This window comes from Colius striatus, chromosome 10 (assembly GCF_028858725.1).
Source record: "Colius striatus isolate bColStr4 chromosome 10, bColStr4.1.hap1, whole genome shotgun sequence".
In the NCBI taxonomy this organism is placed as follows: Eukaryota; Metazoa; Chordata; class Aves; order Coliiformes; family Coliidae; genus Colius; species Colius striatus.
Window position 1 is genome coordinate 11,224,073 of NC_084768.1, and position 144,007 is coordinate 11,368,079.

The window sequence follows — 144,007 nt, forward strand, 5'->3', positions numbered from 1 at the left end:
TCCAGGGCTTCACAGACGTTTCAGTGTGTGAGACTGTGGATAGACCGTTGTAACATGCAAGTACTATCTTTATGTATCTCCCCCTTGGTGTGTATTTAACCAAAACTGTTCCCCTGCAGGATGTTCCCAGTTTTCTTGTTCTTGATGGCTTGTGGAGAACAGTATGGATGGAAATTTCCCATGTTCTGAGAAAAAAAGCCGAGTTAGTCGTTTCACATTCTTGAAGGATTATGACAGTTGCAATCTAACACTTTCCAGATCTTTTTCTGTCTGAAGAAGGGTAACACCGCCCTGAAGGCCTATGTATCAGCATGTTTCCACCTTGCTCCATTCTTTCTAGTGGGACATGTTGGTATGTTCACCAGTTTCCTTTTTCACAGGTGTTTTGCAGGACACGTCACCTCTTTCAGCCTGTGCCAGCAGGGTGGAGAAGGACACACCTGTTTACATGACTTTCCCCTGCTGTTTTTGAATAACCAAGTGTAGCACTTATATCCCCAGGTGTGCTCAGCAGTATAATGGCTTTTAATCTGAATCATCTCAGACTGTTGCCTCGGGAGCACTGTCTTTCTTCACTTATTTGCAGGTTGTGTTTGAAGGGCTACTGTCTTTCTCTCATTGATGTCAAGCTGATTTCTGTTTAGCCTTCAAGTTGCTTGTGATTTTTTTTTTGACTCTGAAATGCTTCCTGCACACCAGGACCCATGTGAAACATGGGCAGGGTGCAGTATGCAGCCAATGTAGGGCATCTCTCAGGATTCAGACCCAAAGTGGAGGCCAGAGAGCAGCTCTGCTCTTGGTACGGCCTTTGCAGCATGGCATGGTGCCCCTAGCATGGTGGAGGCTTGGTTTTGATGTCAAGCCCGACCTGTCCCCACTGTGGAGCTCCTGCTTAGCATGCCTCACAGATGCAGTGGAGAGGCAGAGCTGCTGGCTTTGCTGCTTCTAGCTGAGTCTGTGCTCCCGATGGAGTCTGTGGTTAGCTGTGACCACATGCCTATGTGCTGGAAGGCACCTGAAAATAAGAAGGAAGATTGCCCCTAGCTCCCACCTGTCAGTTAAGTAAGCAAAGAAAATCAACCTCAGAAATGGAGGCTCTGACTTAGCTACCCCAAAGGAAGCCTGGAGTCATTTTGACAGTCCAGGCATCATCCAGCCCTTGAATATATGACATTATCGATCCCCTAAATTTGAAAGCCCACTAGGTAAGGCATAGACTGATGACTATGAAGACCACGTGAAGCTCTTACTGGGAGTGGGAAGCCATGGTAGAGGGTTAAAAGGAGTGGGAGATGCTGTATCAGGGTCTCCAGAGGCACGTGCTCTTCTGTGACCCAGTGCCTGGCTGGGAGGTGCCACTATTTCTACAGCAGGCTGTCATGCTCTGGAGCAGTGGCACAGCACAGTTCTTTTAAATACATGGTGTGGTTTTTGAACCTAGACCAACACTGACCTATCAGCAAATAGACTTCAGGGTCATTTAAATCAAATAGTGGGCCTCCTGCATATCCCGTTCATCTGGCATGACAATAGAGTGTTGTAAGATCTTTTGGACGTCTAGGATGGTAATCATCATCTGTATCTCTGCAGGTGAAATACCATGCAGAACTTCTTCCTCCGTGGCTTCAGAGGAAGTATATTCAAATGTGCCTTTCCTCTTCCTCACCCGTCTCTGGAGAATTGTGCCAGTTACGTTCACACAGAAGAGCTCAGTTTTGAACTCAGTTTCTAAATGTGCAAATTTTTACAAGTGTCAAGACCAGATACATAAAGCAGAGGAATTGTATCTGTGTGGGAAATGTGGAACACTGGAGCAATGTTTTAGTCAGTGTTAAGAAGCAAAAGTATCCAAATTGGGAAAATCAGACAGTGACTGTATTAAGCAGGCATTTCTCCTCTAGTGACTTGCCAGAAAAAATATTGGTGTTACCAACAAACCCACAGGCAAAAAGAACAGGTGACTTACCTGGTGTCACTCCAAATGTGAAAACTGAAGATGAGACTCTGGTTGTGTTGAACCTGTGCCCAGTTTGTTAGCCCAGGCTGCCTGACATGCAGCCTGCTACCAGAGACACAGATAATAAGGGAAAGAAAAGAACCTGAGAGTACATTATCAGCTTAGTCTTTTCCAGGGCAGAAAAGCCTTTCACTTCTTAGAAACTGTCTGCAAAGGGATATTCCTCCTTATGATTTTGACAGTATAATAATTACATTGCATTCAAAGCAATTTCATCTGAACTGCAAATAAGTACTTCAGTACTAAGGAGTTGCATTAGCATGACTTCAGAGGTTTAGTGCTCAGTTACAGCAGTGTAATTGCCTCAATAAATCTCCCCTATGTTGACAAATCCTTAGAAAAGCAGAGCAGCACCAATTTCCCGTAAGCAGACACGTTTCAGAGCACCAACTTGCCTCCTGGTGCTGACGACACTGAGATTTAGATTGTTTTGGAGCAGTGGTACATGCAGACACACTCAAAGCAACACCTAACTGAATTTCATACCTGCTGTGGGCATTGTTGTACGAATTGAGCCAAGAAAACACATGCAAGGTGCTCTCCAAGACCAGATAGTACAAAGGCACAGCTGGTTTGGAACCAGCAGCCATTTTTCTACACCATGCTACTCTCAGAACAAGGGTTGCAGCGTGGCCATTTGAATTTGAAAACACTGAGGACCCTGGAGGCTGGGTCCTTGGCTGGTGTAAATTAGTGTTGCTCCCTTCTCTTCGGTGCAATGGATTTACACTGTCACCTAATAGTGTTTGCTTTACTTCTATGGCAAGAGTTGTAAAAGTTTTCCACTTTTGCAACTGAGCAGTAACTACCCATAGTAATAAAAAACAGCTTAAAAAACTCAGTAAGGCACGTTTCTCTGGTAATTGTAAACAATTCTTGTGAGTGTATTTATATTCTCTTCTCAGTGGAGTTGTTGGAAACAGTTTGGGACGAGCTCTATTTGAATGTCTGTCTGGGCCATGCTTAGCTGCTGTGTGCCACACAGGTACAGGTTCAATGCCTGTGTCTCATCCTGCTGCCACCTGCCAGGCTCCAGAGAGACTCATACCTCAGTGTTTGGAGGGTCATTGCCTCATGTGCCAGCCTGAGGTCATTCGTTATCCAGTTCTAACTGAGACTGCCCCAGCAGTGACGGGGAGAGCACAATGTTTAGAGCTGTCCTGTCCCTTCAACTACTGCTGCTTGGAATAGTGTTGGGTAACTATTCCCTAGTGGATGATCTTGCTGGAGACTCTCAGGCAGCTGGAATTTACCATGAGGTGTTAGGGGTTCCTGCAGTTGGGGAGAAATAACCCCATGCATCAGGACAGGCTGGGGGTGACCTGCTGGAGAACAGTTCTGGGAGTGACCTGGGAGTGCTGGTGGGCAGCAACTAACCACGAGCCAGTAACATGCCCTCATGGGCAAGAAGGCCAATGGCATCCTGGAGTGTAGGCAGCAAGCTGAGGGAAACTATTCTCCCCCTCTACTCTGGCCTGGTAAGGCCACATCTGAAGTACTGTCCCCAGTTCAAGAGAGACAGGGAACTGCTGGAGAGTCCAGTGAAGGGCTACCAAGATGATGAAGGATCTAGAACATCTCTCTTGTGAGGAAAGGCTGCTGCAGTGAGGATGATGGACCCCAGGAGCAACCCTTTGGCTTTATTCCTTACTATAGTCATGAGGAAGAAACACATGACTTCAGCAGGTGCTGGACCATGTGCAGCTTTTCTGTGGTAGGATATTTGCATTTTGTTCTTCATACTGTGCTATTAGAGCAGATCTCACCCCATCACTTTTAATACTGAAAAATTTAGCTGCGTGATTTTAATATCACATTTCCTCTTCTGATTGTTAAACCATTCCTAAAATAGACTTGGAAACCAATTTGCAGCTTTGTCCCCAGAGCTCTCATGGTGGTAGTGGGACAAGGGGCTTTGTGTCAATGGGGGATATCTATCTCCAGTGCCAGGCTTGAATAAAAAATGATAAAAAAACACTTTTAAGAATGTGTTTCCCAGTTTGCCCTTAGTGTGAATCACTTCTTACACTGTGAACTTTTTGGACTGTAGGGCTGAGAATTTTCCTTCAGGTTTATCCTGGGCTACAACCAGTCTTGGAGCAGAGATGGCAAAGCTTCTGCTCTGAACTCCAGAGAACGTGAAAATGGAGCTCTAATGAGGATATCTGTCCTGTGACAGCTTTCCCAGCAAAGCAACAAACTGGTCCTACTCTTGTTGAGCACTAGAAACCCTTAGGGGATTCTAATGTGGCATGTACTCACTTCCTGATTAACTATACCTGCTGAAAAAGCTTTTTTTGTTCTCGGGATCTTATGAATTGCTCCAGTCTGAAGGATTACATTACAGAGCAGTTCATGAGTATGGCATTTCCTGGAACATATTTAAAGAAATATGGTTCAAGTGCATATATTGGCATACAGTCTTCAACCTTCCTGTAAATGAAATATTACCAAACCCAGAAAGCAACCCCCACCAAGAAAAAGCCCCAAACCATTAAGAGTCTGTGAGGTGTCTAAAACGTTAGAAAGTGCATTCTGTTAGTATAATACTTTCAGCTTGCTTCTGTAATCTGAGTTCAAATTGCTGTTATACAGCTACATGTTTCCTAGATTAATGCTGACATTAGCTCAGTGTTACATTTGAGGAGTTAGATGCTTCTTTGCCAATGAAACGCAGAATTCAGACAGATTTTCCCCAGCTCCATGGTTGCACAGTTTGAAGATGTCCACACTTCTCGGGTTGAATTCACCAGGCCGTGGTACTAACCTGTGGTAGAGCTTCTATGGTTTTGTGAGTATACTTCAACCCTCTGGCTGCTCCTCAAACCAGGTACATTTTGAAGCTTATTTTTGCTTTACTGGTGTATAGAAGGCTGCTGAAGCTGGTGAGTTTTGTTTCCATCGTTTTCTGAGGATGGAGGGATGCAATCAGGCTGTTTCTGCTGCCAAGGGAGTGTTTTAGAGCAGGATCCTGAGATGGACAACTCAAAGGAAAACTTGTTCAGATTTTAGCTATAAATTAAAACAAGTAAGTAAGCTCTTAAGAGAAAGTCCAGTGAGCAAAAAGCTGTTCACAGCGATATGTCCTTGGTAATTTTAGACAGTGAGTGAACTGAAGGGAGGTGTGAGTTTGGGGTAAAAGCCCTATTGCTTATCACCAGAGTTAGTGGCTAAATGGAAATATGTATCTGATTAATTTGGCCTTGTTTTCTTCATGTGAAATATTGATGAATATTCACACAAAGTACGTTTACATTTGTCAGATAAGGTTCTCCACTTGAAAGGACTGAGCAGCAGTGCTTACAGTAAAAATACTGCTTCAGGCTTAACATCAGTCACACTCTGCGTGTCTTCAAGATTTGGTTGCTAGCTTAAACACTACCCTTCTGGCTAAACAAAATTCCTAATAATATCCTACTAATACACTGTGGCACAGATAGTGTTCATTTTCTGAAGCCATTATGAAGAGAACAGTCTTCTCCTTTTAAGCAGCTATTGTTATAAAGACATTACCCAACTTGAAACTGGGAGAAAACCACATAGAAAACCCTTTTTGATGTGGAAACTATATAGGGAGACCATCCCATATTGGTAACAAATGGGGGTGCACTGTGTAAATTTGTTAATAATGATGCTGGCTACTTTGTTCTTGCTATTGAATTGTCTAACTCCAACTCCCCTTTCTGTTTGTTTGAGCACAGCAGCAGTCCATGTGTTTCTGTAATTCAGACTGACCACCAGGCAGGTGATGGCTCTTGTTTCACAACTAACTCTTCTGTTATAAGCAGGCACAGGGATCCAGTTTGGTGAAGACATTGCACATGGCCTCTAGCCACTTTGACACCAACTAAGGATTATTTCTTTTAGTGGTCAGGGTCAGAGGCCTCAGATTTAAGAGCCCACAGTCCTTGATATCATGCAAACATAGTTAGTGTCTTGCTGCTCCACAGGCACAGCTCTGTATCCTCAGAGAGCATCTGTTGGATGAAGGAACCTACTTGTGAGGTTTGGCAATGGGATATTGGCAACAGGACTGTGCTAATTGTTTGCAACCTTTCCTGCCCTGACATCTTTCATCTAAAGAAATAACAAGGAGAAACAGTAGAATGGATTAATTGTACCTGAAGATGGATTAATTTACCTTTGGAAAAAGGGCTGTGGAGATACTGGCAATGAATAGTTAGTTTTCTAGTTTGAAGGAATTATTATTATTGTCACTCCCATTTTACAGGCAGGAGATGGAAAAACTAAGTAAAAATTCAAGGTGAAAATGACATTATCTCTGACAGAGCTGACAGCTACCCACGAGATTTCTGAGCTTTGTATCAAGCTGAAGGATGGTCCAAAGCAAGAGGATGGTGGTGGCTCCATGTCAGCAGGAGGAGGCATACAGAGCTATAAAGTGAGCAGTGCCCATTGTCCCTATGTATTACTGCAACAAAATTAAAAAACACCTTCCCAAGCCTACAGCAGCCTGGAACTCCCTAGAAATAAGTATTTCTCATTCCCTATAATGAAGCAGTAAGTTGCTATATTTGGATTTTGAGCTTATTTACCAAGACTTTGAAATGTTGCTGTTGAGTCTTGCACAGGCATTTAGAGACTGTTCTTAGCACAAATCTGGGAAAGACAGGATCATGGCTTAAATTTTCCATCTGACTCAGAGCAGGGGTTTGAGGAAAAGTGTCTCTGTGTTGGCCTGGGAGGACTATCAGGCTGCTACAGACTGAGCTTCAGTTGTCCCCGTTCAAGCTCTTCCTCTGTCTGAGGAAAACTTAACTCTTCCCTGGATTGAGGGCTGAAGCTGAGATTGTATTTCTCAGATGAAAAGCCTAAATCTCTCGTTATCACCTTCCCATCTAAAAACTGTTTCACTGGTCCAAGTAGGCTGAAATAACATACAAAGGAAAAGATGCTCAGGTGCAGAGTGCCCTGTGGCAGTGATTTGGGCACACTGCTGAAGGGACAGCCAGGGGTTCAGAGTCCCTCCCATCCCTCAGGACAACGGTGTAATTACCAAGTTAGCAGTATGTTAGTGGCCTACATAACCTTCACTTTATAGCAAGCAATTATTTTCCTCTCTGATTACAACTGCTTGGAAGTGAAGTGCAGCACTGCAGCAGGAGGGCAGGCAGGAATTATGCTCCTGTGCAGACAGAAAGAGTAAAAGAAAAGAAATTGGACTCAGAACAATCTTACTGTTGTTTTCCAGTCGGGGTTTCAGGCTGGAAAACAGGCCACAAAGTGAGTGTGCTGCTCACAAAGTTGTATGGCCCATGATTTTGAGAAGAGCTGAATCCAGTTTTGCAGGTTTTTCCCTTGGTGCGTTGGTCTCTCTGCAAGGACTTGCTCCCAGCCCTCTCCTGTGCCTGCAGCAGTGTCACGGGAAGCATGGAATAGCTGAGCCTCGGGGATGATTTAATTCCTTCATTCTGCACTGTCACTTAATCTCCATTGCTCTGCCTTTTCCCTGTGAATATGGCTCCTGACAGTATGTTCGCTGCCTTCTCCATCAAACTCACTCGTGCCTTGCTCTAGGGACAAGTGACAGAAAGCCCTTCTTGCTCAACAAGCGAGGCCCCGTGTGCTGCCTTTACAGGGCTCTGACTGAATGCAAAACCAAAGCTGCTATTGCTCATACTTAATCGATTGTGTCACTGCCCGATGGTATTGGTAATTCCTGAGTTGTGTCTGCTAAGCAGCCTGGGAAAATAATAAGGAATGGCCAGGAAGAGAAACCACTTTGCAACAATCAGATGTGCAGAGCCTGAGATGGCAAAAATGTACAGCATCTCCTCTTTGGGCCTGAGATGAGGTGACTCCACGCAATGCAAGGTAGGCTCAGCTTTTTACTTTTGCTGTCCTCTTGGAATTTTGAATGTCAGAGTTTTCACATCTGTGCCACGGTTGAAACTGTTGATTGAACCCTCTCTTCTGTTGGCAAAATCCCTGTGCTTTGCCTGGTGCTTCTTAGAGCAATGCTGTTACTGCAGATTTTAATGACCGCTCATTGAGAACAAGATTAACGGAGTTTGAAGTCCGTAGCATTAGAACTACCCACAGACAACCTCACTGTGCCTGTTACTGTGCTTAGGTGATGTCAGCAGCATGCTATTTGCTTCACCTGTAAATGCCACTGGTGTGATTTGTGCCGCTGAAGATTTGTGGAGAAATTCTAACACGCAGCACGAGAAGGAAACCTTTGGGGAACAGATGGACAGGCGGGATTTTCACACTCACTGTTCCTATGGAAGAGCACAGGGAGCCCATATTTAAGGCAGCAGATTTCTGCTGGGGCTGAGCACGTCTTGCACATCACTGGCAGGAACACGCCTTCTCCCCGGCCTTTACACCCCCAGCAGAGCCCTGTGGTGCTGAGTGGGTGCCACTCCTGCAGCTTAGGGATGAAAATGGCCGGGCCAGGAGAAGAGTCAACACCCACACCCGCTGAGCTGCTCCTTTGAGTGGAGTTTGCCTCCTGGGAAGCGTGCACTGCAGGCAGCAAGGCTCTGCTGGGGAACCCTCACCCTCAGAGACGTAGGGTGCTGGAGAGGGAGAACGTGAGGTTGCCTCTGCCAGCCCTTGAATCCCAAGGAGAAATTTTACGGTTTGTGTGGAAGAAATAAAAGTCTCTCAGGCTCTTCCCCACCTGTCTGCTCTCAGCCCTAAAGTTGCCAACAGCCTGTAGTTAGCTGATTGGACTCACGGAGCCCCTGCATGTGTTTGTACACATGCTGCAGTACCAGAGTTGAAGGGGCTTTGTCCATTGACTAGAAGCCCCAGCTGAGGATTTCCAAAGGCCAGCTTGACCCCTGAGGCTGGATCTGCAGCACTGCCTGCCAACTTCTCTCAGCTCCCCAGAGGATTCTTCCTGGGTTCTCCTTCCAGCCTGGGGAGACCTTCTCCTCCTGGGCAGCCGTTCATCAGTGCGAGGCAAGGACAAAGGAGAATGTGGATGCGGTGTTTTTTTGTTTCTGTTCTTTAGATTTTTCTAATCTCACAGGAGGTCAGGAGACAATGTAGGTCAGTGGCAGGGCAAGGCTGAGGACATCTTAGGTACAGCTGCTATTTGTGCGTGGGGCTGTAACACAGCGTGCTCCACAGCCTGTTTTATTTTTGCAGGGGTGGAGTGGGGAGAAAGTTACAGCCTCTGAATTTAATTCCTGATTTATGTGTGTCAAGTTGGGTGTATGCTTTTCCTCTCTCTCTTTTTTTTCTTTAAATTTCTTTTTTATATATTTTTTTCATTTTTTTTGCGGGGGGGAATCTGTACTTCTACCTGGTCTCCATCCTGTTTGATGAATTCATGGTGCCATCTACTGACCAGAGATAGAATCATCACCGATAGAATCAGCACCGAGTTGTCGGGGAGAGCATTCTACACCATCTATTTCGAAATAAAATTTAATTATGTGATTAAATAACACCTTTAAACATAGAAAGCATGTTCCATGTAAAAATACCCGAGGTTTGGGGATCTTTTGTCTTCATCAGAAGAGCTCAGCACCTCTAAATCACTGTGACTGCTTTGGGTTATGCTCCTGTCACTGAATAAGAGCAGTGTTTATGAAATCTCACCCCAAAAGTACAGCAGAGACCCAAGGATTTCTCTTTCTCCCTGTGCTCAGAGCATCTGTATGCCTCTGCCACTGCTCTGATGCTCAAAATGAGAAAGACTTTTAAAATAAACCATTTTGACCTTTTTGGAAAACTGAAAGATGATGGTTTAATTTTTCCTTTAAAAAAGAAAAAAAGCAGTAGCCAAGAACAACAAAGCAAAATGTTGTACTTGGAGTTTGTTTGTGAAGCAGAAAAAAGTCTTTCCCCTTTTTATCTGGAATCAGCAATGTTATGCAACCTGATCACGTGGCAAAAAAATTTGCAGCTTAATAAAAAAACCTGAACAAACCACCACTGAGAGAGGCATAATTGATCTCAGCTGTCTTTAGAGGTAGTATTTCTGAATTAAAGGTTTCAAAATGCCCTCAGAATTTTGGTTAGCAAATTCATAGATCATTTGGTAAATAATTTGCTGATTCTCCTGATGGCACAAGAACAGAGATGAGCTTTTCTCCTGTGCATCTTTCCTCCAGCTTTAACTACTGTCTCATGCTATTATTGTCACTTCTGTGCTGACTTCCTTTTCTCTCCTGAGCCCTCTATTTTTCCTGAAGCACCCTGCTCTTCAAGGGTCTGCTTCCCAGCCCCAGCAGGATGCATGGCATCACCAACCTGAGAACCTGGAAAACAGGGTAAGGGCTACAGTTAGAGATCCGGGACATCCTCATGCCCAGGTGGCTTGTGCTTTTTGAAGGATGCTCTATGAGGAGTGAGCAACAGAAAATGTGTGGGGAAAAACATAAGTAAGCAGAAGCATCTTTAAAAAATATGAGTACTTTGCCAAATGCAAAACAGCCGAGAGGCTTAATTGAGCTACATTGGCTTTGCTTCTGAAATATCTGGTTCTTTTTCCTTTAGAAAAAAATGCAAAATATATCCTAAATGGAAAACAATTTCCACAGACACCTTTAAAGTACAGCCCTTTTTCTGTCCTTTTGTGTAGGCACAGTGATTGCCCCTAATAGCTTTCCAATGTTCCTAGGGTTAATAGATAAAATAGGTAAGAGATAATAGTGTTCCATGTAGTGCTTTTGGGGATACTGTGAATATTGAGGTAATTGGGAAAGTCTGTAAGGGGAGAGTATGTGTGTGTGTGTGTGTGTGTGTGTGTGACTGAAGAGGAGTCAAGGTAAGATTAGAAGAGCTGAGCTGCAGATCTCAGGGATACTTGATAAAGGTCAGAAGTAGAGGCCACTGGATTACTTTCTCTTATAACATAGAGTCAAATAAAGAAAGGATAGGACAGAACTAGAGCAGGACCCATTATTTCTGATGTCTAATTATTGTATAGATATTGTTATTTTAATAAAATTAGCCCTCAGTAATGGCAGAGCAGTAGGCCCTTCTCTTCTTTGCATACCTGACAGATGAGTCTGCCTATCAACAGTGCAGTGACGTGCTGAGAGATGGGCATGGTAGACCATAGATTGGTAAATAACTTTGCAGATTTCCTCCTCTCCTTGCACAATTAGGATCAGCCTTGCACAAGCTGTTAATGGCAGGTGGTGGGGAGCCAGCTACAAGTTAAGAACTGGCTCAAATTATGCTATAAATGGACAGCTGGTATTTATAGGAGGAAGGTTTGGAATTTGGAGGGTCATTATTTTTAATCCAGGTCAGACCTGTTAAATTAAAGTCTGTCAGTAAAAACAAAGCAAATGGGATTTTTTTTGCTATTGTTTTGTTTATAATGTGCCTTTTTAATCCTACCCCAGAGATAAAGACAAGGAATATTCCTGCTTTTTACCAAATGTAAGAAAGGTGGGTTGGAATTACCTACTGCTTCTTAGTTTAAACAAGGCTAATGCCCTGGGTCAGCCTGCCCCTCTTTGCAATCTAAGATGATTTTAGCAAACATTTTGTTCAAGCTGTAAGTAGTGTGGTACAGTCATGTGGACATAAGCAGGCTGTAAACTATTGTTGTGTGATACTTCAGGGGAGTCACACTGGCACGTGCAATAGCGAGTGATACTCTGGCTGTATTCACGGGCACCTAAGCACATGCAGCAGACTTGCAAACCAGCTTGAGGCAGGGATCACTGTTCCTTAGTTTGTACAGGGCTTGGCACAACAGAACCACAAACTCTGTTGGTTAACAGTAATAATTAGTGTTTGGTAACTCCCAGACACCGCAGCCATGGGCCCAGACGGCAGTGAAGGTGGGGCTCAGGGCTGAGGTTGGAGGGGAGGATGGTTTCTGTCTCCAGGAGTTGGTAGCACGACCATAGACAAATAGGGATATGAGAAAACAAAGAAATTATGGATACATTATTGGGTAATATGATAGCCAGTAGCCTTGTAACACAATTTATTTTGCGGTTGTCATGCTCTGTCAGTAGGGTTTCTGGCAAAGTAAGGCTTCTCATGAGGACTGTGGTGTGTGTCTAAGAAAAATTGCTCTTAGAGAAGGACAAAGCATTAAGACGATGATTTGAAAAAGTAATTAGAGGCTAATAGAAGCTGGATCAGAAGTAGAAATTTAAAAGATTAATGTGGGAATAATTTAGGATACACATTAGAAGTAAAGAAAAGCAGCTTGCATTTGGTGTGAGGGAAAATGCTGGCCTACTGAGAGTAAGAGGCCAGGAAAGTCTTGGAGTGTGATGATTTTTGGTTTTTAGTTCTTCACAATGACAGTGGTGGCTCCAAGAAAGAGACTAACCAACCAATTAGTCTAGCATCTGCACTCTCTTGGTGTGGTAGATGTGTTTAATGTTTAGTTTGAGGAAGGATTTGATTCTCTGAAAGGGAGATCAATTCAGTACCTAGAATTATGGAGAGATGACTTCAAGTCCTTCAATCCCATCAGCAGTGTGATCTTTGGTAAACAGGCCTTCTCTACCTCCTTTGTCTTAAAGCTGATCCACAAAAACCATCTGGCATCCCAACAGTCGGTGGAAGCCACAGCACTGCAGAGGAGCTGCATTTTGAACTTTGAGCAATTTCCTTGGGGCATTAGTCTGAGGTTTTAAGTCAAGAACCAGCCCTCTTACAAGCCCACGTTGTCAGAGCTCTCTTTGGTTTATAGGTCTCTGCTAAGATGTTCTTTCAATTCCCAGCTCTTTCATAGACATGCTGAAGTTTGAACTCCAGTAGCAGCCTATAAGGTCAACAAATGCTTGTGAGTGTACTGCTAATGTTTTTCCTTTGCAAACATTTGTAACTGCTGCAGTGCCAGTTTATGGGTTGACTTCTGAACTTGGTTGCTGTTAGTACTCTGCAAGACTCCAGCCTCACAAGAGCAGCTGAGTAGAAGTGAAGCAGCGAAACTCCGAATCAGACACGCTCTTTAGGTTATATGCACCTTCAAACCGATCTTCACCTCTCATGGACCTGAAGTTTACAAGGCAAAAGAATAGTTAAGAGTTGGAACAAGTCGCAGGGGGGTGAGAAAACAAAGAGGCTCATTAAACTTTATGCCTGCATCTCAACTATAAACAGCACAGTGAAGGTTTTGTTAATGCTTTGAATTTTAATTACATGCTACCCTAACTAGTCACCATCTAATCTTATATTTTCCCACCTGGTACTGGAGAATGAATCTCAAGTTTAATTTAAAGCTGCGCAAGACTTTGAGGAAAGCTGGAGTCTATGTTTGTGTGTAGGATATGAGTTTGCTCATCATTTCAAGATATTTTCATTCCGAAGCACATCAGGGACTTGATTTTACTACCCGCAAAGCAATTAATAATGTGTTAGTATATGTGACTGCATTCAGTGTTTGCTGACAAGTCCACATGCTTCAGTGTAGAACATACTTTCTTCCGAATGACATCTTTCTTAACCACCAAAGAGTATAAATATTGGTCCTAGTGCTTAAAGGAGTCACATCTCAAACACGAGGATCATTTTGAAAAGCACCGTGCTCTACTGTGGAACGACTCAATTTCTGTGCAGATCAAAGCTGTGACAAATTTCCATGTTGCATTGAACGTGGCCGTATCCATCTGGTTTGTTTAAGCAGACAGCATTCCAGAGGGTATCACAATGTGCTTCAGAGGAAGTTCTCTTCCTTTTTTCCTCATTGAAAATTACACAGCGTCGCAATTTAAGGCTTGAATCTATTGAAAAACTTTTTATGGAGAGTTTTCTCAGAAAAGGCCAATTTTACTGAGACACGCTCCTGCTTTGAAATTCTCTTGAATTCTCTGGTGTGCTCTGCAGCCCTTGTCACTGACAGTGGGCTATTTTGGGAGTCAAAGAGACTGCACACAGACCTAGCACAAACTGTGACCACGCAGGTTGTCTTAGTTCTTGTGCCTTCTTAGTTTGGCAGTCTCTCCATCACAAGGTGTTTTCTTACTGGTTCTGGTTTCAGATAGGAGCAGTACTGTTAGCAGAGCAGCAGAAGTGCAGTACAGCACAGTAAGTGCAGAGTTAAGAGCTTTTCACAAAACCGAGTATCACTACTTCATTGGTATCATCCAAATTCAAGTGACTCCCAGCAGCTGGCAATTAAGTCTAAGATCATAATAGTTCTTAAAGAAATTTTCGGAAGGAATATTTCCTAGCTCAGGTCTAAAAACCTTAATGGTGAAAACTGGCTATTTTCAGCAGTGATTAAGGGGAAAAAGGTGAAGCATTCAGGCTTGAACTTGGCACAAACAGAGTGGGTAAGATTTTGTTTATTCTTTTCCTGGATAGAGAAATAATTATGGTAAAATGCAGAAATTGACTGAATCATGAAAATTACTTTACGGAAAAGACACGTGGGACATATTTTTGTTCGTATACATGTGTATCTGTAAGTAAAAATTGTGTAAAGTAGGAAGAATTGGAGTACTTATGGAAATGTGTGAAGGTTCTGCAGACTTCTTAACTTGGAGTAAATTATTCTCTTGACTTTGTGGATGATTCCAAAGGGTATTTAAGAAATCATACGGAAGAAAAATGATGTAAAGAAAAATAAAAAAAGAGGAGTGCTGAATGTTAATTTACTTACCCCAAAACTGAATGGAAAAGCCATTAGGGAAAACGTGCCAAACAGGTTTGGCAGCTTGTGCCACAAGAAGCATTTCCCACAGCACATGCAGACAGAGCACTCAAGTGTTAATAGGAAACAATGCTGGGGTTATTTTGTTTTCCTTGAACCTGTTAGTAGTAGATATGTTGTTAAGGAGTGTTAAACTGCTTTAAGACACAATTATTTAACTTATTAAACATTTTTCACTACGGTTGCTAGTAGCGAATGTTCTTCACTAGCTACCTCAGCTGAGAAACCACAAGTAAACTTGACAAGGTAAAATTCATGCTCCTGATGCATGGGGAGGTGGATTTATAGAACAGGTTACAGGGTAGCTCCTGAGGTTATTAGAGGCAGGGTGTGTGTTGCTGGGATAGTAGCATAGCCGAGCTGGTGTAAGGTAGAGGGCAGGCACCCGGTGCAAAGAAGACAGTGTGAATCAGAATTCTCAGCAGGAGCAATTTCCAGCACCCACGGTGCTCTGGCAGCCTGTCCTCACTAGTAGGTCTCACTTTGCTCTCAGAGCTGCCACTACACTTGAGCTTTGCTTACTTTTAAACACAGGTGTGACTTATCCCACTGCCAGCAAAGGGATTGTTCATGCACTCGCAGTATTTCCCACAAGTCAGTCTGAATGGAAAGAAGACTGCCACAAATTGCTAGATTTATTTTCCAAGCTGATACATGTATGGTTAAATTACGTGTATGTTATATATCTGGTTTTATTCATCCTTCTATTTTTCCAAAATAAATCAGTGCCACGGGGTTGTAAAATAAATGTTTTTGTGAAATGTATAGAGAGGGTTATACAATTTATATTGTATTGACACTGATGATCTGGTTTATATTGATATTTATCCCCTGTGGTTTGTTACAAGGGAATTGAATTATAAATACTGTGTTTCTTAAAGCAAAATCTATTTCATAACAAGTTTTGAGGTAATTTTTCTGGCATGATGTTTCACAGAAAGCTTGTTTTTAACCAAACCGTCAGTTTTTGGAACGCAGCTCTACTCCAAATATCTGCATTTCCAAAAGTGGTATGGAAGTCTGATGTACCTGTAAATAAACCAGATATCTGGGGCAAGAGGGACTTTCAGGAATCACCCTGGGTCAGGTAATTCACTTGTGGCATATCTTTCATAAAAGCAACGAGGAATCCCAGTAAGTTAATAAGCTTGCAAGTCATCAGATTTTCCACATGTAGTCATGTCCTGTAAGTGCAATAGAGTGTATTAATAGTACTCTGATGGAACATTTTCCAAGCGTTTTGTAGTAATACTGGTTGGGTCATGTACTTGTAACAAGCGTTAACATTCCTCAGGGAAGGCTCAGGGTTTGAAGTGCTTTATGCTGCCATAAAATGCGGAATAATCAAATTGTGAAGGACAGGCCACTGTGAGCCTGACTGGAATATATAACACTTGTGTATTGTGCAGCAGGCGTTCCCTCTGTTGCTGTGAGGAACTGGGGGGAATTATTTTGAAGTCTATACATTGCATATGTGAAGCAGAACAGAACTTTACACAACATTCGATTTTTTCCCTGCTTGACATATGATCGTGGTGGGTTCCTGGAATGGAGAAGAACTGAATTCCTAAGTCATCCCAAAGTCTTTGCTCATTAATATCTTTCCTCCCCTTATTTTTATTTTCAGTATCACCTGGTTCCCCATTGAGTTGTTGGACAGTCTAGATAATCTTCTTTGCCCCAGGATATGGAGAAAGTGATGATGAGATGCCATAGAGGTGCCATGGGAACACAGGTTAGTCTTTTGGTGAGGATATCCTTGAGTAGGAACCTGACAGGTGGCAGGAACTGATGAGGAATTGTGTCTAGGTAACCTTTAATTAGTGATCACACTGTTATCTGAGAAAAAACAAATCCATAGTTGAAAGATGCAGCACTCTCTCTCACCCAGTTGTAGCTAAGAGAAACTCCAGTTGAAGACAATGTCTTTTCATTTAGTGGAGCACCGGGGCAAGGTTCATTCTTTCCTTTTAAGAACTGTTACTCTTTCACAATAGCCATCTCTTTAATTGATGACAATATTTAATGCCTGTCAATATAGCTAACAGCCAATGCTACTACAGCTTTTGGAAGGTATTGCATAATAGCCTAAAAATGTGATCATATTTCATTCCCAGATTCAGTCTGCCTAGATAGGTACCCAAAGCTCGACACTGGCCCTTGCTGCAGGGATGCTCAATAAACCCTTATACACAGATATCTTCCCTGCTTTGTCTGCAGTTAAGGGTGCTTCTGGGCAAGGGTTCTTGTGAAAGTGTGTATCTGCAGGTTCTCATTTACTGTGATTGTATGTCATGGCAGCACGTTGGTCACTTGTCCTGCTGTAGTTCCTGAGCTCTGCCGCAGCAGTTCATCTCGTTGCATCTTACAGGCAGACATTTCTCACAGTCCTTAAACTACAAAGCCTTTTCAGTCAGGGACTGAAATATTTTGTTCTGTAAAGAGCTTCACACATTCACTTTTATTGTACATATCATTTACAAGAACAACTTTTTAACAGATTATGTGAACTTCCAAGTATAGTTTAATACGGAAAAATTACTTGATGCAACTATATGAAAGGAATGAAATCTGATTTCAGATAATATCATAATCCACATCATAAATGAACATCTGATTCTGAGTTCCCAAATCTCAGCTTCCAAACTCTTCTGGAATTAATATGAAAGTCAGTAGAAAGCCTCTACGTAGAGCATAGTGTTAATTCTTGGTGTCTGTTTCATTTTACTTTATTTAGGCTTGAAAGATATTCTGTCTTACTGGCACCAGTTCAGACATCTTCCTTCATCACCCATGAACGGGAATCACATCTCTACATCCTCATAACTCAAAGGGGAACATTGAGGGAAGACAGCCAGAGAAATTCAGAGCTATGCATGTTGTGACTTGTACAGAAGAATTCTTGTAGTTTCCACTGGTGTGACCTTTTCCATTACTTCTTGTTTGAGTGTATTTAGAATGTGTTGTATAATACACCTCTTCTTTTTCAGACAGCAAAAGCCTCGTTAGCCCTCTTTTGTAAGTCAATGTAGGATTTGTCCAAACTAGGAAACTCCCCGTTTGTTATTTCAGTCCTAATGGCTCACACTGTGGGTGTTTTGCAGATGGTTTTGATGGGATGGGATATAAACTTTAGTCATCTCCAGTGACCTTATTGATTACTGATTTATTGATAATTAGAAGATACTAATTGAAACATTGAAGTGTTAATCACTGTTGCTAAGTACAGCTATCACTGGGAGGGATGGATAATAGTTAATCATTACAGACCGTGGTTTCCAATGGAATGAAGAAAATCCCTCAGTCTGAAGTGGTGTTATGGTCAGGTAACCACCATTTCCAGCAGAAGAGTGAGGCTAGAGAGATGAAAACCTTCACAGAAGCTCTTCAGGTGTTTAAGACCCTGATTTCAGAGGTATTTATGAAGAAAAAAACCATATGTACCCAGGCAAGAATCTATATGTGGCTTTCTATTTCTTAAATGTGCTTGTATTGCAGTGTGTGAGATGTTGCTATTTTATTTGACAACTGCTTTGGTACATATTAGGTAATAGACTGTGAGGGCACTGCAATGGCTGGAGGGCTCCCTGTGGTCCAGGGATATTCCCCACCTGATGGCAAGGCATTTGGAATCATACCTGGTAGGTAACTGCTAATACAGAGTAACCATTTTTACCTTTCTGAAACTGCATTTAAAAGCATTTTGAAGTGAAATCTTATCACTTCTATGATTCCTTTTTCTTTTGCATTGAATGATTATTTGCCATTATCGAGAATATGTGACTGTCACGTATAAGATATTTTGTGCACTTGTAAATTCAGTAGGCATTTTCTTGGCACCTCAATACTCCATTGATGCAGCTGGTACTTTACACCCTTCATTTATAAAAAAAACCCCAAGCATCTTGCCAAATTACATGAAGTCTAATTTGGCCTTTACCTCTGCACAGTTAAAAAGGGGTGGTATAACCACCCTTTCCCTGTCCAGAAGTAGGATTGATTGCAGGAGAGAGCAAATGCACATTGTGGTCAAAGCTCTTAGAATTATGTCTCTCAAGATCAAAGAGTGAATCATAATGAAGTCTTTCTCTTTGTATAAGCAGCAGCTCTTTGTTCTGGCCAAGGGTCAAGGAAACAATGACATTCAGAAAGTTTGAGGGTTTAAGACCCAACTTGTATCTCAGGTATGCAGGTGATAGCAAGGGTAGAGGCAGGCAATTGCCATGTCACAGCCTGAGGAGTGGCACAACTGCACTGACCACTCCAGACAGATGCTGATCCTTGCTGCCAGTGGCTTCTGCTGTCCCCCACCATGTACTTTGTCAGGGAGGGTGTATTCATGGGGTTATGGATTTTAAAGAAGATTTAAACAGGAGATGCATTTGTGGCCATTGGGAGCAGAAGGATTAAGAGTAGCCTTGGAAGGAGGGCAGAAGCTTTGCAAGACAAGCAGTTGGTGACAGAGGACAGATTTTGGCATGAATGAGGGAAAGAGAGAAAGTCATAAAAAGCAGCAGGGCAACACAGGAAGACAAAGCATTACGTCACTAATCTGGGTTGCTGCCTCCTGAAAAGCTGCACCTCTACTCAGCTGCCCAACACGCTGTGGCAGTTCTGCTCTCGCCATCAAGGAGTGTGTATTGATATCCAGTACAGCTGGCAGTAGAAACTCCATTGCTTTAGTTCTGCTGCTGAACCTGCAGCTTTTCTGTATGTTTAGAAGTGCTGAGTGATGAAAAACGTGCTGAGGTAGCCCAAAAGGAAAAGCAGTGCAGTCCTGAACGCTACGGTGAGTCCTTGTGAGAGACTAATGTCCACCTTTGATGACCAGATTCACAGAAAATACCTGCTTCACAGCTGAGCCCTACACTGGGACTGCAGCCATGTCCCAAACTGGAGACACATGTGCCATGGCAGTGAGATGATCCTGTCTGCCCTGAGCCTGCAGGAAGGTGCCTGTGTTGCTTCATACATGTAGGCTGGGACTGGAGTTCCTTCATCCCCTCAGTAAATCAAAGCCTATTACAACTTGATTCAAAGCACTCCTAAATAAATGAGCCTTTCAGCTGATGTCAATAGGATTTCTAGTCTCTTTCCCGTTCCTTGGCATCCTTGTGTCCCTGGAGAATATAGTTGAGCACAGGAGACTGTAACAATCAGAGGTTGGAGATTATGTAGCATCCAGGCACAGCCTTGAGGAGTCGTGTTTGCTGCCATTAAGTTGAGTACAGCTTTACGGTCATTTTACACATGACAGCATGTCAGCTGTGTAAACCTCTCTGGAACAGGAGATTGCCTGTGACTAGCTGCTGTGAAATTGCAGTGATTTGTCTGCGTCTACATGGACTGAAAATCACAGCTACTGCTTGCCAGTCATTGCAACTTCTCAAGAAAATATATCTAATTCAGTGTAATTTTGTAGTGGAGACAAGGCATTAAGGGGGTTTGTGATGCAGGTGTGTGCCACACCCCCACTTCATCAGCACCTCCCATCAGGTTGATAGGCCTTCACATTGAAAACACCGGATCATACTGTATTTTCCTAAGTTCAGTAGGTTTTATTCCAAGGGAAATCCATACCATTGGAGAGGGAAGCATTACTTAAAGTTGCCTTGAGTAACAGAAGTGAGCTCTAACCGATGTGGCTTCTGTGAACAACCTGTGGATTAAGGCACCTTTTCATGTAACTGGTGCAGAATTTGAGCCCATAGATCCCCGTGCTTCTGGTGTAACTGTATAGATAATGATGGTACATATAGATAGATAGTTATAGATCTATAGAGACAGATAGATTTATAGATGACTATATATAATAGATAGTTTGCACCCTGAAACAAAGCAATTTAATATATAATCATTGCTCCAGTTCTCATTTTTCAAGCTTGGCCAACCTATATTTAAAGTTTGTGGTATGTTTAAACAACAGGACAATACTTTGAATACAGCCTTTGAACACACTTCTGTGCAAGTCGGCCACATTTCGCTTTAAATTAACATACAAAAATCAAAACCCTTTTGATATATTCTTTTTGACCAAAATCTACAGAGTTCCACTGTGTTCCATAACTTGACCACACCATATGTCACAAGGAAAAGAGAAAGGGTTTAGGTTTTTGTGATCTTTTGTTTAATCTGACTTTGAAGTACAATAAAAATTGGGATAAGCAGACTTTATGCAACACCACGTGCTGGTACAGAACATTTCATAAGAGAAAAGGATTAGAGACTCCCACTGAAAAGCTGCTGGTGTCAAATAATCATTTATTCTGCTGTTGTTGACTTGCCCTCATCCAAATGACAGGGGCTTAGCTACCAACAGGAAACAATATTCCAACAAATGCTTGTGAAATCCTATACAATTCTTGTCACATCAGAAGCCTCTGTGGAACTGTGTGCTTTTGGCTCTCGTGTTCTTTTATTTTTTTTTTTCTCAAACATACAGAGAACAATAAATGATTGTTCTTATCAAGAAAGAAGGCTACTTATCAAGAAAGAAGGCTACTTTTCACAAACATCCTTCCTCAGCACGTCAGTGGGTCTTAAACTGCATGTCTGAAGTTCGGGTGAATTTCGGGGTTGATGTCACATATCGTGCTCAAAAGCTTTTTCATCATGCTCTCCATGTTCTTGTGGTAGCTGCTAGTGAGGTTTCGGACAGTTTCTGCTGTTTGCTCATCTATTTTAGTGGAGAGATTACCTTGGGAGCCCATTACCTGAAAAGCAGAAGTCCTCTGAGCAAAATAAAGGGTTATATATGACTATGTTTATTGTATTTTCCTTTACCATCTAACATAAACATCACACAATGACGTCCCAGTGCTTCCCCATGGTGAGGCTATGATCTAGGTTGAACTGTACACATAAAATCAGGATTAAAGGGAACTCTCTTTCATATGCTCATTAGCAATGGGAATCTCCCCATGAAATGCAAGTTTCCCAGATCACTGTGGGAACAACATTGTACATGTTTTGTCTTTTCTATCACCCATTTGAATTTGTTTTCTATTCTAATGACTAGTCAACTAGGTTCTATCACCAGTGTGTTTTGTTTGGCCTCACTGAGAGTGAATGTGATCGTGGCTAAGGAGCAAAACATGGGAAAGCCTTCCCGACAATGCATAATTACAGTTTCAGAGTACTCGAAATGTCTTCAGCAGTTAGTGATGTATAACCCTCAACAGGCCTCAGACAAGGTCTTTTAATGTTACATTTTCTTATCTGGCGAAATACCAGACAGCTTCTGGCACAGTTAATACCAGGACATTCGCTTAGAATTTAATTGACTCTAGACTCGCTGAACATTTTAGCAAGGTTATGTTCTAAACAGATGCACACATTCCAAATCTGTGACATTCCTCCCTCCTCCCCCACTGCCCCAACATCCCTTGAATTCTTCCCTTATGGAAAAGTCCTTCAGATACTGGCAGAGAAATTGGTTTCCAGCTAATAAATTCCACTGGGGAGAGCAGAAGACATTTCTGCACCCTGCCAGAGTAATAGAGGAATAAATAACCTATTTTTCTTGTTATGGGGTGGACTAGCAGCTGAAGCTAACCTGTGATGTTAGCAGGATACCTAGAGCATGACCAGAAACAAGAGAGTGGGTTGTCAGCTTTATTTTTCCATGTGATTTTAGCCCAATGTAGTCCTTAAAAGAAGGAAAAGCAGCTGAGTTAAGATCTTTTGTGCAAATCACCTTTGCAATGCTATTTATCAGTATCTGGCAACGTAGTAAGAAGTTTCTCTGTAATCCAAATATAAAATACTTGTAGATTTGGAAGAAATATTAGGACATAGTCACAACTGTAAATATCAGGAAAAGATTAGTTTCCTATAGTAACTATTTTTAGATGGCATTATATTTTAGCTTTTAGACAAGTTATAAAGGTCTCAGGTAGGTAAGATTGCACAGTTTGGAAAAGATTTATGAAGCGGATTTTTTTCCACTGAGGATCAGAACTTTCTAGAGGTCCCAGATGGTTGCATGTTATCCAGCTACTAAATGCTTAAAAAAACCTCAAGAAAAGTATTATAATTTTGAAAAGAGCCTCTCTGAACTGGGCACCTGCTCTCAGTTCATAACAATACTGTAGCTTGAGATAGTAGATTCTTTCTCTTCTGAACGTATTTTTTTTCCTCCCTTTTTCTTCTTCTGACTTTCAAGGCCTGCTTTTTATTTTTTCCTCTATCACAATGTTCTGCTTGGTATATGATTTCTGCTGACCTTGAAGTTCTGTCCCTTATTTTGCCCATACTGGTTTGATGCTAGTGTCCTTCCACAGCCACTGAAGTGTTACATTGTCTTGGAAGCTGCAAAATTCAGAACTAGGCTGCACCTCTCCAGAGCTCAGTGATCTTAGACCCTGAGCACAAACACCACGAACACTAGCAAAGCTGGTTTAAGATCTGAGCTTAAATTTTGTCTATTTTGAAAAAAGAATCTTGTGTATTGTCACTCTGACCTCAAATTGTTATTTTCTGTTGCTGCTGTTGTTCATTCTAGACTGATGTGGAAAGTCTCATAGCATAAGAAACTTCTCACCAGTTTAAATACAGCAACACAAAGTGTGAGGCAGAATAGCATTAAAAGGCACTATGGCAAAGAATTAAAAATACTTGTGTCTGAATACCTGAGCCAGTAAACCAAACTGGGCATCAGACTTGCCTCTGCACTGGCTTAGCTGGAACTCCTGACTGCCTTCCTAGCACAAGTTAATAACGGCATTTGTCTAGGTAGATAAGTGTTCAGTGTAATGGGATCAGGGAACATGAAGGAGGACTGCAATTATCTTGTGCAACATGCTGTCATTTGAGGAGCAATAGATGTGAAATGCTTGTGTGAAATGTTCTGTTGACAAACAGTGGCCTTTCCCTGCAGCTTTAATTTTGTTTGTGATGCAAAAATTAACACCAAAGCAACATCTTTTTTTGTCCTGCTATTCAGGCCTAAACCAAGAGGTCTGGCTTGACTGAAAAGGTGAACAAATTTTACAGGTGTTTTAACTTTATTTTAGTGTCAGTAAACATCTGAATTTATACACATGAGACAATTCCACTGGGCCTGGCTGTGTGACAGTGTGTCTGGGGGCTGGCAGTGCATGTTAGAGACTTTGTGTGCATATCTACTCCTAAGGCTTGTGATCTCTGCTGGAAAATGTTTTATGTGAAGTGTGACTGAAATGACAGGTTTGTAAAGCAGTTTTTATTTGACCTCTTTGGCTTTTTTTTTGGTGGCTGCTTTTGCACATGTAGTTTCCTTGCCTTTGCACAAAACAAGCAGGGGAAAAAGCAAGAACAAAAACGTCAAGAGGTAGGCCACCAAGTAAAAAGAGAACAGTTTGCAAACCTTCATGAAAATACTAGAGAAAACTGCAAGATGGCAGAAAGGTACTGGAATCCAGATATGAAAGTATCACCTGGACCACTTTAATATGAAAATATGGTAAAAAACTCTGAAGTTTTTGGTAATTTCAGTTTATCACAGATGCAGTCTTGTATGCAGTCAAAAAAGTCAGTTGAAGTAGAAGAGAGAAAGAAAGATTTTAAATCTTTTTGAAATTAAATAAAGATTTTTTTGAAATCTTTGGTTTTATGGAAACATTCACTTTACTGCAACTTCCAGTTTCAAAACAGGAATGAGGTCTGTCCAGAGTTAAAGAAGATCCAAAGGTATTTTTCCTTAAGGGAGATACGTCTTCAAAGGACAAGCATGAACCACAGACAGGATCTGGACAGTTTTAGTGGTGAAAGTCCACAACACCTTCCACAAATGCATTCAAAGGCTGTGAAGAAGTCAAAATGAAGCATATATGCATCGTGGGTGATACCTCTGCGTTTAATCAGTATGGTCATGTTGGTCTGCAGAAGTCTCCGTGTACCACTGGTGCAATTTGTTTCCCTGTTGAGCAGCTGGACACTACCGAAAAGTATATGCGGGTTCCTTACTTACATTTGTTTGCTTGCTCCTAAATTCCTTCTCCCTCTGTAACCGGTAGTGGTCTATCTCAGCTATGGCTTCTTCTTTGGCCTGCTTCAGCCTCTTTCCCTTTCCTAATGGAGGAAGAAACAGGGATTTCCTTTAGGCTTGTCACTATACTCCAAAATATATGTATCTCTACATTGGGCGCTATTTTACATGGGACAGTAAAAAGGACAAAGGTGGAGTAAAGTGAACAGCAGCTTTATTTGCACAAGAATGGTCAGAGAAGCCAAAGCTTTTCGATTTAAGTAGAGGTTTTTTTGCTTGAAAGCAAGTCCCACAACTACCTGTCTTCTGAGACCAACTCCCTATGCAAAAGCACAAATCACATGAAAAGCTTGTTGGTTTGCTAACAACAGAAGTCTTTTTGCAACTACACATTTTATCACAACACAAATGCTTCTTTTTTATTATTAAAAAAAAAGAATCACAGCTTGGTGTTTAAATAAATATCTATCTTTCCTTCATCAGCAGTAGTAGCAGCCAGATAACAGATTTTAGTTGTCACTGATGGGAAAAGACGTTATTTTGTAAGATTTGCTGTATTGATTGGTTGCCAGGATCCCTTCATCCCACACCAACTGGATTCTGCTTAGTGCTGGCAGATTTCCAAAGTACTGCGAGATATGTCTTAACCACTACCAAACTGTGTTGCAACCTTCAGGCTTTGTCCTCTTCTCTCCCACCTTTTCCCCCTAAAATGTTAAATGCAGAGGGGAGAGATAAAGACAAAAATGAGAACAATGCTGTTCTGTACCTATGCATAGAAAATGTGATTAACAAGCTGTTTGTTTGTTTGTTTATTCTTTTCTTTTTAGACATGAGGGTGGCACTTCAGGCTGTAGTAGAAACTAGAGCCTTCTTCTGAACAGGCTTGTTTACATTCTTAATTTTGTTCACTGTGAATAGTTACTTTGTCTTAAATAAAATGCCAAATCACGAAGCCCATGTAAAGTCATTGCAGAACTGGGTCTAGTAGGGATGTTATGCAAATGATAGGAGGAAAAAGTTTGATGGGAATGTGATGCTTCATTTTTTTCATTAAGCAGGTGCTGAACATGTCATAACCACCCCATGGTGATGCATCTCAAGACTGTCTGTTTTGTATAAAATCAGTAAAGTTGCATTGATCCCTCCAGTTGTGTGGATCTTTGCTACACTGCTTTGTGAAGAAAAAATCACTTTCTGGGACTAAACCTCTTGCATTGGAAGTTGATATGTTTGACATACCTGGGATGATGCTGATTTTAATAGAAGATGACTGTTAGTATTATTTTCTCTAGGCTGATACATTGAATTGGTTACACCTGTGCTGGACTTCTGAAGCATTATCAGGTGTGGCATATAGCAATCTGCTTCCAGTGAGCATAGCACCATGAGGAAGCTGAATCTTGGGAGGAAGATTGTTGTTTTTGATACATTTGAAACTCAACAGAAGCCTGTATAAAATGCCCGATACAGCAGGAAGTTATTTGCCCATTTGAATAGCTCCTTCTGAAGCTATTCTTTGCAGATGGGTGAGTAGAAGAAATAGATATCTGAAATGTGAATCTCCTTTTAGAGTCTTTATCCCTGGACTCTTTGTTTTTGAGTATGTTCTTATTGTGGGACCTGGGATGTGTGACTGTATAAAGGCTTTTCACAGAAAAGAGTAATTCCTGGTGAGGAATTAGATAGCTTCAGATTTGTGTAGGAGCTTGATATCAGGCTGGACAACAAAATTTGGGACCAGGTTTAGGTCTGTATTTTGAAGTTTCCCATTCTCTCCAATTTTGGAGCTGATCAGCCTTTTATAGAGTTCTTCTCCAGGAGCAGAGCTGGAAGTCAGAGAAGTGACTACGATGAAGCTCTGCCAATTTCACCAGCTGAGGAACTGGATCTCTATAGCAAATTAAATTATTTCAAAATCAGTGGGATTTTAATTTCAAATTCCATCTGGGGGGCCATCTGTAGAAAATATGTTGCGTATTTGGCCACCGGATAGATAAGTAATTCCATTTAAAATGCACAAAATGGAAAGAGATTAACTGTAAAACAACAGTTCATTTGCCTCTGACAACGTAGCTAGTGAACCAAGAAGTGTGTGTGTGTATATACATATATATATACATACATGTCAGCTCTTGACAGTACACTGGAGTAAGCACAATACATAGGGTGTCACTGCAGGGTGGCAGCCATTTCATTTCTCCATGGTGCCTTTAGAATTGGCACAGCAGGAACCTGCTGCTTCCTATTTAATTAAGTGGAAAAAGCTGTGAGTAAATTACTGCTAGTTCAACAACGTTGTGGACAGAATCGGCAACTGCCAACATATGCGAGAGTGCATATGCTGCACCTGATTAAGTTAAGCAGAAACTAGAGCTTAACCTGCTGTTTCACTAGAGACAAACCAAAATTAATTAATCAGTCTGTTATTAACCACTTGTCTGCTACCTTAGTCGTGCAATATGGGATTGCCTTTTCAAAGTGCTACTGATCTTCTGCGTGGGATTCTCTGAAGAGCGCAGCTGAGCTGCAATAGAACCTAACAGACTGAAGGGTGGCAGAGCATTGAAATTCAGCTAAGATCATGCAAAAGGAGACATTCCAAACCCACCTGGACAAGTTCCTGTGTGACCTACTCTAGGTGGTCCTGCTCTGGCAGGGGGGGTTGGACTGGATGATCTTTCGAGGTTGCTTCCAGCCCTTGAGATTCTGTGAAATATAGGAGGATGAGCAAACCAACCTGTCCCTACAATGTTTCCTCGGGGGTCACCAAAGTAAGGTATGGAAAGCTCCAGCTTTGAAGAGACTTTTGCCTCCAAAGAAATGCTGTGGGGGCCAGATTGCCTGCTACCCTTTTGCTCCTCTCTCCTTCTCATCCTGGAAGATGGGGAGCAGAAAAGCAGCTGTAGCCCACAAATACAGTAGCTGACAGCCTACACATTTCAAGGCATCATGATAAATAGATCAAATCTTACCTAACTTGCTGTATCAAGTCAGCCCTGTATTAGATTTTCTTAATTAACGTGGAAAGCCATTGGTAGTGTGGAGAAAGGCTGTCTTCTTCATTCTAGGTATTTCTATGATATTCTAGCTCCAATTAGATCCAAAAGACCTGGTGAGGTTTTTTAAGTTGTTGGAGTGGGATTTTTTTTACATCTTGCAAGAAAAAAGACAGTATAAACCAAAACCTTTGCACTCCATGCTGCTCAAATGCTCTCATCTTACTTTCTGATAACTGCTATTCTACAATTGTCTTTCTGTTTTCAAACATACAATGTAGGCTTCTAGCTGAATTTCTGCATTAAAATGTCATATCAAGAAATTGCCAAAAATTAATAATATTTTCTTCCAATAGGACTGCTTCAGTTGCCTTTCAGAGTGTTAAATTGTCTGCAAAGTGGGATTAAGGGATGCTCGTTTTCAAATTACTATTTTGCATGTTTTTAAAAATACAATAGAAGCAGCTGAGCACTGTGTATAGTTCTTTTTTCAGTAGCTAAAATATATTCTGGATGTTATCCAAGAGAGTGCCATGGATGTAATTCTGTTTACAATATCTTATTCTGATTAACTTTTCAATTGATTTCCTGAAATCTTTCATCTGAATATTCATTTTATTAAGCACTAGAAATTCAAGCCCAGAGAGGCTTTTGTTCCTGCAGGAAGACAAGTTTTCCTAAACTTAATGTTCATGACACATTTGTTTCCCTTGTTTTACCCAAAAAGTTTTCAAGGATTGATGTTTTGGCTCTGACAGTGCTCAGTTACTTCGGGGATTCAAATTAAAGCAAAAAAGATAGATAAAGCACTGCAGTGTATAAAAGGCCGAAGTATTGCAGACTTTTGCTTTGGTGTTTAATCAATTAAACAGTTTTAGCCTTCCTGTGTGCATTTACCAACAAACTATTAATAATGTGTTAGGTACAAATGATGTCAGCCAATGATACAGTAAAGATACTGCAAGCCAGGATAAAGGGTGCTGAGCAACAAGTATGAAAAGCCTGTACAGAGGAGCTTTAGTACTGTTTTGCTTTACTTCATGTCTGTAAATATAATTTTAATTATTTGCTAATTTTTCAGCCATCCAAAGTGTATTTTGCATTACAAACAGCTGCGCGTATGTCAGCAAAAGCTAGGCGCATTGTCTGTTTATATGCAGTATGATGTGTGTTCACACTGCAGTTTGATCTGGCTGTGAGTATCAACTGTAAACACTGAAAGGTTTGCATAAGAGCAGTTTTGCTTCTGTCACTCGCCCAGATTTGCAGAAAGCCAGGCCCTGAGCAGAGGTTGCTGATCTGAACTGGTACCAGGTGAGTCTGGACTGGCATTTTCTGGAGTGAATCAGCATGTCCTTGCCGTGTTTCACCAAACTGTGTGTGCACCCACAACTTGAGTGTTTGTGGAGCTGATGTGTTGAAGGATATGGTTTAGTGCTGGGCTTGGCAGTCGTATGTTATTGGTTGGACTTGATGACCTTAGAAGTCTTTTCCAACCAAACAGTCTATGATTTCCTTTTATCTTAGCTTTTACTCTGCAGAGACAAACTATGCTATTCTTTCTGCTGATCTAACTGCAGGGTCACTCTGGGGAAGAGGCTGTTGAGTAATTCTGACTTGCCATAACCAGTTTTGGCAGTAAAGGGATTCCTTTTGCCTTTGTCCCACAGTATTTAAGTTGTGCTGCTATAGTTAGGCGTGGAAGGTGGTGTAGTGACCTTGCTATGAAAAATACTGACATTAAGGACAACAAGGAAGCTTTTCAATTTTTTTCAGGTTTTATTTTGTAGCTTCACTGCAAACCTCTTGTGAAGCTGAATGTAGTAATGATTGTCTAGGTGTAGCTACTCTGTTAGGTTAGCTAAAATGCTTGGTTTAGCATGAAATCCAGGGTGGACTATCCCTTAGAAAAAACAAAATTGGAAACATTAAGGCCTGACCTTGCTTATGGGATCAGGAGATCTAAAATTCACAAGAGCTTTGCTCTTTGCACCTCAGTAGAAGCTGTTGGCAGTATTTAACATGAAGGAAAAAATCCACCTAAATCTTAAGGCTGTAGATGAACATACTACTTTGTGAGTTATTTAAACCTTTAGCGCTTGATATGCGATACCTAGAAATAAAATCTCTCAGAAATCCTTGAGGTTTTTCATGGGATCACACAGAGCTGCAGAGGCTGAAAGGAGTCTCTGAGGTCTACTCCAGCGCTCTGCTCAGAGCAGGCTCGGCAAGAGCAGCTCGATCGGGCCATGTCCAGCAGGTTTTGAATGTCTCTGAGGATGGAGATCCTGGGTTTGACCTTCTCCACAGTCATAGAGTTGTTTCCTTATGTTTAAATTTGTGCTAATTGCCTCATGCCTTTACAATGGGTGCCACTGAAAAGAGTCTGGCTCTGTTTTCTTTACCTCTCTTCCCAGCTTCCTCTTTATTTTCCTTAATAATTATTATAAAGGCAGGAAAAGAAATGTCCTTGAAAGTAATAGAGTGGAAAATCATACTGATGAAACACTTTTACTCTAAATGTTTTTTTCTGATAGTAAAATACCTAACAACTGTTTTTCTGTAGCTGAGTAACTCCAACCAGTGTATTAGTGCTCAGATAAGTGTAGGCAGTGGTTTAATTAAAATTTCTGCCTCAGAGAGGTCGGATGATACTTTATCTGTTAGAGTCCCAGCGCTTATCACAAGCATTCTTTATGGGGCTGAGTTCATGACAGAGGAGCGCATTGTTTTTTTTCAGAGTAGAATAAATGCACCTGTAACCATGTCTGGATTCTGCAGGACACTCATCTTTGGCCATTGCTTTTATGTTATAATGATATTTTCCTCTTTTGGAGTTTCTTAACTTACAAAACTTCTTTTTAACTGTCTGTTTTAGAAAAAGCTGAACCAGTTGTTTTAAAAACAAACCCAAATGAAAGTAACAACAAAAACCAAACCTAAAAGTTAAGGGTAATTGCCATCAATCTGTCTTAGCTAAAGGCCTGATCCTGCAGCCTGTGTACTGACCAAACTCCCACTCCCTGCACTGGAGGCTGTGCCTTTCCAGGCTGTATGCTTTCCTGCTTTGGGGAACAGCCCCTTTCCTCTGCCCTGTATGAGAAGGGAAGAATCATCCCACCCACAGCACCTTGTTTGGCTTTATAAGGGTTGAATCACTTCTTAATTATTCCTTGCTTTGAGGCTGGGAGCAGCAACCATCAAATACCTATTTTTTTGTGAGCCTTCTGTTTTATGAAGGTGTGAGAATTAATATTTTTGGCTTTCTTCTGTTGCTTCTGCAAGGCACAGGCAGTGTCTGAGTGCTCAGGGAAGGGGTATTGCATTTCAACTTACTTTTTTTGCTGCTGCTGTACAAATAAACATCACAGTAATAATTAATGAACACACAGCAATGCTGATTTGTGTGTGGAGGGGATATAGAAACTACACAAATTATTTTTGTTTTGTTTTCCAGGCAGAAATAGAAGCTAAATATATTACTTCATCATACTCTTGCTCCAGATGACATCATCTTCACACTTTTTAGTTGAGTCCTTCAGGACAACGTGGTTTCTTGCTGCTGGTTTCTAAATCAAGGTAACTTCATGAAACACAATTAGCATTTCAGTGATAATGCAGGTCAGTGATTCATGTGGTTGGTACCTACATTCCAGGAGAATAAGGTCACTGTATTTTACGTTAAATCACCAGGAGGTGAATACAGAAAATGAAGGAAATAGATAACAGAAGGACTCTGGCAGGAGAATTCTTTCTTTGATTTAAATGATTCCATCATAATAAAAAATAATAATTCTATTTTATGTTTGTTTTCATTAATTTTTGCTTGACTGGAATAAAAATATTGAAATTTAATTATTATTGGATATCTACACATGCTTTTTCCTGGGCATTTAGGCTTTCAGTCACTAAGATCTTTTAACATTTAATCACTTGCTGATTGCTTGTACTGGGCTAGACCTGCATGAATGACTTGTTACAGTACTCAAGTGCTTGTGATGCTACTGTGACCCTGATTAATATCCTTGTGCTGAAGTCTCCCTTTGTTTTCACACAATTTTTTTGAAGACCAGCTGATATAGAAAGCAAGTTACTGGACTTTGTAAGTGAGGAGCACTGAAAAATTTACACAAGACCTATAAAGAGAGAGTTTGGAGTCTGGACCTCCAGAGCTGGCAGCCAAAAGCATGCAGGCTTCTAGTTTAAATAGCTAAGGAAGGCTGTAATGACATGATTGGCATTAAGATAAAGGAAGAATAAATTGAGCTGACAAGATGGCTATAACAAAGAAAACCTTGTTTAATGTTATAAGGCTCGTGTGCACACACAGAGGTACACATGTGCAGAAAGAATTTTAAGCAAACTCTGAATGTTCTAGTTGTTCAAATGCCTGGCTGCAGCACTAATGCAAGTGAGAAGGAAGAGTAGGAGCAGTGCAGCTGTGATGTACACAGATGAACTAACCTTGTTTTTCTATGAGCCACTGCAATTCTGAAAAGCTTACAGTTGAAAACTACAGTAAAACCAGGCCAGTTACTTACTTTTTTTGGCTTCCTCCAATTTGTCCTTGGCACGTTTTTCTGCCTGCAGAAGCTGCTGGATTCCCTGTGACTGGCTGGTCATGCTGATTGCTCAGGCTGGTGCACTTCTGTGGGGAATGGAACTCACAGGGAGTTTTATACAGCTGCCAGGCTCTTCCTTGTGCTTTTTGTTCTGTCTGTTATTACAACAGCCTTCCAGATTGCACCAGATCAGCCAGCTCTGCCTGGATTGCTGCTGGGCGAAAAGGCCTGCCAGTGCAATCAGAAAAACACAGCAGCGAGGTTGAAAGGAATGTTGTTCTCTCTTCAGGGTCACAGAAAAGCAGAAGTGTCCGATTAACACATTGGGAAAGATGAGAAGAACATTCCAAGTGCCTTGTATTTTCAGGGGAACTTTAAGTCTTTCATTGCTAAAGCAGAATCTGGTCATAGGAACTGAGGGGGGGGGGGGGGGAAACCTCGTTAACTGGAATTTCCTTTTAATAAAACTTCCCCTGAGTGTGAAGAATCAGACTCAGTCAACAAGTAGTTTTGGTTGAGCACACACACACACACACATATCTCAAATATGTGCTGTAGATGCACATCCTGTTCCCTCCAGTAGGAAAGAGCTCCTTCTGAGCTACTGCATGAATAAGCAGCATGTTTGTATTTTGAATCCTTATTAAAAGAAGGAAAACAACAAATCTCACTGCCACGGGCACTTCAGCCATTGCACAAGAGGGAGATGTGTTGAGAGACATCATTTAAAACTGATTAAAAAAATATTTCATTGCATGAAGCACATTTATTGCAAGTTCTCCTGACATAGTTGTATCAGGACCAGAGATCACCTCCTTATGTTTTTTTCTGATTTCCATTATATATATATATTTACACATATATGTATATAGATATGTTTCTGTGTATATATTATGAAACACATGTTGAAATGATGTGGTGCTCTCTTCTAACAGCCCTTGCTGTAGGACCCTTTCTTTTCTGGGGCTTCCTAGGGCAGCTGTGCCATGCTTACTTCAAGGCTGTTTGTTACCTGGTCCTCATGTTGCTATGAAGATTCCTCCACTGCCCAGCTGCAGGACTGAGCAGAAAATAGAGGGAGGGAGAAGCCTCTTGCCCTATTAGTGTCTCCACCTGTTCTCTTAATGACAATAGCAATGAGACTTTGACAAGGAAGTTGTTTTATTTTCTGATTGGTGATATTGAGGGTCAAATTCCACTCAGTCTTCCTCTAAGAAAAATGCATATTTCTTACAGTGTGTTAGTTACCAAGTTTCATCCAGAGTGGTGTGAAGTGTCTCCTCATCTCCAGCACTTAAATCAGAGTTCTGCTCTAACTGCAAAAGAGCAGGCATGACTCTGTTTTCAGAAGATTTTAGTATATAGCCTTGAAGTTTAATTTATTCAGACATATAAGATTGGATCAATTGTACAGCAAATGTGGGAACTGTAGGGTTAGGAAGCCTCTTGTGCCTCTGGGGCTCAGCTCCAAATGGTCCGATCGGCAAACAAAAGCAGAAATGGAAAATGAAAGTAAAAAATGGAGAGATTTGCTTTAATTGGGGAAGGAAACTTGGTCACAGAACTTTAAAGCTCTAGTTACTTGTGTCAGACATCAAAAGTATATTCCAGGCAGAGGGTCCTGTCAAGCAAATCTCATTGCTACAAGAAATGTTGCAAAACTGCTAGCAAACTCAACTGTTTCTGTACTGGGCCAAAAGCATTGGGTTCAGACCCTTTGGTATTTCAGAGCACTTCTCAATGCTGTGATTGTGTTATATGAGCCTTAGTAACCATCTGAATTTTGATATTTACAATCTGTTAATTTTAATTAATATTTCACAGAAAGTAGTTCTATATGATGAATTTTTAAGGGGGGGGGGGAATCTGCCTTTAACAGATGACAAAGCTCTTCCATTGTTAAGAAGTTAATTTATTAGTTCATAAATCTCTAAAGCAGATCGTTTGAGCTGCAGATGTCACAGTTCACATATTTCAATGTGTTTCTGAATAGCAAAACTATCTCACTTTATAATTTTCCATGTAGTTAGTTCATATATGATGTGGTGGCATGCCACGCTGGCACTTCTCACTGCATCAGGCAGGTACAGCCTCTGCAGGGGCGAAGATGATTATTTTGGCTGGTGCTTATAGACATTTTGTTAGATGCCACCCAACGTACTGCTACTTAGAACTAATTTCTAAGCTCGTCTGATGAAGATGGTGATGATCTCAGACTGTGTTGACATTGCACCTCTGTGTATCCTACTTCATGGATAATTCATTAAAATAAAGTAGGTTAAGCCACCAACTGACCAAACAGGCTCCTACTTCATCACACAAGCTAATAAGAAACTTCTCTGTACTGTGACTGACTTTCTTTCCAAGTCCACTCCAGACCTGTTTAATTAGAGAAGAGAAGCTGATGTGGTGATTGCTGATGGTGGGGACGAAAGGTGTTACCAGAACGAGAGAGGGCAGAGAGAAGTTTGTTGGGTTCTGATTTTTAAAGACTCCTCCCTTTCCTTCTCCAAGTTTCATCTCACTGTCTCAGTCCCTAGAATTTCCCGTGCCTGGTTATCCCCACTGATAGAAAGGGGAAAACAGGCTCAGATCTGGCATTCTTACTCCCTTAAAGCAAAGCTGTGGAGTGAGGAAAGGAAGAGTCTTACAAGGGATGAGAGACCCTGATGAGTTCCCCCTGCTCGTCCAGCTTAACCAGCAGAAACACTTGAAATCAGGCATTTCTAGTTTAGATGGAGGCTGTGCAGCTGCTGCCTTTTCTCTGCAGCGGGAAGGTCAGGGCCAGTGGGTAAATTCACCCCAGACAGTTCAGATTATGTTATTTGAATAAAAAATCTGCATGCTGTTACTCAGATTGAGCCTTACCTAGCATGACTATAATAGTTTGTAAGCCTACCTACCACTGACTAGTAAAAGCAGTGCTGTGGCATCCTTTTATTTTGGCTTAAGTGTGCACAGGCCCTCCTGCATGTAGGAGGGCTGCAGGCAGAGTTTCCACTGTTGAAGCTCTCCCATGCATTGTCTCTGGGGCTGTATTTCCCAAAGCACATGTATTTTTAAACCTGCTTTTTTGTTGTTGTTTTTAATGGTATAAAACCTATTCTTTCCAAATGAGCTGCTCAGACTACTGAGTAGCACGCTTTGTTCAGGCTACAGCTTCAAAGCAGCGACATCGATTCAATGATAAGAAGTTAAAATCAGCAGCGTGGCAGGCAGGGCAGCTGGTGCGGGTGCTTTTGTGTGTCAGTGTGCGTCTTTTGTTGCTCTAGAAAGGCTTAAGTAAGGGAAAGGAGGGTGCACACCTGCATAGCTTCCTACATCATGAAGGGGAACTGCTTTTCTGATGAAAATGGAGCATCTTCAAACGGAGTAAGATCTGTCACGTTGAGAAAGAGTAGTGGGCTCTTGTTAATGTATGCAGTGAAAACCATCACATGTTTCTCAAAGTCATGGCCTTTTCTCTCTGAATTCAACAACCATGTTTGCCTATATTAAAAGCAAAAGTTATGAACTTTGTACTGAAATTGTAATTATGCCTGCAAGCTGGGATTCTCACTACAGTGTTTTCTGACAGTGACGTTCTCGCTGTGTTGCCATCAGCACAGTTGACCTCAGCAGCCTGCATTTCACTCGGAGGCCTGAAAAATATGTGGACAAATAGGTAAGCAAAGATGAATAAATATTAAAATATTGCCAGAGGCAGATTGCTGCCATACTGTCTGAGTGAGCTTTATTGACTGCTGGCCAAGTCTGTCGACAGACCCAGCTTCAGCTGGCATAGCAGTCTGCTTACCCTATATTGAACACCTACCTGGAAAGCAACTAATATTTTTTCCTAAATTTGGCCTGTGTCTAGGTGTGAGTAATTGTGTTTGCAACTATAATTGGTTTAGCATTCAGAGAAAGCTAGTGAAAGCTGTGTATTTCATTTATTTTTTTTGTCACAGTCTTTTAAAACCCTAAAGAGAAAAATTAAGGAAAAAAAATAAAGTGATATGAGTTTGGTTTTTTTTCGCTACTCATGTGATAATTCAGGTAAATAATAATAACAATACAAAAATGTAAAAAAAAAAATTCACCAAAAAAAAGAATAGTCTCTAAAACTTCCAGGCTAATTTGTAACTTGATAATCAGTATGGTTGTGATTCTTTCCCATCCTCAGCACAGTGTGGTGTGTTAACTCCAGACAGCAAGTGACCCCCACCCAGCAGATTGCTCACTCCCCCACAATGGCATGGGGGAAACAATCAAAAGAGCAAAGGTGAGAAAAGATATGGGTCAAGATATAAACAAAAAGTGAGGGGAAGGAGTGGGAAGAGGCAAAATGGTGCAAAGACACTCATCACCTCCCACAAGCAGACCAGTGGCTGGTCAGCCTCCAAATAGTGGCTGTTTCAGATAAAACGAGTCCCCAGTTACATTGCTGAACCTGGCATCCTGTGGCATGCAATATCACTTTGGTCCATGTGGGTTGCTGTCCTGGCTCTGTCCCCTCACAGCCTCTTGCCCACCGCAGCCTACACCCTGCAGAGCCAGAGAGAGGAACAGAGAAAGCCTTGACACCTTCCAAACACTCTTCAGCAACACTTAAAATGTGTCTGTGCTATCAACATGTCTTTGGTCACAAGCACACAATCTGTGGCCTACGATGAAGCAATTAACTCCATCCCAGCCAGACACAGCACAGTATGTTGCATTTCAAACGATGTTTCCTTTTTTGTGTGTGGTTTCCCAGTGTAGCCACTTGCTATCTTCATTCCCATCCTTCTGCACAAAAAGCGTGCCTCTGCCTATTGCAGCCTCTCAATGGTTTTTAGCATTGCTGCCTTCCCTGGAAGAAGTTTGCAGCCTCCCCACTGAATGTGTGCAGGCAGGGAGGGGAGGCGAAGTGGGAAGTCATGTAAGTCTGTTTTGAACTATGTAGGCTAGCCAACAATGCATATCCATGTCAAAACTCAATATGCACTTGAAATAACCCAAGTGTAGTGTATCAGAAAATTTCAGTGCTGTCTCAAAGTAGATTTACAAAGATCAACAGAGATACCACAGAAAACGGTTTGATCTTGTGGCCTACAGGAGTTGAAGCGGTAGTCCTGTGTGACCTATTCTAGGTTGTCCTGCTCTGGCAGGGGGATTGGACTGGATGGTCTTTCGAGGTCCCTTGCAGCCCTTGAGATGCTGTGATTCCTCTCCACTGTACTTATGTGCTGGTGCTTTGTATATACAGCTTAGGGTTATTCAAGCAATTTGCTGATCTTTGCCAAAATCTTCATTTTCAACTCAGTTACTTAATTGTATTTCATTCCAGCTCTGAGCAACACCAGCTTAAACTGAAAGTGAATAAAAGGAATAAGAAGAATTTCTTTTTTGGAAATATAAAGACTACAACAGGAAGAAGGAAACACCCCCCTCCCCAGTAAAGCAAGTAATTATGGGGAAAGGTAAGACACAGAACCTGGGGTGGAAATATGACAAATCTGGCAATCTGTCTTTAAGAGCAGAGTAGACATAGCCTTAGCTAAGCTAGTCCCTGTAAAATTTCCTAATATGTTTTCTGATACAATTATGAAGGTGATGGGGGTATTTGTCTCCTTATAAGATCTGCTTTTGAATTAGTGTTTCTAAACTAAGAAATGTGTTTGTGTACTTATGCTAGTACACGGGTACATATCTAAGCAAGTGTGTGTGCATGGAGACTGAAAATCTCTGTTTCCTCACTTTCCAGGACCTTCTAGGATTATTGGTTTAAGAATAAAGAAATAAGAACTTAGTCTTCCTTTATAAAAGAACTCAGAACATTAACTAATTTTAGCCTATTTACCACTTTACATCATGACTCCAGTGTTTCTGTTCTCATGTGGCTGCAAGAGCAGCAAGTCTTCAATGTCAGCAGTTCCTTGTCTTAGAAGGGGAAGGACTTTTTCAATTTCTTTCCTAATATATATAGCTTTTAAGCCAGTCTGTTGGTAACTCACAGAAGTTCAAGTTTTGCTTTGCAGAGAGTACTTGTACTGATAAAGATCTCTCTGATGTAAAGCATTTGTCCCTCTTACAGGCTGAAAACTGACCATCAGTTTTGCTTTTATTTCAAACGCTTCACTTGCAGGTAAATTTCAGAGCTTAGCTAAACTAAGCAGTTATAGCATGTTAAATGTGCCTTGATTTCCAGTGTCAGATTTCTTTAAAAGCTGGTTGATTTATGCTACTGTGTGCAGAGTGTAACAAATGTCTGCACATAGCACGCTTCATCTTTTCCTCCAGTCAGGAATTTTTCTTTTTTATTCAGCAAGGACATGTATCAAAGGCCTTCCTGATAGATTTTTTTTTTTTTTTTTTTTTAAATATATATTTTCAGGGCTGCCACTCCAAAAATTGCATCAGATTCATTTCTCTAAGCCAGCTCTGGAGAAATATTTTGGGCAATGGCATAGCACGTCATCAACTGGGCAGTGTTTTTAAGGTGGTACTGTCATTTTTAAACATTATTTTTTGCATATAGTTCTCTTAAAGATGAAAAAATACCGTGTCAGAACTTGGGAATTGTATTCAGAGAGTTAGAATTGGCTAATGCTTACAGCTGACAGAAAAGCAGTGCTGTTCGTGGGTGTGAGGCTTTCTGCACTGACAATAGCCATTGTGGCTGGATCCAGAGGCCACCATCTTGATATCTGCCCTTGGCTAAACTCAGGATATGACCAGTTTTTGCAGACTCCCATTTCTCCTTGCACTACCTGTGCCTATCTCAAGCCTGGGCTTCCAGCTAACCAGGCATTGAGGTGAGGGACCAAGACATGGGATTGTGGGCCTGGTTTGAGATAGACAGAGGGGATATGAAGAAGGAAGTGATGGGAGCTAGCTGCAGAGAAGCTGGGGCCCTCATAATACCTTTTCAGAGGAAAGATGAGACTCAACTCTGAACTTGGTCTCTGGTCCAGTGTTGTTTATGTTTGTCCTTTGTATGGGATGGAAAATAACTGGAGTGGTGATCCAGAGATAGGTTAAAGATGATATGTATCACTGTCCTGGAAGTGTCATGGGATGGAAAGGTGCATTTCTGACAGGAATTATGCTTTAAATGGTGGATCTTGGAGCAGGAGTCACCATGGAAGAGATCCACGTATGCCTCCCTCACAGCTTCTGTGTGGAGAGGTTGGCTCTGTCATTTCTTAGCACAGAAGTTCTAAGGGTTAAACTTTACCTAGGAGACACAAAGAACAAAGAGAAATGAAGTGTTGTACAGTAGGCACACTTTGGAAGTTTTTTGTCTGTCCTAAGGGGGAGTATTTTCTCTCCCCATGGAGAGCCGCGAGATGCCTGGTACCACACAGCATTTTAGAGGGGAATGTCTGACCACCAATCTGTGCTGTTCTGAAGTCATCACAAGAACAAGGTGGATGATCATCTTAACTTTATAATTATTGTTTTTTAAAATATAAAATGGAACTTCATTGACATGCAGTTAATGTTAATATGACAAGTTTTCTCTAGTAAATATCTAGTCAGACAGGAGCTGCTGGAAATGTCAATATAGACAAATTATCAGTTTGGTTATTCTGAGCAGCTGCCTTGTTTATCTTTGAAATAAATGCCTGCAAAGATCTATTTTTCTAGAGAAAGAATTGGAATTAGACTACTATAAAAGCAGGAAAGTGTTCTCTGTATTTCTATTTGAGGATATTGTGAATATTTGCATTGCTCTTTTTTTGACCCTGTGGATAACAGCAGAAGCAGCATGGATTAAACCTCTCAGAGCATGGCACAGGCTATAATAGATGTCTCTCAAAAGAAAAAAATCACCACTTTGAAAAACCTCAAAAGATACATTAAAAAAAGGAAGCTTCATGCTTATGGTAAAGTAACCCTTGATAAAAGGCTACACAATATTGTCTGTCAAAACCCTCTTGAAATTAAATTAAATCCATTGAAATACTTTACTAAAGGCCTTAAAAGTAACAGCTTTTATTCTGTCAGTGTGTGCTACTGAATCTTTTCCTTCCAAGCCACCTGAGATCCTCCTCTTAATAGCAGAGGGGATTGTAGATATGTGTCCTAGAATTTGGAATATTACAGCAGTTCAGCTGTTCATTTTACTTCTTTCCCTTTTCTAGGTAGGGGTGAACACCTTATGCCAAAGTACTGAGGATCTCAGAAATCATTCTTTTTCTACATCTTTCTTGCCACTTGACTCCTCCTTGACTTGAGAACAAAAACAACTCTGCTTTTATGAAATAACCTGTGATAGCACAGAGTGCAGTGCCTGCATTTTGTAGAAGCCAGCAGCTCCCTCTCAGCAGTCCAGAGCCTCACATTCAATATGCTCTTCAGGCAGGCTTCTGCAGCCACCTGCACCTGTAATCGGGCTGGCCCTTTCGCTTGCTCCTGCAGCCGTGTTGTTATGAATTCATCTGGGAAGCAGAGGGATAGAAAGCAGATGAAAAGGCAAGGCTTTCTCCTTGTGAGCTGCAGTGAGGTAGGGCATGAAGCACTCACCTGTGTTCATCAGGTAACTGTGGTGTGTCACAGTGTCAAGCTTTCTGGATATCAAGCAAACTGATAGCAACAGGCTGATGTATTTTTTCATCGTAGGCTTGCAATGTCCTGTATACTCCAGAACAAGCCAGGAATATGTGTTTCTACACTGATGACTGCTTTGAAGCATTTCAGGTAGAGCACTATAGTTTTCATTTCCCAGTATAAACTACCTCCTATCATTGTAATGTCTTTGATGTTGATGTTTCTTCTGATCCTCTCACATTTCTGTTCTTGCAGTTCTGCAGTATGTGAAACACATGTTATTATAGCAGTGATGGTACTGAAAAAACAAGGCTCTACAGCATAGAAAGTTTTGTCAATAGGTATGTGAATTGAAGGGTGGGAGGGGAGTTGGCGGTAAGAGGTTCAGAAACCTGATGCCTTACTGTAACTTTGACTTCCTCTATACAAATTTTAGCTGTTTTGAAGTCTGCAGATTAAAATAAAAGGGGATGACTCAATTATGGGAACCTTCTCCCTAACCAGACAGTGTCTTATGGGCTCATTACCAACAAGCCAAAGGTTTCTGTGAAAATATGCCTGTGGCTAGATGTACCTTGTGCTGTTATTGGCCTTGCAAATCTTAGTAACATCTTAACACACTCCCTTGCCAAAGACTCTCTTTATTTTAAAAACTGACCTGAAAAATAATTTTGCAAGGGGAATCTGCAGAGTTCTCTGAAGTAACATGATTTCAGCATATTGAATCCTACCAGCATTTGAGGTTGGAGATGGTTTAGTTCATTGTTTTATAGCAGTTTGTTCAAGCTCTGAACGAGCAGATTAGTGGTGCACCAGAGGCAAAATGTATGGGTGCTGTGGCAGGACAGGATCACTACTACACAATCTACAGACAGCCTGTGTCCAAGTCTAGAGAGGATACAGGCATGACCCAGACCTTTTTCTGAACGGTATGATGCGTTTCAGGTTGTTTAGCAGCTGCAGGCAGCAGTGGAGGACAAGCAGTGCACCCATCTTGCTTTAGGTGCTTGAAGTTTCATTTCTAGCATTTGTTAAGGAGAGGCAAAGTGGGAAAACTGCTGCATACATCTTTTTAATCTGGATAGCTATGTATGGAATGAAGTCTGTGTGTCTACAAGTGCATATATGTGTCTGTGTAAATACATACAACTAGTGATATGTCAGCAAAAGCTGCTCAAATACATTGTAATGCATCTCTGGTGTTTATTGGGTATATTTTAAATGTAGTTTTTCTTTCCACATGGACTCTACTTTCAAGCTCCTTTTTCTTTCTGCCCTTTACCTCATTTTCTTCGTACAGAAGACCAGCAGGAGTTCTGTAAAATGACTTTTTTTAGTAAGGACTACAGGACTTGGCCTATAGTTTTAGTGTGGATGAAAGAAAGAATGGATTTCTTTGAAAGAAACAAGGAAAATCAGGACCATTTTGTCCAATAGTACACCACTGTTTCCAGTAATTGCCTTGTACAGCTTGCAAGTCTTTCCACTTTATGTAAATACATTAGCTTCTGAAAATCCTGTATAGCTATGAGGTGGGGCCTTTTGAAGGGGGTGTTCTTTTGAAGGTTTGTGAGTCTCTTAAACACACATTTTTTTCTTCAAAGTAGATCTTGTAGACTGCCTGTCACAAATCCTTCTTGTTAGGAATTCTGCTTGAAGAGCTGTTTGAATTTCAATATCAAGTATTTCAAACAAATACATCTAATGCTTCGATACGTTTTTCTTGTGGTCAGTCAGTGGCCCTAAATAAGAAAGGGAACCTCTGGTAATTTGAAATCTATTCCTAGCAGCCCTTTGAAGACAAAAAAATAGTAAAATCTGAGGGTTTAGTAGTTACTCCTGGAAAGTAAGAAAGGGAAAGTAACTGTGAAGTAAACTTTTGATTTTTGAAGCTGTTGAACATGAATTTAAAAAAAGAAAAAAAAGATAACCCCCAAACCCTAAATTTCAGAAACCAATTTCCCACACACGTCCCTAAGCACTAGGTGAAACTCTTCTGGTTTGTATTTCTACATTGGTGTTAGAGCTACAGAATAACCTATGCTAACAAAGCTCTCAGGACGTTTGCCCACATCCCTTGCTTAGAGCAGGGCTCACTTCAGTGTAAGTTACTCACAGTCTTTTCTGATCAGGTTTGGACTCTGAGGATGGATACTCTCCAGCTGCTCTGGGGCCTTCATTCCACTAGATAGCTGTGCTTGTAAAATTTGGTTCTTAATATAGAGTAACAATTGTGTTCAATTCAGTTGATGACTGTTGTTCTCATGCTTTCATTTTGTGCCTCAGAAGCGTCTGACTCTGTAACCACCCACAGGGTAGTTGAGGACAGCAATAACACTTCCTTTTAGCTTTTTTTTTTTTTGCCAGTGTAGACAGACAAACTGAGTTTTCTCATTCTTTGCTTCTTCATCGTGGGCTGCAGTTGCTTATGTTTTTGTAAGTAAGATAAATGAGAGGTAGAAAAGTCTGTGATAGAAAACAATGAAATAACATATAGGTAGGCTTCTTTGTCTTGACTCTTTGAGGAAATAATTAATTATAAGCATGTCTGACATTATTAGTTTAAGCTGTCAAGTAAATAACAATTGTATTTAAGTTTTCTATAGTAAAATCCTATTCTAGCAGTTGTTACTGATTGCAGGACAAGGGCTCTGTTCTACACATTCTGCAGGAGTGAGGCCATAAGGTTTTAAAACATTTACCTCTGAATTTCTTTGCATAGACAAGAGTTACTATTTTGTTTGATACCATTTTGAAAACTCTGATTTGCTGTAGTGCAAAGAGGTTTTGTAGGCTATGAATCTGGAAGAAGAGTTGGTACTTTCAAAGGCTGGATATGGAAAAAGAGAAGGCATTGTAATAAAAGCTAAAATTTCTGCTCAGTGTCTCTGTGCAGTTGTGGACAGAAGGAAGTACATACTCATATTAGGTTTAAAGCCTTTAGCTCTAAGATAGCTAAGGGAGCATATGGATTACTCGAAAGCTCTTCTGGCTTATGTTGAGTTGTTATAGGATTCCTACAGCTGGAAGACACCATCTTGTTAAGAAAAAACAGAATTGAACTTGCTTCTTGAAATCCAGTTCCATTTTTACAATCAGAGTCTCCAGGAAGGACAATCATAAATCTGGAATAAAATATTTCTCCATGATTCAAGGTCAAGCTCTAAATCTAAGTTACTAGGTCTCTTGCTAGATATATATTTTTTCTGCTTCTTAGACCTTAAAGCTTCTAAGAAGTGACCTTTTAAATGTTATTGGCATTTTTAGGACCAAAAGTGAACATTAACCTTACTGAGCTGGGCATTACAAGTTGGTTCAAACAAGTATAAGATCAAAAGTTTTGTTGTAACATGGAACATGTAAAGGATGACCTTAGCCTGATTACTCTTCATCTAAAGATGACAACTGTTTTGCAAGTCCATACACATGTACATCCTCATTTACATGTTCTTGTATACACCTACACATACGCTATGTGTCCTGTGTGTCATTGCCTCTTTTAATCACTCCTCACTTCCCAAATGGCTTCAGAGCTGGCTGTAGAGCAAGGTAACCTGACACCTGGATAGAGTAGCATATGAAGCACATGTGAAGCATATTGTACCAATGTTCATGCTTTCCTTGCTGAGATGATTAGGAGCATCTTGCTCTCAGCTGCAGTGCTGGGTGATCACCACTTCCTACTTCATGATCTACTTTTATTTCTGCTGTCCTCCTCCCACTTCCCTCCCACACACATTGGCATTGATCAGCCATAACACGTGTGCTGCATAGAGCTGGGTTAATCAGAGTGTTGTATTTCCCTGAACAATAGCACAGTTAGAGAACATCCAGTGGAAAAAGAAAGATGCTGTCAGTGCTTGTCCCCATCTTAAGAGAACATAGATCTCTCCAGTAGTAATACAGTCTTTCTTCCAAAGATGAAAATGTTCAGATTATTTCAAAGAATGCTGCAGAAGTGGCCATAAAGCAACAGCTATGGCTTTTTCAACATAGAAGGCCCAACCTCACACCTCTTCAACTGATAAGGGAAGGAGGAGATATTATCAACTGTGTATATAATAGGTGGACTGAAACATGTGGTTAAGCTACAAGCTGAAACACTCTAAGACACAAAATGCATTCCATCAAATGTACTGCTGCAAAGTGGTATGAGGGAGGGCTATCTAAGGGACCATTTTGTTCTGGACAGCATGTTCAAGTCCTATCTTGTCAACTGGAAGCCATCAGCAAACTGAAAGAGCAGCCAGGGGCCAGGCAGAGGTTGAGATGTGTTCTCAGCACTTGGACTGCAAATTTCTGCACATTTCTGCAACCTCTCCCCTGCGCTAGGGCAGGGTCCTGCAGGACGTGGGAGTCAGTGTCATGCATGCCTCAGTTCAGTGTAAACTTCTAAACATCCAATGTTTCATGGCAAGAGCTGAGAAACCAGCTTATCAATTTAGGAGGACCCAGGGCAACTGACTGAAAAAGTTCTGCTGAGTTTTTAAAGTAGACCTTAGAAGAGAATTGAAGTAATATTGGTCTGTCACCAAATTTTTCTACCTTCAGTAAGAAAGTACTGGCTCATGTGGCACTTAGCCAGACTGGTGACAAGGTACCAGTGATATGTACAAAATGAAGCAATCCAAAGGTAAGAAGGCATGCAGTGACATAAAAAGCTTCAGGTGTTAAATTGAACACAAGGCCCGAAAAAACTTATCTTTAGGCCATCAGTTATGAATTTTGCATTTCTGCCCCATTGGGCCTTGGTTATTATCATACAGGAACCAGAAAGTGAAACCAGCTTGGAAAGCTGAGAGCAGTATCACTTTGCAGGCCAAGCTCAGGCAAAAGCTGAAAGCAGCAGTCAGGAGTTTTTACTGTTTTTCAGTTATATCAACTTCAGTTATAGCTTTTTAGGGGCCTAATAGTCTTAATCTGACAGTCTTAAAAACACTGCCGATCATTCATTGCATAAGTGACAGTAAAGGCATTAAGTGCATCTAATGTTGTGGTTAAACAAAACTTGCTTCCAACACAAAGTATTGATAAACACATTGATGAAACAAAAAGTAGTGTCAGTATTGGAGTAGTTTAAATGGATATTGCCTTGGATTCAAGATAGATAATCTATTTTTTCAGGACTTTTGGTTTTTGTTCTTCCTTTTGAGCTTTTATTTGATAAATAAGCGATTTTAAGGGATTTTGAAGATTGATGTAGGTAATTTCTAAATGTGATTTTATGCAATTTAACCATTGTAGATCATGCAAAGCAAAACATAATTTTGTTTTAATAATTTGAATGTCAATGAAAACATAAGCTCTTTAAAAGAGGTAAATAAGTAAAGATTCATGAGCTTCAGAGAGCTGATGTGGTTGGGTAGTGGTACAAAGAATTCTGTACATTTTCAGCCTGCTCAGCTTTCCAACACTGAGCTAGGACAGATATGAAAATCAGATTTTCTCAAAAACATTTTCTGCTTCCCGATACCCCTTGGAACAGAGCAGAAGCTACTGAGGAAACAGCACAGAAAAGCTCTTCCCACCTTGTTTTCAAACTTCTCTTTTCCCACCCTTGTGAGTTCCTCATGCAAACAAAAGGGAATGCTGACTGAACTTCCCACTTCACCCCAGGCTCTCTCCAGGCAAAGGTTTGATTGGAGGCTGGTCTCCTCAGGACTGAAATTCAGTGCTCTCACTGTCCAAATCTTGTAGTAGCATGTGAAAGAGATTTTTTCAGTTAGAAGGAAGTGTAAGTCTGACCATAAATGTTTGTGATTTTAGAAGATGGTGAGCTATCTGTGAACAATAGTAAGAAAGTTTAGACGTAGGTAGGTATCTTTATGAAGCTAATGTGAGAAAGGAAGATTCCAAAAGCAAGGAATAACACAAAGGATTTTCTGGGTCAGAGGCAGTGGAGGGCTGGCTGGTCTTATTTTCGTTTGTTGTCATCATCTGTGTGTAAATTATGTTCCTGTTTACAGGAGGAGGAGGAAAGGAAAATTAACAGATTAATTGCTTTTCTTAGAAAAGGAACTTTATGAATCTCTGTTTTTCCGCTGTGGTTGATCTTTTCCACCTCAAGTGGTGATGTACCAGAGGAGAGGTAAAATCTGTCAGAAACTTCAGCCCTCCAGAATGCGTCTCCATTGTTCAATGTGGAGCAACTTGCTGAACATCAGCAAGCTGAAAATACACCTGGGATGTCAAACTGAAATAATGCTGATGCCTTTTCCAGTATATCTTTGTCTGAAGGAAAAACCTTCACTTTGCTTTACCAGTTTACAGGCCTGATAGGCTGACTTTGCTGTAGGAGCTGGCAATGTTTAACCAAGTTTTTTTCAGTTTGCATAAAAGCCTGTTTTTAATAATGCTTCTGCATTTTACCCTACAACTTCATAATCTCTAAAGCAGATCTACTTGTGAGAAAAAGAGAGACAGACTCCTGCTAACTAATTGTTTCAAGGAGTTTCATCTTCTGTGATATTTCCTATCTTACTAAGTATAGGAAATAATACTTGCTGTAAGGCAGAATGAGGATGTGCAAATATTTTATGCTGATCTTGGGAGGGGGAAAGGAATTACCTCAGTTAGTCTGTCAGTCTGAGCTTGATATAGAAAAAATGAGCTATTCTTACTATGCCAGAGTTTATATTGCTAAAACTTTATTACTCTTTAAAAGTAACTGAAGAAATGATAGTGATATTAAGCTTTTATATTAAAAGCAATGTGCACACAAGGACAGTTGTAAAATTAACTCTTGTAAAACTGTGATGTTTCTTAGTGAGACACATGAAAGTTGTTTTTTTTCTTGAAATAAAGGATTTTGACAGTATTTTACTCCCATTGTGATATATTACAAGCTTTCCCTTTACCACCACCATCCTTTTTTTGTCTAGTTTTGGCTATTCTTTGCACTGGGTGCAGTAAACATATTGTGCAGGTTTATAAGGCTGCAGCAATGTTTTCTGACCTTTTCTGACACAGCTAAAGTAGCTAATTTGTACTAAATATCTTTGAGTGTTTATTACAAAATATCCTCCAGTGAGATAGAAAAAAGCTATAAAATAAAAATAATGAAACAAATGTTTTTATTTCAGAGTGTTTAATTTCCCAGTGCTGACTTTTCTCTTACCTGTCTTTAAATCACTCCAATATTTACTTGGCTCTCTGCCACAACTTGTATCGCACACAAGAGCTTACTGTTTACCTGTCTGGTACTGTAAAAGTATCTCTTCCCAATGTTTCTGCACCTCTGTTAGCTGACTTTAATTATGCCCATTAACAAGAAGTGATACAGAAGCATTTGAATCCTTTTAATGAAATTTAAATGCTTAATGGAGTCTCTCTTTTGCTTTTCCTCAGACTTACCTTCGGCACTTCTCATCCAGACTAGACATCATTCTACCCAAGCAAGATGATTTTCTCTGAACTTTATGAATACTGTAGAAGTTTGGAGAAGACCAAATGAATACAAGATCTGAAATTATCAGCCAGACCATATTAAATTTGATAGGTCTTCAGATCTCATTTTTCCAGAGTAACTTAGTATTTCTTATAACTTAGTTATTTCCATAACTAAGGCAGCAAAGAGAAGTTAGATAAATTCAGATTTAATGTAGACATTAATGCAGACAACTAACAAATTGGAACTATTTTGACCAAGAAGTACATGTAACATATAACCTTTTTTTTTTCCATGCTGCTGCCACATATCTCATAGTTTTAATTCTGCCCTTCACCCTTCCCCCAGTTCTTACCTGTATGGTGAAAATTATTAGATTTTTTTTTTAAACATTGACTTGTTTTATGTGAATCGGGGAAGATGGTTGGTAGTAGTTTTAGCACTTCTAATAAAGAAGCAGATAAATGAAGTACATGGACTTTCACAAAACTAATAGAAAGTGTTTCTGGGACAATATAAACATATATTTCAAAGGTATGTGTCCTAGGATGGAGCTTTGTGGGATTTTCAGTGTTTCAGAACTCTTTTTATGCCACATAAACTTTGCAGAAAAGCTTCTTGGCTGACAGTGAATTATTTGTCAATGCTTTCCTTCCAGTTTTGGTGACTTTTTTTCTTTAAAGAAGCTTTGAATTTACTGCCTGTCCTAGTTACTTTGTTGTTTTTATAGTATGAGAATAAACAAGGATAACGAGCGTGTCTTTAGACAGATTTTTTTCAGAGTATCAGCATTATGAACTTTGCCACGTTTTGCAATGGCTTATAGTGTGGTGAAACACACAAACTGACGAGCTTAAAGGCAGAGAAACTGAGGGAAGGAGATGTGACATAGAGCCTGATGTGAAAGGTAAGTCTGTGGGATCAGTCTGGTTTCCTGATGGTTTCAAATTCAAAGATGGATATATTGAGTTAAGAGTATACAAATCTTCTAGACTCTTTTAGCTTTATAACAGTGGTTTCTTGACAAGCCACTGAGGAAGAAGTAATGCCTGCCACATGCTTATCTTTGGAAATGTCTGTCTAACCCATTTGGACAGACCCAGAGAGAAAAATCATGTCAAAATGTGGAGAAGAGTAAGAGATGGGCTATCAGAAGATGACCAACAGCATCACTGTAAGCAGACCAGCCTTCTAGGTAAATATTTGTGGTTTATGCTTGTAAATACCTTGCTCAAAGGCATGTTTGTGTTCCATAATAACTGCAATCAGCTGTGGGAATGCATTTTCATACAAAAATAGTCATAGTTTGGCTGTTAAGAAAGCATATGGCATAAAGTTATCCTGTGCCTTACTGAAAAAAGGAACACAAGCATTTTTGGATACAAGCACTGTCATCTGACAGATAGCAAAACCCTGGGAGGACTTGCAGGGCACAGCTAATAGTGTATGACAATGAATCTGACATCCTAGGTGGGAAGCAATCTGGGTGGAAGCAGAATACAGTGCTGGAAGCAAACAACTCATAAGTTACTGTCACAGAGGATACCTTCCTGGGAAAAAATGAAAAGTGGATGGAGAACTCACTGAATGCAGCTCATTTGTGACACAGACTAACCAGCAGTTAGGTCAGAAGTATCATATGGTTCTGTAGACTTCCCTGATGCTGGTTCTGACTTGCTTCAGCTAAAGTTGTGCTTAAAAAAATAAGTTAAAATTATATACAAATATAAATCCTTACATTAAAAATCCCTACCATGTTTGGGTACTTCAAACTAGCTTCAGATTGAAAAGATTTGTCTTTAAGTATTCTACAGAGCACAACCTTATTTGCTCATTTTGGGCTAGATCAGTAACAATGCCTCAAGGATGCCAAAATATGATCTCTGTCCTGAGCAGGTGCAGCATAGATCATGCAGGCAACATATGAAGTTGTCAAAACATTCCTGCCTGAGGGTTGAGAGCAGCATAGCAGTATGATTGCACAGAGAGCTGTATTGTTTACTCCTCACCTTAAAATAATTTGATCCAATATGACATAATGAGTAAAAATGTTTTCTTTCTTCAAGAAATAGTTCTTGGCAATTGCAAACAAGCCTGAAAAAGTATGTTCAAAATAGATTCCACAGCAAATATTCAGAAAAAAATTAAGAGTATTATAACACGTGTTCTGTAGCACAAGCAATGTTTTCACAGTAAGGCTGTCAAATGAATTTTACAGGATGGAATGCATTATGGAGCTCCCTTGATTTAAACAGAGTTGCCCTTGGGATTAATTTATCTTGTGTCTATTAGCGTTTGCTAAGGTGTGTGCCTTCAGTTTCTGTGGAACTGCTCAATTCTGGTGTGCAGCCATGCTGAATATCAGTGTAACTGAGCTGAGTCATATGAGCTGATTTCCATGCAAGGAAAATCATGCAAAACAAAGGAAATCTGCATAACTTCAAGTTAAAGAGATGTACAGAGTATGCAGAGAATGTAAATTTGATTGAATTACATACTCTGTACTTGATTTTTTCCAAAGAAATAATATGAAATGCTTTGTCTAGTAGTTGAGAATCACACCATGCCCAGCTCACTCTGTAATCCAGTGCCTTTGTACAATACAACCTACAGAACAGAGGAACAGGAACACCTACTGTAGAAAGGAAGTTGGCAATGACAATGGAGACTATTAGAGATCTCGGTCTTTCTCATCGAGCTCTAAGATTGTTTCTGCAGTCTCATTATCAGTCAGAGAACCAGCTCTCCTTCCTGGCTGAACCAGGGGAACAATTGACTAGACATGGGTCTGAGAGCTTTCCCTGTAGCAGGAACAGTTATCCTCCCACCTAGGGAAACAGATAGTCCCCTTTCCATCTAATTCAAGTCAATCTGCCAAGAACAGTGGATATGTGGTTAGAAGGGAAATACTTCTCTGCCAAAGGGGTACTTGTGGTTCAAGGGCTGCTATCAAATGCTGTGAGAATGTCTTGGACCTAGCCAAGGACTACTGAAATGGGAAAGAAAGAGAACTGCAAATAAGGGTTGATGATATCTTTATTATCATCTCCTTATTCAACAGTTATTATTCTCATGAGGGCCATCTGGGTCATGTGTAAATCAATGCAAATGGAAACCAATGGGAACCTTCATTGTATTTTCCATAGAACCAATTTGATTTTTCTTCCTCCTTAAATTATCTGTTTCAGAAACCTGTTGCAAGGATGAAGTATCTGAAAGTTCAGAATCAAATACTACGTTTCTTTGAGACTTCACTCTCACAGTAGAGCCAAATCAAACCCACTTGTGATGTATTGTAGGTGTTGAAGCTGAACAGAGCCTGCATATATTCCAGTAAAATATTAGCTAGTTCTGAAACACAACTAATTTTGTGTGTCAGTTATTTCTTGTTCGTTTTAGTTGTTGTTTGCCATTCTAATTAAAAAATAAATAAAGAATTAGACTAGACTAGATCTGGGATGGTTAATTTATCTGCAAATATACAGTAGCCTCAGCACAGAAGTAATTTTCAGATGGCATGATTAGTGTCATATAACATTTATATCACAAAACACTTCAAATAGATTAATTAATTAATTTAATAGTTATGATCTCAATGTATTTTCAAGTATGTGAATTACTTCCTAACAATACTTGCAACTTATCTGGAGCAAGGACCCATTGCTTTAATTCCTTCTACTTTGAATTCCCTTTCTTTATATTTCAAGGGCTCTATTCTTGAACTTTTTTGCGTGAAACAGGAGACATATATTTGTGGTCCTTTCCAAAGGCTTCAGATGTCAATTGAAAGGAAAACATTGTAATGTAATTGCCCTTTGAGCTGATGTTTGCACAGAGTATGGAGATATTTATGATAATTTAACAAATCTCCAGTATTGCAGGATAGGTGAATCAGACAAGGAAAGATTTGCTTCTTACCAGCTTAGAGTTTGTGTTTTTTCCTTTGTTTTAGATATTTTGGCTCTTTTCATAAGCTGCAGAAGAGAAACACTTCCAAAGTGAAAGGTAACTTAAGGATCTACTTGTTTTTTTTGTGTCACCTTAGAAATCCTTAATAGTATAAATTGATGATTCTGGCTCTGATCCTTTCCAGAGCAGTGGAAGTGTAACACTGTAGTTACATACTGACATGATCATTTGACTGATTAAAAATGAAAGCTTTGTCCTGAGAAAGGATTTATTTTAATAACTCATTGGTTAATCTGCAAGACAAGTAAATTAATCCCCTCCAAGTCCTGCAAAAGTGAGGTCTGGGGATTTTTGTTGGGAAGAATACTGTGTTTTATGTTTGGTAAAAGCCCTCACATGTTCTAATGGCCTTAAACACACTTGAGCTGAATTCTGGGTGAGCTATGAATAAGAAATTATATATGATGTGTAATACATAGATGTAGCCATAATATACTAATATATAGAAAGCTGTAAACTGTACCTATGTGATATGGAGCTCAATATAAAACATTGAGTGTGAAATGCCATTGTAGCATTTTTATAGTATTGCTTTCAGTGCAGATCTGAATCACACTAGAACTGAAATTTCCTTACTTCGTAGTCTAGTCTTTGACTTGCTCACAATACAGTGACCTTAGCTAGCAACCTCTCTTTGACAGAAGAGTGAATCAGAAAAGCTTATATCCTGGCTGTTAGCCAACTGTATACCTTAGGAATTTCCCCTTCAAACTGTCTTCTCTTTCTTTTTCTGGAGCAACTGTTTTTATGGACCATGTTTTCTGTTCAGCAAGTCTACAACAACCATCTCCCGACTTGGCCTGTGACTGAGAAGAGCTAAACTGCTCTCTTTTGTTAATCAGTACAGCTGAGATTGCTCTGTCAGTTCTGAAGTCCTCAATACACACAGCTTCATGTGCCATGACATTTAGGTTTTTTCTGACCAGTGAAGATGCCAGCAGAGTATACCAATTTCCTTGGGTTGATTCTACGTTTTTTGCTCAAGTCTCCACTTTTGTGTAATTTCTATCTTTGTGTATGTAGTTCATAACTACCTGCTTGGAAAGACTTATTGTGAGGGCAGAAATATTGAGACAGTTTGGTTTTTGTCACAGACTTCCTTCCTTCTTAGGTCAGTTCTGCAGCTGTTTTGAAGATTTAGTAACTAAAACACACGTGGCATCTCTCAGTAAAAATATGGGCTTCTTAATTAGTCTGAAAAACCAGTGTTTTAGTACCACAGTATCCTTTATTTCTTCCTCAGTTGTCCATGTTGATAAATGTCAAATGGCCACACTACTGAGATTTGTGTTTCAAATGCAGTGCAAGGAGATGGAATATTAAAACATCTGACCCTAATCTGAAATCAAAGACAGTATGTAATTTCTGTGAAAGTGTTTGTTCTCTCTCAGTTACAGGGCAGTGGCCATTGCTAGAAAATGAGCAATGAAATAATTTACTGATTGAAGGATCTGTTCTCTGAAACAGAGATTTTTCTTCTTAGCGCTTCACTGAGACTTATGAAAAATGGTTTGAGTCTCTGAATCCTCCATGTTGTATTTGTAACTTTGGTCAGTAATTTTAGCAATTGTTTTGTGGTTTCTTAACCGTTAAATGAGTGTAATAATATCTGAATCGTCTGATGGCTAGAGTGTGTGAAGTTATTGCTGTATAATATGTATGATATGTGGAGGCTGTGTAAATATCACACAGCCAAAACATGTCCACTGTGCAGTAATTGTCTTGGGGACACAACCTGAGATGTTGAGTGCAACTTGTATAAAACTTCTGGGGAAGATCAGGTAGAAATGTGAAGTTCTTTATGTGAAGTTCTCCACAAGATAACATGCACATTAGTCATCAGATGGTATGTTTCAATTCTTCTGCTATCCTAGTTTTGTCTAGGATAACAGGGACTAAGATGTCAGTGCTGCAGACAATGTGTGGCTGTAGTCCAAATTCAATTTGTGACAACTCCAAGATGATGAAGCTGTTATATATCCAAGTTGGAGTCTCTGGAGTGTCAGAGTGATATCACTATTTCTGTTTTCTTCTGAATGTATTCACAATATAATAATTATTAAAGCCAGTTGGTATAGAGACATGCTGCTTCATGGAAGCTATAATTTTGGCCTGTGTTATTAGATGTGGCTCAAAGCTGGACCTGTAGAAGATAGATCTAATCTTACGAGAAGTTTTGATTCACTCATGTCATCTGTCAATTACTATGTGAATTTGTGAAGCTTTTTCTTGTGTGATGCTTAAACAAGTTTCCAAAGGACTTTTGATACAAAGAATAAGCACAAATATAGTCTCTTCTCCCTATCTGTGTTGTGGCAAGATACTCTTAAAACCTTTGAAAACTCCAATAAGAGAAACAGTCCCGACATTTACTCCCTTTGTAACCTACTATATAACAGACATTTGTTATCAAGTCATCAAGTACTATCTCAGCTTATGCAGTGAGGGAAAAATGTCTTTGGTGTACCTTGCATCAGCTCCAGGAAAGGGACCACCATCCTCTTGCTCTGTTGTGGTAAAATTGCATTGAGCTATATAATTAGGAACTGGACATTGCAGAAAATATAATTAAGACTGCTTCTATCCATTTGTTGTATATTATTTTCATACCTAGAACTGTGTTCTTGAGGAAAGAGTTAGAAATATATCTCACGTCTAAAAGGGTTTTCATTTAATCAGCGATCACTTCACTTGAGGATGCACCTTTATATGAAGGCCTTGTTGCCAGTATGAGGGTTCTGTTTGGGTTTCTCTTTCTCTCAGCAGCATCCAGCAGCATCTTTCTCTCAAGAAGCATCCATAGTATAGAAGGGGCTCGATGAATGTACACAGTAGAAATGAGAATATGAAGAGAATGACTGCTAAATCTAGTCCTTGGGAAAGTTAAGTCGTGTTTTGCTCCTCAGTAGAAAGAAACGGCTGAAAATTAGCTATTTGATTTGAATTAAGGAAGCTGAACATTGCTGAAGCAACTTGAGAAAAACCCTCTTGACTTCCTGGAAACTGAAAGAATTTTTTTTTGAAGAAGTAATTGTCTGTGACATCACCAAAGTGCACAGCGAGCTTGCAAGTGGTTAGTTGGGGGTAACAGAGGAAGCAAGTCCTTCACAGATAAGCAGGCACTGCAATGTATGTGCTTCGTTATTCTCCTTTTTGGTTCAAGTTTTGCTAAGAAACTCTTTTGCAGGCAGATAACACTTATTTTGCTTTTCAGAGAGAGACACATGCTGTTTCATAAGGATACGTCTGGTTTCCAGAAATAACCATGCTTTTGTGGCTTAAACTCTTAGCATTTGGCGTTGCAATTCTGAGACAGGATGCTTTTGTCAAAGGTAGGTTGTAATTGATATTTCTTTGTCTCATTTTGATCCCTGAATGTCCTCTGTAGAAGTAAAAAAACCCCAAACTTTGCAAAGGGGAGAAACGTTAGAAACTAGAGTACAATAGTATGGGATGATGAGGAAGATGGACACTTATTGTACAAGGCTAAAATATCTTCGGCGTGGTCATACAGGGGCGTCATATGAACCATATAAAAACCTATAGTTATGTTTGAATACAATTAGGATACAATTAGATGTGAGCCTGTTCAACACAGCATTTGGTTTCATGTTGTGATGCAGTACTTTGCTTTCTGTGTCTAAAACCTTCAAGAAGAAACATCTTCCCATCCATTTTAGCCACTCCCTGCTTTCAGAATCCAGTTACAGTTCCTCAAATTTTGATTTCTCTTTTTTTTTTTTTTACTGCATGGGGGTTAGTAAAAAAAAAAAATCTGAACATCATAAATTAATCTCTACAGTTTGGAAATTACTTGTTTTATATTAATTTTATAAAATAAGATTTCATTTGTTTTTAAAACCTGCTTCTTAAAGAGCCTTCAGAATTTTTAATTGTCTGATTACCTCACTGCACATGAGTTTTTGCTTGACTTTTAATTTGATAAGAAAAAGATTGAGCCAAAGATATTGATCTTGCAGAGCATGTTGGATGTGATAGATAATGTGAGTAGCAAGAAAAGCAATTAATTTTGAGGTAATAATTAAAGGGAAAAAAATAGAGGAAATAATTAAAAATAGATCTGTATTTAAGAAAGTACTTTCTTGAACAGGACATGCAGCATTATATATGTATGTATCTTCCATCAGTTTAGCTAGTTAATATAATTCAGGATAGCTGATGGCAGACACCAAAGCTCTTTTCTAAAGTAATGTTCACCTAAAAAAGTAGCTTGAAACCTATGTTCTGAAATGGCAGCAAAATTACATGCAGGGATGGAACTTCTTTTCACATACATTGAATTTATGTATGCTTCTGTTATCATGTCACTGTACTAACTCCAGGTTTATACTGATGCAAGTGAGAGATTGATCTGCCTTTTGTTGATAACTAGCCAAGAAGAGCATTTGAAACCTGATCGTTAGTTCTCTTGTCCTTCAAAGTCTCTGAAGAGGGGCAGCACAGGGTAAATCTGGTTGGTAGCTGTTGGATATTAGAAGAAAACAAGTGAATACTGTACTGTAGAGAAAAAGAACAAAATCTCTTGCTTTTCCTGTCTTTTTTTTTTTTTTCATCTTTTAAATCATCTGTTCTACTTTCCATTTTATAAGTGTTTCTGAGACTTCCCACTGCACCACTCTCTTTTCTCCAGCACGGGCAGGTTACTATCTGCTCTCAGCCACCTCTAGTCACTTGATGTGTTAGCTAACAGAGAAGGCTGGAAGACAGAAAGAAGGGTATAACAGTATTTTTTTTCAAGTAATAGTTATTTTCTCTGTCCACACACAGTAGCCTAGCTCAAGCCAGTTTCTCTCCGACATACTTTTCCTAAACAGAAGAGCCTCAAAGAAATGATAAGTTTTAACTCCTGTCTGCCATACTTGACACAATTAACAGTCTCATGCTGTAGTGTCAAATACTCAACCTCACAGACCTTGTTTTCACCATGTGTTTTGGCACATGTGATTGATTCTCCTGTTGAGGTGACAGAAACATTCTGCTTCATCTTTGCTGTGCAAATTACCCTGCCTCACAGCTATGGGCAACTGGACAGTCTTCTGGGGAGGAGTCTGTTAAAGGAGGAACACCATTCAGATAAGATGGTGTAGCCTCTGCTTTTATGGTTAGAATAATTTTCAGGCGCTTCTTAGCAAGTGTTGGGTGGGCTCTGGGGCATTTTTACTACTATTATTATTATTCTCCAAGATCCTACTGTACCTAGTGATTCTGAAGACCTAGCAGGAGAAATCTTAAGCTTGTCTGAGTTCCATCCCAAGCACAGATATCCTGTAAAACATCTCTCACTTTTAAGAGTATAAAACTACATTAAAACAAAGAAATTAAGTCCCTAGAGCCTGCATAAAGACCTTGTCACTGTGCAAATCCTCCAAATAAAAGGCATGTAGCCAGCTGGTTATTCCAGTAAGAAATAGTATTTGTGGATGCACCTATACAAGCCAATATATATAAGCACCAAACTTGAAGTTCAGTCTCTCTTTGTCAATATTTGCCCTGCTGGAATATCTCATTTATTTTATCAATGTTTTTTGCATTATTTCGTAGTCTTTCATTCTGCCTACATGGAATAGCTGCCTTTACTACAATCTTTAGTTGTCAGATATGTGCTTCTTAAAATCTTTAGCGTAAGATTGATAACAGAACATTTTCTAAAATCTAGGCTGACTTTCCAATAAAAAGATTATCCTGACATACCTGATACACTGCAATTGGCACCTGTTTATGCAAACCAAAATTGCCTCCAAAACAGCTCAATAAGCAAAAAAAATTCCAATCCCTAACTTCTTCCCCCTGCACAAAATCCCCCAAACCAATTGAAAAAACTCCTTTGCTTCCATTTAGGAAAAGAGAAAAAAAGATACTTGCAGAACAAGCACTTTTATTTTCCATTAGGTCATCAATTCAGGTTTCTCCCCCACTCTCTACAAAAGTATTAGCAATTTGACAGCTTTCAAAACCCTTCACCTACTTCTGAGCCACTTCCTTTATCTCAGGAAACTAAAAAAAGCAATTACTTGATAGTTTTGGGTGTGACTTTTTTATTTTCCCAGTTACAAGTACCATGCTTTGGCAGGCATGTGAAATCTGGGGCCGTGCAGTCTCTGTGCCTGGCAGTCATGGAGGTTTCTGCCTGGAAGTGTGATGTTTTCTTTACACAGACATCAGCTCATGCTATGGCTTTGACTTTCTGTGAAAAGCTTTTCACAGATTGCCCCATCCCTTTTGAGAGAGTCTGGCAGAGCTGATTTTTAAGTAGTGGAAGTTAGTAGTATTGTCTCATTTTATGTGTAGGATAAAGGAAAAGAGGAATTGCTCTGGCAGGTATTAAGACAGAAGAAAGTGAAGTGAGGGCTTTAGTTCCAATACTCGATTAAAAAACAACTAAGAGGCTTTGTGTTCACACAGAGGTGCAGACAGTCCTGCTGGCTTCCTGGGCTGCTCAGATGCAAACCACTTGTAGATTAGAAGCTGTTCAGTTTCATGACGGTGTGGCACTCAAGCCAGCAGCACGACACACCTTAACCAGAGCTCAGCAGCACACTACCACAGCTGCATGGCTTCTGGCCTAGGATTCGGGACTGATTTGGTCCAAACTTGTAATTTTGTTTAAGCCATTCATCTGGGCCTGAACAAACATAACGAGCTGGGTTGTTGAAGTGGTGTATTGGTTATAACTGCAGGCAGGGGAAGAGACCTTGGATCTTTCTTACATAGTATGGGAAAGACATTTGCTAGTCATCCTGTATTCACTGTCTTCAGTATATTGACATACTGAGAACGTCAAATGTACCAAGCAGAACCACTTCCTTTAGTTTGAATTTGGTGAACCTAATGTTGGTATATTTAGGTTCTGAAGGGCAAATTAACAGGGAGTGGGTTAGAAATGTTGTGTATATAATGAGGAAGAAGAAGTGGGGGGAGGATACAGGATGAAGTGACATTTTGAAATGTTCCTAATATTAGGAAAAGCTCTGTTTTTCTGACTCCTGTGACCTATTTGCAGAACTGCCAGCCTCCCTAGAAGCGCATGTATGCGTTAAACAAGTTGGCAGTGTCTGTGCTGAAATTGTGAAGGCATTGGATATAGTGCATGAAAATGACCCTATTTTCTTTTGCTATGCAGGTGCATTGTGGTATACACTGTCCCACGGTGGGAGCACGGAAAGGAGAACAGCAGACCATGAAAATGTTCTGCCCTCTGTTTACATTCCTGATCTAGTTTTAAGAGTTAATATTCATAAGCATATACCTGGCCCACCTATAAGGCAGAGCAAATTAACTGACAATGATCTCTGCTGTCATGACTTGACTTCTCTTTGTGCACCTTCAATTCTCTCATTTAGGGTTAGCTCGAGTGTCTCTGCATTACCCCACGTTTTGCAGCACACATTTGTCCTCAGTGTTGCCACAGCTGTGTGACACGTCAGGGCTGGACTGGATGTCTGTGCACTTTCTGGGACAGACCTAGCCTTTGAACTGGCTGCTGGGGCTGTGACTGCCAGCCCTGTCTGGGACAAAGCAATTGTCTCTGAGATCTGGAGCTTTATACATTGGGCAGAGACCTTTGTTATTCAGATTTACTTATCTTTAATAGTATATAAGTAGAAATGAGCAGTAATTTCTTTCAGGAAAACCCCTGACTCACAGAACACCCATGTTTTGAGGGAAATAGTTTCTCTCTTCAAAGCTCACTTTAGGCCCTAAAGCACTTCTGTGCAAAAAAAGATAAAAGTTTTCAAGTGGCAAAACTCTGACTTCCTCCTGTAAATATCAAGATTAAAATAACAGATACAGTCACAAAAACTAGGGGTTTTTTTCCCTGCAACTTTACTGTTCTCTCAGACTGTTGTCCTGTATGTCTGGGCTACCCATACTCTTGCAAACAGATCTCGTTCTCTCATGTTTCAGTAGCTGTTACAGCATTTTATCTGTTTTCAGGCTTCTTTCCCTTTCAAGTGAAGCAGTTTGGGGCCTTCAGTGCCAGGATTTTAGAAACTAGCTGTGAGCACTTCAGTGGCAACTTAGATTATCCATAGTGTTGTATAGCTAACAGGATCCACTTTTCTTTTATACCACTACTTTGCAGTACTGTTCTTCCAGTTATCCCTTCTGTGTCAGTGCCTCATCAGCTAGCCTGCTTGCTTAGGTTTCTGTTCTCTAGTTTCAAAGACTTATAATCTGTCTGTTCTTCATTCATAATCCCACTGTCCTACACAGAGCTCTAGAGGTATCTTTTCTTGTGCATGAATGACTTTTTTGTTGTTGTTGCAAAAATGGGGGCTCCATGGAGCAATATTTTTAATTGCCTTTTGAAATGCGTTCTTTTCCCGACCAAAAGAGAAATAATCAAACTAGCTGTCTAATAGAAGAATGAAGCCACACAATGGAGTTTTCTGTACAACGTGTAAAGAAATAGCAGTTCTTTAAAAGAACCCTATATGTCCTATATGAACTGAAAGATTTTACACTCAGGGAAATGTTAAACAATGCAGAGCCTCAGCTGAGATAGTACAAAGATAAATGGATTGTAAAGGCTTTTCAGGTAATCATATATGTTGCAGATGCTGTGAATGGAATATTTAAGACAGCATTAAACCTGAACTGTTTCTCAATGCTTGTGAGACATATGCAGGTGGAAAAAAAGGGTAAGATGAATGGCAGAGCAAAGTCAGGCTTCTAGAACGAGATCTAAGAGACAGAAGTCAGCTGCGGTCTAGGCTGTCTCAGGAGCTCATGGTGTGAAGTGCCGAGTCGTTTTCATTTCTCTAGATATCAGTTACACTGAAGGTAGTAACACTTACCTTGTTGTAAAATGTAGGGTCATCATTCCTTCAATATTATGAGAGGTACGTGTCTCTTGCAATATATAAGCCACTACAGATTCATCTGAAGAAACTCAGTTGTGCATTAGTGCATTTTGAATAGTGTATCTGAGGGAAGGGAAGGAGAAAGTATGAAACAAATGACTTGTGCATAAACTTCTGTCTTGTCCTCAGTCCTAAAGCACAGGTGTTGTCAACGGGGAGTCGACAGTTTTGTGCTGAGTAAGAACAAGCCACCCAGTGCTTTCCTTCAGCAAACCTGAAATTCTCTCCAACACGACTGTGTCAACTGTAATCTCCATTTTAACCAATGTTGGGTGAAATAACTCAAGTTGGTCAATGAGTCCTTGTGAGACACAAGAGCAGGACTGACAACTTTTCACTTCCAGTGTCTGCAGATGAGATCAGGTGTGCTGAATTAACCATAGCTGCAAAAGACTTCATGTCACAAAGCATCCTCCACACTTAGGGGCAAATACAATAGTGGGCCTGTCTCATAAATTAAGTGACTTAGAAGTCTCAGTGGTAGCATTTATAAACATAAATCACTCATCCTGGAGAAATGCAGGCCAAGCTGACTCTGTCAGCTGATGATTTAAAATCATCTGTTGGTGTGATCGAAGGAAAGACGACCAATGTTGCTGCTTCTTGAGATAGACCTCTGGTGTCTAAAATGAATGCACAATGAAATGCAGATACACCTTAGAGAAATCTTTTGGCTTTAATGAGTTTTGAATAGAGTATCTGGACGATTTCTTTCTTCATACCATTCTTGGAAGAATTAAAACAATAATGAAAGCTATCTTTTAAGTTATGTGTAATTTTCATAGAACTGTAGAATCATTACGGTTGGAGAAGACCTCTAAGATCATCACTCTCACTCTCAGAAAGCATTAGGAATAATAACAGCTTAACACAGTGTTGGCTTATATACTTAAAATTTATCAGGTTTACAGTGGAGTGGGTCTGAATACGGGGAGGGAATTCGAGGAAATTAGTATGAGAGCATAAAGGGTTATTTATCTTGATATCGATAGATCAAGGTTTTGTAATGCTTTGAGGTTTTTTAATACTCAGAGGTGACACTTGCTTAAAATCCAGTGATATCTGGCCTCCTGAATTTAGCACTTGAAACTTTTCTAAAGGCTGCTCAGTTTGGACACGAGGATTTTGAAGAGATAGAACAGATGTTTTAATATGTACTGTAGCAGAGGCACACTGTTTATGGAAATCTCACTTGCAGATGCCTTTTGAATCAATACAGGATGTATTAAGTATCTTAGAAGTCATAGAAGATTTCAAGAGAACAAATCCCACAAAAATCCTGAGATTTGACCATCAGAGTATTCCAAAAGTTAACATAAAAGTGGCAGTTGCATTTTCTGTGAGTAATGCTGGGCGTAATGGCCTGCTAAGATGCAGTTTTCTACCACCCTGAATAAAAAGGCAAGTGTTTGGTGCAGTGGCTGGTGTAAGTCTTTTTGTTGATGTTGGGAAGAGAGCCATTTACAACATGGAAGTGATTCTGCTCCAGAGATGTCAACAAGAGTGTTGTCATTGTGGGGCTGTGCCTGAAACAGCAAAGGAAGGGTTTCTTGCAAACCACAGCTTCTAGACAACACTCCTCACTGAACAATGAAGACATTTTAGTAACACAGAACTTGTCAGATAGGCCATTTTTGTCTGCTCTGCAGTTGATGCTCTCTGTTTCTCTTTGCAGCAGAATTGTTGCTTACCTAAGTCTCACCTTAGGGGTGACATCAGTGGAAAATCTGAAAAGGCTTTCAAGAATCCTACAGGATTTGTTTTGTCTTTGTGGGTTTTTACTACATATTGGTGGTTTTTTTGTTTTAGAACAGGAAAACTCCACTTTTTTTTGTAACTTACTGGATGTCTTTAGACTCAAAGTTCTGCTTTCCTGTCAGTTGCCCCGAGAAAGCTGTTTGGAGTAGACATCTACAGTTTTGACTAAGTTCCAAAACATGAGAACTGCTTTTTCATAGAAGGGAAATAATCAGATTTTCAGGACACCTCCATGTGTTGGTCAGTGAGGATTCCCAATGTGGAAAATTAGAATGTGCAGCTGCAAGTTACTGTTTTCTGAAACTTTTTCTGAGATTGTGACTCCTGAACACGTGCAAAGTCAGGAAGGAGCTGCTCCTGTGTTTGTGTGACTGTCTGACCTGTGTGTACTATAGGGCTAATGGCTACAGTCCTGAGCAAGCTTTCTTGTTGGGCCAGGTGCTTTACAAACCAAGGAGGAAATATGATCTTGTCCTCAAAGGGTTTATGATCTGGCTCAGGACAGAATGGGTAGTTCTTAAAAAGGAATGGTATAGAGGCAAGAGGAGAGACAGATAAGGGAAAAAGTAATAGTAGTATATGTGCCCAGCCAAATGGCTTCCATAATCCCCTGTGCTGTTTAAATCCTTTTCTGGGAAAGAGACATAGAATGTCTCATTTAAAGCAGTGTATAACTGAATAAATTATTCCTTGGATCCAAAATAAACTTTCCTACATAGGTCCATGTATTGAAACTCTCACATTGTTCTCATACAACTTCTTTACGTGACAACAGCTAATGCACATATTCCTGGAAAATAACTCTTAATGGCAAAACTGATGCTGGTAAGAAATTTATTGTGCTCCAAAGATCCTCTCTTACTATATAGAAACAATAAAAAGTCAGGTCACATGTAAAGGAACTATATTTATTTGCAACAATTATTTTCTCCAGCTGTTTAATCCTTTCTTTAACATATTGCATTCTCTCACCAGTAACTGAAATATGGTAAACAAACAACAGAATGTGTAGATGGTGTGTTACAAACACACACGAATGCACATTCACTCTTGTATAGAACAGATAATCCTACTCCGCTGATTCTCAATTCTTGTAGCAGATACTTGTAGAAATGTAGCTAATGTGAACAGCATCTGTATGTGAAACAAAGGACTGACATTCAGCTCAGAATGTTATTTGGAATGGCTGTGTTTGCTATTACAGTAGTTGATCATAAGATACAACTGTGAAAAGAGTCTTGAGTGAAGTTGGTGTATTGTCTAGTAACTGTTTAATAATATTGCCTTTCTGTAAAGTTTGAGCTCTCTCTATTTTGTCAGCTTGTCCTTGTGGCATTGAGTAACCTTAGGTAGCAGGAAACAGGTATGTAACCCTATATCCTTTTAAAAAAACAAATCACGTAAGACCTTTATGGTAGATAATGCAGTGATTGATAGAGTGATAAATCTACTAAGTTATGGCTCATGTCAGATCTTTACAGTGTTAGTGGATGCAATCAGCATCTTTTTTAGTGAAATTTTCTTTTGTCATAATAATTAATGTTCAGAAAGAAGTTCTGAACAGATATGAAGCAAAATGAGGGGAGATCAGTGTTGTGGGGAGTAGGATGTGATGGTACAGATGTTGTTACCCCAGAGCATCAGAGGAAGGATGATGAAACTGGTTTAAGAGAAGAGATTGGCTGCTGAGACAGAGACAGCAGCAAATATATTTTTGTCTCTTTGGGTCACATTAGGATCCTTTGAGCACAAACTTATTTCAGTTCAGTATCTTTGTGTTGTCACTGCAGAACCTGATAGATGATGTTGGGTTGGTTTTTTTTTTAGTGGATCACACTCCTAAATCCCTTTTATGTTTTGGAAATGTTGACCTTTTACGTGACTTACAATGGATATGCTGACATACTTATAACATGTAGTAACTGCAGTCCTGATGCTAAAACAAACAGCATCGGTTGTTTTCCAATTAATCAGAGGATTTTGTTCCTCTGAAAGGAGTAAATAAGTACCGAAGGCACTGTGATTGCCATTTTACGTGCTAGTCTAAAGAGGATGAAAATCTAATGGTTTATCTCCAGCATTTCCTCAGTGGCAGCATGAAGAAAGCTTTATTTATTTTCTTTTTTTAAAACTATCACTTGATGTCTTACTCTCCCTTACTGACCTTTCCATAGCCACCAGGACTAGCATAGAGCTTAACTACACTGACTAGTTAGCTCCCACTGATTGATTTACTGCTTGGTCTCGTGTCTTCTGTTACCAACTCCAAAGCCAGGAAAGAGCTGGACTAAGGGCCCACAGTGGAAGAAGCTGTAAAACCTGGTAAGATTGTAATTTTGAGCACACTTACAGTCAGGGAATAAATGTCCTTCATTTTCTTAGTGATTATATCTGATTCATTTTGAGGGAGAAGCAGTAACACTCTTGAACTGATTCATCAGGATAGGTAGCATTTTGTCTCTAGATGAGTGTGGAAAATTACCTGACATTTGATGGATATTTTGATAAAAGCAGACACAGAGGCCTAGGCTGAGTTTCCAGGAAGTGTAGGCAGAGTGCTATCGTTCTGCCACTTATAACAAAGACTAAAGTCAATTCTTAAAGGGGACGGGGTGGAATTCTCACTTAAAGAAGTTGCTGTGAAGAGTGAGCATGTTGTGCAGAACAAATGCAGAGGGGAAAAAGCCTAATTAAGAAAAAGACATTCCGTTTCCAATCGGGAGGGCATTTTATTCAGATCTTAATAATGGTTAGAGCTGCACTACTGAAATAAGTATAGAGTCCCTTGAGAAAATTATTACCTGGAATAGCTTTCAAACTGTGTTTGTGAGAGTTCTGTCTGAGAAAAGAACAGCTTGTCTTTAAAGTAAATGTTACTAAAATTTTACTAACTTTACTTATTTAAACGTTTACCTTTGAGAAAGCAGAGTTATTCATTGGTTTAAATCTGAAGTAACTTCAGTGGGATTCTTTGTAGTGGAAGTACTAGACGTGAAAGGCTTGGTCCCTTAGCCACCCTGTAGCCACCATTCAGGCTTCCCAAACTGTTAATGAGGTGACAGTTCCTTATAGCATCTGGTTTTATGTATGTCAGTAGAAATACAATAACTCTTCCTAAATTCTGAAGAGTCTAGAACAAATTTCTGCATTAGAACACTAACTGAGCCTTGTGTCTTTTATACATGTGTCAGTGGTTTTGAAGCAGTGCCAGTGACTGCCATTTTTATCTTCTAGGTGAGAGAAGGAAGTGTATTTCCTTAAAACAACCGTGAAACACTTTTCTTTACAATAATCCCTTGCAAAATGTTTGTGTCTTTAGAGGAAAAAGTATGTATTTGCAGAAATCAGAGCATGCATTTATTTTACTAAGTGCTGCTAAACATTAGTTATTAAGGGAACTGCAAAAGAGTCTTGAGACACCTGTTCATCATGGCAAATTATCACCTTGTAGAGCTGATATCAAATACTTCTGCTTCATAGATGGACTTCAGTGCCTCTTCATAAATATCTTGCTATTATACAGAGCTCAAAACATTTTAACAAAGAAAAGTTATTATTCTCAGGTTAAATGGAAACAGATCCAAAGAGCTGACTTCTGAAAGCTCACTTGGAAAACTGTTGGACAAAAATAGATACTCTGGAAATAAAGATACAAGAAGGAGTAACTTTAATTAAAACTTTTACATTTACTTACTTTGTACATGAACTTGTGTATTTAATAACAAATTCAAACCAAAAGTCATAGTGAACAATGCAAAACAAGAGGAGAGCGTAATATTGATTATTGTGCAAAATAAACCATTCCTTTAATGAATCCTGTTACTTAACCAGCAAAGTGGTAGAAGGTCTGTATATCACCTCAGCTAGCTGCAGAAATCATGAGTTAACTTTCTGCCTAAAGTACTTGTTGCCCTGGCAAAAGGTGGATGTGAACTTAATCTGATATTCAGCAAAGCATGATTAGTGGAGGAAGACACAGGAGTATTAAGCCTTCCTGGAAGAAGATTGCTGTCAGCTTCAAAATAAAATCTCAGGCTACTCCCAGGCAGGGATATCAAATTAAAGCACAAACAAGAAGGTTGCTTGGCCAGTTGGGTATGATCAAAGGGTGGCACCCTTCAGGTGTTCTGGAGCATGAGCGAGAGTAAATCCAGAGCAGGGAAATAACAATAGTGCACTAGTAATTTTGCAGCAGGAGTCAGGACATTTGTCAGTTGCATTTCATTTTATGATCTGGAATTATTGTAGTAATGCAGAAGGAAGATACAAATAAGAATTAAGATGACTAGGACTATAATTATAGGTCTTAGTGGGGCAGATTTCTAGAGAAGTTACCATTTACTTTCCTTGTAAAAGAAATCCAAAGCCAAAATCAAAACAGTGCAGCTATGCAGGGGATGTAAACTCCTAATCTATATCTTAGGTCAGAATGACACATCTCACTAAGTCCAATTAGTGTGCATATGATCATGTTTCCACTGGAAGTGGAAGGTATTGCAGAGTATGTGTGGTTGCAGTGTAGGTACAGTCAGATGATAAGTCTCACTACAGGAAATGTGAGCATTAGGGAAATGATCTATCACAAAATTAATTGGAATGCCACATTTCAGAACAAAAAGTGCTTCAAAAAACCAAACTCAAAACCAGATCCCTATGACTTCCTCTTATGCTGAGAAAGGACATATCTCCCACAAAGAAGAACGTTGGGAATGACTGTCAGTGTACTATCCTGAGTATTTGAAGTGTTGGATGTTGGTTTTGTGTCCACAGAGTCCCCCTAGAAGCTTCACAGTGCAGTTGCTGGAGAAGAAACCAGTTTGATTGAAAATACATCCCAGCTTGGTCTCTCTCTCTCATTGTCTTTATGATACACTTGCTTTCCATATGCCTGCTGTTGCTATAATATCCAAAATACTTTCCAAACTTTAGTTCTCTGAGTCTTTGATAAAATTAATTACATTTCATATTCTTTGTCTAGCGTTTACAGTCTTACTGGTACATCTTTTAAACACTGCTTTTGATGCATTTATTAACATCTGTAAAGAAATTGTGTTAACACACTGTGTGTGTGCTTGAGCCTAAATGGAGAGGGAGCTGTAAAGCCAGAGGAGAAAAAAACAAAAGGCTTGGTTAGGAATACTTGTTTAGGTACTGGAGTTGTTCTTGTGGAGCTGGAAATCCATCTGAAATGCTAACTAAATATAATATCAACTGCTGTAAGCAAAATTTAAAGTAATTGTTACTAAAATGGAGAAGAAATTGCTTCAGAAAGAAACATGAATCATAAGAAATGCACAAATCATTCCAATGTCTGTGAGCCTGCTAGATTGTTAAAAATAGGAGCGATCAAACAAAAACTAAAGCTGTGTTCTTACAAAGTTTTTATTCAGTTGGCCCCAGAGAGATTCTTCTTCACTGCTTGAAAATATGAGGCAATGTTTGAAACCAGAGTTGGCTGCAATCTGTTAGTGTTGTGGGAAAAGAGGGCACAGCAGTATAGCAGCACAGGCTATTTGCTTCCATAAGCAGTGAGGAAGAGAAGAAATGGGACTTAGTGCCTTTTTTTTTTTAATGCTAGATTTTCTTTTAGGAAAGAACTCTGCATAAAGCTTGTGAATGTTTTCTTTAGGAAGTAAGGACTCAGAGATGAATGACAAGGGGTTCACCCAAGATTTATTGAAGCACTTATGAATATGAATTTACAATAAAAATAAAAGCAAAAGAATTCCCTAAACATTAGCTATGCTGGTGGAGGTAATGCACTACCATAAACATCTCTTTAAGGGAAGCTCTTTGGACTTCATATCAATGAACCTTCAGTAATTAACGCCTGACATAGCAATAGCAGAACTGCGAAAGGAAAAAGTACTTTGGATGATTCTACTGGGCAACTCAGATCATCCTAATCCAGGATAGTCACTGTATTTTCTGTGTACAGTGGAAGGTAAATTCGGACACAGTAAACTTGGCTCATGGAAGGTAAACCACAGGCAGTCTTATTTCTTAGATAATGACTGCCTCATCCTGTGATGTGCCATGAGCTTTGTGTCACCATAGAGGCTGCTTCTGTCCCTAAAGCAGCATGCTGAAAATGAAAGATGAGTCATTAAATCAACTACTCTTTCTGGTAGTTTAGTTTTGCAAAGTTCTGTTTTCAGCCCATGTAGGCTGAAATGTTAATACATTGTTACATTGCTGCTGCTCACCTTGCCTCAGTGAGGAAGTTTGCTCATTTGCGGGCTGACAGCGGCTCTACCATGGGAACGGGAATGCAAGCTGAGAGCTGCTTTGCTAAGTACAGAACAGTGTTCTGCAAAATGGAGATAAAATTAAAGCAGCCACATCCTGTAGCACCATATAGTTCTTGCAGGCTGCCATTTACCAGGAAATTGAAAGAAGTCCATTAGTTCCAAACTCTTAAAACCACTAAAATGCTTGAAAAGTTGCACTTGATTTCACTTAGACCCTGTACAGCTGAAAGTGTGCCTTGTGAGCTTGACCCTCTGCTGATGCAACTCAGCCTCTTCCTGCTGGTGTCAGAGGAAGAGTGAAGCACAGCTCTAGCTGCTTGCCTGCCATGTTAGGTTTGCAGGTGAACATGAGTGCACTCCCATCTCTTGTACTAATGCAACTCTTCCTGTACACCTGTAACTTTTTGCTGTTAGTTTCTGTGCCCGTTCTCCTTGTTCAAACAATGTTAAACACAGCTTAAACTGTTAAAAAAACTCAACTGTGTTCTATTTCTGGTATACATATGCATTTCAGATGAGGCTATAGATTAGGTAGAAATGGATGTTTTCTTTTTATTCTGGTGTTATTCTGGCACTAAGGAATGATGGTAGCATCCTAAGGTTTTAGTTATGTTTAGCAATAAGCTGTTAAAAGAGACTGACTTGAGACTATGTAGGAAATACCTATGAGATGAATAGGTTAGCATCTGAAAAAAACCATACATTTTCATTAAGATTGCTAGTTTATTTGAAGTCAAACAGTATTCCCTCAGGGAAATCTGGTCAAGACTGGGAAGATAATGCCATGATCACCAGTCACAGGCTTACTGGGCAAACAGATCTAAATTCCTACCTCTGTAGAAGGCTGAACCAATTTCTTTAATCTTGTCACCTCTGAACATAATCAGAAATCAGAATTTCTGATTATGTTGGCAGAGAGACAGCAAACACTCAAGGTATCCTAAAATAGGCAACCTAGACGGCGATTCTGAAGCAACTGCAAGTTCACAATGAAACTCTGGTGTAAGAATGGGTCAGGATTTAGGCTGTGGAGACTGGACACATCTCTTAGATGGGTATATTTGTGCTGTGCCAGCATTGTTGGAGCCACAGACCGGTTTTCTGGAGTGTGACCTAAGCAAGATGCATGATGATAATGAACAGATCCATGCAGGAAGGGATCAGCCTCTTGAACACAGGACTTTCAGATGTAGGCTGCTGAAGCCACTGTGGAAGAAGCAGAGAATCAGGAACTTCTGATCATTAGGGGTAGGGGTGGTGGGTGGCAAAAAGAAAAAGGCAAGAAGTAACCTATCACATATGGCTTTTGCAATTTGAAGGCTTCCCAGCAGACAATAGCATTGCCTGGCACATGTGCAAAAAGCAGTGGAGCCCTTCAGGACCTGCCGCTAGTCCCAGTCACCTCTCCTGGCACATTAATGCATCAGCAGTGCATCATGAACTGTTCTGTTAGTGTTACTGTAGAGCCTGAAGACATTTTGTTGGACAAAATTAACACTGATGAAAAAAAAACATTTAACAAGAGTTTGTTACATGTAATTGTTCAAATAATTCTTCTGCCCCTTCCTAGTAAGGTGTTGGATTGCAGTGAGTTTTATTTACTTTATGGGATATCTCCATATGCTGGCTTGGCAGAAATATAAAGAGCAAGTGAAACTTCAAGCTGACTAATGGTTAAACATCAAGATTGACCTCTCAGTTTTGTCTCCTAAGGTCCAAAGGCAGAAAGCTAACAAGACAAGGGGAACCCTCCCTTAGTTAAGCCATTCAAATCTAAACTGAAGTTGATTTATACTGAAATGGCAGATTGACCATGTGGCTGATTAACTGTGGTGACTCATAGCCAAAAAGGATGTGACTACAGGGTATAGCAAAGCAAGAGAGAGAGGCCCCTGAACAAGCAGTAACACAGCTTGTTGCAGACACAACATTTTTACAAACACCATGTAGCATGGTGCCAAAGCTCATTAACAATGATGAAGTAAAAGATGATTTTAATTAGCAACTGCCAATAACTTAAAATGGAAAGACAAAAGGTGCTTGGTGATTAAGCCATTTTAGCACTGTGTACACAGTATGTAAAAGCACACATAAAAGCACCTGCACTCCTGACTGGAGAGCAGATGCTCTGGCAAAAGGCCCACATTCCTCATGTGATGTAAACCCTTATTCACAGGGAGAAGGCCATGGTCAAATAGATTGTAATTGGTCTAATTTGAGAATATCCCTGTGATACCAAGTGCAGTGGGATCCCACTCAGCCATCACCTCTGCAGAGCCGGCTCCTTTACTACAGCCTCTTTCCCAATCACCCATGATGAGGGACTGAGCAGGGGGATGTCAGCTCAGTGTAGGAGACATTGGGAACTTCAGTGCATTCTTTGGAGAAGGCTTTTGTAAAAGTTCTGTTGCCATTTATCAGAGTACCATATTCCTTTGGGGAAGCTATCTGACCCAGACATCTATCAAAAGGAATTGACAGCCTTTAATTCAATTGTCTTTTATACTATCTGCTGTGGCCCTAGAGGACTAGCTACTCATATTCTAACAGAAACATATCACGTCCTGGATAGGGAGTTCCATTCCCTGATCACTGTGTTCCTTCTGTTCTTGAGAGTAAATTTTCTCTGTGAAGGTTCTGGTCCTATCAACCTAAAGAAGGCTGCCTTGTCTTTCACTGCAATATTTCAGGTTGCTTTACCTTGTCTTTGACCTATCTTCAATTTCTTTTGGTTTTGGTTGTGTGGATGTACATAAACCCCACAATTTACTTCCAAAAAGAAAGACATGCATGGCGTTAATAACACGTGGTTGATTGAGTTTGCATCAGTTTGCCCAGACAATGGGCATTCCTGATCATGGAGTTGTCTACAAAGCAATCCTGTGCAGTGAAGTTGGAATCCACAAACAGTAATCTTGCTTTTTTTTTTTAGTTAGATTTTTCAAAGTGTCTGTATGTGAGTGTAATCTTTGAATTGCTAACTGGAATACTGGAGGCTGTTTGAGACTTTGGGTATAGTGGTCTCTGTTGCTTTGCTAATGTTGGGCACCTTATAAATTGTCTTTCATATCTGTAATGTGAATTAAAATGCCTAGAAACTTTGAGTTTACAGTATGAAGTGTTATAAAACCAGAAAAGTTGACCCAGAGTTTGACTAGGAGTGCTGTAGATTGTGCAGGATTTTTATGATATCCAGGTTTAGCCGAGTACTTCTTAGAGCCTGTGGGAAGTCAGGTCATTCCACACTGGAGCTGGTCTACAGGCACTGAATGGCAAGCAGAGGAAAGACTCATGTGCCTTTCTGAGCCAACAGACTAAATGCTAAATTAAGCACTGTCAGTCCCCATTTTATATTTATATTTATTACTGGCATGATATTAGGGATCTGTTTCATGCTTCTATGCTGGACTTAACTCTTACTTTACCTTAATTCAAGCTATGGGCTTAATTCCTACAGAGGTCAAGGATGAATTTGTGTGCAGAAGTGTTTTTGTGAACACCTACCAGAACTTATTTTTATTAATGTGTTTCCTTAGTCAAAAATAAGAAAGCAGTTAATTATACCAGGTCACATGGTCATAAATTCTTCAGCATTTCAACCAAATGCTATTGAAGTACAGACTTTGAAAGAATAAAATCTTACTCATTTGCACATCTTTCTGCTTCATCTTTTCCATCTGTCCTCATAGAAGACATTGCACATGCTACTTCCAAACTGCTCTATCTATGTGGATGTGTGTGTACAAACTGATACTCGCTTTACAGATGAAATTTGGTTTCTGACCTCCTACTTACAAGTGGGAGTTGTTCTTGCTATTGTTGTAAGATGTGCAATGCTACTATATATATCTTTCTTATTATTAGACATCTGAAATGTTTACAGGTCTGCTGAATTTCTTAGCTTGTGCATTGTTGTGCCTAAATAAAGAGTGTAAAATTATTTGGAGCATGAAATTGGATGTTGTCTTAGCTTTGGCCTGAGGGCTTTTCCTGGGTCTCTATACTTTGGAAGGTCCATAAAATTCCTTTCCTAAATAAATTCTTGTCTAGCATCTTTATTTAGTATCTTTAATTTTACTTTTCTTTCCCAGAGCAATCACTATTTTTAGAATTTAAGCATTTATAATAAAAGAATTGAAAAAGGGAAATATTTGGGAAATGCTAATGAAAATTGCTTGTCACATACAAAAAATGGAAGGAGACACTCTTAAAGTTCTATTTATCTTGAATTATTTAAAGCAATACTGCAATTAATCTTCAAATCCTGAGAAAGATAAGCTTTAGATTTGGCAGGTTCTTTGCTGGAATGTGGGGTATCACAACCACTGTGAACAGAGCGGAGTCCTTCCATTTTGAGCCTTTATTTTCATCTCCTGAAACACTCAGCATACACTGTCTTTTAGAAAAGCATGGTCAGCACAGAATTTAAAGCAACATCACATAAACTGGTTTTTACTGTCTTCTTGCTTATCAGACTGTTAGTTAAAGCCAGGACTCACGTCTCACATTTGTTATAATGAAAACAAAATAGAGAAAGAGGAGAGAAAAAGGACATGTTTAAAAAGCAGGGAACTGGCCAGATTTGGGCACCAAAATTGACAATCTGGTTTTCAAAAGAAAAATAAAGGAGGGAAATGGATTAAGAAACAACTTTCACTCAAAGTTTTTATTGAATTCAGGTGGAGTTGTGCATGCTCAGCTCTTCTGAAATATGTTTGACCTTGCTTTTGGCACACCATGAAGTACAGGTCCCTTCTTGATAGTGCTTCCCCCAAAGGGGCAGAGCCCAGGTTTTGCAATCATGATTTTGAGATAGTGAGAGGTTGTTGTACGTGTGTGCATGGCACTCTGGGCAGCCCAAGTTCTAGGAGTTTCTCTTTTTGCAGCCCCACAACTGTTCCCGTTTATGCAATCAGACAGATGTGGAGGTATTTTTTTTTTCTTTGCTAGCACTTTCAGATCCCTTGTCCGCAAACTTCATAATTTTTAATGAATTTCCACTTGCAGTCTTCCAGTTTACTAGGATAGTGCCATTCTCTCCACTTTGCATGGGACGTTCCAAAGGCACAGAGATGGAGGGGATCTGCAACCACTCACAGAGTTGTAAAATGTGGAATCCCTGGGTGGAACTTGGTCACTGTCCCAACTCAGCTGCCTGAGTACAAGACAGATTTCAGTTTATATATGAAATACAGGAAATTTTGATTAAATACTGGTAATTTCTGCTTTTCAATAGGAAAAAATATGAATCTCTATTAGCATACAGGAAATATATAGAAATAACATTTAATGGGCATTTTTTCTGAAAGATATTGATATGCTTCACTGATTTATTTTTTCAGACAGTTTTTGCATGAGTAATGGTGGTAGAATCTGACCCTTGTGTGACACTTCCTAACAATGTTTTGTGTGTATGTTTTGCTGTGTTTTAAATTGTACCCTAACAAAGATACAGTTGATTTGGCTGTTGATCAGTGAATACTGTTTGTCACAGTATTTTATGGGCAACAGAAATAGTCTTCAGTAGCATATTTAGTGAATGATGCTCGATTCTGATCATTTCTGTCTTGAATGTCTGGAGGAAAAGAAAAAAGAAAAAGAAAAAGTCAGAATAGTAACAAAAGTAAAATCACTCTCCCTTGAAACAAAGAGAGTTTGCTGGCTGCAGCTGGCAGCCCCGGGAGGGCGAGGAAGCTGCCCAGCAGGCAGAGTTGGTATGGGAACAGTTCTCCACCGAGCTGGCTGATTTTTTCCCCTCTGTACTCTCTATCCTTTTAAGAAACAGAAGCTAGATGTCTATCAGCCAGTGCTGGTTAGGATCTTCTCTTAATGCTGTAAGAAATCTGGGTCATAGGAGACGACTGAGACTAGCAGGATAGTTTAGAGCATTGCTGTTTGGAGATGTGAGGCTGGGACTTGGGCTCATGGAGCACAGGGATTGCTGAGGGTCCTGTTAAGCTCAAAGCAAGAAGCTGTACAAATACAAATGACAGATCACTGGAAAATGAAATTTTTGTGCCACATCTTTATTCTGATTTGTGCCTTTCTGTTGTAGTTAAGGATCTCTCAAAGGCTGGGGCTGTGCAGGCAGAATAACTGAGCCCAGTAAAACTGAGAGGCACAGAAAAATGGCCTCTGCGTTACTTGTGGAATAGGCAGCTAGCTTTCTTTAAGCCTGAACTGCAAACACATCAGCAAATTCAATTAAACAGTCATGTAATTCTTGTGAAGAGGTAAAGGCAGATCCTCACTCTGGCTGCAATGTGCTCACCTGAACCGCGAGACCTGTTCTCATCAAAGACAGTATCTGACTCCCTCCAGCCCCAGTTTTGGCTCTGTAGCAGGGATGCTTCAGTAGCAGCAGGTATCATTGCAGTCCTCAGATCACCACTGCTGTGAACCACTTGATATCTCCTGCTAGCACAACTTCTGTATTCCAGGCACTTTGTAGTGTTATTGAATTACTGGGAGTCTGAGCTTGGTGAGGGGAAGAACAGTCCTGTGGAAACACTGCAGCTACCTCCTGTGCCTTTACCTGGGTCACTAAACCAGGGTATCCCGTGACCACAGCTTTGGAAAGCCTTGAGGAGCTCTGGGCTGTTTCTGTCACCAGCCCCTGGTGCAGAGGGTCTGGACAGCCAGGTGCTGTCAGTCATAGCAGCCCCAGGAACACCCTGCTACACCTTTGCAGCTGTATTGAGTGTTGCACTCTGGTGGGTTCATCATGCTCTGCTCTTGCTGATATGAGGCTGTTGGCCACCACTCAGCTCTGCTTGCCCTGCCGTCAGCCCTTGGCCAAGGTGAAGCCATGGCACTCTCATCATGCCTTTTATCTGCCCTTTTTCTTAAGAAATCTGCTGTGTCTAAAAACTGAAGAACTGGTTTTTAAGGACTAGAATTTGTGATAATAAAAGGAAGGATTTGTGAATTTACATGACACTAGATTATTGATTGAAGATCCTGTTTGTAGTACAGAGTTTTTCTAAGAATTAGTGAATGCCAGTCCCAAGTTTTGAGGTTTGGTTGGTTTTTAATCTTAATATTTCCTTTGTAACTCTGGAAATGTTCCTTCTCTTTTTTTCTGTCTTGTCTGACTGAAACCTTCCCAGAAAAACTTGTCCTACACAGCATCCATAGAGCATAGTACCAAACAGTTATAGTTGGGATTGAGAAATACTGATATTTCTGCATTATAAATAAATCCAGAGGAAGTAAGCTCCCTGTCCTGGTTTCAGCTGCGATAATGTTCATTTTCTTCCTAGAAGCCAGAACAAGGCTGCATTTTTAGTTTATGCTGAAAAGAATGTTGATAACCCAGGAGTGTGTTAGTTATTGCTGAGCAGTGCTTGCACAGTGTCAAGGTCTTTTCTGCTCCTCACCCTGTCCTGCCAGAGAGTGGACTGGGGGTGCACAAGGAGCTGGGAGAGAGTATGACCAGGACAGCTGACCCAATAGCCAAAGGGCTATTCAAGACCATAGGATGTTATACTCAATACGTAAACCTGGAGGAGTCAGTGGGAAGGGGCTGGTTGCTGCTCGGTCAGTGGGTGGTGAGCAACTGCAGTGGACATCACTTAATGTTTTGTTTTTTCCCTTTTTTCAATTTTATATTTGTCTCCCTTTTTTTTGTTACATTCCTTTGCATTACAGTTATTATGATAATACATTTTCTTATGATTATTATATTTTATTTCATTTTAGTTTTTGACTTTTTCTTAACTCACAAGTTTTACTTCTTTCTCCCTGGTTCTCATCCCCATCCCACTGGGAGGGTGGGGAAGGGAGCGAGTGACTGTGTGGTGCTTTGTTGCTGGCTGGGGTTAAACCATGACACTCACCTTGCAAATCAGACTTTCACCTAAAACTCTTGACTGGCTCAGAATACAATGTGCAGCTAAGGTCATCCAAAAAAACCCAACCCAAATCAAAAACGTTGTGGTCTCTTTTCAGAGCCTCTGTGTTTTCTTTCCATTTTGGATTGTGCTTTGATTCTGTTTGGTAGGAAAGTTAAGTATTTGCAAATCCAGCTGATGTCAGTTGGAGATGTAGATGTTCAGAGCACCTTAATATCAACTACTTATCTGTCACCTGCACTGCTCCTTCAGCTCCCCTAGGCCAGGCAACTGTTTTGATTTGGGTCTTTAACACAGTAATGGATTAGAGAAAAATATTACTACAAAAAGGAAAAGCTCTTGGACAGATGTTATTTCTTTAAAGAAATGTTCTTTTCTGTTAAAAAAGTCAGTGGCTGCCTCTTTTTGAAAATCACTGATTAGAAACCTCACTGACATAAAGCTGCCAATAGATACAGAGCCGTTGATCCAAGGGCTTCATGCTACTAGATCCCTACCAAAGAGAAGATATTTCTGATTTCAGCAGGCTTTATACTATCAGTGGCTAAAATGCTGTTGTTCATACAGTATTAAACTCTTCATAGTTTGACATTTGATCTGATTGAAGATTGTTTAGAGAAATATTTCGAAATTGTTTGTTTTGCCAGCAAAGGACCCATTTTCTACTGCTGACAAAATTTATGTAGCAATGTGCAATCAGGAAGACAGCTACAGTATCAGATACTGCTTTTATCTTGAAGGAGCTCAGAGGTAGATAGTGAAGCAAGTCAGATATTTAAATAAACCATGGCCCAATGAGATAGCTTGAGATTAAGAAGTTGGCTCCTACCTCACTCTCATCAGTGGTCAGTCAGTTCTCAGCTACGGCTTCCTTTTCTGGTCGAAACTCTTGAGAACTGAGCTGCCTTCAGCTGTGTTCGGTAGCTCCCCAGGAGTAACAGAGTCAGCAGTTGCAAAAACATGGGAGCAGGAATTAAGAAGACAACATAGTAGTTGTATGTTCTGTGCCCCTTCTGCTTGCCATAAATAACATGCATTCAGCAAACCCAGGACCATCCTGTTGCTATCATTAAACAGAGCAATATGGAGCAAAAGTTTCTTTCTGCTCATGGCAGCTGTGGGAAAGGAAGATTGACAGAGGCACGTCAGGGCTAGAAAAATCATAATTGAAATTAGGGACTGGCCCTTGACAACAAAGTTTAGCACAATATCAATGTGAGTCCAGCTCCTGACTCAATACATGCACAAATGGCAAAGCAAACATTAACAGTTTTTCTTTGGCACAAAATTGCCAAGCAAATATCCCAGCCAGCCTTCCATTCCTCACCTATTGGGTTTGTTAATGCTGGTGGATAGTAGCCAGCATTTCACAGCTGAAGTAACTGTTAAATACAGGTTTGATGTTCTCCCCTCTGGCAGACAATTCACAAGGTGCCAAGTGCTCCCTGCAAAGCAGCCAGGTCTGTATCCCACCTCCTACAGTATCATCATCGTGGACCTTTACAACTAAAAATAATTACAAATGCAAATTTGGTGAAAAGGAGTTTATTAGGGAAATTTCATGACTGCACTAGAGAAGTTGTGGTTTAGCACTGAGATAGGTCTGATTGCTTGAGCATGTGGGTGCTATGGTAACTCAATTTCACCATTTGGAAGCACTTAAGCTCTAAACCACAGTATGCTGCACCCTCTTCCTTTTGAGTAGAGTTCTGTAGAAGAAAAACAGAAGTAAACAGCATGAGAGAAACCACAGACCAGCAAAGTCGTCGTTAGCTGTAGTTGTACAAGTGGGTTACTGTAGTTAAAACCTGAAGTTATGGAGACCGAAGGTGTCATTTAAAGTGCAGTGCAATTGGTAGAAAAGCCTTCCTTCTGCCTGCTAAATACACAGTATTCCTGGAGGGTTATTCTGAGTCTGCAAGAGCTGTGTACATAGCAAGGAGTATTTGAATTGCTGCTTTTAGATTTTGTTCTGCTTCAGGTCTATGGTTTTGTGAAATTCTGGATATCATTGGTACTAAATGCTGCTTCCGTGAAATTAATATTTATTGAGGAAAATTTCTATTTCTATGTTTTTACTTTTCTCTGGAAATTTAAACTCTTACATTTATTTGCATAGTCAGAACTAGAAAATTCTGTTTCTTAAATGGTCAGAAAGATTTAATTTGATTTCAAACTAGTTCAGAAAAAATATTGTTTCATTATTTCTCTTGTGCTTTTACTTCTGCTAGCCAAGCTCTGTGGGTTAGCAGAAGTTATACTTAGTATTAATTTGTTTTAGTGATGAATGTTGACAAGCTTCAATGTTTGTACTTCCTCCTCTTTCCTGAGCCTGCAACAACTTGTTCCTCCTCCTATCTGCTAGTTACAAATTCTTAATTCCAGATCTTTCTTCTGGCTGCTGCCCTTGTACTTGATTGCTGGGTAATTTCTCTTTTTTTTTTGCCTGTAAATACTGCTTAATGTTTGTAGTTGACTCTGAAATTAGGAAAGAGAGAGACAACTCCCATCCTGGAAGCTAGACAGCAAGGAGAGGATCATAAATGTTGAGAACCAAGAGCAAGCATTAATTCCAAAGGTCAAATTTCATTTTAAAAAATGATATTCATTTAAAGAAATGACATCTGATACCAGAAGGAAAGAATTGGCATTTCTCAATCAAACTGTTTTAGAACTTCTGTTAAATTCAAATTTACAGTTTCAACTTTTTATCTTCAATTTCTGGTATTTTGCAGACATTGCCTGTGGGAATAGAAACTCTAATATTTACTTAGTTTTAACTCTCAGCTACAGAAAATGTATAGCATTTCTACAATTGCTGTAGGGCTATGAAGATTTCTACTAATTAGATGACGGCTTACTTTGAAGTGATTTCCTGGCTGCATCTCAAATGGCCAAAAACATAGGCATTTTTTGGTTTAGGATGCTCTGAAATGTCCCAGTTACTTGAGAAGTTTCTACATGTTAAACTCAAATGAGTAATTTGGGTTTTGACTCAGATCAGGCAAAATTTCACATATTTTTAATGTGAACTTTATATGGCACTTCAAATCAGTTCTCAAAAAGCAGCAGTTTGTCCAGAAACTGGGAACAGCTGTTTGGGTTTGGTTGTTGGGGTTTTTTTTTGACTTCCTCAGAGTTGGTGATAAAATGTAATTCTGCAGTCTGTGATTATGAAAGCACTTCAGCACATATGATCCTACCTATAAAATTTGAGGGCTCCTCTGTGATGTAGAATTACTCTGATGTTTATGTATTTGCTGGGCTATTCATAGGTCTGCCCAAATTTATTTCTAAAGTAGCAATGGATCCATTTATTTCATGTTTGCAGCAAAAAGAAGCAGTAACATCTCTGGCACTGATGCTCATTTACTTTAAAGTCCATTTAGCTAGCTCTGACTAACAAGGGAGACTTAAAGTAGGTGTGAATCACATCCTATCCCACTTGAAGTTTAAAAATAAATCAAAGAAGGGCAACTGACCGCATTTTGTAAGTTTCCTTGCCTTACCCTTCACCTCCCACCAGGAACTGGTCCTTTTTTTTCTGTTTAGTATTGGCTTGCAGTGAAGCTGACTAATGTCTGTGCTCTTTGCTAGAAGACCCCCTCAAAAAGCTTTACTCCATCTGAACAAGTAGACCACATCCTGTTGCTTTCTGTGCAGATGTGGAGAGCCCCATCCCTGTTGAAGCAGTGCCCTTCAGCTGCACAAAGAGGGAAGGCAGAATATGGACCCACACTAGCTGCTTTATGTAAAGTGCTTCTTGATGGGGGTTTCTGGGGTCTGTCCAACATGCTGAAGGATGGAGAGATCGTGGGAAATGGGCAGCAGCTCTGAAGAAGCACTAAACAGTTTTCCTGGCAGAAAAAACCTGCTTGCCAATGGTTTTGCAGACACAAGGCTGAGAGGAAGGATTACTTCCTCTGCCCCCTCCCTGAGTCTGGCAAAGACATGTGGAGTGCAGCTGGATGTGAAGAGCCAGCTGATGTGATACCATGCTAGATAAAAGAGCAAATGCACCATTAACAGAAAGACATTCTCCTTTCCACATTTCTGTATGCTGTGTACATTAAGGAATGCAATAGTGCAGCAGTCCTGTGCTCAGAGGGACAGTCTGAACTACTGGCGTGCAAGCACAGTCCCCTGTCCAGCTCAGTAGGAAACAGAAAACTGGGTTCATTTTGTCCTCTGTACAATTTGAGCCACAGAATGGAGGTAAAAGGCATATGCCTTTTCATCAGCTAATGGATTTTTGCCCATATAAACATAATATTTTTTTGGTCTTAATGCAGTTTCAACAGTGTCTCTATCTTGTAAGGTGGAGTTTCCTTTAGTTACCCAGGTGCCTAGGAAATGTGTGCTGGTGCTTCTTTCTGCTCCAGAAGATCAGACCCTAGGCTGACTTGGAACACAGTGTCTTCTAACATGTTCTATGTCTGAGTTGTCTTCTGTTGAGTTGCTTGATCCTGCCAAGTGGAAAGCATTTTCAGTTTATTCTGTCATTCCTGAGAGATCAGTAAGTTCTTAGATGTAACCGCAGTTCACTGCAGCAAGCACAGAGTGGCTGCTGTGGCCGTGATACAGCAGCTCCTGTACCTACAAATATGACCAGCCCAGCCTTGGGGTTTGAAGTGTTTGGCTTCTTTTTGTGACCTGCTTTCATTCACAGTTTTTTCCATTTACTCTTCTCATTTAACACTGAGAGGTTTCCTCAAAACATGGTAGTCCCATGTTTCACTCCCAGGGCCTGTATGTCTTTGACCTTTCAGGAGAAAGGGTGGTCTGCTCATCTGTTTTAGGTGTATTTTGTTAACAGCCTGTCATTCCCTCTAAAACCTTTCAAGCAGCAGTTGCATTCTTTCTGCCAACTGGTAGGCACAGAGAAAGGGAATGAAAGGGATGAGTTGAGCTCTCATCTGCCCATGGGATGGGCATGTTGTATCTTTTTTCAGGGCACCCATCTAAAGCCAGATTTGCTCAAACACTGCTGATGGGCAGCAAACCTTTTGGGTAAGTCAGGGAGAACCAACTGGTGGTAAAATCAAGAGAATGGAAAGAGAAGCTTAGAAAAGGTCCTTGAGTAGTAGAACTTGAGTTGTATACTCCAACTCTCCCCCTTAGGTTATTGGAGCCAATCCTACACATATTATCTTAAAAAATATATCTTGTAGCTGGATGCAGTTTAAGATTTGAGGAAAGGTTTGGGACAGTTCCTGTTTAAACCCAGACCAGCTTGCTTAGTTTGGTAATCATGAAGCTTTCATACCACACAAGGAGTTGGACATCCTTATTAAATTGTAAAGACCTTCTTAGATTTCAGCCTTCAAGATTCCAGAGTTATGTTTTATAGTATAAACATGAGCAGGCAGTTCTGACTTTGAGCTTTGACTCAGAGTTTACTCAGATATATGTCAGCCGTGGGACATTTGGGGAAAAACAAATGAACTGTAGCAATGTGCCTATTCATGTTGGAGTAACAGAGTCTGTGTGTTGGGATCCTTCTTTATGTTGCTTCAGTTTACCTAGTATCTCTTGGTAAGGTGATAGAGAGAAATGCATCTGTTTTGCTGTTTCAGAGGAATTTTTTAGTGTTCTGGTGCCACCTACTGAATTCTTTTCAACTGTGTCTTATTCCCTTGTTACATTAAATCATAGAATAGACTCATAGAAGAGCAGGAGACATTTAGAATGCTTAGAAGGACATTAAACTGCCAGGAAATGTTGTTAAAATGCCAGGGCTTATTTGGAGGGGAAAGAAGGGACTAGGTAGATAGTAATAAGATAACAATCTAGGACTGTTCTTTCCAAAACTGTTATAAGAAATAATCTGTTTCAGTTACCACAGATCTGAGCAGGGCAGTTGGACCAGACAATCTCTTGAGGTCACTTCTATCCTCAAGTTCTATGATTGTGCATCTACCACCGTGAGTGAGCAGGAACCTTCATGCTGTATTTAAGCCAGTAGCATTATTCCTGACGTGACAAGAGAGAGAGGATGGGGAAAATTACTTTTGCAGGAATCTTAAGGAAGTGAATGAAGCAACCAGAAATATAGCACTGACAAGCTTATGAGCCCTCTTTTGCTCATGTTATCTTACTTTTCTTGGAAGAGGGAATCTTGGAGTACATGTTTTTGTCTCCTTGATGTTTGCATTAGAGATCGGTAAATAGCTTGAAAAGTATTTCTAAGTGTTTCACTAATCTCTGAGCAGAGCTTCATTCAGTACTTCTGCAACTCCTTTTATTCTCTTGTTGGAAACAATTATTTAAGTTTAACGTTTATCTGTGTAGATGCTCATGAAAAATTAATTGTGGGCTTGAGATATATTTCATGTGCTGAACCAAAGGTTTGGGAAGGTGGGGGAGTAACTGATTCCTCAGCTACTAAGTTTATTGAAGAAAGAAAAATCATATTACGCAATTTCGAGTGACCAACTGCCAACCTTGAAACACTGAGATTCTGTGCTCCTGTGTTTCAGTGGGGACATATAGACAGAAATGAGTTAATGTCCTACATCTGTTCATATGGAGTCGTCTAAACCTGTGTTCAGTCTGTTAGTCTACTACATTTTTTACAGATTATATTCTTATAATTAAGAGTGATTTTATTTTGACAGTTTCATCTGATTTCAGACAAACCATAGGCAGGCCCACATCTTCATCTCATGGACTACTTCTTCAAAGAGCAAAGTAACTAGGTCTGCTTTACTACTTTTAGCTGAGCTTCATTTGATTTCTGTTGGTATTTTTTTCTTCAAAATATCAGACTCCTGGCTTTTTCCAAATTCTACTTTGTAGGCAGAGGTCTTGAATAATGTACAGCCCACAACGAATTCAAGTGCTCACTAGAAAAGTACTTTCTGAGCATAAAGAAATTGCTCACTCTCCACAAGTGACTGTCATCACTCATTGTGGTTTTTTAATGGCTATTTTCAGTCTTCTGAGTTGCCCATATGGAATGCAGAATCCTTGGTGGCTACTGAGCAGCCAACACATGTGCTACTTCTTGTTGGGCTGTTAAGGAGGAAATCTTTGAGTCCCAGGAGATCTACCCATATTGAGCTTCTGTGTCGGAGATGAGAGAAATCTGTAGCAGACATCTTGAGGGATCAGATATACTTTTTAAAGGGTCTTATGTTAAAGTGGAACCTCCTAATCTTCAAAATGAGTAAAAGATATAGTGATGAGAACAAACTCGTGGTTCCAGCCATTGACATTTGGTTTTGTCTCTCTCTCTCACAACACCAATTTGTTACACCAGTACAAAATATTTTAGGTCAGGATTTCAAAGCAAAGTATAAAAATGAGGCTTGCTTTTATAGAACTGAAAACTTCAGAGCTCCCAGCTCAAGTCAGGAGGTAATTTATAACCTGAAAGTATGAGTTGTATAGAGAGATTTTACAATATCAGCAGGATGGTCCAGGAAGGGTGCTGCTATTTAGAAATTAATATTAGGGGAAGTAATGAGCTTTCAAAAATGACAAAGCTTGGCTTTCCAGCTCTTGTATGGTGAGGATTATAGGTAGGATTTTTCTTGACAACAGAATTAGTGTTGATGGCTCTACTTAGCAATAAATCATCCAGTGAAGCGTCACCCTCTGTTTGCTGATATTGCTTGTACTTGTGTACATTGCTGTGTGATGATGTGAAAGATTCTGAGGGGTTTAGCTTTTGGCATTGCAAAATACATTGATAAACATGAAATAATTTAAGTATCTCTCAGTCAAATCTGTCCTGAGAAATGTGGTTCAGAGAAAGCCATACAAATCATTGGCCTGTTTCTACTATAGATGAACTTCTCACCTTCATGTATTACTCACCCAGTGATATCTTTTCCTCACTCTGCAACAGGAGATGAAAATCTGGCAACTGCCAGCACTCCCTCCTCTGTGTTCCCTCCACCTCCACGCTCCACATCACTCTCACTTCCAGACACCACTGAAGGTAATGGTGAATTCGTGACTTCAGCGTTGCTGCTCTTCTGCTGTTCCAGCTGAACTGGCATCTTCTCCTATCATACACTGGTGAACTCCATCACTGTAAAGAAATCTGATGATTTTTGTTATCTGAGATCTGCAGCGAAATTTGTTCATGTGATAAGGACATGTTTAGATTTTTAAATTGTAATTAAATCAAAGGAGGGGATATGAAACACATTTTTAAGGCAAGCACTTAGAATTCAACCTGTAACATGCTGTTGCTGAGTTCATGTTTTTCTTATGGATGCTCCTTTCCCTTGAGCTCTCAGATGGAAGCCACACTCTTGCAGTAAATCCAAGTAGATGTGTTGCACAGCCAGTGCAGGAACTGGAGAGTAATGGAAACGTGTTTTTTGCCAGTGCTGGAGGGAGAAATGGAATTCAGAGAGCAGCTAGCAGTCTTTCTGCTTGCAATGAGCTTCTCACTTTCATGCATTGTTCACCTGATGATATGTTTTTGCCACTGTGCAGCAGGAGATGAAAACGTGTCCAACACCAGCTCTGCCTCCCTTATGTCACCTCCACCTGCACGCTCCACATCACTCTCACCTCCAGGCACCACTGAAGGGAACGGTGAGTTCGGGACTGTGGCATTGCTGCTCTTTTGTTCCAGCTGAGCTGGCATCCACCACAGCCTTCCTGATGCTGTCTCCACCCCTCAGGCTGCACAGCACAGTCTCCTGGCTCAAAGAAAACTGATTTTTAATGGGGACATTATCAGTCCATGTATCATACTCTTGGTATTTTGGAGGTCTGATTGTTGCTACCTGCCACTAGGTATTAAGTATGTGTAATACTAAGTATGTGTAATTCCCTGGGGAAAGCTCAGCTGATAACTAGGAGCAAGGAATGTTTCTTTCTATAGCTTTTGGCATATGATTCTTAAAATATGATTCCTTAAAAGCTTATTTTACACTTTTTTTCTTTCTCTTCTTAAGGAGCTGAATCACCAACAACTACACCTGGTAAGAAACATTTCTTTTACATGACATAAATGCATTGATATATTTTCTTTTCCTGAGAAGTTCTTTCCTTTCCTGTGCACAGTTATCTCACAGAGGGTTTAATGCCTTTTTATTCAGTGCAATGAAATTAAATACAATGTCTTAAGGGGAAAGAATATCAGACAAGTCTGGTTTGGAGTCATGAACTGGAGTATATTTTTAAACACAGTACTTAGCATGAAAGATGTGCAGCCAGTGTCACAAAGGCTGGCTCACTTACACCACTTATTGGGTGCTCAGCTGACACCTGGAGGACCCCCTAACATCTAAGCAATTGGTGTGCCTTTGCTTACTGACAAATTCACAGTGCCTCAGTACAGGAGGCACCATCACAGCAGTTCTGTGTTGTGTGCACCTTTGTATCCCCCCTCAACTTGTCAGCCTCCGGAGCGTTAATGGAACTGCTGTTCCTCTCATCACAGGTGTGTCTCCTGCAGGCAGCTCATACCTCTCCACGCATGCAGGCTCCGTCCTTGCCACGGGACTCAGCAACCCACCACGCAGCAGCACTGCTGCCCTCACCACACGCACTCCCATTGCCTTCAAGAACGCTTCATCAGGTTTGCCATCTTCCTTCAGATACCACTCATGGCTCTCTGAACTGTAGAAGAAAATTAAGTAATTACTGTAGGGGAAAATAAGTAATTCAGCTTCAAAGTAGCTTTTTCCAGCTTATGGTTCATCCATTATAAAGGTATCTGCAACTTGGCATAGCGGTAATAACAGAATTTTCTTCAGGATCTGTTATCTATTGGCCACGTCTTGCAATCAGCACAGTTGTATCAAAATGCCAGCTGCTGTCAACAAGGCTGTTGCCAAAGCAAGAACAACAGGAATGGGCCTAAAGGAGAATTTAGAAACCTGTCAGTGGTTAATAAGCAGAAGATCAATACTTATGTATAGTAAGTAATGTAGTGGGCCAGGTATGTGATCTGGCAAACAAACACAACTGGTCAAGTGCTTATTTCTGAAAGAGCGCAAGAGCTGTAATTGCATTTTGCGGTAAGAAGAGAGTAAAATGTTTTCATTTTCCCCACTTTACAATTATTTTTATGTTGACTTCTTTCATCCTGGATTATACATAAATAATGACCAAAAAAAATCGTCCTTGTATGTTGCAAAATTCTTTAGTAAGTGATGTATTCCTGAACAATTTGCTCACTATTAAAATACTCTTTTTCTGTTTAACTGAATATATTAACATAATTTTTCTTTCAGTACTCTTTCCTAAATTGCAAAAATCCTGGAAGGGAAAAAAAAAATCAGTGGAGAAGTGCTGTGGTGTAAGACATTTCTGATGACATAGGCATATAAGATAATGAATTCTACATTTTAATGCTGATATGTTGTTTATTTCCTTACAGATGATTACAATTCAACATCCTTGCACAACACCACCTCACCAATCAGCATGCCAGCAAGCACTGGGATCACCCCCACTCCCAGACTAGGTGACAAACTTGCACGCAGATACTGCAATTATGATACTGAAAGCACAGAGAAGATGCTACAATGAGGGGATATGTTTTGAATTTCTTTTATTGAACTGAAGCATACAAATTAGGCATACAACCACATTAAACTTAAAGGGTTTTTTTAGGGATCTATTAATAGTTTATGAGTAGTGTTAAAGATACCAGATTTGCTATTTGTCAAGCAAGTGGAAGATAGAAATTATTTCCACGCAGTGGCACAGTAGGAGGGTAAATCTGTCAATTACTGTGTCAGTACTCCTCTTGATATTCATAGAAATTTGCCCAAGCAGCAAAAAATATGAATACATCCAAGATCTGTGGGCTTCTCTGTTTTCCAGTGCCTTCCCTTTTGTTTAGCTCAGCATTAACATTTTCCTGGGATCTAACACTGCCGGCACTTACACACAGTGTTATTGCAAAGGAATTACTCAGGTCAATGAAATAGATATGTGTACTTGAGCAAAGTGCATCCAGGAGTTGGACACTTACCATCTTTGTAATGGCCCTTCAAGTAGTTATAGCCTGCTGTCAGCTTTTTGACAGACTGAGCGTACCTTTTCAGCTGCTAACCATCTTAGTGACTTTCCTCAGAATCCACTCAGCTTACCCTCTCATTAGGGGCACTACTCAGCCAGATGACTTCCAGCCTGGAGGGATACAAATCAGGGATACAAATCTCGAGCCTAACTTCTATGAAAAAAGATAAAATAGATGTCAGTCTCTTTTGGTGATACTTGTACCTTAGTATATTTCAAGTAATTGTTTTCAGGATCAAGTACTTAAGCTTCTGTGCAGATTACCTGATTTCTTTTGGTTGTTTCAGTGTAAAAATAATAGTAAAGCTATCTGTACTGCTGTAAATTTCCTTTCTTTGGTGACATTGGATATTGCTCAATGTTTGTGGTTCCACAGCGTATGCATCCTGGAAAATGCTATAGCTCATCATACTGAGGATGTGTGAAGAAATGTTATTAAAAAACCAGTTTGATTTGTAGTCAGTAATGTCACTGGGAAATGATGAAGGACACGTGAATGAATTAAAGAAAAATGAGGTTGTATGCAGATGATGGTTTCTTCTCTTTTTAAAATGAGAGTGAAGTGCTAAATGCAATTACTTGTATTGAATATACTGAATGAAGAGTTTTGGGCAGTACCAGTCACGCTCCTTCGATGCTCTGTTAAAAACAGACTCAAACCTGCTGAGCATCACCTTCATTTTGTTTTCTTTTCTTACAGAAACTCCAGTAATGACAACTGAAAAACCTTGTGGTAAGAACCAACCCCCTCATATTTCCTTATTCTTGAAATTTAACAAAGTCAGTAAACTCAGATACAGAAAACTGATTAGTAAAACCCATCAGCCATCATCACAGGTTATTTTAGAAACTGTTGTCCAGTTCTGGAAGAGTGTGATTAAGTTTATCAATGTTTCTGATCTTTTCATCTCTGTTTACTGTTCTGTTAAATTGTCTTGCACAAAGCTGTTCATATCAGGGCTACAGAAGAGATCTGCCTTTATTCCACTCTGATTTTTTCCCCATCATGCTGATAACGTGTGCTGCAAGTTGCAATTTGTAACTGAAAAAAACCCTCAAATCTGGACACTGGTTTACCTCTCCTCATAATTAGAGACTTCTTTCTAAATCTCAGGAATAGACCATAGCCATTATGTACTAGATGGTTATGAAATGTTTTCAATATGAAAGTTTGAGATTTCTGCTCAGAAAAATGATTCAATGTGTCCAAACAAAATGTTTCACTTTGACATTTTAAATTAAGGCAAATCTGGTCCCGGAATGTTCATCTTTATGATTCTTTAGTTTTCCTAATTACAATATCATTTAAAATAATGTTTTCCTAATTTAAAAAATATTTTTCTACTTGTTTTGAAAGTAAAAGGTAAATAAAACAAAGATAAAGAATAAGAACCAGTTAATTTGGCTGAATTTTCTTATTCTTCACGCACATGTAGTGTTGAGGGTACCATAAAATGTTTAATGGTTCTTTAAAATCATCATACATCTATTGTTTGCTGTTTTATCTTTTTGTTTTAGTTATTAACTATACCATAAGCAGCGCACAAGATGACAACACGACTGATGTTACCTTGAATATTCACAGTCAAAAGGTTGTATATGTTATTTCGGAGGATAATAAGACAAGCGTGACAACTGGCCCCTCTACAATAAGACTGAAGACATGCATGAGATACACACTTAGAGCTGAAAATTGCATAGACAGTTCTCTTATTATTCCACCAAGTAGGTATAGAAGGAATTTAGTAGTGTGTGTGTGGGGGGTTTGGTTTGGGGTTTTTTTGACACGTAGTAATCCAGCTTTCCTTTTATTAATTTATTCTTGTCTCTTTTCAGAGAATCATACAGAAGTTTTTCATACTTTGTGCTTGGTCTGTAAGATATTGTGCATTTTGAAGTGAAATACTCTTAGTATTTCCTTAAAGTAGGATGCAAAAAAAAAAAAAAAGTAATTGTGTCATTGTAAAGGAAAAAAGGTCACTTGAACTACATTGCTCCTATGCAGCAATACCAACCAGCACTTGAAAGCTGCTCTTTATGGTGGATGTTCTGTTCACTAAAGAGCTGTTGGATGAAAAGTTTTATTATTTAAATACCAGCAGTGTCTTTACCTCATGTAGGCTTATTCATTTTTTACTTTGCATTTCTTGTTAAACTCTGTATATATTATTGTGTTCTGATTGTATCTTCATATTGCAGAACAAGTCAACAAATATAAAAGAACAAATTGCTACTTAAAGAATCAATATAGCAAATGCCATAGTGCCATATAACATTAATCCTTTTCAGAAAGCAGCAAGACTCCTTTCGAAGTTAAGAACAAAGCCAACACATCTGCAGAAGTATGTTGGGATCCCTCACTTGCCTGTGCTAATGTAACTGTTAGATGCAAAGGTAAGACACTTTTAAGATATTTTTAAAGCTCATGTATTTATTTTTTTTTTAATAGCAATGTTGATGATGTTGTTTGGTGGGAGTCAGACAGATTTAGATGAATTGAGCCAGTCTGAGAGAAAGGCTGTTCAGAATTCCTGGTGTAGCCTGTCTGGGGACTGCCATCCCCATGTACTGCAGATCTGCTGAAAGGTCAAACCTAGAGAGCTCATTTTCTGAGTTTTACAGCTTCCCAGATGGCAGACTTCTGGAGATTTTAAGATCCTTCTTGAAGATCTGAAGGGGAGATTAGAGTCTGGAAGTTTATGGATCTGCTGTGAGCTGATCCCTTGCAGGCTACCTGGGCAGCTGGCTCTGCAGGCTCCTGGATGGTGAGAGTCTGCTCTTGGAGCTGACCAGTCTGAGGAGATGTTGGCTCAAAGGCAACTAGTGTGGTAGGGAAGATATGAATGATGGATATCCTCATGTGTCCCAGAAAACTGTATGATGAATGTCCAGTGCTGGAGATTTCATGTTTCAGGAAGCAGAAGAGCTAACAAGCCAGTCCAGGTTTCTGCCAGACTCCCACGAAATGGTCTGATGTCTGTGGGAAATCTTTCTTTTCCTAGAAAGACAAATCATATGAGCTTTACTGATGAAAAGTAAAGATCTATGCAAACTAAGTTACTATAAAAGAACCTAAAACCTAGTTATTGGATTAGATTGTAAACTTTTTGGTTTGAAATGTTATGATGGTTTCTTACAAATTGTATTGAACAAATACGGTAGAGAAAATCCCAGTTAAAATGGTACCATGTACTTCTGGAGTTGTGAAAAATATTGTTAAAACTCTTTGTGTGTGTGTGTATGTCTACAGGTTTACCAGTCTTTACAGAATTAAATACAACTTGTAAAAAGCTGGAGACCTTATCACCCAACCATCAGTACAGCTGCACTGGAAATGTTCATTTTTTTGAAGAAGAGGTTAAGGGGATTGTCAACAAAAACTTCATCATAGACACAGATTATGGTGGTAAGTGTAATGCTTATTTTTACTTTAAGTTCCATATATTTCTGGAAATCCTTTCTATGAATGCCACCATCTGTTTTTCCTGGGACTGAAGATACATTTTGAGCATCATGCCCCACTGTATGAACCAGAATCTCTGGTTCTCCTCCAGCTCCTCCTGCCCTTGTGATTGTTCTTAGACTGCAGTCACGGTCGTCCTTTCTTTCTCCAGCCCCAGTCTTGGTCTTTCAGTCTGATGTCTTCCTCTCTTTCTCTTAGATACTGTAATTTTTTATGTGCTTTGGAGGGTGTGAACAGGTCCAAATGTAAGGATGTTTGAACAAAGACAAAAAAAGAGTGCAGACCTAGTCACAAAGCAAGAGTTAAATCCTTGTTTTGAAGAAAGATGCAATAGAATAACTGCAAAGAATGTCTCCAGATAAAATGATGTGTTTTTCCAAGACATTGTCCTTGGAAATAGCTCACTTTTTCCTTTCTCTGTTTCTTTTTTTTTTTTTCATGAATTAAAAAGGAAATTAACCTAAGTCAAATAACCTGAAAATAAAAATTCAGGCCAAGCAACTTAAGTTTGTTAAAACTAGGAGGAAATCAAAACAAATTATACTATTTGGAAACACTGGATGATTTGAAGGCTGTACACATCTTGTCCTGAATGAATTACATTTAGTAAATTACTCTAATACGATGCTTTTACATACATTCAGTTTATACTTGTGTATAATTTCCTTGAATGAAATGGCCTATGAAACATATTACATATTTGTGATAACTTGCAATAAAATTTAATTTAATCAATACAGGTTAAAAGAGGAAGGCTTTGCCTTTTCATTCAAATATTTTCTTCCCTCTCTGTTGTTTGTTTGTTTGTTTTTTTTTACATCAGCTCCAGAAGCACCAGAAAACCTTACGGTAGATTGTGATGCCAGAAGTGTATTGATTAGCTGGAAGGAACCTAGCGACCTTTCAAAGGGTCCTGTAACTGGCTATAAAGTGAAATGCAAAGGCAAAGGTAAGTAAATGCCCCTGCAGCATTGAATAATTCATTGCATGTTTTAATATTTACAGAACACCAAGCATGATGTGTCATCAAACCATATTGGAATCTCTTCAAACTGTGCATAACCAAATTTAGGTTACCCTTTCAGGGTGCAACTCTGTCAACTTTTAGTCCTCATGCTTCTTGTATGATGTCTTGATGAGATCATCAGTTGCCTGGTCACTTTGTAGCATGTCTCAGAAAATGCCGCTGTAGGTAGTTAATGGATTCTTTGAGAAGATGGAGACCTGCCTTCTGAGAAACAACAGAGTATTTGAAAGTCAGGGGTTCTTAGTAGGGCAGTTAATGTATGCATGTTTAGAGGTAGGTGGTTGTCTTCTACTAAACAAACACGCTTTTCAGATAAACTGGTTTATATTTAGATGGATAAGTCTGTATCAGTTAGACTGGGACCATGTTTTCTAGGTGTGAGTTTTTCTTTAATACAAGGACCGGAAAACAATGTTTTGAAAATGAAGAGCCTGATACATGAGTCTACAAAATACATATTAGGTTTAAGCTAGTTCTGGGTTAATTTGTTCTTTCTACTTACCCGCTGCATGTTTTGTAAACCTGGACTGTCACAGAAACCAAAGGCTGTCATGCTCCTCTGCTCCCTAGATACAAATAATCATTCACAATCTGATCACTAAACAAAAGAGCAGCAACCCCATGTTCCAGTTTCTGTACTTGCTCTGGCTGGACCAGTGTAGGAGGCTGAGGTAGTATGCCGGGGTGTGAGGAGCAGCCAAAGGAAAGCCGTTGCTCCTGAGTTACCCAAGACACTAAAGCCCCAGCTGCAATGAGGGTAATATCTTCACTTACGCCGCTTCTTGTGCAATTCCTTCCTGTCCTGCTTGCCACTACTGAAAGCACATTTCACACCACACCAGAACAGACTTGCCTGGTGTGCAGAGTGGCTTTTGATACCTGTCTACAAATCTCTAACCACAGAAAAAGGTATCAGACTCTCTTTATTAATGCGCTTTATGATAGTTTCTAATTACATCCATTTCAATGATAGGCTGACTAAACAAACAGCACAAATCCTTAACTTTGGGGAGTATACTCCTTCCTGTTCCTGAGCTTTCACTTAGCAGTAGGAAGCAAGACTAACCAAAAAAGCACAAGGTAATTAAAATAGAAATACACATGGCAGTGGTTTCTGGTAGCTCTGATGAAGTGTAAGAGTTACTGTGCTCCTAATATACATTTCAATAATTTCAAGAATTACTTTCATTTTTCTTTTTTTTTTGAAGTGATAGAAATTTTCAACACAACTAACTACACTTGCCATGAACTAGAACCTTATACTAAAGATTTTGTATCTGTGACTCCTTTTACGAAGAGCAAATACTACTATGGCCATAGTTTTATGGGGAAAACTGCAAGATGTAACTTTACAACAAAAGCAGCAGGTAAGACCCTTCTTTGCTGTTACAAACAATGCTGATATTAACACAAGGAATGTGTACTTTCTTATTTTACTTCATTATGTATTGCACATTATCTATATATCCCCATAATCCAAGGAGAAGTGGTTAGTTATCTGCTATACTGCTTAGACATGTACAGTCTGTGGGTCTGGATGGGATCCACCTGAAGGTGCTGAGGGGGCTGGCAGAGGGGCTTGCCAAGCCACTTTCCATCATTTATCAGCAGTCCTGCCTCACTGGCGAGGTCTCAGTGGACTGGAGGTTAGCTAACATGACTCCCATCTACAAGAAGGGCCAGAAGGAGGATCTGGGAAACTACAAGCCTGGCAGCCTGACCTCAGTGCAAGGGAAGGTTGTAGAGTGCCGTCACAGAGCATGGTGAACAATCAGATGATCAAACACTAAATATTTCAAATATTATAATATTCCAGTGACTGCTGGTAGGAAGTTTCATTTACGTGTCAAAGTTCAGAAACTTGTTTCTTGTGCCAGGTTCTTCAAATGAGAAAGTGATGCCAGATGCCAGACAGAAACAATGTTGCTATTACATGATCTTTGCAGCCTGACTATCAGTAGAGCTCTGCTCTTTCTGGCCTTTTCAGCTCCACTTCAATCTTTTTCAGTTCAGATAAACCCATGGTTAACTCAAAACTGATTTTATTTGTCTTGTTAAATCAAGACTGAAATTTTTAAGGAAGAAAATGTGTGAAATGTTAAATAGAGAAGAGGATAAACAAACTTGAATGCATGCAACTGTTGACGTGTTTGATTTGAAATGCTGAGATTAGAACCAGTAACAACTCTTTTGTGAACAGAACCACAGCAAGTGACTGATGTTAATGCAACATTGACAGCTGACAATGCTGTCCAAATCAAGTGCAAAAATCAACAAGTGTATGGAGCAAAAACAGAATTTGAATTGACATGGGAAATTGATGGAACAAATGATACCAATAACAAATCTTGTGATTTTAAAAGAGAAAATCTCTCCTACTTGACAAACTATACATTCACGGTAAGTAGGCTTATAAAATTAGACATATAAATTATTGTTGTGTTTTCATTGTATAAGTGTGTTATACTTGTTTTTAGGGGGAAAAAAAAAAAGCAAATATGGTGGCAGAGGAGTTAATTTATGGATCTGAAGGCCATGGATGTAAAATGCCTATGTACTGTCCTTATCAATCAGTCCCTTGTGTGCTATACCACCTAACAGCATGAAACACACAAGCTGAATAGATTGTACTTGAGACAGATAAATTTGGAGATTCCACTAGTTTTAAAATAGTTTCTTAGGTATAACTGATCTTTTAGTGTTTAAAACACAATTCATTTAAGGAATGTTCAGTACAGGGCCACAAAGATGATGGAGTGGAACATCTCCCTTCTGATGAAAGGCTGAGGGAGCTGGGACTTCAGCTTGGAGGAGATTGAGGGGTGATGTCATTAATGTTTACAAATACATATACAAATATATAAAGAGTGGGTGTCAGGGGGATGGAGCCAGGCTGTTCTCAGTGATGTCCAATAATAAGACAAGGGGCAATGGGTACAAGCTGGAGTATAAGAGGTTCCAAAGAAACAGAAGGAAAAACTTCTTCCCTGTACAGTTAAGGAAGCACTGGAAGGGGCTGCCCAGAGGGGTTGTGGAGTGTCCATCTGTGGACATTCAAAATCCCCCTGGACCAGTTCCTGTGTGACTTGATCTAGGTGGTCCTGCTTTGGCAGGGGGGTTGGACTGGATGATCTTTCAGGATACCTTCCAGCTCTTCCAAATCTTCCAAGATTCTGTGAGTCTATGAATGTGTGATTGTCATTTCAATCAAAGGATAAATATGGGATTTAAGTCTTGAGAACTTTACTCAGAAATAAATTGTTCAGAATTTTTCACTGTAAAGATATTAGATGCTTCAGGGACTAACTGGTGTAAAGCAGTTCAGATCCTTTTGCAGGTCTTCGCATTAGCCTTTTACAAGCTGATCCTTTTTTCCATCCAAAATATATCATCTTCTATTTATGATCTTCAATTTCTTGAAGGCCTCCTGCCGTTTTCTCTTCTTTTGGGTATTTCACCCTTTTGACATTTGCTACTTGCAAAGCCAATGGTCTGGTGTGATCCCCTTAGTGTGGCCAGTAGAAATATATTTTATATCCTGATGTCCCAATTCCCTTCTATCTGCACACTGAATTGCTGAGGGAATAAACAACAGCCTGCCCAGGATACTTTTGGGGTTAGTGATGTTTTGAGCCTGACCGCTGTACCAGGTTTCTGTCTTTCACTATTTGAGAAGTGTCTTGCTTCTTCGGTAGGCTTGATAAGAAATTAGTCTCCAGTCAGCAATAGTGCTGAACACGCTTCCCCTCCCCTCTTGGATGATTTGCAGCAGGAGAATATTACTATTAAAATCACTATATTCAATCCTGTTAGTATTCACCATTATTTAGTGTTACATTCTTTATAGTAAAGTTAAATTTTCTTCCTAAGAAATGTGTGAAGTAGTCAGTGTACAAACTTCAGGCTGCCTGTTGCATCTGAAAGGAAATTCTATGAGGGAAATGGAAAAGATTAATTAAATGTAAAATAAATTATGAAACATAAACACATCTAAGCAAAGTTAGTATTCTAACACCAGCTGAAGTACCCAAAAGGTAATGTTGCAGGAAAGCAGCTTATTTAAAAGTTTACTTTGGCTTCTATAATTTAACATTTAATAATTAATTATTTTCCATACAGGAACCTGTGTTGAAAATATCCAATTCAGTTGACTATTTGCATACTTACTGCTGAAGCAAACACAATAATGTTTTGTTACATATTGCATGGCTATTTATCAGATGTGCAAGATTTAATATTGATTTGATAAGAGAAAAGGTTGATTTTTTTCCTTGATACGTCTGATTTTGATTTCATAACATGTATCTTCTACTTTGTTAACTTTTTCTTCAAATCATCTGCATATTTTTGGATCTAGACCTTGCTGTAACTTAGGTGGAAGTCTGAGCTGCAGTGTAACTGGCTGTACAAAGATTGACAGCAGATGCCAATGAGGTTGATTAATTGAAAAGGGATGTATTTTGGATATCCATTGTATGTTGCTTTTAAAAAAGTATGCAGAATTTTTTCCTTGTTTCATCTTAATATCTCTGCTTTTCTCACCCACCACACACAGATTGTTGTGTTTAATGGAGAATACAGAGGGCAGCCAGTAAAAAGGAGTATAAGAACCAGATGTAAGTAAATATATACAACATTTTTACATTGAGACTTTGGCATAGTGTAGAGTAACAGTTTAAATTGTGAATTCTATTAAAATTGCTCCCAAATCAAATTCCATACTGCCTATTTCTATAGTTAAAAGTTGATCTATATTTGAAAAACTAATATTCTCATTCAGCATTAATGTAACAGATCATGTTGACAATTCATTGATCAGAATTCAGAATTATTACACATTTATGGTTTCTTCAGGAAACATTCAAAGCCAACTAGAAATTGATTTCTCTAACCTAAATTACTCACTTTAGGATTATTTTCCCATATTTAGATCCTGCATTTCAGGAGCTGCACATCTGTGACTTGTCAGGGATTCCCAGATCAGGAGCAGCTGAGAGTTCCACTGCTCAGGTGTACAGTCACACAGAGCAGGAGACAAGCATGGTAATGCCAAACCAGGGAGTCATAGAATTTTGACAGGTGGACATGGAGAGTTAAGTGAAAGTTTTCTTAAAGAAGAAATAAAATTTCCCTCCTTTTCTGTGACATTAAAAGTTGTTGGCACTTTGGAATAACAAATTTAGTAAACAATTAAACCAAATTGTTTAGTTATTTTCAGGAAAAGAAAAATCCATGAGACCTGATTGTAGGAAGTACAGAGACTTAAAAAGTAATTTCAAAAGAAAGTAGTTTTTAAATGCCACTACTCATGTATTCAAGAAATAATAACCATTTTTTTTTCTGCTGCTAGATAATTCTAAAGCCCTGATTATATTCTTGGCATTCTTGATCGTTGTGACATCAATTGCTTTACTGTTGGTTCTGTACAAAATCTATGATCTTCACAAAAAAAAGCTCGGGTAAGCTTCATGTTTCTTTCTCTCCTCTTATACAAAGGGCAGGTGGGGAGGCATGGGGAGGCTTTCTGTTTTACCCCTTGTGAGGAGTCACTCCACTGAAAAACTAAAGATGTGGACAAAATTATGCAAGTGGTAAAAGCTTGATGTGATTCCATTGTATCTCCCCCACAATAATGCTCAGGATCCTAAGACAGAAGACAAGGATCCCAACCACCTCTGAGCAGGGCCTCTAAGTCCCAGCTGTAGCACTCTTGTTTCACAGAGAGCTTGTGACACGGTCAGCTGGTTTATTTAACTCATTATCAGTTGTATGTCTTACCTAGTCAAAGCTTTCACAGATGCTTTTCTGTCTTACAGCAGTTCTTCAGAAGGCGTCAACCTTGTTGCAGGTGAGTATATATGTAGCAAGTGGAAATAAAATTAGACACGTCTTGCTGCCACCTTTGGATTGTTCACATTCTAGGTTGTGTACACAGATTACAGATATCAACACCTTATTTGGAGAAAAAAGCCCCACAGCTTCAGGAAATACACAGCAGAAGTGTTTAATCTTGACTGAACAGAAAATTTATCAGTGTTTGAAAAACTCTTATTTGTTGTGTAGCTACAAACCAAATTTTGTTGTTCCAGACAATGGTTGGAATGTGTTTAACCCCAAAATAGATGTCTAGTTAGATGTCTAGGTGCTAAAACTTGTCCAGTCAGATTATTAAAGATTATTGCAACACAGAGAATAAGCTGGAGGAAAAGTAGACAATACATGTTTGTAGGTTGTTTGCACAGGAACCCATTTTACCACTGACAAGAAATGATCAGAATTGAAGTAGAGGGCAAGGACATGTAACTCTTGTGAGCATCGGGGCTGTTTCTGTGCCCTGTGACGATCTCTGCTTTGTACAAAAGTGCTGCCAATGCAAGGTCCCTGCATGAGGCCTCCTCCTGAGGTATTTCAGCTTATGGGGCAGAGATGAACAAGTTCTCTTATTCCCAGGGTCTCTTTGCTCACACCTGGCTCAGGCAACACCATTTTTCTCAGTCAAACTTAAATAGGCTCGTCCTTTTGTTAATTTACCTGACAGTTTGAGAATCACATTGACTGAAATGTAATTTGCATTTTCAATGTCAGTGTTGATAAACGTTCAATATATTCACACAGTTAAAGATGATGACAGGCAACTTCTGAACATAGAGCCTATACCTTCGGAGCTATTGCTGGACACATACAAGAGGAAGATTGCTGATGAAGGAAGACTTTTCTTGGATGAATTTCAGGTTTGTTTTTGACTTAGTATGTTTTGGCTAAAGTACATTTTAATATATATTTGCTATACTCTCACTTACTTGTGTAGCCATGGGGGTATAAATAATAGGTAATTGGGGAGATACTTATTATTTATATTAAGAGAAAATGAATTCATTTCTTTTAGATATAAGGAATACATGAAGTAGTAGCGTATGAAACAGAACATTGTCTTCCAGACTCAGTAGTATCAAGTTTCATCCATATGAATTTCACTAAGTAGAAGCTGATTTAAATATATGCTCATCTAACAAAAGAAACACTGTATTTTACAGAGTATTCCTAGAGTTTTCACTAAATTTTCAATAAAGGAGGCCAAAAAACCCCATAATCAGAACAAAAACCGTTACATTGATATCCTTCCATGTGAGTATTTTTTACAATTTCTGGATGGTTTAGAAATAGTTGCTTTATCAGTGACTTGAGATGATAGAATTGTTGTTTTAAATAATTGAAACAGATGATCATAACCGTGTTGAGCTCTCGGAGATCCCAGGAGATCCAGGATCGGACTACATCAATGCAAGTTATATTGATGTGAGTGACTTCTACTTAAAAAAACTCTTAGCACTATTAAAGAAATTCTGTAGCCTGCTCACTTCATGCAGAAAACACTTTAAAGATTTCCATTTGAGTTCTTTCCATCTTCGGAATGTATTTGGTATTATCAGACTGCTGCATATTGAGTTTGTTTTTCAAGTTGCAAATCTTGTCTATTGTTCCTGCTTCCTTTCCAAAAGCTGATAACATTGTACTTTTTATAGGGCTTCAAAGAACCAAGAAAATACATTGCTGCACAAGGTAATTTTTCAACTAAAAAAAATATGCTTTCCTGACTCAACTACTTTTTTGTTAGAGAGAAGTAAAAAAAGTATTAGTAAATCTGATGAAAAAATTTAGATCTGACATTTAATATGAAAAAGTTACCAATGATTTTTTTGCTGAAAGAATTTGGTACAGATGAATAAATTGTACTTCAGAAGCAGATTTCTCTTGATGTATAATTTCACACCCAAAGGTTTCAGATTTCACAGCTATGCACTGAAGAGATGTTTGAGAATTGAAGAATGTTGTAGCTTGATGGCAGCAGTCATGATGAAATCAAGTGTATGGCTGTTATTTGCGTGATCTCTGGTTAGCTTTTTTAGGCTGTGTGACAAAAGTGTGTCAAGAAGGCAACTATTTTTTCATGTAGTTGCCCTCTTTGAAAGATTCCCTTAAATATCTCCTGCTAGGCCCCAAGGATGAAACCACAGATGATTTCTGGAGGATGATCTGGGAGCAGAAGGCAACAATTATTGTCATGGTGACTCGCTGTGAGGAGGGAAAGAGGGTGAGAAAAATCCATCGATCCATCTTTCCATCTTTCTTGTATCTGAAAACAGAACAGGCTGCTGTGCAGTGGTGATTTATATTTTCTTCTCAGTACTTTGTTTTCAGTCTTTACTGTTCTCTCATTGTGACAGAGCCTATGTTGGAAGGCATGCCAAAACAGTGTTGCCTTATGGAATTACCAGTCTTATCAGAATATGTCACTTTAGTCACAGCTGTAAGTAGCAGAGGGTGAGCTGCAAAATGACAGCTAATAAATCCAGAAGAAGGCTTAAGGTAGAACTCTAGGTCCTCAAAGACCAGTTGTAAAAGCTATGGTTTGTATTTTTATCCTGTCTATTCTGCGAAACCTGACAATGCTCTCAGGAAATCCTAAATAGTATTTTTGCCTTTACCCTTCCTTTAGCTGGAAGGTTTGGTGATTCCTGGCTTGCCTTTGTTCCTTATACCAGGTACAGTAGGAGGAAAGGGAACTGCTGTTTCATCTGCTTTTAAAAATTAAAAGGTGGGCAGCATGCAGATTTTACAGCATCCCCAAGTTGATGTCACAGACAGGCAGGACCAAGGCCCCTCAGAGAAGGCTGAAAAAGCCATGGAGTTTGCTGCAAACTTCTCTACAGCTTTCTGGCAACAGCAGCAGCAGCTGTTCACTTTTTCAACTAGTGTACAGGATTTCCCCCCCATTTTGTGTTCCAAATTAAGTTTCATGGCCATAAACTTCAAGTCAGAGACCTGAATTGTTGGGTATTTGAAATTATGTAGCACTGTCACCTAAAACAGGGAGCCTTTTCAGGTGAGGACAAAACCTGTGTGAGGTTGGAAGAACTATACTGAGCTGCCATCTATTTTAAATTACACTTTCCCATAGCTCTCAGCTCTCTGAGACTTTGCTGTCATGCTGCTCACCTGACTTCATATCTTCATAGAATAAATGTGCCCAGTACTGGCCATCAATGGAGAATGGCTCTGCAACATATGGGGACATCATTGTGAGGATCAATGAAAGTAAAACATGTCCAGACTATGTCATTCAGAAACTACACATCACAAATGTAAGTTGATTCAAAAGTGTAAGTCTGACTGGAATGGGAAGGGCGTTTTGGAGTCTGTATGTATCAGTGAGAGATCCTTTTTAAAGGAGAGGAGTTGGCTATGAATGTAAGATGCTCTGCTGTTTTTCCCTAAGCAACACAGAGTTTAAAACTCCTTACATGTACATGTCATTCCTTACAAAAAAATATGAGTTAGACGTATATTTCCCAACTTCATAATGTATTTTCCCTAGTACTCTGGCATCTACATTCAAGAGGAAATAGGTGACATGCTGTTAAGTATGGAAAACTTAATGCACTGTAGTTTCCTTAGATATTTAGCTTATTCTTTAACACAGAACATTTACTAGTTTATGTGTGTCTCAGCATAACCTTCTGCAAATAAAATCAATGTGACTCATACAGCATCATTATCTACCTTTGTGATAATTACCAACATGTACTTCCCGAAGTAAACAAAGGATTACACTGTCCAAGTTGTTTATGATTGGACTGTGAAGACATATTATAGTCTGGATAATAGGCTAACCTGCAAGAAAAGCTACTTTAAGCAATGTTTCGAACCTCCTGCTTGTTGTCTGCTGGAGTCACTGTGTATTCCTTATTCATGGAGAGTTTATATTTAAGATTGTAACCCGACAGACCATTTGGATCACAACATTACAGCACATTGTTTGGAATTTGTTTCAACTTTTGATGACTGTTACCCTTATTTTTTTTTCCTGCTTTGCATATCTGCACTTGATTTTGCCTTTGTGGAGAGAGAGATTTACATACACAGACTAAAAACTCCCACACTTTGTCTAGGCAAGAGAAAGGATACCTGGAAGAGATATCACTCATATTCAGTTCACCAGCTGGCCAGATCATGGAGTACCTGAGGATCCACATCTCCTGCTCAAACTCCGACGCAGAGTTAATGCACTCAGCAACTTTTTTAGTGGCCCAATAGTGGTTCATTGCAGGTAAATATATATACTAAAAAAAAAATTATATCAATGTTAGATGATTATGAAGTGAAGCTATTCAGAAAATGGAGTTGGCAAAGGTATTTGTCTGGTCTCGGATGTTGTGACTTGATTAGCTGAGAGTGAGGCAGACACAGATTCACTAAAAGGCCTTCTTTCTGAAGGATCTGGATGATATTCAGAGTTGATAAAATATGAGGATACAGAGACTTTTGGACTTTTGGAAAGCAGACAGGTAAATGTCAGGCTACTCTGGCTCTACACACCACGTTTGGCAATATTGGCTTTTCATTGAAGGGTATTTAAAATATCATCTCGTCGTTTGTGTTGCCAGTTAATTTACAGCATGAATGGTTTCCAGTTACTTCCTGTCTGGTTACACTCTTTTCTTTCGCTCTCTCACTGGCTGCTCCCCCCTTGGGGTGGGACTGGGAGATGCCATTCCCTCTCAATAACCAAATCCCTTTGTGCTTTGCAGTGCCGGTGTTGGGCGCACCGGGACATACATAGGAATTGATGCCATGCTGGAGGGGCTGGATGCAGAAGGCAGAGTGGATGTTTATGGCTACGTTGTGAAGCTGCGCCGGCAGAGGTGCCTCATGGTTCAAGTAGAGGTATCTCACTAAAAGTCCTGTCACTTAGAACTCTCCTTTGCTAAGGCTTCATCAATATTTTTCGGAAAGGTGCTGCTCAGCCTTGGGTCCTGCTGCAGTTCATTTGAACACGTTCATTGGAAATAGGGCTCTTAAAAATATTGAGAGAGAGAAAAACTTCCCACATGTTTTTTCAGCTTTAGAAAGTTCAACTTCTAAAGTTTAAACTTTAAAAAAGGAAGCCAAGGGAAGCATTTTACATTTGATAATCCAGCTGTTGGCATACAATTCACAAATGCAGGATCGAGCTTGCATAGACAAACTCAGCTTCCAAATTCTAAAAACTCTCTGTCTAGGTGGGATTTTTCAGTTGAGATAAGAGTACAATAAAAGTTACAGACTGATGCAATGCATGTGTTCAACTTATTTAAGCATTTTGCAGATCTTTCAAATCTCAGTTGCATGTTTCTTTAATGACATCACATGTTTTTTGCAGAAAACTTCATCCAACACATTAAATGTTCTCCAAAATGCCCAGTTTAGATGCCTCTCTGATCTTTAATACTTGTGTTCAGTGCCTGTTGAACTTTAATGCTTAATATTGTTAAAACAAGTAACATCAGGGGTGTAATATCTTCTTACAGTGGTTTTAAAAAGTTACATGAATTTTTATTATTTTGGTTTTCACTCTTTAATAACTTCATTTTTACACCCTTCAAATGGGAACCACCAGTCACAGTACATCCTTATCCATCAATCGCTGGTGGAATACAACCAGTATGGAGAAACAGAGGTCAGTCTCTCAGAGCTGCATTCCTACCTTAACAATCTGAAAAGAAAAGACCCTCCGAGTGATCCTTCTCTGCTGGAAGCAGAGTTTCAGGTAAATAAGCATTCTAGTGCCCTTACCTTCCACTTACACTAGAAAGTGCCTTGCACAATAATGATGAGATAGAGATACCATATCTAATGGATTGCTTATGTGCTACTTTATTTCCCTGGCACAGAAAGTTTCTTTCCCTTCATGAAAAAAAAGCTGTAAATTTTAATTAAATTGTAATTAATTAAATGTAAAGAATTAAAGTTGGAAGTGAGACACTGGGAGATGAGGGCTGATGTGTGTGGGTGTCCAGAGGGGACAGTGATCTCAGGAACCATTTTAACCAAGCATAATCCTCTTTCTTTAGAGATTACCTTCCTATAAGGGGTGGCGGACACAGAACACTGGGAATCGTGAGGAAAATAAAAGCAAAAATAGGAATGCTAACATAATTCCATGTAAGTATTTCCCATGAACCTTCCCTTATGTTGTCTGTTATCTTCTGTAAGAGAATGTACTGCATTTTGAAAGCGTGAGGACAGCAAATTGCCTCACTGAGATGTATTTGATTGCTGAATTTTCTCAACACTCTAATATGAGAAACTTCTCAGCATTTTAAAACAGAAGAGATGAGTTTTTAAAAATATGACTCGTTTGGAGTGTTTATTTCGACTAAAATGGCCTTTGCTCTGTAGTTGGCTGTGAAAGGACTGGACCCTTCCCATCTCTTTCCCCACTGTGCCTCCCCACACCATACCTGAGCAGCGGTTTTGCATGAGGGTGACTCTTTGTCTTACGCAGATGACTTTAACCGAGTGCCAGTCAAGAGTGAAGAGGAATACAGGAACGAGGGTGAACATGATTCAGATGATTCCTCGGATGAGGACAGCGACTGTGAGGACTCAAGCAAATACATCAATGCTTCCTTCATAACTGTATGTGTTTAGAGGATCCACTCTAAGCATTTCACATGTTTTCAGCTAAAAATATATTCTAGCTTGAGCTCTTATTCTCTTGCTGGCTTCGCAACTAGAATGGGAATTACCTGAATGAGGGAGAAAGATCTGACAGTCAAGTGGAAAATCCATTTACAATTTTTCATCATCAAAATCTCCTACATTTTGCTGCAATAATAAGATGAATCTTTTCCCTTACATGATCTTAAATCGTATTGTCTCAAATAGTGAGACTAACCATAGACACTCACACATGAAAACACTATTGTTTGCTGTTATTAAAACAACTGGCTTTCAGATTGGCCTCAATGGTAAGATGGATTTCTGGTAATGGACATCTGCCTATATACAAGTTGATCCATATGAATATTTTCCTTCTTAGCGAAATGTGAGTATAATTATTCCCATATAAAAAAGCCCTACTAGTGAAAATTGGGGCCACCGTTTTTTTTTGGTATCATATACACCTCCCAAAGGAGAAGAGTAGTTATTGGTCACTAATTAAATAACTGATTTCAATGGAATAACTGTCTAAACTCAAGTTTACTGAATCCTTTAAAATGCTACATGATGGCAATACCTATTCAGCATAAAGGTATTTTTACTTTTGGGTAACTCAGTGTGAACTGACTGATGTACCAGCTTTGCGTGGTATGAACTCAACTTCTTAGTGGCCAAACTGAACAGCTGTGTAGAGTTAAATGTTTTGGCCCTTAAAAATATGCTTTGCAGGAAACGGCAGGGTGAGATCTCACCCACTGCAGCATGAGTAGAGCTTCCTGTCAATCTGGAAGTGATACTGTTGTTAGGACAATTGAGTTTAATGTCATTTGTCTCACAGAATTCCTGTAAGTCTACTGCCTACTGTGATTAGTCATATTTTTCCCTTTAAACAAAAGCGTTCATTAGTTTATTTCACTGAGTGGTTGTAAATGACAATGAGTTCTGTTGCTTGATGATCATTTTTGAAGCGAATTTAAGAAGAAACATATTTCTTTTATAGGGTTACTGGGGTCCAAAAGCCATGATTGCAACACAGGGACCACTGCAGGAAACTATCTCTGACTTCTGGCAAATGGTCTTCCAAAGAAAAGTCAAAGTCATTGTTATGCTGACAGAGCTGAAAGAAGGAGATCAGGTGAGGGCATGTTTTCATGCTGCCATATTAAGGGTGCTCTATATGCAAAGAAAACCCTCCACTGCACTCTCTCATTCCCTTTCTCCAGTTAAGTGTGTTTCACAGGATGAGGAATTTGGATTTCCAATATAATTTGTTCTGTTATTTACTTTAATTTACTTTCTAATGAATTTTTGAAGGGAAGAGTATATGGTGCTGTATTTTAAAATACAAGGACACTCCTACTACTTTCAAGTCAATCCATTCTGTAAGTGCATGTGGAAGATGAAATAAAAGGAGATTTGAATGGTAAGCAGTGACTTGTACTTTTTATCCATTTTAGGAATACTGTGCACAGTACTGGGGAGAAGGAACGCAAACGTATGATGGCATAGAAGTTCAAATGACAGATACTAACTGCTGTCCTAGCTATACCATCCGTGCATTTGATGTTACACATCTGAAGGTAAAAGTTTGTAAATTCCAAAAGGAAGTTTCAAATGTTTACCAATTATAAACTTAGTCTAAACAAAGAGAAGGCACAGAAGTGTAGAAGCTCCTACTACACTAGCCTCCTGCTCTAAAAAAGGGAAACATTTTTCTCTTCCAGAGCAGCAGTCAATCACAATAAATGATGTAAATTAACTCAAAATTCCCATTTAGTAAACTGCTGAGATGGTGGTAGTCGATTCTCAGGTGGTCAATTGTCTTCTGTACTTTCAGCAATGCTAGGATGTCTACCTACCTCATATGCATGATGTAGAACTCCCATCACCATCCAGTTCCTCAGGGTTAGAACTTTCTTTTGTAAATTAGCTGCAGTATAGGTATTCTGGGAACACCTGAACACTGACTACATCTCCATGGCTGTTTTTCAGACAAAAGAAACACAGAAGGTGTATCAGTATCAGTATCAGAAGTGGAGTGCCTTGGATGTTCCAGAAAACCCCAGAGATTTAGTCAACATGATTCTCAATCTTAAGCAAAAACTCCCAGCCAGATCAGTCACTGATGACAACAGGAGTACCCGCACTGTCCCGCTCCTCGTCCACTGCCGGTGGGTGTGAATTCAGCACATACCTTAACCTAGCTCTGAGTTCTGACATAGTAACAACAATTTTTGGATGCTTGCCTTTTCCCACGTGCTATTCAATGTGTCTAGAGACTCAGCTCTCCACAGAAGATCCTTGAAGTGCTCAAGCTTGACCTTTTTAGTTGTAGTGAAGAAAAGTGAGTACTTGCTCACACAGCTGCCTGTTTTAGGACCATTTCCAGGAATGGCCTTGCATATTATCTAAACTAGAGGACAATCCTGCTAACAGTTGTTGAAACTCTAAGTCTGAAGCTTCTAATTTCTCCCTTACTCCTTAAGTGGCCACATGAGATCCAGGTAGCCTCTAGAGAATCTGTCTTGTGTGTATCCTAGAGATATTCTTAATTGTAACAACATCAATCCAGTAAAAAAGCTTTGGAAATATAATTCATGATGTAGACTTTGAACGAAATCTATCATTTAGTCAAAGGACTTGCTGCTTTTACATTTCAAATTTACGTGTATATTTTACATCATATTCCAGTGATGGATCACAGCAGACTGGTGTCTTTTGTGCTTTAATGACTCTCTTGGAAAGTGCAGAAATAGAAGAAGTAATAGATGTTTTCCAAGTAGTAAAAGCTCTTCGTCGCACCAGGCTGGGAATGGTCTCCTCCTTTGTAAGTAAATCTTATGAATTACCAGGAAAAAGATATATGAGATTACATATTGTGGTCACTAGTATCCTCATAACCTCATGAATCACTTCAGCATGGGTAGTGCTAATTCTGATTAGGACATTCACAGCCGCCCACCACTGCTTGGGAACTGGCCGTTATGGGTGAGAATGAGAATGAAGGAGTCTGTGACCCAGAGCTGCAGTTCTCTGACACCTTCGTGGAAGAGTGCAGATTATAAGATTATAAATAGCATAAATTGATGTTTCTGTAGGGAGGTATGTGCACAGTGTTCCTCAGCTTCTGCAGTTAGGAGACAAACTCCATTTCACAGCTGTCAACTTGTCTCATTTAAATCACTCTAGAGAAATTTTGTTTCTGCACATTTACTAACAAACCAGACTTCGGCTATTAGCTGACTTTTACAGACTCCTTAAAATATGTGTTGTTTACAACTTAGGTACTCTGAAAGACAATATTTTTTGGTTCTTTGTGAACTGAGAGAGTACCGAGTGACTCAACTTGGAACATCTGATGCAGGCAGTTGAAGAGACATTCCCTATACATGAAATTGGAATAAACCACAGAAGCAACACTGTACACCAAATACTGGAAGCTGCTTCCTATGCAGTGTTGCATGTTCAAGTACATGTTATATTTCTAAAATTTAAGAAAACAGAGAAAGAAGAGGTTTATTCTTGGGCTCTGACCAACTTCTTCTCTTTATGTTTAAGGAACATTACCAATTTCTGTATGACACCATTGCCAGTACCTACCCTGCACAGAATGGACAGATAAAGAAGAACAGCCAGCAAGAAGATAAAGTTGAATTTTGCAGTGAAGTAGGAAAAACAGATCAGGAAACTGATTTGATAACTATTGATCTTAACCCACGAACGCCAGAGGAAAACAAAGTTTCTGAAGAACAGGATGATGCTAAGGCTGCAGATAGCACTAAGGGAACAGAAAGCTCTACAAATGGCCCCACAACTCCAGTTCTAACATAGAGGCTATACTGAAAAAAGTGCTTTTTCTTGGGCAACAAATCTTAAACAAAATACAAGGTATAAGATTTCTTCTTCTTCCCATCTGTTTTTTATTTTAAAGTTTACTGTTACATTAGTTTTTCAAAGGTACAAATTTAAAAGAATACTTGAAACTTGTAGAGAGTGACAAAGAACTGTGAAAGTTTATTTTTTATGTAGATTTGCATTTACTGCTTCTTCAGAAACCTTTTCACTATTTTTATACTTAAAAAAAGTGTACAGTGTAATACCATGCCGAGCAGCTGGAAGGAAATTTGTTGACTTATGTAAGAAGGAGAAAAGGAACTCAGAACAGCAAGATTGGAGTGCTAAAAACCCAGGACTGTCTTCAAAACTATTAGCAAGTAAATCCACCTAATTGGTAGGCATATATTCTAGCATTTCGGGAATGCTGGCCAAGCCCTGCTTTGATAATACTCTGTGGAACTTGGGGGACTTTGCCAAACAGTTTTAGGAGCTTATCATGTAGCAAACCCAAGGAATTCAGACTTACGGAGAACCTGCAAGTCCTCCTGTATCGACGTTGAATGGAAATTCTTGCACTTTTCTAAATGGCCTCAAGGTGTCCTTGTTGCTCTACGTATGTTCATCTGAGATTTCGATACGACTCAAAGATTGGAGATCGGCATTTGAATGATCGCAATGATACTGATAAAAACCACATGCTGTTTACTCTTAGAGCTTAAAATACTGCGTGCTTGCACATGCCTTTCTTATGCTTTCTGTTATTTAAAGGGACTACTTCCATGAATGCATCTGATCTGTTGTCTGAATTGGAAAATAGTTGTTTTTCCTCCAAACCTGATGGATTTTAATTGGTACAGGATTTTTCTTTTGTTTTTCTTTCTTTGTGAGTTTTTGTATGTTACAGTTGTGATATTTTACTATTTCTTGCTGGATTTTGCCCTAGTGTTTTTAGAATAAATAATAAAAAAGGTAATTAACAGTTGACAAGGTGGGATTTATTTTATTCTCTTTGACTCTGCAAATTGATAATTTTCTTCTAAATGCACAAAATCTTATGCTCTCCCATATATGGATAAAACTGAGAGCTTTTGTTAGGGAAACATACAATTTCATTCTTATGAAAACATGTGTGAACCCAGGTAAGTGACCTGATTCTGTCATTACAGAGGAAGGAAGCTTTGTTTTTCTTTTGCATGACATCACTAAAGGAACAGTCACTCAACAGATTCAGTGCTCCTGCTTTATCACTGTGTATTCCTAATCTCTCTTTAGAAAACATAATTGAAAATACTTAGAGAACCCTAAAAACAACAGGCAGAGTCACACTTGGTTAAAACGTCACTTTAATTTCACTCTTCCCCTAGATAGAATGTTTCATTCCCAGTTATTAGCTCAGACAAGTGCTGCTTCTAAGATATGGCCATTGTAAAGCCTCTCTAGCCAGTTCAGGTACTAAAATACAGAGGTCATAGCACATACCTGTTGGAATTGTGTGGTGACAGAGACTAGTCACACTTTTGGGAAAAAATGAAAACGTTTCCCAAATAAAAAAATAGGCCCAGATTTTAATTTTGTGTGAATCCAAAGGCCCACTAACTCTTTAATTCCTTGGAAAGAAAGGGTTCTGCAGCTTTTTATGCTCCTGCAGCACCTGGACTCTAAAAAATCTTGAGGATTTTGTTTTGTTTAAATTGTTCTGTGGGATGATTTCAGTCTGCTTTTTACGGCATTTTTTATTTGAAATGGATGTCAGATTAGCACTTTAGTTGTGCAGGTCTTTTGAAAGAGAAATCCTAAACTATGTGAAATTTTGCCTCATGCATATCTTTGTTACTAGCCCAATCAGAGAAACAGAGTCTTGCAGTAAAACTGCACTCGTATGCTTAGTGTAAACCACTTTTATAGTAAGTTCCTTACAGTCACAAGGGGATAAATTGAGCTCTTGGCTCTTAATTATTTTTAAATTAACTAACACTCCAAACATTTAACTCTCATTAAATCCCAGTGTGACAATTGAGGGAGCTTGTATTTACACAGCTCAGAAGTTCTGACTGATTCTAGGAACTCATTAAGTATGTACCAGGGGTGATTTTTTGACTTCTCTCTTGCCATTTGAATGTGGTGACACAGAGCTTGTAGAAGGGCACTATGTTGGATGTTCCATATTCTCTTGGCTTATTCACTTGTAGGTTTAATTATATGTCTCCCACGACACAGGGAAATGTATTGCAGGTGAGACATGAAGCCCAAACTAATCAGCTCTTCTAGGAAACTGCTCTGGCAATTTTGGGCAAAAACAACACTGTAGCAGGCTGGAGACTTGGCACAGCCTAAAAGCTGAGGAATAAACATGCACAGTAAGATGTAAAGTATTTATTTTCTCAAGTAGATCTAAGCTGCACGAAGGCTGCTGACCAATCCTTCAAGCTAAGAGCTGTTTGACATTGTTTTATAATCCAAAGTCCAAGTAAGCAGCAACAGCTCAGTTGGGAGAGGACTTTGAGCAAAAAAGGTGGGTAGTCAAGAGCTCTTGTGACCAAAGGAACTGGGTATCTCTCCCAGTTTGCTGCACAGAAGCTGATAGAAAAGTAGGTATGGAAAAACGACAGTGCTGTGTTAGTGGAGTTGGCTGTGGGACAATGAGGGATAGGAAGGAGCTCAGAGTCTCCACAAGATTCTTCTTGGTCGGGTAACTGTAGTAGGGAATGAACTGTGTATTTGCTTTTGTTGAGTTTGTCATGTGTTTCTTGTATTCCATAATAATAATAATAAAAAGATAGTTAAAGTAGGGGCGGGGGGAGGGAGGGGGGAGCTGTGAGAGGGCTGAAGAAAGCAGTGGGTTTTAAGCTTTGATGCAGAGCAGGAAAGTCATATCTTGTGTGAGAGACACAAGCAGAGCCAGATAGCGAGTCTGTGACACATGGCAGTGTCAGAGCTGGGAGCTACAAAAGTAAAATATCATTATCAGGAGCCATTTTTTTGTGTGTGTGAGACAGCAAAGAAAGTAAGAAAGAATAGTGGGTCAAGGCAGGTGTCTCATTAAGCTGGAAATCACATCCTTTATTTAACATTCCTCAGAAGAACTCTGCAGTAGCAATGCTTATCTCTTTGACAAGGCATCTTGCTTTTGTAAAGGTTTAGACTTTCTGACACTGTACATTCTCCAGATTGCCTCTTAAAGGATATCAGACATTTCCCGAGGGCTCTACACAGCTGTACCACAGCTTTTTTTTTCCATACATAAAGCAACTGTTTGCCAAGAACCTATATGCTGTGTTTTAGACAAGGGAAAACCTGAACAGAAGAAAAAGAAAGTTTCAGTTACAGCATACAGCACATTTCTATATGCATCAGCTCTACTTCAGAAAAAAATGATGTCTTCTGAAGAACAGAATCCAATATTTATAAAGGTACAGGAAGGTGGAAATAAAGCTTTATGTAAAAGCTCTATAAGTCAAGCTTTATTTTTGAGTGCAAATGAAAGGAAGATGATGACTACAAAAGTACTGAGCAAGTTTACACTAAAAGATCTCCTTCCTAGGAACAAATAAAAATATTTAGGAAGGATGCCTTGTACAAGTTACTGTAAAATATGAGTTTCATTGATTTAACCTTAGTAAAAAACAGGGTTATATTACATTACTGTGTTTTCAGACTCAGGTTTGTCAGCACCAGCAATGCATAATGATGTTACTGAATTTTTGAAATGAACATAGTAAAGCTTTTCCAGAGGAACAGGCCTATAACTATTTACAGCTGGGCTGTCTCTTAAACCCCACAGCTGCACACCACTGTGGCTGGCAGTGCTAATGTAGTCATAAGTGTGACTAAAGCACAGAGGAAAAACTGCGAAGGAAGTTTGCTTTGGACCAATTTTAGCACTCAGTATCGAATTTTGGGTTTTGGAGATGAAACCTCATGATAGCTTGACTTTAGCTGCAGAGACCCAGAGTTCGCACATACCAATAATCCCGAGTCCTTGGGTGCATTGCAGAGTTTATCCGCCAGGTTGTGCTAAAGGTCTTCAGATACTTTTTGCTATGTTGTGCTCCTCCAGTGCATTCTGCTTGCTCCATTTCAGCAACGTGAAGCCATTTGAGGTAATGGAGATGACATTTGTTTATACAGCACTGCAGAGATTGTGTCTATCCAAGAGCAAGCACTAGTTCTGAGTGAGAGTGTGTGTGTGCGTGCATGTGTCATCCATAGCCTTAAGTGTGAGATGACATTCCCAGCCAGAAATTGATGAGTTGTTGACTTGGCAGCTGCTTCGCTTAAAGAAACTAAAAATAGGAGAAAAGGGGATGGTGTGTTGGGCCTGTGCTCACTTTTTTTGTGGGGCAATGCAGCATTGAGATCATATTGGACTATGTGGCTTTCTTAATATAATTTCTATCCAGTAATAAAATGGAATTCTGACTTCATGTATTGATTTAACATAAATAAAATTCTCATGGAATAGGAATTCATTTTCTTAAATGGCATTAATAAATTATTCCATAAAGAGTTATGTCTCCTTCCACATAGAGTGAGGCATTCCCACTATCAAATAACACCTTGCCCAGTTCCAGTCACAGTGGAAGGTCTCCTTCCCTGGCCGTGCAGGGCAGACAAGGCTCTCAGCCTCCCTGCCAGCAGATAGCCTCATCTCCACAGTTCAGTTACTCAAAGTCTCTGACTTTTCCTTTTGTAGCTCTCACTTCAGTTACTGAACAGTGCCCTCATCCTATTTAAATATACGAACTTTCTAGGTTTTCTCCTTATTCAGGATATTCAGTGTTTGACTGATGTGAAGAGCTATCTGTTTCCTGTGATGACCTTCCTCTCCCATCCTAGTCCCAGTCCTGATCCTCTCTACCCCTTCCCCATATCCTGGGTGCCAGGAAGCAGCTACAGCCATATGCCCTGCCAAGGAAGCGGAATCCTTCTCGAGGGTGAAGCAAGGCAGGCAGAGGAGGACCAGGACCCCACGGGCACAGTCCCCCAGGGCACGTCTGGTGACAGTACCCAGCACCAGCCAGCAGTGTGCTGCTTGCTGGGCAAGTGCGAAGCCACGTAGCAGGTCTGAGGCCATGTAGTAGTGGTGTGAGTCAGGCTCAGCCACGAACATGGCCAGGTGCAGCACAGCAAGTCCAGGCAGAGCTCCTTACCTTCATGCCTCTTGTTTCCTGGCCTGTGTCGAGACGAAAGATTCTGTTACATTTCATTTTCTCATGGTCCTGGAATCCACTTTGGAGCTGCTGGTTATGTAAAGTGTTCATGCCACCTGTATACACATTGTAGAGGTTGGTAGCTTATCACTTCAGGGCATTTGTTGGAGCTTGTGAGGTACTGTCCCATGAAGACCTCATACCAGACTGGTAAGGTAAGAGATGTCTGCACGGCACCCTAGCAGCTGAGCTGTTGTGTAACAGTGCACAATTCCAGGCACTCTGCTTTATTTTTTTATGAAGCCCACGATATTTTAGCTTCTGTATGTTTAGATGATAGGACAATCATTGACCTGTGTAAAGTCAGTGCTATAGGCTGAGTCACAATCGAATATTTAGACTAAAACTTGAAACTTTACTGATAACTATTTGTTTATGATGATCTGTGCAGAATTTAGAGTTGAGATGAACATATAGAGGCAAGGTAAAAGCTGAGGTCACTGACTTACAGATGTATATTTATTCAAGGCCCATTTCTTCCCTATGAGCTACATCTGCACCTTCTGCATCCTGAGTGAATCCTCCCATCACCTGGTCAGCTCAGATTTTATTTTGAAAGCTCATCTTAGACAAGATAGGAAACGAAAAGGCACGAACCAGATGTCTTGTTCTCAACATTTCCATCTTGCAGGAACAGCTTTCTGACAGTGTTTTGTGAGAGTCACAGTTTCAAACTTGCTAATTTTGAATTCCAAAATCAGAACTCCTTAAATTCATGAACTGCTGCACAGAAACTTATTAACAAGCACCATATCTCATTTTCTGGTCTCTTGTTGAAGGGCAAAGCTATGTAACACACTATATAATTGCCTTTGCTTTCTGAGAGTGATCTCTCTCCTTCTGTTTTTAGCAAAGAAAGTAGTTGAGGTATCAGTTACTCCTCCTTTTTTCCCACCTATGCCCAAACAAGGAGGAAAAGGTTCCTTGTCCCAATAGAAATATCTGTATCGAGACATCACCACAGAATCATTTAGGTGGGAAAATACCTTTAGGATCATCAAATCACAACTGATGACAAGCTGCAGTACAAAGAAGTGGGTAAGTTTTGTATACAGTAAGTTTTTTGGTCTTAGACACTTTGAGTTGTAAAGACCTGGAAAGCCAGAGTACTGTTCCAGTCTAACACAGAGGTGTCAGGTTATGAACTGACATGTGAAATGGTGGTCTCAGTTCTATTCATACAGGAAAAGGCTGACAGAGCAATAGCAGCACTCTGCAAGTTAAACTGCAACTGGGCAAAATGAATGGAGAGTGGTTTTAAGAGTATCAGGGCCCATTGGCTAGATTTTGTGTGTTTGTAAACATATTCTTGGGTGTATACACTCCATACTCTTCTTGTAGGCTCCTCTGAGTACTGAAGAGCTTCATTAGGAGAGAACAGAGCAGGCATGAGGCCAATAACAGTGCTAACTGCGTGACAGGATGCTTCTAGCAGGAGGCGCTGCTGGAGAAGGTGCAAAGCAGCTTGAACTGAGATGGCCTCACACTTACGTACTCTTTTTATACAGAAATGCTCAGGAGTCATCAAATACTTGCTATTCAACACTCATTTTCATTTCTTCTCCTCCAAAGTGTTTGGATGGAGCAGGTGGGTATGCTTTTCCTTATATTTATGGAATTGTCTTTTGATTTGGTTCCTCTTTTGCATTGCCTTTTTTAAAACTGCATCTAGCACTCTACTACTTAATGTCAAGCTTTTGCCTGTAGCTAAAAATATAAATAAATCAAGAGTTAGTTTGGTATAATTTCTGGTGCTTTGATTTTTTTCATCCAATAGTCATTAAGAATTAGTTATTTCTTTGCTCAAAACCATCAGGTACAACAGCATCCAAGGTAAATACTTCTGTAAATCAAGCCTGATAAATTAAATATCAATAACTTCATAAATCTAAGATAGATAGGAAGGAGATAATATTTTTATAAGATTTATTCAGATTTCCTTGGCAAGAGTTTGATCTACAGTAGACATCCTAGCCAGCACTTTCCCCTGCAACCTGACACTCTTGGCTGAGAAGCATCACAAACACAAACGAGTGACCATGTGATGGTAACTGCTCTGAACAGCTACAACTGTGTGCCAATGGCTCTTCTGAAGTGGTTCACAGGCAAAGATCACATATAAATGGCTGATAGAAGGCAATGACCCAGCCCAGAATCTATAATGGGATATGGCTCTGTGGTAGGGACGTGAGCTGTATGTAAGAAATAATTGCAGGTTTCTGCCTGTTCTGCTGGACTTCTAAATTGGCATGACAGATTCAGAGGAAAAGTCTTTTTTAGCCCAGTATACAACATTAGAGCAGCATACAAGGGAAAAAATTGCAGTGTGCCCTCAGCATTTCTATGGAAAATTAATAAAATAATATGATAGGAACACACCGCTTTGACTCCCTCATACTGGTTCCCTACTTATTGTGTGAAACTGAAGGATGCTTATCCCATAAGGCTGCCTCTTGATCCTCAAAAGATCAAGGCAGCTTCTTTGTAGAGGACTAAACGATGCAGGGCCAGTAGTACAGGATATAACAAATATCTGAGCATCCATTGTTTACCAAGGGCTAAGTAGAGCATAAAGTTCTATTAGAAAAGAAAAGAGCAATTTTTTTGTGCTGTGATTACTTTGAGGTAAAGGATGAGCCTTGTATGTCAGAGTTCAGCCCAGGAAAGGAGAGTTCTGTAAACTGTGGATGTCGTCTTCTGCCCAAAGAGGGGGTGTTGTGACAAGAGGTATGTCATCTTAGTCCTCTCTTAAAGAGCATTTTTGATGACGTTAACGAGACTTTGGAGGGCAGCTGTTATGAAGCGCAGCTCAAGAAACTGTGCTGCCTTAAGGCCATGGAGCAGCCTTTTTACTTTTATGTCTTGACTAATGAATAGACTGCCCTTTGGCATCTGTTATATAAGCCAAGAGCTTTTTTAGCCCAATGCATTTCACATTCTCTGGGAAAACAAGATTTTTGACCCAACAGAATAATGCATAAGCAATTCCCTGAGTTATAGACCTCCCTGAGTTTTCCCAGTGTGCGTTTTTGCTCCAGAAAGCACCTTATGAGCATGAGGAAAGCAGTTCCATGGACAAACTGCTTTTGTAAGTCAATTAAAAGTGTCTAGTGATGTTAATATGATCACACCATCCCTCTGAGCCAGGAATCTGTCCTACATCAACTGAAATTAGCGGGATTATTGCCAATGATTTTGCTGTGCAGTGAGTTGGGGCTTAAACATGAGAAGCAAGTATGAATAGATTACATTCAATATATCTTTTTTTTCCCTTCTGTACCAGAGATATTGACATTCACAAATACTGCCTCTATGCAGAAAGTTTCCCTCCTGTAGTAAGTTCTTTCTTCTCCCTCAAAACAAGGGGAAAACAGGGGTCATCTACATAAAAATATGCATTTGGCACATTGCTGTGCCTTGAAACAATTCAGTTGTTGGACGCTGCTGCCCTGTAAGTGAAGAACAGCACAGGGTACATTTGTGGTGGCCTCAGGATTGACTCACATTCTGCTTCTTCAAGAAAAAAAAAAAGGTACAAATAATAACCTGTTTTAAGTTTTACCTGGAGTCCACTGTTAAATTAGTTTCTCAGCCAATGGCAATCTAAGAATATGCTTTCCTGCTAATTTGGTTCAGTGATAAGATCCCTGCCAGCACTGTGTAGCGTATAACTGTATGTGGTTAGAGCCTGGATTCCCTGGCAATCAGGCACATAATTTGAACAGTAAGTAGGAAATTCCTGTTGACCTGGTTATCCTGTTTCTCAGAGTCTTAACACCTGTTTCTTTTCAATAGCATCTTCCTCTGCATCAGTTGCTTCTTGGGATTTATTTTTCTTGTGTGCATGTAAAACAGCAAAGCAAGAGGCAACATGAGTTTTCTCTTAGAAGTGGCTTCTGTTATGTCAAGATTCAGTCAAGTAGATTAAAAATTGGCATATAATAAAAAATTAATTTCCTCCAAACCATCATCACCACAGATACAACTTGTGCTACCTCATAGTTTATTTTTGGATAGGGATAATTACATGAGCACAGTTGGAGGACACACAAGTACCTGTTACTGTGTCAGTTAAGTAACAGGGAAGTGTAATTAGGTGTGCTGTTCTGGTGGGCTTGAAACCTATTTGCAGTCAAGTAAACCATTGAGCTTTTCAGCACATTTGGCACACTGTCCTCAGAAGAGGTCCAGTACTGGGCCAGTAGCCATGTTTCACTGCTGCTCCTGACTGAGGTGCATTGGCAGAGACACGTGTGGGAGTTTACACATGTCTGCTTACACCAAAACTTGCTCTGGCCAGTATTAATCTGTTATTTTTATAAGCACTAAATTTCACCAACATTTACCCCCAAATTAAAAAAACAAACTCACAAGAACATATTACTAAAGCAAATAGACTTAGCTTTTTCCAAACAAATAAAGTGGAGTCTTATTTAACCTTTGTTGCCTTGGATGAGGAGAACATGGTATTAGGCATCAAACATTTCATAGCCTGGATGTACCTGACATTAGCTTCTTGAAAGGAAAATGGAAGTGACAAGTCACACACTGGCTTGTAGTTTCTTTTTATCTTCTAGATAATTAGGACAAAACTGTGAAAAGTTTGGGTGTTATTAAGAGTCCAGGTACAATGTTCACTGAAATGTGGGTATCTGAAGGTATTGTACAGTGGAGCACAGCACAGGAGCTCCTCAGCTAATGCTGACCCAGAGAGCTTGGAGCCATGACTCAGGTGTAGTGTAGCAATGTTATTCCAGTAGCCTCCTCAGAATTAATTAACCTGGCTGAGATGCAGGACTGATTTGCCTGGGCAAACTGTAAAAACAGGGCAGCTATAGAGCCCAGTAGCTAAGCAAGTTTATTTGGAGCAATACAGAAAGTGCTGTCAGTGCTGAGAAAATTGTTCTGACTTAAACAGATGCCAGAACACACTTTTTATTCAATGAGTTGTCTCAAAGGCACATCCACAAGGCCATATCTAAAACAAATGGGTTTACTTCTCTGCTTTTATTTTTTTGGTATAGCTTCAAAAGCAGCAAAAGTCTGAGTATGCTTGCTTGAAAAGTCATTCTTTATAAAGTCATCATAAAAGGTTCAAGTTGTAGTAAAGCAGTTCCCTTCGCCATCTCATAGGCGTGGACAAATGCTAAGAATGGAAATAAAAGTAGGAACAAGTACCAGAGATCTCTAAGATTGATTCATACACTCAGTAGTCTATAAAAATTAGATTTTACTTTAGTAGAATCCTTTAAATGAATGTTTGGGAAACAGTGTGTCTGTATTTTACTTCTCAAGTCTAAATAGCTAAGTTACAGTTAAACATATAAATTCACATGCATTTTCTTCCAGGAGAAAGGAATTTGGGAACATAATGTGATGTTAAGACCTTTCCAGGTAATGTGAGCCTTTCCTCTAATGGGGTTCTCTTGGATCAGACCTGTGCTTGCCAGCCACCATAATTCCAGCTTCGCAAAAAGAAGTCTCATCTGGAGAGATGTGTACCCACCAGGGAGCACTGACGAAAGCTTAGCTCCTTCCTCTGCCCCTGTCTTCCTGTGTGATTCTGGGCAAGCTACTTTGGGAAATGAGACACAAAAGCTATTTGGAAAGTGAGGGATATTGTGCTTTGAAATAGTATTGTTGTTGTGAGATTAAAAAGCATTGAAGGACTGCAAAGTTACATTCAGCAACGGGGAAAAAACAGGCATTTTAGGGGAAAAAAATGCTCCTATGTGTCTTTTTTTTTTACGGAATTGAGGAAATAGGACAAAAATGTAAGAGCAAGTGTTTTATATACACATACTTATATGTGTATGATGGCATTAGTATAGAGGAGTTGCCCTGGTAGGCTAATCCCTGCCCATATCCTTCACTTTGTGCAGTTATATCTTGAGCCTGCAGCAAAGTCTGTGTTTCATAGGTGAGATTTCTGTTATTATATATGCCACACAGATGCTGCTGTATTATAAGGTATGCAGGGCTAGATGCTGCACTAGTTTGGCAGAGTGAGTACAGAACAGGGATTAGGACTTTTGGAGTTATCCATTACATTTAGATGTCCATCTCAATTCAGTTAATGGAATAAAAACCCAAAACTGAAGATCTCCTGAGAAATACAAATTAAGATTTAGGTAGCTCAGAAAGCAGGATAGCTAATGCCTACATTTTTCAATGTAAAAAATGTGCTGTACACAGTCTGTGTTAAAAAAAAAAAGAAAAGCCCCACAATTTTTATGAGGAGCAACACTAACGGGGACACACATTAACAGGAGTGCTGATTCATATAGTCAATTTGGGCAGGCAGGAACTGTGGAAAGAACTGTTGGAACATGCTTTTCTTGAGAACATATCTAGATTAAGAGGCTGTCAGAGACTTGTGTTTCACAGGTCTGGCAACCCAGGTGTAACAAATTTCCAAGATGACTATTAATGAGTACTAACAGCTAAAAAAGCAATTCTAATTTCTTGCTGAATATGGAGATTTAAGTTGTGGGGAGGGACAGGGAAGAAGAACTGTAAGAAGAAGTGAAGGTCAGTTGGAATACATGTGCAAAGTAATGTCCATCAGCAGAGAAAACATAAGTGACTTCTAGAGGTGATGAGGTTCAAATTAACTGACTTGATTTAAGAAGAAGAACTGGGAATGGAGGGAGTGGGAAGATCATTTTATGCTTTCCTAGCACAGAACCTTTTTTATTTTCATGTCAAGATTTCTGTGTAAGACTGTGGATGTTGGATCTGGTTTGGTATGTCAATTCCTCTCTTCCTGCATTTGCTTGCCTTCTGATAGATTTTTAAAAGGTTAAAATGGTGCTCAGTTTGGTTACTTTCTTTTCAACAGGCAGCCCCACTCCCAGCTGCACCTATAGCATCTAAAGATGTGAGATACAAGCTACTGATTTTTTGAAAAACATTTCCTTCCACATTAAAGAAGTGGTGTTGTTGGTAATTATAAAATGCTGACTCATTCACAATGCAGGGCATCAAAGCCAGTAAAAATGGCTACGCTCAGACCTTGAAAATGGAATGTCCCCAGATCACAGCTGAAATATCTGAAGCGTGTTTTTCCAGAAAGCACTCTGTAAATCACTGGTGCTGGTGTCAGAACTCTGTCCAGTCTGGTAGATCAGGTAATGCAGGTCTATGTTAATCAGGCTTCAGTGCTGAGGTAGGGGGAGTTGTTGGTTTTTATTTTTTAACAATCATTCTGTACTCCACACTTATGTAATTCTACAAGTTTTATTGATTTCTGGATCTGATTTATAACCTTAATTAAAATTGTGTCTCAGAATACTTTGGAAATACATGTTATTTAGAACTTGTATGGAAAAACCTCTGAAGGACAAGGGAATGTTTATTCCCATAAGTCTGTTCATCTGTCTCTCACATGATGGTTGGCAACATGCAATAAGTTACAGGGCATATTTGAGCAATATTTGTAATCTGTGTCTGTGTTTTTCGTGGAAGAGATAGCATCAGAAATTAAATTACAATCTACTATGTTTCATTGGGTCTGTGTGGTAAGGTTTTGGTAGTGGGGATGGGGAGTTACAAGGGGTGGCTTCTGTGAGAAGCTGCTAGAAGCTGCTCTCATGAAACCAATGCCAGATAGCTCTAAGATGAACCTGCTGCTAGCCAAGGCTGAGCCCATCCGCCACACTGATAGCACCTTTATGATAACATTATTTAAGAAGAGGGAAAAACATTTAGGCAGTGGACACTGCATCAGGAAAGAGGAGTGAGAATATGTGAGAGTAACAACTCTGCAGACACCCAGGTCAGTGCAGAAGGAGGGGAGGAGGTGCTCCAGGCACCAGAGCAGAGGTTCCACTGCAGCTCATTGGTGCAGCCCATGATGAGACTTTGCCCTTGCAGGCATGGAGTGCATAGGGGAACAGAGATCCAACCCTGGATGACCCCATGCTGAAGCAGGTGGATGCTTGTTAACTGTTCTCCCTAGGACCTCAGCTCCATCATTTATCCCTCACAGAGACAACACCTCTCAAGGAGCTGCACCAACCTTTCTAACGTTAACCTCTGCAGCAGGCATAGGCAGTCAAGGAGAGGGGAGGTAGGACAGCCAGCCCCTGCTCCTAAGCAAAAAGAGGTCAGCAGGCAACACCTAAGTCAGGCAGCGGTCAGGACATGAGTCAGGATCAAGTCAAAGTCTAGAAAAGCTGACGCAGGCTGACTGTGGAGTAAACACCATCCCTGATGTTCCCAGTGTGGGTGTGTTTAGAATGCCCTAAGGCTCTGAACTAAAAAATATTTTAAAGAGATCATATGGTATATCTCTTCTAGTAGTTTATGAAGTTATTTGTAATAGTCAAATGTCAGGATTTGGGATATTTTAAAAACAAAGCAATTCTAGAAGTAGCTTTTCTTTAATCTTGTGGGGGTTTTGATGGCAGATGGATGACATAGCGTAGTCATATTACTATTTGAAATGACTCAGGAGCTACCCTCTAATGTCTCCTGAATCCAACAGACCCAATGCAGTTGCTGAGAAGAGAAATTGGCCAATTTTGGACATCGACATTTTCTAAGCAAGGGGATATGCTCTACCTCTCATAAGGCTTCATAACCCCTTAATGGGATTTATAGAACTTCAAGAGAAAATGGGCTGCTGGGCAACAACTTTTTTTCTTTGTAATCTATGCAAACTAGTGGTACATACCTTTTATATTTAATAGCAATAGCCTGGAGCACCTTTTACACTTTTGCCTGTAAGTGCATTGTGCTTAGTGAAGTTCTTTCTCTCTAAAACTCAATTTTGGAGTTCTTATGTAGGGCATTCTCTGCAATAACTTTCCACCATCCCTTCCAACATTCTTTGTCTCTTTTGAAAATCATGGATGATTAAAAGTCTAATGGCAACAGCTGTTTGTGATCATATGATTGATATGTTTTCTAGATGGACGCAGAGTATTAGAAGCAGAAACATTCTGAATCCTTTGCAGTGCTCAGTTACTCTTTTGACACTTTTTAAAGTCACAGTAGGAAAGAGCTGCCAGGCAATGGAGATTCTTTATGTATACAATTACAGAATTGGTGCAACTCAAAAGACTGATCACATCACACCAAAAAACCCCATAGGCCTGACTTCAGAAGGTGAAATTCTTTGTCTGTGTGAATCAAAAAGTGCTCTGAAAACTTTTAACAACTCGCTACACCCATAGATTACTGTGCAATTTAGGTTTTTTATGTTTAACATCAGAAGTCCCCTCATGAAAGAATGTACTCATTAGCTAGCATTAGGTGAGCACTATATATCAGCTAGCTGAAAGGTGGTAAAACCAGCAGAAGTTGCAGAAGGAGCATTGGTACTGATATGAAATTGAAACAATTTACAGTATGGAAGATGTTACTTTTTACCTTTAAAAAATTAAAATCTTTGTGGTCAATCAAGACCAGAAAGATCTCAAAGTCTGTTTTAGTGTAAAGATCCCTTCCAACCCTACAATTCTCTGATTCTATGAAGAGCAAGCAAGCAAGTTCGCAGAGGAGAGTCCCGTCTCCTACCCATTTGCTGACTTGTCCCTAGGTAGGTAATATGCATGGATCTGTCCTGAAAGAACAATCATCATCTTCTGAGACCTGTCATGGGCTCTTCCGCCTCCTAGTTGGCCAATATTTGGGAGCCCGTTGGCTCAACTAGTGCCTGCAGACAGTTCATGTTTAGGCTCTTCAGACAAATGGCCTAATTCCACTGTATTTACCCTCACAACCACCCTTTGCCCAGGCACTGGGCAGCTGATGAGGGGTACATCATCACACAGCAAGAGCCTAGCACTGAGGCACTCCACCCCTCAGAGCAATGCCTCAGAGAGCCCTCAGCAGCACATACCCAGCATACCTCCCTGGTGCTGGCTACATCTTTGTCACCCTGAGCCATAAGTCACCAAGCAACTCTCTCCAGCACTTATCCCTTGAGTGAGAAATCCTTCAGCAAGCATTTACAGTGATAACAGATTTGTGGACACTGTCTAGGCTGATGTGCAGTACCTGGGCACTGAGAGGTTGCACTTTGGCCCTGAGGGGTGGCATATAAACCCCGAGGGGCTGCATTTAAACCATGAGGAATGGCACTAGAGCCCTGGGGGACTGCACTTGGACCCCGAGGAGTGACACCTGAGCCCTGGGGGGGCCAGCAGCAGAGTCCTGAGGGTCAGCATTTGAACCTTGAGGTTCTGCACCTGAGCCTTGAGGAGCTGCACCAGAGACCTGAGCAGTTGCACATGAACCCTGAAGGATGGCACCTAAGCACTAAAGGGCTGTACCAGAGCCTTGAGAGGTGGCACTAAAGCCCTGAGGGATAGCACCAGAGCTGTGAGTGACTGAACTTGAACCCTGAGGGCCGGCACCAGAGCTCTGAGGGGCGGCACCAGAGCCCTGAGAGATGGCACCTGGGCCCTGAGGGGTGGCACCAGATCCCTGAGGGGCTGCACCTGGGCCCTGATGGGCGGCACCTGGGCCCTGATGGGCGGCACCTGGGCCTCGCCCATGCCCAAACCCAGAACCTTCTCTCCAGTAGAAGCTCTATAGGGTCAGTTTCCAGTCAGCAGCAAGCATTTGGTGAAGGTGTTTTGGCAGTACACTGGAAAGAGATGTGTCTAGGTATGTTTTTTGGGTTGTTTTTCTCCTTGATTTCTTTACAGCCCAGAACCGCTGGTGGTGGTGGAAGCAAAGGGGAGGGAAACTTTCTTTGTTGTGTGGTTGTGACTTGGGGTCTGAGATTTCAAAGGTTCTTGTTAGAGTAAAACTCTTCTTGCTGTAGTTGTGTATGCTTGTGAAAACTTCCCCATGTAAGTACTGTTTCTGCTTTGTTGTTCCAAGGCTCCTTGTTTCTCTCGGCTGACTTTCAAGTTTGAGGATGCTGGCTATGCATGTATGCTGTGATGCAGAGAGGAGAATTGGGCCCTTCAATGGTGAGTACAGGAAACTGGGGAAAAGCTTTGATAATGTGATTCCTAACCAACGTTCATGAGGCAAGTTTGAATGGCGTCCTTATCTCTTGTGTGTGTTTTGGGCATTGCTATTTTTTTTCACAAAGATTTGTTTTTTGGGTGGTGTGATAGATCATGAGTTTTGGTAAGATATTCTTCTTGGAAAACAGCTGAAAGTCTTTAATGCTTCTTAAGGAGAAGAAATGTTTAGTGGTGTCACTTTCATTGTGGAAGATGTGTAATGTTGACACTACAGTAGTACATACAACTTGTCTTTCTCGGTACCAGGAAGACTTTTCCTTTCCTTACCATTAGGACCAAAAGTTCTACTAGGATTCTAAATTTTTTATCATTTATCTCTGCAGTATGTAAAGCAATGTAAGATGAAAACATAGCTTGCATTGACAGGCTATCAAAGCTGCATCTTATGTTGGTTATTGGCAGCTGCTTGGATTGAGGGTGAGGCGAGCCATTTTGAGGAGATTTAAATTCTATCTGTAGTGTTTTTATGCAGCAAGATTAAGGTCAATGTAAAGTGAAGTCTGAGAACCTAGTCTTGCAAACAATAAAAACCTTAAATAAGGTGGTGTTTGTTCACTCTTTGTTATTTTTCTAGGAAGACAGTTTTTATTGATAGAAGAATTCATAGAATCATAGAATGGTAGGGGTTGGAAGGGACCTTTAGAGATCATCTAGTCCAACCCCCCTGCAGAAGCAGGTTCACCTAGATCAGGTCACATAGGAACATGTCCAGGTGGGTCTTGAAGACCTCCAAGGAGGGAGACTCCACAGCCCCTCTGGGCAGCCTGTGCCAGGGCTCCCTCACCTGAACAGTGAAATAGTTTTTTCTTATGTTTAAGTGGAACTTTTTGTGTTCCAGCTTCATCCCATTACCCCTTGTCCTATTACTATCTACTATAGAAAAGAGGGCTGTCCCAACCTCCTGACACCTATCCTTTAGATATTTATAAATGTTAATAAGACCTCCCCTCAGTCTCCTCTTCTCCAGACTAAACAGCCCCAGTTCCCACAGCCTTTCCTCATATGAAAGACGTTCTATACCCTTGATCGTCTTGGTGGCCCTGCACTGGACTCTCTCCAGCACTTCCCTGTCCCTCTTGAGCTGAGGAGCCCAGAACTGGACACAGTAGTCCAGATGAGGCCTCACCAGTCATAAAATGCTTGTTATTTGTTGTTTTTGCTGTTCTAATAATAAACAGCATATGAAATTAACATTATGAAAAAAATCTATGTAATATGCAAGATAAATAGCCTGTGTGGTTTAAATATGTGGCGTGCACTCTCTCTCTTATTTCAAGCTGCAAGAAAATTTCTGTTCATGGGAATTAACTTGTATCTGATTGTTGAGCCCAGTTTGGCAGTGATGGCTTTAAAAGCCTGATTCCAATGCAGAACCAGATATGTTTGTTTCTTGCTTAGGAGAAATTAAAGGGAAAGAACAGAATTTGGAGTTACAGAAAGGGACTCTGGAAAAAAAAAGGAGATAGAGGAGAAACAAAAAAATCAGACGTAACCTGACTATTTCTGTATTTGTGAAAGTGTGCCTTTGGGACAGAAAGGGCTTGTGTTCTTCTGTAACTATTGTAAAAACATACAAAAATCTATGTAAATTAAATGATACACATTGTTTGCCTAGGTGTTCCAGCCTCTTACAGTAAAGAAATTAGCCAAGAATTTGAGCTAGTGTATCAACATGTTAAAAAAAAAAATCCTATATAAAAAACACATTAAATGTTTAACTTTGTTTCTTACAAAGGAAAACAACAGATTTACACCAATTCAGATGATCATAAGTACAAACTAGCCAATGTGTATATACTGCAAGTACCCATGTATCAACTGCTTCTTGATAAATCTGTTTTAAAAGTTGCCTTCTTTATAAAAGTATTTCTACTTTGGATAGATTCCTAAGCTACAGAAATTTCTTAAACTTGGACTTAAGTGATGCTTTAATAGAAGTATTTGTAAACCTAAGCACATGCATCTAAGAATTGTTTAGTAGATTTTTCCCTCTTTTTATATTTCTTAAGTATTTCAGCTTACATTAGTAATACACCATTCTTGCTTTATTATATTACGTACTTAGTTTGCCTTTAATAGTGGCTATGTAACCTGAATGATGTCACTGAATTCAGCTTTTGTGACTAGAATAGTATGTAATATGTGACTGTAGTCCTTGTGAAGCCAACAGAGCACTGCCTTCCTTGGTATTGAGAAACTCCTTTAGAAAATACAAAGGCAAATCTCCCCCTAAAATGTTTCAGCAGCTTTACTTTAGCTTCTTCTATGCTTCATTAGGATAGTGTTGTTTTTTTTTTTTTTGGAGGCACGTACAGAATTGCAATCTTTACAAATTCATGGGACTGCTGTGGGTATATGAAATACAGTAACTTTGGGGGTTGTTTCCCATTTGGAGTATCCTTTAACTGTAAAATTCTCATAGCACAATCAAGGTTGATTAGCTGGTTGATTACTTTTCTTCTAAAGGAGTGTGTAAACATCTGGGGGAACAGGTGGTGCCTCTCCTAAATGCATCTGCAAGAAGTGGAAAGCTGCATTCAATGTCTGCTTTGCTTGAATCCGGTGACTTTGTCCATTAACATTTTCCTGTAGCTAGTCCCAGCTTCTGACTCACGAGATTGTGTCCATTTCTGGCATTGTAACTATTTAATATGCCATCCATGTTTCTGGTGCCATGGTAATCCATGTTCTTAGTGCCATAGTAAGAGCTCCAATGGTTAAAACTTGAAAGGCCTCTTCCTAAGAGCTTTCTTAACCCTTAGTGGGTTTAGATTCAAAGTAGATAGTGGATTAGAACATAGGTGGACAATCTCAAGAGAAATGAGATCCACAGATTGATCTCCATAGGGGAGAGAAGTAAACTGGTATGAAATTAAGTGTTGTATTACAAAGCATCTTTGTGAACATGTGTTTACAGTAGCTTCTAATTTATATATGTATATTTTGGTAATAGGAGTGCAGATGTTGTCTGATACACAGCTTGCTTTATTATGAACACAATGTTAGATCTCCTTCAAAAACCACATTTGCTTTAAGACAGCTTTTCTATAAAGCTGCCTGGGAATTTAGGGTATATATTTGTTTATTAATGGTGTACTTTGTACTATGTATGTAATGGAAGGCCATCAAAAGTCCACTTCTGATTTGTAGCTTGAAGTTCACATCTTTAATAAAGCTTGTTTCTGTGCCAAATACTTGCTCATAAAGATATATGGATTTGTGTGCAGCTTGGGTATTCTAAGACGAAGCTAGTGGAAAGAGGCAAACTTGACTGCCTGCTTTAGTAATGGGTAAAAGCAGTGTCTGAAAATTTTATAATAGAAGAGTAGTTCTAGACAGACAGTAAGGCACCACGGTGGGAGCTGATTGCTCATTATATTTATAGATAAGCATAGAAGCAATGTGTGAAAGATTGCTTTAAGAGGTGAAGTTTTCTAGTATAGATACGAAGTACCAATTGCTGTTTGAGAGCTGCAGAGAATATAGATTTAGAAATAGGACCTTGTCTTTAGCAGCTGCTTAAAGATACCAAGTGAGAATTCTGCCTTTTTAAAGGGGATTTTAAAATTTTTCTCAAGTTGTAACAGCTTTTGTTGTGTGAAGGAGGACTTTCTTAATTAGCACCTAAATTTGCATGCCTGGTGAGGAACTTGTGAGCTCATGCATAAAGGTTTATTGGAATGCTGCATAATCAAATATCTGGAGTTGATAATAATCAGATGCACTTTGAATTAACCTAATTTATTCTTTGATTTACTTTAAAATCCATTTGAAGCCTGATGGGCAATTCAATTAAGACCTGACTTCCCAGTCAACCAGTTCAACATGCCATATATTTGTTGATAGGTAAGAGCTGGGTGATCAGTATTGTACCTGGGTTATTTTCTGTGCTTAGGAAGTTCTTGGATTTACTGAAGAGCAGCAATTTACTTTTTAAGAGGAAGCTTTATGTAGCATTAAGTGTGACTTTTTTACCTTTTTTTTTTTTCAGACTTGCAGTTTAATTCCCATACTGCATTGAACCTAACATGATTAATTCAACTTAAAAATTAATGTTTGCCTGAATTTTGCACAGCATTAAAGTTTCTGTAGCTGACACTTAAACTTTCCTCTATTTTTTTCTTTTCAACTTTGCTCACAGTATACATTTTTCAGACACTTCTATAGAGAAAAATCTTTGGGAATATCTTTCTTCTCCAATGATATGCCAAAGTATAGCCTTAAGAATAGTGTACGGTACAATTATTCTGTTTCCAAAATTAACATTCTGCATTGATATTCACTCTGGTTTTGATAGGTTTGTTATTTGTTTGAAGTTTAACAATATGATCTCTGTTATATGGTTACATGGCTTCTTTTTAAAAAGCTTTGAGATTGTCTCTAGAATGAGAGCTGCCAAGTTTATCACCCTTGTGGTTTGTGAGCTGACTGGAAGACCAGCGAAGCCAACTGTGTTGAAGTGTTAGAGGTACTACTGGAAGGGCCTTCCAGAAATGGGCTTGCAGTGCTCCTTCTCCCTTTGTGCAGTGACTGTGACAGATAAGCAAAAGGATGCCAGTTAACAACATCCTGTACCACCTTATTTTGGACTCTACTTTCATAAGGAACCACAGCAAACAGTGACCTTAGTGGTGCTTTTATTCTCTTGCAAGTTAAAGAAGATGGCCTAATTGCAAACCCATGTCTTTAACTTCCCTGAATACCCTGGGTTTTCTAGTGCTGCCTTGCTCAGTCACTAAGGGCAAACTCTCAGAATATAGTTGGTTCTGCTGAAACTAATACAGACATGCTCATTTATAGCCATGGTCTCTTTTAAGCCATGGCAATTAATAAAAACAGTGTCCCAAGATTAAAAGTCTTGTGTAAGTTTGGAGAAGTTTTGGAGTCTGTAAAGTATGCACGATGCAGTCTAGATTGCAACCCAGGTTCCAGAATTTTTTTTTTAATATCTTATTTCTGCCAATTTTTGTGCATTATTTTCAGATTGTGTTAAGGAATTCAGACTGTTTTTTGTTTGTTTTGTTTTAAAGCATTGTGTGCTTTGATTTGTTAAAGAATCTCTACCTAGAATCCCATGTTCATTGATTGTTTAACCTTAAAAAAAAACCCCAACCCCCCTAAAAACACCCAACAAAAATACTGTTTAAAAACCCCATGCCCCAAGAAAGCAATGCGCTACATGTTCCACTAATCAAGCTGTAAATTCCAGTCCAGGTTTCTGATGCTAGCTTGTGCTCTTTTCTCTGTTCTGCTGCGCATATTTAGTTGTTCTGTGCTTACATGCACTATTATTTTGGCTTTTTCATATCAAAAGCATTTGGATGGAATATTGATTTGAGTAACAGATCATATTTATCCTCCTCAACCTTAAAGATCTGTAGCACAATTAACGGGTGGTATGTATTTTGAACAGGAATTTGAAAATAGGATTATAGAGAAAGAGGAAACTTGCTCTTAAGTCTGGAAATTTTTGGAAGGGAAAGAGTGATATCAGGGGGTCATTGAGTGTCATAACTTACCATGTCATTGTCAGATTTTGGTGGTCCTTGCCTTTGCTGCATACTTTTCTTGGACTATTTTGAGTAATTACTATTTTTGTGTGCACACCAAAAACATGTGGATTCTGGTACTTTCTCAGTATGAGGGAAAGTTGAAACATTGAAGCAAATTCTTTCTGTGTTGGTGTCATCTCTTCTTGCTCATGCTTCTGCGCTTGTATATAATGTTTATAAAGCAGACATCTGCTTTCCTTACAGTTGTAGCCTTTGGATCCAATGAAACAGCTTTTACCATATAATAGTTAATTTGTCTAAATGAGATGAATGCTCTCTTTTAATCTGGATTTTGGTTTCTGTGCTTTTGAAGGTACTGCATGTCACTACATGGGTAAAAGACACAATTCAGAGCTTAGAACTGTCATGGGGGCAGCACGTGCCCCTTCCTGACAACAGCAATAAAGCCTCTTGGGGTGGAAGGAGTATTAAGGAAGTGACTCAGTTTTATCTGAATTTATTGTGCGGCAAGTTCCTTGGAGTGGTATACAAAGAAAATTAGTACAGATTCTGTCCCCAGCCCACCAGTTTGGCATATGACACTTGACAACATCTAATAAAATCCTATCAAATTTGAAGATGTTCCTTGCAAGATAATTAAAAACTGCTTAGCAAAAGGCCTTACAGTCTTCTACTTACATGTGTGCATCAAAGCACAGATGTTAAATAAATCTGGACTTTTTCAGTTCAGTGGTTGAATTAGTGCATTAGAAAGGAAGAGAGGGAAAATGGTTTTAGGACAAACCAAACCAGATGGGAGAAGGTGAGGGCTAGCTTTCCCATCAATTTCTTTGACTTAACCCAAATATAAGGTCTGAAATGACTGTTTTTGCTTAATTATTTAATGTTTAATTAAAAGAGGTGGGGTTCTTTTTTACATGAAAACTGTTCAGTGTTTTTGCTTGAAAATGCTGAAACAACTAACTCTGAGATCCCAGTTTTTCCCTTGTCTATTTTAATTCACACTGATCTTGCAGTTTAACTGGAAAGCATGAAAGGCTTGCTCTTCTGAGCAAATATATTTTATGGTTAATTCATTGTTTTATTGGTGGTGGAGTGGAGGGGGTGGGCAGGAAATCCAGTTCTTACACTAAATGCTTTGAGGAACATGTAGCAGCATTTAAACTAACTGACCTGAGAGGGGAGAGATTTCTAAACTTGAGTTGCATTGAATGTCAGGTTTGTTCATATCAAATGATCCAAAAAATGACACTGTCATGCAAACATATTTTATTTCCCCAATGTCTCATTTGTGGGAATTGAGTTCTTTTGGTTCAAAATTCTTTTAAAAAGAGATTGAGACACCAAATTACTGCCTCTTCACTACTTTGTGTAAAGTAATTCTAGATTTGGAAGCATTCATTTTTTATTTTAAATAGAATTTTTTGTAAGAAAATAGATGTTATATCTCTCAGATCAGCAAAAATTCCCACTGTACTTCTAATTTTGGAATCTCAGTTAGATGATAAAGGCAATATTCGCACATGCTAGGTGATGAAGCTATTTTGATCACAGTCATAAAAGACTCCACAGACTGATGCTATATATTACTCTGTTTACCTAGAGGGTGATGGTGTGTGTGGACAGTTGGAAAGGTTAGTGCTGTGGTTACTGTAATGAATTTTGTAGGAGACTGCAAATAGACTTGTAAGAGAGCTACACAGATTGTTCCAAATAGCAGTGAATACTGTGGTTTTGGCTTAACACATTTATGCCTTTCTAGATGAAAGTAGAACATAAGTTTGCTGGAAGCCAGGAGACTTTTCTTGTATGATCGTTAACAGTCGGGGGAAAAAAAAGTTGGCTCAAAGAAAAGAAAAATGAGATTAAAAAAACTACCTCCTGGGAAACACTTTTTGCCACTTGCAAGAATATCACAAATGCTTTCATTGTTCATATGTTCCTGTGTTCTTACTAAGTTTTGGAGCAGAAGGCAACAGCAGTCTGACTTCCAATGTTGTAGGACAGGGCAGCTTCAAAATAGTATTTCAAGAGGATGAAAGAATCCATCCAGGTACTGCTGTGACTTGTCTAAAGCCAATGGGGTTCACAGAGTACATTCTCTGGATGAGGACAATTCTCGTGTGGTACAAAAAGTCACAAAGTAAAGGGTTGCTGTAAGACAAGTTGAACTTGTGAAGATCAATAATTACTGCAGTCACAAAAAGCTCATTTTTTTCCTTGGGGAAAAAAAAAGAAGAAAAAAAATATTGATTAACCAAATTGGGAAACAAAAATTTAGACTATTTATTTTGATGTGGCAGTGCAGACAATGGCTTTGAGATGTTGAATCAGCAGCTGTGCATGTTCAAAGTTGTCTGAGCATGCTGACAGGAATAGGATGTTCATCTTCAAAAAATCCACTCAAAATATTTCAACATTTCAATGAATACGATGACCAACACTTAAGGATTTTATCCTGTGTCTGGCTACAAAAAACCTAATTTATTTTCCAGAATTCATAATATTTTTCTGGGACATTGTTTTCCTTCAGAACAGCTAAACCCTTCAATTTGTAAAACGATCAGAGACAAAAAAAAGCCAGTATTTATACAAGCAAAATTTAGCTATATTTTTGATCCCTCTGACTCTCAGTTCCTATTGCAATAATAGAAATAAGAGAGCTTATTTTAAAAGCGAGATAGCAGATTGTACTGTATGCCATATTAGCAAATAACATCTTATTCAGGGAGCAGGTGGAGTAGGACTTCTGTAGCTGCAAGAGAATAAGGCCAAGCACATGCTACATATCACCATTCTGATCCAATATCTCAGTGGACTCCATTCCAGCATCTGACCAAGACAGCTCAGATTGCTAACATAAAACAAGGTGTTCTGGGAAAGGCAGATATCTAGTTTTGTAGAACTGTCCATGCAGAGGGATGTCAGTAAGCAATCTTTTTTTTTTTTTTTAAATTGTCAGAAGGATTAAGGTTTGCAAAGGGCCCAACATCTTCATGCGACTTACTGCACGTCCCTCCATGCTCCTTTTCCAGCACATTTGTTGACATGTTTTCCCCATTCCTGCAAAATGTCTCACTTCCTCTTGCTGAATTATGTTTTCATCTATACTGAGATACCATCTGATGCTTCTGTATTTTTTGTCTTATGGCTTTTTTTCAACATTTCATCTCACACAACCTTTCCAAACTTTTCTTCATTGGAACATATGAAGTGCTCTTTTCTTATCTGTCAGTATTATGCTGCTTTTATCCTGATTGTGCCTTCTCCTTCTCTAATTCCTACTTGACTTAATCCCTTCTGTCATCCAACTGTGTCATTTGTGTCTACAGTGTCCCAGTTGCTCAATCACCTCTGTGCTGTCCCAAAGCAAGGCTACTTAACATCAGCAATGATGCTTATGTTCAGCTTCACACCATACTGAATGTCATTTGTTCCATTTTACTGTTGGTTTGTAGTGAGAAACTAGGTCATGTATTTTTCTCTACAAGTTTGGTTTTTTTCAGTGCTGGTATACTTCTGCTAAAGTAATTTTTCTCTTTTGCTGCCAAGTGTCCTGTGCTTACAGTGTCAATCATCTGTAAAATTCTCTAGATCCTGTCACAATTTTTTTCCTGAAATATGTCCGAAAGTTGTGCTTCCAAAGAAAGATCTAAAAGCTTTAAAGCTTTGTGGAGGACAGATGATGGCTAGAAAGCAAAATAATCTTTTCCATCTTCAAGAATTGGGAACAGGATAGGAGTCATAGATTATCTAAAGGACACTTCCTACCCTACCATTCTATGATTCTATGAATTGCCGATCTGCTGACAGTAATTCCTTGAATTACTGTTGGAATAAGTGATCCGACTTTAAAAAAAAAATCTTGAAATGTAATGAGAATGAGTCACCATGGATTTGTAAAGTGCAAAATGTCAAATTAATTTCCAGTGCAATAGGATAATAGGACTTTCAGAAGACAGAGAAGCAATAACCGTTAACCTTGTACTAGTAAGATTCAAGGTAGTTGTTATTCATTCCCAAAAGAAAAGGCTATTAGATGGTGTTACGCAAGGTCTGTCCCAAGTCCAAGACTATTCAACAGCTTTGCGAAGAACCTGGTGTTGAACCTGAGCATCTTCACTAGTTTTACAAATAAGAATTAAATTGGGAAAGTGAGGACTGCAAATATGTTGGGGAAATTGAGGAAATGGTTGGAGTGTATCTACTGTAGTCATCAGTCATAAAGCATCATCCAAATTACTTCATAAAGTTTTGGATATGCCACTTCCAGAAATGCTGAGATTCTAAAAAGGTAATTGAAAATTATTGGATATCCACACATAAGATGACAAAAATGAGAGGAATGTCCTAAAATATGAAAACTTCCTCCATATAGGAAAAGGAAAACTTCATCTCGTTTCCATGCTATGAGAAGGACTTGATCTGAGTTCTCAGATTCCCTTGTGATTTCAAAAGTCATCTACTGTTAAAAATGTAAAGTTGAATTTCTTTAGATGAAAACACAACACTACATTCTATATGTACAGAATAAATGGCAAAACTTATTAGATTTTTTTGTCTTGCTGATACAACTGTTGTATTGGATCTTACCTCAGTAAACAGCATTGAACCATTGTGTAGCTAGACATACGTGTTGCAGTTGATAATCTGCATCCTAAAGGTTTTAGGCAACTGCTTTAGTCCTAGGTAGCTGAATTAATGTTTTGAGCACACATAATTTGATTTCTTTTTTTTTTTAATGTAGCATCTGTCTGGATCTGAAAAGAGTTCAGTTGCACAGTCACAACTGCTCTGCTTTCCACTGAAGAATATGTGCTTGCACAGTCTAAAGGAGGTGGATTAATCCAAATCTGTAGTTTGAATAACTCAAATTTGAAGTATAAACCCAAATTTACCTTCTTTTTTTTTTCCCCCCCCAAATCTTTAATGGACTAACATTAAAGCCTTTTGAACTTCTGAATGTATGTTTAAAGTTGTAGTTTTGTCTTGGGCCAGTCCCATGAAATTAAACATAAAAAATGCTGACTTATGTATCATACAACTATTTCATTTTACATGATGGTAAAGTGAATTAAAATCTCAATGAGTATTTATTCATATGAATCCATGAAGAGTTAGTCAATTTAATGATCTCAAAGTAATATCTTAATAGTATTTTTTTCAAAGAATTGTTCTTTAGAATGGCAAGATGATGTAATGGTTAAAGAAATAATGTAAGAAGAACTGATACTAACACTTGTACCAATAGGAGCACATCTCACATCTGTTATTTGTGATGTGAAGGACCACTGGGGACAGATTCAGTAACTATGTACATAGTAATACCTTTAATTAGACTAACAGAATAAATACTGCACACAGGCTTTAGGGGTCTCGTAAAAGCTTTACCCCCAATGAAAAGGAAATTAGTGCAACTGGAGAATAACTCCAACAGGAACTGTAAACCCAGCAGATCAATATCTCTTAATTTTGTGTGCATTGGTTCTTGCAGTACTTACAGATAAACTTACGATTCCCCTATGTGACCTCTCTTCCTGTGAACTTGGAAAGCTTAAGAATAGAACTTGCTTGTCAGTCAAATGACAAATGTCAGATGACCTTTTGCTATCACTGTGCCTATACCAAAGGGTTTTTTTTTAATCTATTCTCTTTTGTAAGTACTAGAGAGACTAGATTACTGGAGTAGAAATACATTTACCTGAGACTCCTATGTCTCTTCTCAGGGAGTTGTAATCCAGGTACAGAGCTGAAGCTTAGGGATATGAAGCCTCTGAAGTTAAAGCATAACAGCCTCTTTGTTTTCTGTTTCACTTGCCATAGAGAACGTATAACTGGAGTGACAGAGTTCAATGAATAGATGCTTTGCGTAGCTGCCCATTGCAACACCTGCTGGCAGCTGAGTGCGACCCCACTGCAAACCTCCACTTGTGGCACTGAAAGGGACACAGAAACCCCTTGTTCAGTCTCATGTTTTAGAATAGTCAGAAATACACAAGTAGTGGGTTGCATTTTCCTCATTCTTGAAGCCAACTTTTCCATGTGTTGCAGCCAAAGCTATACCTGCAAACAGTAAGACTAATTTTCCAGCTCAATACTTTAGAAGTAACTATTGCAATGCTACAATCATATTATGTCATCTTTAGCTTCAGGGACTAGCTTCAATGTCCTTACAGTGGTCTGCAGGCAGTTAGGTAGACAGGACATTCTAATAATCCATACCTGTTGATTGTGCCATGTAACTTACGTCTGTCTTGAAATAAAATATTTTTCAGGCTCCAAAAGAAAAGAAAATGAGGTTTTTAAAATGTGGTGGTTGTAAATTGAAGGCTTCCACCTGAATATTTAGTGTGGGCAAAGTGATAGGGAATTAAGCTAAGAAGTTGAGCTGGCCCTTGTGGGTGGACTGAAGAAAATATGCCTGAACAGTGGAACTCCAATAGCTTCTGCTGTGGGACAACTTGCATGACTTAACAGATTCCAGACTGAAGTTGTGTTCTTCACAACATACACAAAATAAAGGCCAAATGATTTTTTTATAGTACCTCTTAATTCCTTTTTTCATTTTATTTCTTAGAAAAAATGAAGTCCTTTAAAGAATATTGAGAACAATTCTTACAAAGAATGTGTAACATCCAGTAGATGATTTTCTGACTTAATGTTCCTTTCCAAATGCAAAGCTTGAAGAAGTAGCAAACCTATGTACTTTTTACACAATAGATGCCTGACTTATGTACAAGTTTAAGTGTTTTTGTTAAAATTCCAATTTTAAGTCTTAAGAGTTAATAATCTTAATTCAACCCCAAAAAATCTAAATGAAGTGACAATTCATGTGTCTGTTTTGCTGTTTAAAGTATTGTCTGAAACAGCATTAATGGCTGTCTGCATGAGATGCAGGCTAAAACCTACTGTAGTACTCTCTATTTAGTTTTATTAATAGTTGAGAGCTTCCTTGGTAGAAGTTATTTTGATAATCATAGAAAAAAAATTCTATACGCATATAAATAAAAGTTTGTGATGAAAAGTAGGTCAGTCCTTCAGTCTGGCTTTCTACTTCATCTTAAAGATTTTTCTCTGCAGTGATACGCTGATCCACTTATTCTTAATATCATAATCCCTAAATTTATAATCCTCAGTGATACCTAATGATTGCTAACATGTATAATTTTCCTCATCCTGTATCATCAGTGTCAGTGATACATTTAGTCATGTGTTTTTAAGTGGCTGTCTGTTTCAGAATCTGGTTGTTTAAAGTGTATCTAATTTAATTACCAAACAGCAAATACACTGTCTGCAGAAGTCACTGACCTAGAATATTGCCTCTAAGCTTTTGAGCATGGCTGATACTGGGATGATGTAAAATGACATGAAAGCTGAAGACATAATTGCTCATTGTGAATCTTTTTTTTAGTGGCTAATGTTATTCTGAAGATGAAAAGTGACAGTTGTATATTTTTGGCAACATTTCCCTGTAGGAAAGGAATATGCAACCTACTTATTTTTTGCTACTGTTAAGGCTGACTCAAAATAATATTCATAAAAAGTTTATTTACTGATATTATGGACTGAATTTTTGAGTGGTCTCTACACAAGTTATAATTTTAGACTCTTCAGGTATGTAGTCATGCAAAATGAGCTGTTAGAGGTTTATCCACAAAATATCACAGGAGCTATTTCTAGAAGCAAATGCTGTGTTTTGTGAGTAGAGAAAAAAGCAAAGCATCCAAAATTCAGAAGCTGCTTCTGAATATCTGGCCACACAAAACCTAATGCCATCTGGTGACAGCTTTACTCTCTATACAGATTCCATCAGACTACATGCATGTGTGTGTGTGTTCCCATTGCTTGCAAATTTACACTTATAGCTGATGGAAATGATACATATGTGAAAGCTTGGAAAGCAGTTAGTGAGCAACCTTATTTTAAAAAGAGTTGATAAAATGTAGAAGCCAACAATTTTGATGTGAACATAGAGCCTAAGCACATATTGCAGTATTCTGTGCTTTAACTACACAGGCTCTGTGTTCACTCTAACACTGACTGTTACAATTTCTGATGGTAGTTAAGGTACATAAAATTGCAGTCAGCTCAGGAACCTTGTCCGTGTTCACCTTGCTTAGCAAGTTAGGAGAGCCTGTAAAAAACATAGCCTTTTCTGTTGTAAGATAGTGGCACTAGCACCCTGTGAGCATAAATGCAGCAAGCTGCTAATACAATCTTATTGATTTGGGGATATAAATAAGAATTTCATTGTAGATATGACCCAAAGCAGTTAATACATTAGGTATCTAAAGAAACAAGGTACATGAAAGTAAGTGAGGGACTTTTTACAAGACTGTGAGACCATATAGTGATAGGACAAGTGGTAATAGCTTTAAAATGAAAGAGGGTAGATTTAGATTAGATAAAATGAAGCTCTTCACTGTGAGAGTGGTGAAGCAATGGAACAGGTTGCCCAAAAGGGTGGTGGCTGACCTATTCCTGCAAGTATTAAAGGGCAGGTTGGCTGGGGCTTTGAGTGACCTGGTCTCGTAAAAGATGTTCCTGCTCATGGCAGAGGGATGGAACTAGGTGATCTTAAAGGTCCCTTCTAGATTAAAAGTTTCTATGATTCTATCCTGTGATTCTATTGTTCATGGTAGAAAGAAGGCAGAAGAATAGTCTCTTTAATTTTAATGACTATAGAGACTCATTAAAATATGGTCAGTTATTTGTAGACATTTTATTGTGTATAGGTGATATTTATTATATAACCTTTCACTTTCCACTCAGAAAAGGCTGGTGGTAAATAATTTTATTGTGGGTACCCCAAGCTAGTCTGATAGTGTCCTCTTAGAAAATGAATAAGGCAGAAAGATTTCTCTTTCAGGAAAATTTAGCTCAGGTAACTGATTTAAGTAGACAGGAACTACCAATGCTAGACAACATGACTTGTCAAAACCAAAATATCTGTGCAGGTATTTATCTCTCAGATTTGAATTATTCCTGAGCAATGCTTCTGACTAATTAGCAACAGATCCAGTAGTGTCCCCGTAATCTCAGTATGAAGTTTTAAAGCAGAAGCCATGTTCCTACATAGATAAATCTCTACAAGGAGGAAGGAAAGTTGTGATTTTTTTTCTTTAAGAATGAGGTGTCTCTGGTGTCTTATTGCATCTACAAAGACATTGATGAAATGGGTGATGTAGCAATGGAAAGAGAGGAGGATGATGAGAGTTTTTTGGTGGATTGGAGTGCTTTGTTTGTGTGTGCTTTTGAGGTTGTTTTTTTTTTTTACCTGAATCTTAATGATCAATTTGTGGTATTCACTTTGAACATACCTATGGTTTGGCTATCTTTCTCTTGATGTATGTTATCTGGTTCCAGAAGACACTTCCAGTCAGCAGTTACAAGCATGCACCTGCAATGTCTAAAATTTTGCAAAACATAAATCATCTCTTGTAAACGCTGGTACAAATCCGAAGTCAGTGCTTGTATGGTTCTAGACTAGGCACTTCAAACGAAGATGCTCCTGGCTATGGGGACAGGAGGTATTTTAAATGGTATGATAATGTTTTGTTTCTTAAATACAACCAGTGAATGGCTTCGTTTTACTAGCTCTGTGTTAAAATAATGGGAAATGATGTAAAGTATGCCATGTGAAGTGAGAAAGGAAATAAGCTGCCATTGCTCCAAGTATGTACACTTGTGTTGTGGGAGCCATCCACAGTCAAAAATATGCTGCAAACTCTTTCCCTCCCACATACTTCAAGCTTTATGAAGTGGAGGAGACTGTCATGTGGTGACAAAGGCCAGATTATCATAATGTGGGTGTGATGTTTCTCCCCCAAAATACTTTCCTGCCTATTGTTTTCTGAAGCTCCTTATTTGTACCTGCAAAGTAGTAATCTGCACAAGTGGAGTAGTTAGATGTCCAAGTGCTGTGTGTTCGGGGCCACCCACAGTTTGTCCGTGGGCAGAAATGCGCTCTCTGTAGGTGGGAATGTGTGTTTTTCAAGTACGTGTTCTTTTGTTTCTCTCTCCCCCTCCCTGAAGTGTCACATCTACCTCTGACTGCATTTTTATTTAGTGTAGGATGTGTGGGACCATACTTCTTTTACATTTCATGTGTTGACTTGCCAAATACTTTGCTTTTACAAATTGGCATAATTCCATTGAAATCAATACAAATGTTGTCTAAAAGAAGCAGAGAAACTGAGTTTATCAGTTAGCAGGCTGCAATCCATATGAACTTCTGGAACGATCTCCCACAATTGTTTTGGGCATATACAGAAATCTTCCTGGAGAGGCTACAGAGCTTCCTTTAAGATATTTTATGTGTCACAGGTGGCTGCTGTTTTTAAAGTACCATCTTTTATTTTTTTTTTTCCCCTGTTACCTTCTAGAGCTAGATCCTGAAAGTCTGCCTGGAAGTTTTTAGTTTCGCTATCACTCTAGCAGTCTGAGGACTCCTTATTCTGTAGGGATAGTAATTTAATCATGTCTGTCAGTGTCCTAACCAGTGGTTTACTGATATTGAGCAAGTGAACTGTATAGCATTTAAATGTAAATCTATTCTCACAAACTCTAAGCATATCACAGCTCATTATGAAGCAAAAACAATAATTAGAATGGGGTGTACTTTATGATAATTAGGAATGTTATGTTGACTTTTGAGGGCAACCACCTGGACTCAGCTCTCACTAGCTAAAATTAATATTTTTGTATTTCTGTTTGATTCAGTGTTTCAAAATGCCTACAAAAATATTTTAACTGTTTAATCACTAAATAACGCAATCCATTATTGGGATAGCTTGCTTTTGTCCCAAACAGGTATATTAATTTAGCTGACTAGTTCCTGAATAGTCTATCTTAAATGCAAAGTGAAATTTCTTTTTTATTAATAGCCAGATGAATGTTACTTTCCAGCCTCTGGCTCACACGGTATCTGAAAATTCTGAATCCCAGTGTTCTTTGTGATGTGTGGTTCATTTTAGAATCACAGAATCATTATGGTTGGAAATGATCTTTAAGATCATCAAGTCCAACCACTAACCTCACACTGCAGGACACATCGCTAAACTAAACCATATCCCTCAATATTTCATCCACACACCCTTTGAATATCTCTAGGGATGGTGACTCTATCACCTCCCTCAGCAGCCCGTTCCAATGTTTAATAACTCTCTCAATGAAAAAGTTCTTCCTAATGTCCAATATAAGCTGTCCCTGGTGCAACTTAAACCCTTTTCCTGGTGTCCTATCATTCATTACTAGAGAGATCAACCTGCACCTTACTACAATTACCCTTCAGGTAGGTGTAGAGAGTGATCAAATCTCTCAGCCTCTTCTTCTCTAGGCTAAACATCCCCAACTCCCTCAGCTGCTCCTTGTAAGACTCTTTCTCCAGACCCTTTACCAGCTAATAAATACAATAAGAAGTTCAAACTTTTACTGAATTATGGTTGACTCCAGCTTGTATTCTAAGTTCATTCTTAGTACTACATGCTACTAAGGGATGAGTGGGGAGAAGGAGGAGGAGCTATATTTTGGGGGGAAAAAAAAAACAAGTGCTGCATTTCAAGGGGATGATATAATCTATTTCAAACTAGGAAAGAACTTGTGGACACTTAGGTATTTATGGAATAATGTTAAACGAATTTAAATGTGTTAACTGTGTGGTGCCATTATAAACGCTATTCTTGGCTGAAAAGTGTCAGTGATTGCTTGTAAAATAAGGAGACACCAGACTATTTCAGCTAGCCTTGGCTGGGATCTTTGGAATGTTGTTTGTTTCTGGCACTTGCACTTAAGGTAAATGCACAGGAAGACTGAAAAAATATAAAATTATACAAACCTAAATAAAAGAAAGGGAAAGGTAGAAGAGTTAATTTGGAGTGGGTGTCACCATGCTGGTGCTTAAAAAAAAAAAAAAGAATTGGTTTTCATTGCAACTCTGGCAAGTAACTAAGGTAAACATCAAAGGAAAAGTGGTGGTCAGCAATGAAACCATGGTATTCAAATTGAGGAAAAGTCAGGATTACAGAAACTTTTTTCCAGAAAGATGCAATTGGAGTCCAAGATCATCTAGATACTGCTTTCAGTTGAACTACAGACTACTTCTATATTTAACTCTTTAACTTACTGTGTGTCACTTCACCATCTGTAAAGCCAGAGATGTTAGTGTGGTGCTGTTAGGCTGTGCCAAAAAGTGAGTCTAACATATTCATCTTCCCATGGTACTGAATACTGCAGACTATATCTATCATAGGAATTCTTTTAGGTTGAGGTGAAAGCAAGTGTTTTTCTGTACTTGCTAAACAGATGTTCTAGACTTGATGCTGATGCTGTCGTTAGAGATTTGACCTTTCTTATGCCAGAAGTCAGAAAAAAAAAAGAAGAAAACATTTAGAAGTAAAAAAAACCCAACGCTTCTAAAGCTTGTAACAAGCCCTTAGTACCACCTCTGCTGTCTTCAAACATAGTATGGTGTGCACTGGGGAATAGCAACTGATCTTTCGTGTATGGGAAGTATATTCCATATCCTTTGCTGCTGCAAAACCTGTTATGTCAAGGTCCATGGCATTTACTGCGCCTTTGATATGCTTGATCTAAAACTATCACTGAGTGAATTATTTACAATGACACTGAAGAACAAGTTTCTAGAATGTCTTTATGGCCTGTAGGCATTGCACTGATTACATATGTATCATATTAACAAAAACCATGAAAATGACCACAAAACCTTTCCCCATTATTTCACAACTACTGTTTCTGAAATGGGATGGTTCTGTGGCTTTACAGCATAAGGGAAGACCTGTGAGCCAGCATCTCTTGTGGGGTGTGAAATAATGATATTGTTGTGCCAATGAATATTCTGTAAATTACTAGCCTGAAGAAGTTCTATGAAATATATATGTACACTAAGAATACCTTTTTCTATCTCTATATGAAAACATGATGTCTCTGAACTCACTGAAATTTTATACTAGACACCATAAAGAGAGACCATTCCTTCAGAATCTGCTCTCCAGAAACCAGTAAAAACTTGCAGTCTGGATGAAACTACTTGTATCTTGAACGGCTGTGGAGTGCCTAGGCCAATGCTGTCTGAGATTTCTGCACCCTGTTCTAGTAGGTTATGAATTGTTACCATTTAATGTTTAGTGACTGTATGGGAAAAAAATGATAGAAATCATGGAAAAATAGGTATTTTGCGGAAAAGCACTGCCTTAGAAAAGGATTATCAAGTGCTTTATCTTTTTTCCTGTGTGGGAATCTATACCTGCAATGCTGATGGTTCACACATTCAGTTAGCATAGAAAATATATACAGAGACTACTCATGCTCCAGGATATCCCTTCTTTCCAGTGTTGTCAAATTCCAGATTTCTGTAATAAAAGACATAACACAACTATAACTAGCATTAATAAATGTATTGCAGAAACAAAACCTGATTGTTTTTTTTTTAAGGTTCCAAAATAAAACCTTGATGCATATTGCTGCAAGAAAGTACTAGCTACAACTTAACTTGAAAGTTACTCTTTCTAGGTAGACCATCTATCTTTGAGCTCATTTAATATGATCTTTATCTACAATATGCAAATCAGTAGTAATTTTGTAGAAATGAGTAAACTTAGATACAGACTTTGAACATCCATAGCAACCCTTCTTTCAATGCTTTCTTCTGTCTGTGTTCACAGTAGTATGGAGTGAGCAACAGATCCCATGGAT

At 39.4% G+C, this 144,007-nt stretch overlaps 2 protein-coding genes across 11 annotated transcripts; one reads left to right on the top strand and one right to left on the bottom strand.

Moving 5' to 3' along the window:
* Positions 1–21,169: 21,169 nt before the first annotated feature.
* On the bottom strand, positions 21,170–32,219 carry ATP6V1G3 (ATPase H+ transporting V1 subunit G3). Its single transcript, XM_062004078.1, has 3 exons — positions 32,138–32,219; positions 24,580–24,680; positions 21,170–21,343 (listed from the first exon to the last, which is right to left on the bottom strand). The coding sequence occupies exons 1-3, from the start codon at positions 32,217–32,219 to the stop codon at positions 21,170–21,172; spliced, it is 357 nt and encodes a 118-aa protein (XP_061860062.1).
* Positions 32,220–55,117: 22,898 nt separating this feature from the next.
* On the top strand, positions 55,118–109,521 carry PTPRC (protein tyrosine phosphatase receptor type C). Of its 10 annotated transcripts, none has more exons than XM_062004067.1 (33): positions 55,118–55,160; positions 55,246–55,363; positions 84,631–84,723; positions 85,230–85,331; positions 85,697–85,723; positions 86,185–86,322; positions 87,127–87,213; positions 88,474–88,506; positions 89,292–89,498; positions 90,063–90,167; positions 91,024–91,179; positions 92,060–92,185; positions 93,472–93,630; positions 94,464–94,663; positions 96,819–96,879; positions 97,614–97,722; positions 98,080–98,111; positions 98,879–98,994; positions 99,298–99,388; positions 99,483–99,559; positions 99,787–99,823; positions 100,258–100,355; positions 101,281–101,406; positions 102,214–102,371; positions 102,853–102,988; positions 103,701–103,850; positions 104,155–104,245; positions 104,589–104,722; positions 105,747–105,881; positions 106,204–106,326; positions 106,739–106,917; positions 107,438–107,573; positions 108,305–109,521. In XM_062004067.1, exons 2-33 carry the CDS (start codon positions 55,297–55,299, stop codon positions 108,575–108,577), a joined length of 3,762 nt encoding a protein of 1,253 aa, XP_061860051.1. In that variant the 5' UTR covers positions 55,118–55,160; positions 55,246–55,296; the 3' UTR covers positions 108,578–109,521. The 10 variants fall into 10 exon arrangements, with proteins under 10 accessions (XP_061860051.1, XP_061860053.1, XP_061860052.1 ...); XM_062004069.1 differs by having other exon boundaries at positions 98,083–98,111; XM_062004068.1 differs by having other exon boundaries at positions 85,233–85,331.
* Positions 109,522–144,007: the final 34,486 nt, after the last annotated feature.

What these genes read in the sequence shown, in the direction of transcription:
- PTPRC (XM_062004067.1), top strand. Translation starts at nt 55,297, where the DNA reads ATGCTTTTGTGGCTTAAACTCTTAGCATTTGGCGTTGCAATTCTGAGA. An exon ending in GACAACTGAAAAACCTTGTG is followed by an intron (nt 88,507 to 89,291) that starts GTAAGAACCAAC and finishes TTTTTGTTTTAG; the next exon opens with TTATTAACTATACCATAAGC. An exon ending in AAGGAGTATAAGAACCAGAT is followed by an intron (nt 96,880 to 97,613) that starts GTAAGTAAATAT and finishes TTCTGCTGCTAG; the next exon opens with ATAATTCTAAAGCCCTGATT.
- ATP6V1G3 (XM_062004078.1), bottom strand. Translation starts at nt 32,219, where the DNA reads ATGACCAGCCAGTCACAGGGAATCCAGCAGCTTCTGCAGGCAGAAAAA. An exon ending in ATTGGAGGAAGCCAAAAAAA is followed by an intron (nt 24,681 to 32,137) that starts GTAAGTAACTGG and finishes TTCCTCCATTAG; the next exon opens with GAAAGGGAAAGAGGCTGAAG. An exon ending in TTAGGAGCAAGCAAACAAAT is followed by an intron (nt 21,344 to 24,579) that starts GTAAGTAAGGAA and finishes TCTGCTTTTCAG; the next exon opens with GTAATGGGCTCCCAAGGTAA.